This window comes from Pinus tabuliformis, chromosome 2_2 (genome assembly GCF_031772625.1).
Source record: "Pinus tabuliformis cultivar Carrire ecotype Pingquan chromosome 2_2, CPIR1, whole genome shotgun sequence".
NCBI lineage: Eukaryota > Viridiplantae > Streptophyta > Pinopsida > Pinales > Pinaceae > Pinus > Pinus tabuliformis.
In genome coordinates this window covers 1,309,214,212-1,309,358,390 of record NC_142300.1, presented here as the reverse complement: position 1 = coordinate 1,309,358,390, position 144,179 = coordinate 1,309,214,212, and the positions used below count along the sequence as shown (strand labels likewise).

General features: G+C 37.7%; 1 pseudogene; it reads right to left on the bottom strand.

Annotated features, from left to right (window-relative positions):
* Nucleotides 1–31,032: 31,032 nt before the first annotated feature.
* Nucleotides 31,033–103,468, bottom strand: LOC149198322 (disease resistance-like protein CSA1; annotated as a pseudogene).
* Nucleotides 103,469–144,179: the final 40,711 nt, after the last annotated feature.

The following is a 144,179-nucleotide window of genomic DNA, read 5'->3' as shown; positions in this document are numbered from 1 at the left end:
CGTAGGTTTGGGTATAGAGTTGGCCTTAAGTACAACTTATCATCCATAGGTAGATGGATAGTTAGATAGGGTCAATAGGATTTTGGAAGACATTTTGAGAATGTATGTTATGCACCAGCAAAGGAAATTGGAAGAGTATCTTCCACTAGTTGGGCTTGCTTACAACAATGGGTATTGGGAGTCACTGAAGGTGAGTCTGTTTGAGGCACTTTATGGGTGAAGTTGTAATACTCCCATCAGTTTGAATGATATAGTGAACATGGTGTTGATCGGAATGTACATGTTGGAAGATATGTAATAGGAAATGCAGGTTATCAAGAAGAATCTAAAGGCAATAGAGGATAGACAGAAGAATGATGCAGATCAACACAGGCAAATTAAGGAGTTTCAAGTTGGGGAGCATGTGTATTTGTGCTTGAAGCCAAGAATAACTCCTTGAGGATTGGGTCATGTGTGAAGTTGGCACCTTGGTATTAAAGGCCTTTCAAGATCCTTGAAAGGATTGGACCAGTGGCCTATCGACTTGCACTGCCTCTGACAATGAAAGTCCATGATGTTTTCCATGTTTCATTGCTTAAACGATATGTGAAATATGTTGATAATGTAATTTATTGGTCTGTATTTCAGTGCATATGGGTGAAAGCATGAATATGGGTTACACTTTTGGGCCAAATCGGGCGATGAAATTTCAAGTTTTTCCTCTTTTATCGAATTGCAGCCCTCAAAATTCATACAAGCATTTTGAATTTTGATTCAGATTTAAAGTAAAATATGTGGAGAATTATGTTGTTGTCCAAATGCTATTTTTTGCAAAAAATTAGTGTCGTATAATCTCTTAATTTTCCATTAAATGCAGTATATGTCCTTGCAAATTTTTGCAACACTTAAGAGGTATGTGTGTGTTCACGTAGCATAACTTAGTCTAAATGTGTAATTTTTAAGATATATATATATATATATATATATATATATAAGCATGATCTACATGGAGAGAACAAAGTTTTTTATATTAATTTTTTTTTTTATGAAAACTTATATTTTTTATTATTTTTAGATGTTGGTGTAGTAATATTTCAATTGCATTTTAGAGACACATGTGTTCAGGTAATATGTTTTTCAACTCTTTAAATAAATTGAAAAACCAAGAGTACCATTTTGAAGAGGACTTGTAAACCAAAAATAGTGGTATTTTTTGAAATTTTTTCGCTTTGTATAATTTATGCAATTGATTTTTTATTCAGCCCCTTTGAAATTGTCCAAAAAAAAAAAATCAATCATTATGTTGGAAAGAAATTAGATGAAAAATATCATATGAATTCTAAAGTGTCAAATTCATATGCTATTGGATAGAGGATTCTTTCATGAATCCAACATGATCAACTCCCCCACTTAAGGACAAATTCTTCCTTAAATCTTACCAGGTAAAAAATGGGGTTGTAGAGAAATTTGTAGAAGAGGTGCTGAAACTGTAATTTTCAGGACTTCAAGAGCTTGATCGAGCACTTTAAACGCTCAATCGAGTACTTAAATTTAAAATTTAAATTGCTTGGTCAAGCGTTAAAGTAACCCTCAATCGAGCAGTATACGTGGTTAACCAACAGCTCGATTGAGCCATAGTCTCGATCGAGCCATTAAAAGTATAACCTGCCTATGCCCTTACCAGCTTTTATAGCTCATTCGAGCCGTTAAATCTGGTTACAAAACGAATCATTCGAGGGTTTTTTTAGATGCTCGATCGAGCTATTTTTAAGTGCCTCAACAACTCAATCAAGAGCTTAAAATTTCTCGATTGAGCATCTATTTTTTTCCAAATCGCGCGCTCATTTTGCCAAAAGTATAGCCTAGCTCCAAGCTTTGACCCATATTGTAGGGAAAGATGCTCATGCTCCAGAACCAAGAAATCAAGCAAGTTAAAGTGCAGTAAGATCACTTTGGGCCCAATGAAGCTACATGGGACATGGTTGATCATATGCGGGATATGTATCCTTCATTACTTTCTAGATGAGGCAAATGATTTTTGGTATATGTATGTGTTTATGTATGGTTGTTATTGTAGATGCCACAATAAGCCATGTTATAAATCTCCAATAAGTGGTATGGTTTTCATGTTTTCATGTTTGTCATGTTGGTTTTTCTTTTCAACAGGGTGTTCACTGTAAATACTGCATTGAGCTAATTTATAACGCTCCATGGGAAGTATGTTTTGGTTTCTAGCGATTTTTGTTGGTTGTAGCTGTCATAGAACACTGAGGACTGTGTTCCCCTAAGGAGGAGGGGTCTGTAATATCCTTAGGTTAAAATTATGGGTCTGTAATTTCATGCAATAAAGGCAAAATAAGACCAAGGTCATGGGACACGTATTCCAAGTTGAATGTTGGGTAAAACATCCTAGTGGGTGTTCGTTTCAGTCTATTATGGCTAAGGAAATTGGAAAAGGCATTGGCAAAGGATTTGAAAAGGAAAATAGGCATTTATTGGCATTTATTTATGAAAATAAAGGAAAATAGGAGAAAAAGAAGGTGAAAGGTCACAAAATTGCATGAGAGGGAAATAGGAGGAAAAATAGAGGAAATTGAAGAAAACAGAGGCCTCAATGATAATAAGGCTTCTGAGGATTAGTTCAAAACCTTTTTTAATTTTTAGATTGGAGCTCTCTTTTATTCTCACTACTCTCTTATACTCTTGCACACTGAGAGCATTCTTGGATCACTCTAGCATTGGAGAAAGAAAGTAAAGGAAGGCAAAGGAATGACAAGGAAAGCGAAGGACAAGAAAGGAGAAGTTGGCTCAGGCAACTTCAATAGGAATACTAGCAAGTAACAGATTGCATGTGGGATTTCTTAGCTAGTTTATGGATGCATGGTACAAACATGTATGTATTTGGTTCTCTTGCTACATTAGCATGGGTTTTTCCAAGTGTGATAGTGGTTTCAGCCTTGCCTTGTCATTTTCAGATAGCCATGATGTGATGGGGTTATTTCATTTAGTTAAGCTTTGGATTTCTAGATGGTTTTGGAACCGGGTGAGGTGGTATCAGGAAAATTCCCAGGGGCCTAAGAATCCATTGACTGGTAATGGCGGGATTGCAGTAAAGCCTGAGGGTGGAAACGGGAAAATTCCTCAAGGTATTAGTGAATAAATCTGGATGAATCCAAGCTTGTTTAGGGCCTAGTGGTTCCTTGACCAGTTTTGGTAGGATTATGGGTAAGCCTGGTTGTGTAGGTGCTTATTTATGCCTAAGAGTCCCTTGACTACTTTTGGTGGGATTGTGGTAAAGACTAAGGAAGCCCTGGTTTTTTTGTTGTAAGTCCCACATTCATTCTTGGAATATATCACAGGGGTGATTAACTGAAGGAAATATTTGGTTCAACCCAATATATGGTCGACTGGTACGTGGCAGTCACCGAGTTGGTTGGATTTTGCATATGTTAATAAGAGATCTTTTCCTTGTATTTCACAAGTATTTATATTTGTTATTGTGCGGCTTTGATGGTCGTTATATCTTTGTTATTATTCTGGTTAATGTTGGTTACAAGCATGGTTTGATAACATGTTATAGTTATGGCTCTTGATATGTTTGATTAATTGATGAATTGTTATTGGATGCATGATGTAATAGATGTTATTGTAGGTAGATTACATGTTTTCAATGTGTTTGGCGAGATGAATGTCATGGTTAGGCTTGGTGAGTTCAAGTCTTGGACCAAGTTTTGTGTCAAATGCTTTTCCCTTGTATCATTTATTGTTCTGGAAAGTCTCATGAAGTTCTAGGTAGTGATATGGAGACTAGCACTGAAAAAGTGGCTCGGATTTTGGGGTCGCATGCTCAAAACTGGGAAATTTGGGTTGTAGTTGCATGGAGGTTGTGTCATGCATGTGATTGAAGGGTCTCAACCATTTTATTTCCTTGTTGTGCATGAAAATGGGATTTAAGATCACTAAAAACAAGTTAGCTCAGGGTCTTGGCACCTTGAGTAGTTGTTTAGCTCTTGGGGGTCTTGTAGCTTCTGAGGGAGGTCAATAAAGTTTCATTTTTCTGACTCCACTTCACTAATGAAGCTAGGAGGTCAGGTCATGTCATAGCAGTCCTCAGGTCATGTTTACCCTGACAGGTAGGTGAAAGTGTGTAAATGTGGGAAGGGTGGTTACAAATCTAAAGATTACTATGCCCATAGAAACTTTAATTTAATTTGTGATTTGTAAATACATTAAATGTGACTAGAATGGTAAAGGAGGCTTTCTTTACTTTTTTTAAAGAAGATTAATTTCCCGGAAATAAAACTTACATGAACTACATGAAAACACTTTTATAAGAAAGAACAAATGTTTCTTTTTTATTACTATCTATTTATCTATGATAGTGTAATGATTGTTTGGAAACATATCATTATCTAAAAACTTTTAAAGCTATTACAATGAAAAGTTATGTTCTATAAATTCTTAACATAATAAATGGTAAGATGATAGAGTATGTATTGTTATAACAATCTTTGAAGTTCCAACCTTTCATCTTTCACTTATTTGTTTACTATATTTATTGTGTATGTCCAATCCACTTTAACTTTGAAGAGAATGTAGATTCCATAAGAAAATGGAGATGGGCAAGGACCTCCAGCCAACATCCGATAATTTGACCTCTACGAGTGGGAAAGAACTCCAATAATTGGAAATTGCAAGAGATTTTTTGGGCAGGTGGTGAATAGTCCCTAATTGTCATTACAAACAAGCAGTCACAAAGAAGCACAAAGAGAATTAGTTTTAAGGAGTTTGAGCTTGAATATCTTAGGCAAAATAATGAATCTGGATGAGGGATTTGGGTGGAAATGTTGGTGTTGGTGTATATGGTGCAGTTTATGTTGGTGTAAATGTTGTTGGTGATGTGCAGATTTTCCATGCATATAGTCTATGGTGCATGTGGTCATACTTCTTTTGATGATTGGGTGTGTATGTGCTTTCTAGAATTTGGCCCAACCAACTTTTGGTTGAAAAAGATTTTCCCTCAGTGGTTCGTTGGATTTGTTCCGGATAGGGGGTGGCAGAAAAATTGTTCTGATTGGAAGGGTCCATTACATTATGGTATTTTGATACATACTGACTGGAGTCGTATGTGATGCGCCCCATCAATAGGTATATCATGAGGCCCATTTTTTCCATCCTCCAGCCTATAATTTCCTCTTTTTCTCACATTCATTCACATCTTTTGACTATAATCTGCTTAATAGGGAGACTAAAGGATGTGTGTTATACTTCGTGGCCTAATTGATGAGGCTCATCATTGGGTAAATATATGGACCTTAATACACCTCCAAAGCTTACTAAAACCAACTTTTCTCATAATTCCTTACATGTTTTAATTATATTTTGCTTAATGAGATGAGTAAAAGTAATATGTTATGTCTAGTGGTCTAATATCCATTGATTGCAGGTTTTTGGGAGAAAATTATGGCAAATTATGGCTAATTAAGGTGTAGGAACTCGAATGAGACATGAAGGAGAGATTATAGGAGTTGTATCTCCCTCATTAAGTCCTCACTCATTCAAATATCCTTCAATAAAATCACACCATCTCGGAGTTGCAGGCAACCGAGTCATGAGGATCATTGATAGCCGAGCCAGTGATAGTTAAGAACCAATTTATCTTGAGATTGGGAGCCAAGCCTCCCTAGATTTAAGGAAGTTATTGGAAACTTTAGTTGTATAAATAAGGAGTCTTAGAGCCTCATTAGGATACATATTTTTTATGCAAGATAACTAAGCACTTTCGAGTTGAAGGATTGTGGCAAAACATTGTTATGTATTTTTTGATATATTAATGAAAATGGGCATTTCTTTGATCCAGCATTGAGTTGACTCAGAGGGTTGAAGCTCTTGGGTTAGGGCCCAACCCTAACAGTAGATGTTCCTCTTACTGTACTTTTATGCTTAAGTTATTTCATAGATTACTTGCTGAGTTGATTTTTCCATTGTTTCATTGCAAGTACTAGTGAATTTGATTAGTTTGTTTCCATTTGTGCATAGCTTTAGCAGTAGCTTTAGAGAGATAAAGGAATACCAAAAAATTGATAATAGGTGGATCTTACCTCACTCCTCCCTTCAGGGACCATGATTTGAGGGAAAACTCCCATTCAGCCCCAAAAAGACAGAATTCTGGTTTCTTATGAAATTTAGGGTTTTCTGCTAATTAGGTTAGCATCTTTCAGTTTTCAGGGATAGGTTGCAGTTGTTATTTCTAATATCTCCATCTTTGTATTAGATTTCACAGTGTTTCACAATAGGCTGCAAGTATTTAAATGCATGAACTAGGAAAATGAATGATGAAATTATGTTTCCTTATATTTTTGGAAATCTTTCATGTTTTGACATGATTTTTGGGTAAATGTCAGTAATGTGTGTATTGCAAGAGTTTCAATAGTGTAGGAAGACCTCATATCAGCAGCCCCAACCTAACCTCACCCATCCATGATCGCTAAGAGCCACTAATTCCATAAACTGAGTTATCAATTTCATAAGAACAACTTGCCATGCTTGTTGAACAAGTCCAACCATCATACAAACTTGGTTTGAGTTCTAAGGAAGGCCTAGCCACTTCCTTGCCTTATTACTTCCATCACTCACATTCCCTAAGCCCTATACCACTGTCCAACTCACTCCTTATTCTTTCAGCCTGTTCATGTAAGAATACAGGGGATCTTGTAGGTGAATTAGGGCATCTTGTAGGATGACCTGTATTGGCCTGTTTTGAGGCCGATTTGTGAGAAATGCATCACGAAAGATAGGAGAAGACCCTTGCTTGCCTCCCAAGCCATCTGAATCTTCACAACCATCTCTCTCCACACCTAACCCACCTTCCATACAATCAAGAAGAATTAGCATTCATGTTTTCACAAAAAATACAAAAAGAAAAAGGTTGTTATGTTCAATCATATGCACAACAGAAAAGTGTTTGATTATATCAGATTGCATGCTTAGGTTAGTCAGGGTTTCACATGTGTTAGCTTAGAATTCTTCTGAAGCAAGATATATTAACAAATATCTAGATGAGTGGTGTGTTTTAAGCATTTATTTCAGTCTTTCATTATTGTAGTAGATAATATTTCAATTCTCTCGATTAGGGTAAAATTCCCCTTTCTCCATTAGTAATCAAACTTCTTCTAAATCAATAGAAGGTTGGTTTGAGAAACCCTAGCGTTGTATCACCAGCTCAACAGTGACAACGAGTGGACCCATTGCATCTATTTGTGTATACAACAATGTCACCTCCAAGTTTGTACGAACCCCGTGTTGATGAAGTAAAGTTGGTAGCCCTAGGAGTTGTAGGATTCTTGTTGCAATACTGGTGCTCATCACTTTTTTTGGAGTCATTGGCGAGGAGGTGTCTGAGTAGACATGATTTCTTCTTTTTTTCTTCCATTTCTCATCTCTTTCATTCCGCTATTAGCTTCATTTTTGCAAAAGTAGTTGTAAGTTGGTTTGCTTTCCTTTCCATTTTGCAAGTGAGTTCATTCAACAGTTAGCTTCAATTCAATTTGTCTTTCAATTCTGCAATTAGTCTTAAAGCTTGAAAAACAAAACAAAACAAAAAAATGTATTTCATGCCTCGTAGTAATAGGGATAACTTAGAAAATTTATACCAAATACCCCAACCACTTCAAACAGCTAGCCTTCCCTCTTCTTTGGTGGCTGTGAATTAGAGGACCCTTTAAGCGAACAACTAGAGATTTTTGAAGAGCCTATAGGGGAAGGAGAAGAAGAACCCATTCCAACTGACATAAAGGATGAAAATAGAAATTAAAGGGGAGATAGAGAAAGAATTGAGGGTGATTTTCGCATCAAAGAAACCAATGGGGATGCCAATATGAAAAAAAATAAACCCCTATACTCTTCCTCACTTACATGGCCTGACCTAAGAAGATCCAGATACTTTCTTATTTGAATTCACTGTCATATGCATAACTTATGATTACACCATTGATGATGAGAAGCTGAAATTATTCCCATCCACTCTTAAGGATGCATCTTTGTGCTAGTTCATGGGTTTACCTGGAGATAGCATCACCACCTAGGCTCAGATGTAGCAAGACTTCAACAACAAGTATAGGGACTACTACAGGTCCAAAGACACTAAAGAGGAAATTTTTAGAATGACCTTGGGGCATGATGAGTCCTTAGAGGATTATGAGGAAATATTCCATCTTAGCTACAAAAGGGCCAGGTGCACACTTGATCCTGAGTCACTTAAGCTAGTCCTTCTCAGGGGTGTCAGGGAAGATCTTCTGGATACCCTAAAGCTACTATCAGGAGGCGGCATCTACCTGCTATGAAGATATCAAGACCATCTTTAACAACCATTCTAGGGCATCTAGGAAAAAAGGTAGGGGTAGTCAAACAATGGCCAACTCATCCTCTTCCAACACATCTATCAAAGGTGAAATTGGAAACATGTGGGAATATTTTAAGAGTGAAATGTTGCAAACCCTTGCCCTACAAATGGACACTATGCAAATCAAGAGGAAGCAGAAGGAAGCAGAGAGAACATTAGCCATATTCTGCCCTAGATGCACAAGGAGGCACCCTAGGAATGAATGTGTTAGGTCCCTATAATACTAGTGATTACCCCATTACTATTGTAGTTGTATCCCTTAATAATATTGTTGTGCCCCTATTGTCCCCATATTGTTATTACTGTGCCCCATAGAATCCCTCTATTGTTATTTTTGTGGCTTTATATTATTATTGTTAGGTCGGCTGGGTTATATTGTGACTCCTTACACTCCTATATATAGAAAGGAGGTTTTGTCATTTGAATCATCCAAGAATTGTTCATTTGTGTAATGTAAAGGAGGTTGCCCCCTCAAAGAGGCTGAATTCTAAGGCGTTCAACTATCTTTTCTATCTTTTTGTGAGTTGGTTTCATAACATTTGGTATCAGAGCTTTGGATTCTAGGGTTTCGCTGCTCCAAATAGGTCATCGTGGCATTTTCGCTATGACTTTTTTTTCTGCGACGTTTCAGAAGCTAAAAAAAAAAAAAACCCATTTGAGATGAAATCGCACTGAACCTCGGGTCCAAATTTCAAAGCTTTTCGCACTATATTTGCAGAGATATGATCTGAGGAAGTTGGTCTTTTTGCAGACTCCTGAATTACATTCCAAATAGGTGACCTAGGGAAAATCGTCATAACTTTCTCTCCAAGCATCAGATTGAAATTTCATAAGAAGGTACAAAAAGAGGATGAGCTGTAGTTTCTTGTATATATTTTTCAGAGCCAAAGGTCGAAACAGTGACTCGTGGCATGTCGTACAAGTTCACTCTACTGAACTAGTCTATAATCAGGTCACTGTGGGAGATTTGGCATAACTCTTCCCTAGAGAATCCAATTTGGATCAGACTGGTGGCATTGGAAAGAGGAAGTAGAGGGCTACTACAGAGCGCATTTTTAGAACTAGATGATATGAAATTACAGAGATACATCAGATTCAATATCAAGCTCCTACAAAGTGGAAAAAGTTGTGTAGTTTTTTTTTTATTTTTGCATAAGCTTGGTTTGAAAAATTAGTTTGAAGGAATTCAAAGGGCATAGTAAAGCATTATTATCGGTAATTGATGCCCCAAGGAAAGAAAATGCAAACACCTAGTAAGCAACTTGAAAGCTTTAGAAGAGGAAGAAATGCAACATGATATATCAAAATTACGAGACCAAGTGCAACAAGTGTCACTTGCAAAAAAAGGAACAGAATCTAAGATGGATGGTTTAAAGAAAGATGTAGAAGCTAAGATGGATGGTTTAAAGAAAGGCATAGAAGCTAAGATGGATTGTTTGAAGAAAGGCGTGGAAGCTAAGATGAATGATGTGGAAGCTATGATGGACGATTTGAATATAGATTTGAAGACAGATTTGAAGACATGCATGGAAGATTTGAAGACAAATTTGAAGACAGATTTAACAAAGTTTCTACAAGAAATGCTTACTAATGGTGAAAGGGTAGTAAAGGAAACTCATGATGAGAACAAAAGAAATGTTAATCATGATTTCATAGACTCTAATGTTGACTCAAAGACCCACCATATTCCAAAAATCGATATGAGGAAGTTTGATGGCAAGGATCCTGCAACCTGGATATTACAGATGGAGCAATTTTTCGATCTCAATAATGTGCAAAACACACAAAAGGTATGTATTGCAACTTTATATTTGGAACCAAATCAGTTTGTATGGTATCAATGGCTTTGCTCTCATAAACAAATTATCACTTGGACAATTTTTACGGAAGAATTGACAGCACATTATGAGGATACAAAAAGCAACACTTTTTTTAGCCAATTGATAACTCTCAAACAAAAGGGTTCAATAATGGAGCACATTGAGGAGTTCCAAAAATTGAACATAAGGGTAAAAAATATTCCAGAGGAGCATAGGATTGATGTGTTCATAGGGACTTTAAAGGATAATATCCAACATGATGTTCACCTTTGGGAACCTGATTCATTAAAGAAGGCATTCAGGTTAGCAAGAAAAATGGAAAGCAAAATTATGGCAACCAGGAAGCATACCACTCACAACTATAAAGATCGAAGTGTTGTTGCCCCTAGTCTTCCACAACCTATAAGGTTAACACCACAACAATTGGAAGAAAAAAGAGCAAAAGGGCTTTGTTACAGTTGTGATAGCAAATACACTAAAGGTTCATAAGTGTGCTGAGAAGAAATTATTCTACATAGATTGTGAAGAGGAAGAAGAAAACGAGCAAGAAAGGTCAAAAGAAGAGGATATACTCCAGGAACAAAGCCTAGATAAAGAAGAAATGAATCTGACCATATCTTGTAATGCAATGGCTGGAATTACCACTCCTCAAACCATCAAGATAGAAGGACAAATCAAGAAGAAAAAGGTAATAGTGTTGATTGATTCAGGAAGTACCCACAATTTTATTCATTGTAAGATAGCAAAAGAACTGAATTGCTTCCTATATCCAGCACCAGAGTGCCAAGTGATGATTGCAAATGGAGGAATGATAAATTGCTCTGGAAAGTGCCATAATATCAAGCTATCCATGGGAGAATATGTATTGACTAGCCCAATGCTTTCCATTCTAATGGGAGGTGTTGATGTTGTACTAGGAGTCTAATGGCTACAATCCTTGGGTACAATAGCTTTTAATTTTCAGGAACTTTTCATGAACTTTTCTGCAGAAGGAAAGGAAGTTGAATTAAGGGGTATTGCAGGGAAACCAGGAAAGATAATCAGCTCTAACGGTATGACAAAGCTTCTAAAAAAGCAACAAAGAGGTGTAATTGCACAATTATGTTCGCTAGATGTTTCCATATCAGAATCATCTATTTCTCTAGATCTCCAAAAAGTCTTGGACAATCATTCCAAGGTATTTGAGACTCCCAAAGGTCTCCCACCTATTCGTGATCATGATCATGCTATTCATCTGATTCCAGGAAGTGTTCCTCCAAGCATCAGGCCGTACAAATATCCCTATGCCCAAAAGAGTGAAATTGAACGTATGGTTGCAGAAATGCTAGAGGCTGGTATAATTTGACCTACTCAAAGTTCTTTCTCTGCTCTAGTAATATTGGTACACAATAAGGATGGATCATGGCGCATGTGTTCGAATTATAGGGAGCTCAACAAGCTCACTATTAAAGATAAGTTTCCCATTCCTGTCATTGATGAATTACTGGATGAATTGCATGGATCAATTTACTTCACCAAGTTGGATCTTCATTCAGGATATCATCAAATCAGAATGAAGACTGAAGACATTCTGAAAACAGCATTTAGAACTCATGAGGGTCATTATGAATTTTTGGTCATGCCTTTTGGCCTTACCAATGCACCTTCTACATTTCAAGGTTGATGAATTCCATTTTCAAACCCTTCCTTAGAAAATTTGTGTTAGTATTTTTTGATGATATACTAATCTACAGCAAGTCTTGGAAGGATCATGTTGAACATGTTGACAGGGTGCTACAACTATTGGAGGAGAAATAATTATATGCAAAAAGATCCAAATGTTTCTTTGGAGTACAAGAGGTGGAATATCTGGGTCATATTGTATCTCATGAAGGAGTTAAGGTAGACCCTAGAAAAATTAAAGCCATTAAGGAATGGAAAATCCCCACATCCATAAAGCATCTGCAAGGATTTCTCGGGTTGATAGGGTATTATCGCAAGTTTGTTAAGAATTATGGGAGAATAGCAGCACCTCTAACAACATTATTGAAGAAAGATGCATTTTCATGGACTCTAGAAGCAACAAAGGCCTTCGAACATCTTAAAGAGGCAATGTGCCAAGCACCGGTCTTAGCTACACCAGACTTCACAAAAACCTTTATTGTGGAATGTGATGCTTCAGGAAATGGAATTGGTGTTGTTTTAATGCAAGATGAAAGACCCATTGCTTTTGAAAGTCGTCCAATCAAGGGAAAGTTTTTACACAAGGCTATTTATGAGAAGGAAATGTTGGCAATACAACATGCACTTAAGAAATGGCGACCCTACCTAATCGGAAAACACTTCAAGATAAAAACGGATCATGATAGCCTTAAATACTTTTTAGAACAAAGATTATCCTCTAAAGAGCAACGAAAGTGGGTCACAAAGATGTTGGGTTATGACTTTGAAATCATCTACAAAAAAGGGAAGAAAAATGTGGTGGCAGATGCACTCTCAAGAAAGGATGAGGATGTGGAAGCATTGGTGTGCGCCATTTCTATTATCCAACTAGATTGGATAAACAAAGCAAGGGAGGAATGGAAGAATGATGAAGAAGTGTGGGAACTTATTCGAAAGTTACAACAAGATTCTAGTACATCTGATACATTTAGCTGGAAAAATGATTCATTATGGTACAAAGATCGCTTATACCTCTGTAAGAATTTCCAACTCAAACAAAATATTCTTATGGAATTGCACACTTCTCCCTTAGGAGGGCACTCAGGATTTTTAAAAAATTACCATAGGGTTAAGAAGGAATTTTTTTGGGATGGCCTTAAATTGGATATTCAAAAGTTTGTGGCGGAATGTTTGGTTTTCCAACAAAATAAAGTGGAAACAATTAAGACCCTGGGTCTATAACAACCTTTATCCATTCCAAGCCAACGTTGGGAGGAGGTTTCAATGGATTTTATCACAGGTTTTCCGAAGTCTGAGGGAAAGAGTGTCATCATGGTGGTAGTTGACAGACTTACGAAGTATGCACACTTTTGTGCATTATCACATCCATTTAAAGCCAATACAGTTTCTACTGCATTTATGGAAACAATTCAAAAGCTACATGGAAATCCAAAGATTATTGTAAGTGACAGAGATCCCATTTTCACTGGAAATTTTTGGACAAAATTATTTTCTTGTCTTGGTACTCAGTTAGCTCGTAGCTCATCTTATCATCCTCAATCTAATGGGCAAACCAAGATAGTAAACAAATGTTTGGAAGGATATCTTCATTGCTTTGTATCTGATAAATAGACACAATGGGTCAAATGGTTGCCTCTGGCTGAATGGTGGTATAACACTTCCTTCCATACAACAACAAAAATGACCCCATTTATGGCACTTTATGGATATCAGCCACCATCCATCACATCATATTTAAGAGAAAATTCTAAGGTTCAAGCAGTGGAACATCACATCGAACATCAACAACAAGTCCTCCAACTCTTAAAGGATAACCTCGTGTTGGCACAGAATAGAATGAAACAATAGGCAAATCAACATCATAGTGATATAAGTTTTGATGTAGGTGATTGGGTATTCCTACGGCTACAACCATATAAACAAATGTCCCTCAAGCAAGCTAAGAAGGATAATAAATTATCACCAAAGTATTATGGTCCGTACAAGGTGTTGCAAAAGATTGGTACGATGGTATACAAATTGGAGCTTCCTGCAGCTTCTCAAGTGCACCCAGTTTTCCATGTTTCATGTTTAAAGAAGGTTTTAGGTGACAAGCTCCCAATTCAAACAATATTGCCAGAACTTGACGAGGAAGGAAAAATTATATTGGAACCGGAAGCAGTCACAGAAACAAGAACTTGACAGCTACGAAATCGATCAATTTCTGAGTTTCTCATCAAGTGGAAGAAATTATCCGCTCAAGATTCCGCATGGGAGGATGAGAATTTTATATAGAAGCATCCAGAACTACTCAAGCGTTGAGGACAACACTTTTTTGAAGGAGAGGGGCATGTTAGGTCCTTATAATACTAGTGATTACCCCATTACTATTGTATTTGTATCCCTTATTAATATTATTGTGCCCCTATTATCCCCACATTGTTATTACTGTGCCCCATAGAATCCCTCTATTGTTATTTTTGTGGCTTTATATTATTATTGTTAGGTTGGCTGGGTTATATTGTGACTCCTTAGACTCCTATATATAGAAAGAAGGTTTTGTCATTTGAATCATCCAAGAATTTTTCATTTGTGTAATGTAAAGGAGGTTTCCCCCTCGAAGAGGCTAAATTCTAAGGCGTTCAACTATCTTTTCTATATTTTTGTGAGCTGGTTTCATAATAGAATGTCAATTAAACCTGATAGAAATATGCTCGGTATGTGAAAAAAACCACTCCACAGACAAGTGCGCTTCTCTACCTAGACTAAAATTTGTGTATCAGGGAACTGAAGGGGTGACTGAACATCTCTGCTACATAAATCAAAGGAGGCCTCATGGGCCTTGACCATACCAACAAGGCATGCAAGGGTCATCCTATGCATGTTAAAACACTAACCAAAAAACATCCATTCCCTATTGGGGGCCCCCTGCTCATCCCTCCTGATCTACACCTTCTCCCTGGTCTTTTGCACCTCAGTGCCATTCCCAGCCTACCAACCATCCATTTCAACCATATACTCCTCCACAACCTCAGTGGAATGCACCACGCCAGGGGTGGAGGCCCCCATACAACAATGCTCCAACTTTATTTTCTTCACCTCCTACTCAACCACAACTTTTACACCGTGCTCCACCTAAACAACCTCAAATTCCTGCCCAACCAAATTCGAACCCAAACAACAGACAGGCACAATAGGTCTATAGTGGAGAAACATCCTACCCTACTTATGCTGTGGAAATTCTAGAAATCAACATGAGGTCTGGGAGAGTACTTTTGAATAACCAACCTCCATCTCCATCCAGGGAGAATGAGGAGGAAAGAGAATAAAGTATGCCTAGAGTGAATCCACCACCCTTTCTTGAAAGATTAACTCATCCAATCTAGCCCACCCGAGAAGAGAATGAACTTCTGGGTGAATTGAAAAATCTATGTGTCAAGATCCAACTTCTCCAAGCCATTAAGGAGGTACCTATTTACAACAAACTAATTAAAGAGAAGTGTTTCAAACATCTAGGGAGGCAAAAAGGAGACACCCCTACCATTAATGTCATTGGACAGTTGTCCGACTTAATGTTGGGGAGGGTGATTTTCCCAAAGTATTTAGACCCTAGAAGCTCTATAATACATGTGCAGATTAATGGCACCATTGTCCCACATACCTTGATTGATCTTGGGGCTGCCATTAATGTAATGACTAAGGACACCATGCTCAAGCTCAATCTCCAGGGGTCATTAAGAAAGACCACGATAGTCTTGTAGCTTGTAGACCAATCCACAGTAGCCCTTGAGGGGATTGTTGAGGATGTGATGGTCTCCATTGACTCCTAGGAGTACCCTGCAGACTTCCTAGTTCTCTAGCCTAAGCCCAAGTTTATTGGTTATCCTCTTATACTTGGGATACCTTGGTTAGCCAATGTCGATGCCTACATCAATTGCATGGCTGGAAACATGACTATTAAAAACGGATATCTATCCAAGCAGTTGGTCTTGTATCCTCCTGCTCAACCATCTTTAGAACATGATTTACCTTTATGGCTAGAAGAGGAGGAAGAAGATGAAGTCTACTCCGCCCAACTCTATACCCTAGAAACTGCCATGGGAGGAGGATAGCCTGATGAATATGATTTGATTGAACACATCCTCCAAAATCAAACTCCCAACACCTTGTCTCTACAGGAAGTAGTGAAGGAAACCAAGAGAAACCATCAGATTGATCTATTCTTAGTTGATTCAAACCCTACTCGTGTGAAGACAATAGAATTCGCTAAAAGAACCCTGAAAATCAACCCCTCTTTCTGTACACCAAGAAGAAGAGTTATGTAACATGCTAAGGAAGAATTTGGATTCCTTTGCTTGGAATTACAAAGAGATGAAGGGAGTGCACCCCTTGGTGTGTACTCACCACATTTATATCAAATAAGGTTGCAAACCAGTCTGACAACCCCAAAGGAGAATGAATCCAACTCTCAAAGATATAGTCAAAGAAGAATTGCAAAAGCTGTTGGATGCAGGATTCATCTACCCTATCTCAAGTAGTGAATGGGTGTCTCCTTTGGTGTTGGTTCCAAAGAAAAATTGAAAGTGGAGGATTTGTGTTGATTACAGAGAGTTAAACAAAGCAACAAAGAAGGACCATTTCCCTCTACCTTTCATTGACCAAGTGTTAGATGACCTGGCAGGGAAAAAGTTTTTCTCTTTCTTAGATGGGTTTAGGGGGTACAATCAAATCCATATTAGCCCAGAGGACCAGGATAAAACTACCTTCACCTATCCTTGGGGTACTTTCGCTTATAAGGTCCTTCCTTTTGGTCTATACAATGCCACTGTCACTTTCCAAAGGGCATTCTTGAGTATCTTTGCCAAGATAGTCCATGATGCAGTAGAAATTTATATGGATGACTTTACACCCTATGGGTGTGATTTCCAGGAGCCTCTATCTAACCTGGGTAAGGTGCTGAAAAAATGCATTGAAATGAACTTATCCCTTAGTCCTGAAAAATGTTAGTTCTTGATGACTACAGGGACTATTCCAGGTCACTCAATATCCTAGGAAGGACTACAGGTAGACCCAAATAAAATAGCCATCATAAAAAGGGTCCCAACTCCGTAAAAATAGAGGGATATCAAAATTTTTTTAGGTTTAGCTAGGTACTATAGGAGATTTACAAAATATTTCAGCAAGTTAGCTTCTCCTTTATTTGGGTATTTGCCAAAGACTCTAAATTTTTATGGTCAGAAAGTTGTCAAGAAGCCTTGGACACCCTAAAGGACAAGTTGACTACTGTACATATTCTCTGAGGCCCAAATTGGGCTCTTCCTTTCCATATACATGTCAATGTCTCTCACAAAGCCATAAGAGTAGCTCTAGGCCAGATAGATAACAAGCTACCTTACGACATTTACTTCATCAGTAAGAATCTGTCAAAAACCGAGCCGAACTACACAGTGACTGAAAAAGAGCTCCTAGTTGTTATGCATTCATTGAATAAATTTAGGCATTACATTACTAGTTACCAAACATTTGTGCATACTGATCATGCTACAATTAAATACTTGATGAATAAACTTGATGTAAATGCCTGGATTATTAGATGGTTACTTTTATTGCAACAGTCTGAATTAACTATTATTGATAAGCTTGGTAAGGAGAATGTTGTTTCAGATTTTTTTATCCAAATTGACTTTACCTGCAGGGGAGGAAGGAATGGTTGATGATCAGTTACCAGATGAACACTTATTAGCCATTTTAGTTCCCTCTCCATGGTTTGTTGACATAGAAAATTACTTGGTGTCTGCACAGTTTCCACCAAACTTGTCCTCCAAGGAAAAGAGCAAGATCATAAGGAAGAGTGTCCCATTCACTTGGATTGGGGGAAACCTCTTCAAGCTATGCCTGAATCAAATTCTAAGAAGATGTGTCAAGGAGGAGGAAGTCTTCGACATCCTTTTGTCCTATCATGATGGGCCTTGTGGAGGTCACTTCACAGCCAAAAGAACAACATTCAAGGTACTACAAGCTGGTTATTACTGGCCCACTCTTCACCAAGATGTGAGGAGGTATACCAGTCAGTTTGACCAGTGCCAAAGAATAGGGAAACCTACCCCATGGGATGAAATTCCTCTGCAACCTCAAGAGACTTTTGAGCCATTTGACAAGTGGGGCATGGATTTCATCAGGCCCATTGACCCTCCATCCAAACAGAAGCAGTACATCATTATGTGCACTAAATACTTAACCAAGTGGGCTGAAGCCAAAGCCATCAAAGTAGCAACAAAAGAAAAGGTGGTTGAATTCTTAAGGGAAAATGTGTTTTATAAGTTTGGGTACCCTAGATAATTGGTCAGTGATCAAGGTAGCCAATTTACATCTCATATGATTGAGAATTTGTTAAGCGAGCACAAGATCAAGCACAAAACATCCACTCCTTACCACCCACAGGCTAATGGGCAAGTGGAGGTAACCAACAAAGCATTGGAAGGCATTCTGACCAATGTGATTAACAACAACAGAAAGGATTGGGCACATAGATTAGTTGAGGCCACTTGGGCCTACAATACCACCTCAAAGACCACCACTAGGTTCACTCGTTATGAGCTGGTCTAAGGGAAGAAAGCCCTGTTATCCATTGAATTTGAATACAACACCTTAAGAATGGCAGCACAACTAGATCTAGATCTCACCAGGGCACAACAAGAAAGATTTCTCCCACTGAATGTGTTAGATAAATTTAGGATGTATGCTCTCTGCACACAGAGGTGACTCAAGTTTAGAGCAAAATCTGGCATCACAAGAATATAAAGGACAAACAATTTCAAGAAGGTGATTGGGATTTTTTGTATGATTCTTTATACAATGATTTTAATGGTAATTTAGGGACTAGATGGTTAAGGCCTTATGTAATAGAAAAGTGTCATGATAATGGTGTTGTATAGATAGGAACCATTGATGCAAAGGCTATCCCTTTTCTTGTCAATGAGTATAGATTAAATATCTACAATAAGCCCTTGTCAAAGCAAGAATTCATCAATAACATCAACAAGACAGTGATGGTGGTAGATAAATTCTAAACTTCCACCCCACCAAGTCCCTGAATAGAAAAAACAAAAAAAAACAAAAAATAAATAAAGAGACTGAGGTGAAAACCTCCATGAGGTGCCTGAGTCCCACTGTTGGGTTGAAAACCGCTTGAGGCAGCCCGACGGTGTTTTAAAAAGAAGAGGAAAAATAAAAATATCTCTGGGTGAAAACCTCTTTTGAGGCACCCAGGGCAAGAAACTAGGATGAAAACCTCCTTTGGGGCAGACTAGTTGTTGTAAAAAAAAAAAAAAGAAGAGAAAGCATTAAAAAAATGGAAATTTTGTTTTGCAGGTCAGCAAGAGGAGGATAAGCACAGCATGAGAGGGAAAGAAGGACCTACAAGCCATGTTTCAATCCAAACATATCATATCTTCCACTATTCACCTATTCTTCCACTTATAAACCCCTCTAGCTCATTTTACACAAACTCTGTGTTTTCTACAAGATTCTCGATAAACCTATAGGAGTTTCCTGTAGGAATTACAGTGACCTTGAAAATCCCAAGAAAGGTAGTCCGAGAGCAAGGGGATGACACAATCCTATGTCTGGATGAAAAAAAATTTATTCCACCACATCATAGCCACTCCTTTCATCACCATGTCACCCCTGCATCCATCAAATAAATCAATTAAAAAAAAGGAGATTACAAAAAGTAAAAAAAAAACAAAAGAGAGAGAGAAGAGGAAAAGAGGAACAATACCTAGAGACAACATCTCTCACCTACCATTCCCTATCACCCTTCTCCACTCATTTCAACATCCCTCATGCTTCAGAGTTGAGAAAAAAGTATGAAAGTTTAGAGAAGAGGCAACTACAGGACATCCTGTAGGTATCCTGTAGCAGCCTATCCCACAAAGGAAACCACACAGTTTGAAGCCATCTTCAAAAAAAGGACTCCAAGGATGAACAAGCTCCTCCAGAGCTCGGCAATGGTGAAAAGATCACCAGCATCACTCTCCAGCACTTGCACATCAAAAGAAACAAGCAGCAAAAGAGGCAAATACACAAAAAATTATGCAGCAAAAACACAGCAAAGAGGCATCACTCTCCAGCATGCATCATCATTAAAGCATCTAACCCACAAGTATTTCATCTTACTCATTCTCTCATTAGTACGATATGATCAAAACTGTAGGATTATGTGAGAGTTGATTTTATAAGTAAAGGTGGCTAGTTAACTTAGCCACCTTTGGCCAGTCGACGAGAAGAAAATAGTTAGACCACTCCACACGTGGTGAAAGTCAAGTCAAGAGAAAAAGGGAATAAAGCCAAAAATTATTAAGTTACGGAGGAAAGGAGTGGGAGATGATTATGACGCAAGGTGGAATGATGGACAAATAATGGGACCAACGGTCCAAAAGGAGGTGCTCGTACTTGGACAGCAAGCACACCACCCCACATAATCATCCATATATGGAAATAAAACATTGATTCCCATACAAAGAGAGCATAAGAAACTTCAAGGATTCATCGAATGAAGAAGTTTCTCTCGACCTTCCTGAAGCAGCACCTACAGGAAACAGTCAGCATCTACAGCGTAGGAAACCTACAGGAAGCCTACAGGATACAAAGGAATCAACCTACAAGACTGTCAGTGGGCACTAAGGGAGGAGAAATCAAAGTTTATCCTCACAAGAACGTAGCAAAGTTAGGTAGGAGCTATACCTTCCATATTTTCCATTTGAAAGAAGAAAAAATCCTTAATTTGATTAAGGAAATTGCAGTATAGGAGAGTTGTATTGCATGTCACTAAAATTTAACATTCAAACCTCCCTCGCCTACTAGAATTATTGAATTGTATCCACACAAGCCTCCACAATTACCAAGGAAAGATGACAGGAGGTTTCAACAAGAGAGAACCCACAAGCACAACAAGGATTCACCAACATCCTCTTGAAGTGGAAATTTTCACAAGGCACCAATGGATGGGGTTCTTTGAGAGGATGAGAGGATATGATGATGATGTAGCCAGAGAATTTGCCCTCTCACTAGGACCAATGCCACTATTGTGGAAAAAGGCTTATCATTAGTAATTACCCTTGATGTTATAAGAAGAATCACTACACCCCTTTAGGGTTACCATGGATAAAAGAAGACAAGGGTAACAACACCCTTACAAGGAAAAGATTCTTTTTGGAAGGAGAGGAGCCAATGGAGGACAAAAATGGGGTTAGAAGGGAAATCATTCCATACCCTTGGAATGAAGTCAGTTACCACCTCATTAAATACATATCATGTGAATGGAGATACAATGTGGTGTATGGATACCACTTCAAACTCCTACAAGAACTGAGATTTGGAGAGAACACACCTCCTCAAAACAGATTGAGTATACCCCATTTTCTTTTATAATCAATCATAGACATGAGCATCAAAGTGTAGGATGGAAAAAATCAACAACTCGCCCATCATTGGTTCATCAAACTCATCCTTGAAGATGCTCTACAAAACTTAAGACTCCCTATTGCATGGACAACCTTCAGAGACATGCAGGCATAAGGAGAAATTCAAGCTCTTGAATATGAAAAAATCCCCACTGCTAGTGAGAAGGGAGAAGAAATAGGGGAGGAAAAATAAGAAGAAATAGAGGAGGAGAATGAATAAGAAACAAAGGAGGAAAAAGAAGAAGAAATGGAGGAGGAGAATGAAGAAGAGACAAAGGAAGAAACAAAAGAAGAGACAAATGGACAAAGTGAGGAAACAGAGGAAGAAGAAGAAGAGGAAGGTGGAGACAAAGAAGAAAATGAGAAGGAAAATGGAAAAGAGGAAAAAGGACAGAAGGATGAGCCAAAGTCTACAGCTCAAGGCAGAGAAGGAGAAGAATCACCAAGGGTATCCCTAGAGCCCACAGAGAAAGAGGCAGTCCCTGCTCTTACTGCCCTAAGTACACCTATCAAATCAAAGGAAAGAGGAAAAGACAAACCCCACTGTACATCAGGACAAGAAAGAGCACTAGGATTAGACAAGGGAGACCTAAAACCCCCACTAAAACTCCAATTGTCATTAAGGATTCACCAAAGCAACAAGAAAATGAAACACTTATAGAAAAAATCAAGGAGAAGGATCATCAGCCTCTTCCAAGTCTCCAATCACTTATGTTAGGAGGCCTATCACAAGGTCAGACTCAGCAATGGGAAAAGGTCTCCTATAGGAGACACAAACAGACCTACAGCAAGTAGAGGTCATCCTACAGGAAACTTTGTCAAACCTACAAGAAACACAGAAAAGGGACCAGGAAGGTATCACTCAACAAGAAACAAAGAAAGAAGACCAAGAACTAATAGAACCTAGTCCACAGCCAAACCTCAGCTCCTACTACAAGTTCATTGAAGGAGGTAGGGTAATCCCATAGAATTTTTCCATTCCCATATTCTTTGCACTTGAAAAAGAGAGGGCAAGGACATATAGGTGGATGCAAATTGCCAAATCAAAAGGGGTGGAGGATGTAGGCCACATGGAGGAGAAATTGAAGGAGATGGACAGAGAACTGAGAAGCATAAGGGAAAAAGAAGCAGTGATGAAATCTCAGTTAGAAGCAGATAACACATAGCTAAGGGGGATAACTACAAGAAAGGGAAAGCCAGTTGGAAACTATGGCCAATTTATCCTTGGAGGCAATCTAGTGTAGGATGCCAGCAAAGTCTTATGCCTTGTATCTCAAGGAACAATGGATACAATTCCAAATAAAGACCCTAGAACAAAGAGGAACTATGACCTTCTAAGACAATAGACAATTCATTGATCTCTGTGATCAAAGAACCTTGGAAGATAGAGAAAAAATATTTGAGTTTTACCTACACAACTTGGCCTTGACAGATTTAAATGTGTGGGACCCAAATCCCAAGCTAGGGGACTTGAAATTGATGGCCTTAGCATCATGGATGAATCATGAGGAGGCAAGAGCTACAAAGATGAAAAAGGTAATGGCGAGAGAAGGGACAGAACCCCTTATGATCAGTGCTAAACAATCTAACCCAATGGCTGTCATCAGTGCCCACAACCTCATTGCAAATGATCCCAAGCTTGCACCTAGTTTCCTTTCTATACAAGAACAAGCAGTCACACACTTTGAAGACATGTTCAGATTTCTAGGATATGACAGCATGCAAGCTTTCCAAAGGAGATGGAACACCTTGCCTTACGGCCTAAAAATCAGAGAAAATCATTCTCCTGAGAGAATGAGAGAGGCACTAAATAGAACCCCCATGTATAAGAAGGCTCTACCAGGATTGAAGGTCAATTGGATTAGCTTGAGGCTCAGTCCACCATTGCTTTTAGGAATGTTGGAAGGAAGGAAAGAATAAGAAGAAAGAAATAAGTGGGAAGAGATAGAGAGGAAGGCAGGATTTTATTCACGGGTAGAAGAGACTACAGCAGATGCATGGGATGTCAGGGAAGCCAACAGAGCAATGAAGGACATGGACATAGATTAAGTTGCTCAAAGGATGAGAAACACTTTCAATGGGGGGGTGATGATGAGGCTCATCATTAGGTAAATGTATGGACCTTAATACACCTCCAAATATTACTAAAATCAACTCTTCTCATAATTTCTTACATGTTTTAATTATATTTTGCTTAATGAGATGAGTAAAAGTAAGATGTTATGTCTAGTGGTCTAATGTGCATTGATTACAGGTTTTTGGGAGAAAATTATGGCAAATTATGGCTAATTAAAGTATAGGAAATCGAATAAGACAAGAAGGATAGATTATAGGAGATGGATCTCCTTCATTAAGTCCTCACTCATTTGAAGATCCCTTAATCAAATCACACCAGCTCGGAGTTGCAGGAAGTCGAGTCACAAGGATCATTAGCAGCCGAATCAGTGATAGTTAAGAACCAATTTATCTTGAGATTGGGAGCCAAGCCTCCCTAGATTTAAGGAATATTTTGGAAACTTCAGTTGTATAAATAACGAGGCCTAGAGCCTCATTAGGATTCGTGTTTTTTATGCAAGATAACTAAGCACTTTCGAGTTGAAGGATTGTGGAAAAACATTGTTATGTATTTTTTGATATGTTAATGAAAATGAGAATTTCATTGATCCAGCACTGAGTTGACTCAGAGGGTTGAAGCTCTTGGATTAGGGCCCAACCCTAGCACCAGATGTTCCTCTTACTGTACTTGTATGCTTAGGTTATTTCTTAGATTACTTGTTGAGTTTGTTTTGGCATTGTTTCATTGCAAGTATTGGTGAATTTGATTAGTTTGCTTCCATTTGTGCATAGATTTAGCAGTAGCTTTAGAGAGATAAAGGAATACCAAAAAGGCTGATAATAGGTGGATCTTGCCTCACTCCTCCCTTCAAGGATCATGGTTTGAGGGAAAACTACCATTCAACCCCAAAAAGACAGAATTCTGATTTCTTATGAAATTCATGGTTTTCTGCTAGTTAGGCCAGCATCTTTCAGTTTTCAAGGATAGGTTGCAGTTGTTATTTCTGATATCTCCATCTTTGTATTAGATTCCATGGTGTTTCACAATAGGATGCAAGCATTTCCATGCATGAACTAGGCAAATGAATGATGAAATTCAGCTTTCTTATATTGTTGGAAATCTTTCTTATTTTGACATTATTTATGGGTAAATGTTAGTGATGTGTGTATTGCAGGAGTTTCAATATTGCAAGAAGACCTCATCTCAACAGCCCCAGCCTAACCTCACCCATCCATGATCACCAAGAGCCACTAAGTCCATAAACCAAGTTATCAATTTCAAAAAAACAACTTGCCATGCTTGTTGAGCAAATCTAACCATCATACAAACTTGGGTTTGAGTTCTAAGGAAGGCCTAGCCACTTCCTTGCCTTATTACTTCCATCACTCACCTTCCCTAAGCCCTATACCACTGTCCAAATCACTCCTTATGATTTCAGCCTGTTCATGTAGGAATACAGGAGATCCTGTAGGTGAACTAGGGCATCCTGTAGGACGACCTGTAGTGGCCTATTTTGAGGCCGATTCGTGAGAAATGCATCACGAAAGATAGGAGAAAACCCCTACTTGCCTCCCAAGCCATATGACCCTTCACAACCATCTCTCTCCACACCTAACCCACCTTCCATACAATCAACAAGAATTAGCATTCATGTTTTCGCAAAAAAGACAAAAAGAAAAAGGTTGTTATGTTCATTCATATGCACAACAGTGAAGTGTTTGATTATATCAGTTTACAGGCTTAGGTTAGTCAGGGTTTCACATGTGTTAGCTTAGAATTATTCTGAAGAAAAATATCTTAACAAATAGCTAGATGAGTGGTGTGTTTTAAGCATTTATTTTAGTCTTTCATTACTGCAGTAGATAATATTTCAATTCTCTCGATTAGGGTAAAATTCCCCTTTCTCCATTGGTAATCAAACTTCTTCTAAATCAATAGAAGGTTGGTTTGAGAAACCCTAGTGGTCTATCGCCAGCTCAGCAGTGACAACGAGTGGATCCATTGCATCTATTTATGTATACAACACTGTCACCTCCAAGTTTGTAAGAACCTCGAGTTGATGAAGTAAATTTGGTAGCCCGAGGAGTTGAAGGATTCTTGCTACAATACTGGTTCTTATCACTAATGTTAAAGAAAGAGAGTGATTTTGAGTGCATTTACTATGAAGAGTCACGTTGGAGGCATATGGAGGAGATGTAGGAGGCTTGTTCCCTCCATTTATTTACATACAACTTGACTTGATCCCTAAATCACTCGCCTACAACTTGAGGATCTACTAGCAGCCAATGCAGTCAAGGAATTTCGAGGATCCACCTTTTTAGATATTTTGGAGGGAGGTAGTCCTCTTTCCAAGGAGGTTTCTCCTTAATCATTTTTTTATAAATGAATAAGCCTAAGGGCTCAATATGATTCGAACTTTTGGAGCAGATAGGAATTACTAAGAGCTAGGAGCTTGATATTGTTATTTTCATTCCCTTTACATGATGTATGTGAAATTTATTTTATCTCAATGAGAATCTCATTTTTATCTCTCATTTGAGTTTGTATTAGAGGGATGAGTCCCCTTGGGTTAGGGCCCAACCCAGAGGCTCTAGCCTCTCTTTGTGTATTTTACCCATGCAATTGCCTCTATTAGAAAAAACTATTTTCTTTCTTGATAGAAATTTTCTTATAAAAGTTACTAGTGTAAGCCTATCTACCACCTCTATTGTGGGAAATGTGGGTTATGAATATGTATTAAAAAACCAAAAACACGTGGTTACTTTCCTTTGCAGTTATTAGATCTTAGTTTAATGTTATTTTCCATGCTCTGTTCTATTCATACTTAGGGATTAAATCACAACCTTCTTTAAGCTTTCATTGATGTAGGTCATGTGAATGCTACAAGTTAAAATTTATTTTTCTATAAATAAAATTCAACTCATAATTTCTGCTAAGTTTCATAAAATTTAACTCATCCTTTCTTGTTTAGTTCATTTTGTGGAAATTTGGTTATCAGTTTGGCATCCCTTTCAATTTGCAAAAAGGGATATTTGTTTGGTGTGAAGGTAATACTAGTGGCTTGCAGGGTCAGCATATTCATCCTTCACTCCTCCTACCATCATAAGCCTCTTCCTTCTCACCTCACAACGCCCTCAAAATTGTGCTAGCGAAAGTAATTTTTGGGTCATTGCAGGACACTGTGTGCCTTTGTTTTTGTGCAAGATGGGCCTCTGAGAGGTGCCAGGCTTGGAAAAAGTTTCATAAAACCTTCATATACCTTCATATACCCTTTACCACCTTTAGATAACCTTTTCCATGCTTAGAATTCTCATAGATCCAATCCTATAGCAAAACATGACAGTCTTGTAGCATCCTATAGCAATCCCGTAGCATTGTGTAAACTTGACCATATTTTCTCCAAAAGCTTGATTTTAGTCTCTTAGCCTTGAATAATGTCCCCTAGGCTATGAAACCATGATTTAGTAGGACCAAATACCACTTAAGACCTACCTTTTCTTCACTGCAACAAAAATCTACAATTAGGGTTAGAGGACAGATTTCTGAATTTGAAATATAATGAAGACTTTCTTGTTGTCGCATGAAATTCCTAGTGAAGTTTGTCACTAAAACAAAATATCTTTGAACACAATGATTAAATTTTGACTTACAAATGCAAAATAATATATCCTTTAATGTTTCTATTTCTTCAAGTAATATAGCATTTATATTCCTCCAATTAGGGTTATAATTTACATTTGGATTAGTAGCATCTTCATTCCTTTTACAACTACAATAATATTTCCATTCCTGCAATTAGAATAGAACTCTCTTTTTATGTAATTTCTTCTTTGAGTTAGCTGATAGATTGGTCTATGTATGTCTTGGTCTGCTCCATTTCTTGAAGGTAACTTAACCTACTACGCATATAGCACTATCATCTCTTAAGTGTGTATGAACCCCGAGTTGATAATTAAAGTTGGTAGCCTTTGGATTTGCAACACTCTTGTTACAATATTGGGGATCATTACTTTTTAGCGCTGTTTTCGGGGAGGTGTCTAAGTAGGTGTTGTTTCTACTTAGAAATTTCCTTTCTTTTACATCTTTTTGTTGTTTTGCATCAACATTGTTTGGCTTGAAAAAAAAATTAAAAAAAAAAAGGAAAAAAACCACAAAATATTTCATGGCACGTAGGAGTAAGGATAATGAAGGGAAGTTTCTACAAAAAAACCCACCTATTCAAGTAGTCAACCATCACTCTTCTTTGGTGATTGTGAAATTTCCACTCTAACCACAGGGGAGTTAGAGAATCCTTTAAGTGAGCAACCTGAAATCTTTGAAGAACCCATAGGGGAGGAAGAACATACATCACTTATCTAAAACATGTTTGAGAATAAGCAGATTGAACTCTTCCCTATCCGAGAAACCAATGTGGAAGCCAATATGAAGAATATAAGCCCCATTTCTCTTCCACACTTCCATGGCCTAACGTTTGAGGACCCTTACACATTCATGTTCAAGTTTGTTGTAGTTTGTAGGACCTGTGATTATATTTATGATGAACCGGTGTTGAAGTTGTTCCCCCCACCCCAAGTAATACTAATCTCTTCTACTGTTTTGTTGACTTTAGAAAATATTTTGACAATGTTCCTCAAGAAAAGCTATGGCAAAGGCTCGATGAAATAATGGTTCGTCTTAAGTTAAGGGTCGTTGTTATTAGATTATACGAGATTTTTATTACCAAGCTTAAGACCACCAAGGGTTGGTCTACTAACATTAAATTCAACATCGGTGTTAAGCAAGGATGTCCCCTATCCCCTACCCTTTTTGGCATCTACATTGACAAGCTTGAGGAATGCTTAGAAGTTGTTAAATGTGAGGGGCCCAAGCTTGTTGGTATATTCATTACTCTTCTTCTTTATGTCGATGATATCGTTCTTCTTGCCAAGAGTCCCAACGATCTCGGAAAAGATCTTAAACCCCTCCATGATTATTGTATTAACATGGGTATGATTGTTAACATTGATAAGACTAAAGTTATGATTAGTAAATCCAAGAAGATCACTTATGACAATTTCATCTATGATAAAAATTACTTAGAGAACATTTCTTCTTACAAATATTTACGTATTGACATTCACCATCAGCTCAATTGGAACTATAGCATTGAGAAAAAGATCCTAGGAGGTTGGAAAGATTACTATGAGCTTGAAAATAATTGTAAGATGACTGATCTTTGGGTTTGGAGTAAAAAAAAATCCTCTTCAAGGCTCTCGTCACCCCTGTTATTTTATATGGATGTGAGGTGTGGGGTTGTAGTCTATCTAGATATTCTTGGAGAAAGATTGAAATGATCCAAAAGCAATTCATAACCTACAACCTCAAGATTAAAGGTAATACTCCCTACCCTATTCTCTTGATTGAGGCTAGCCTTTCCCCCATTGAACGCATGACCGTGTTTAGGTATCTGATGTATAAGAAGAAATTCTACAACATGGAAGTCAAGAGGCTCCCCAAAATTGCTTCTAACTCTAGTCAAAACCACCTTTAGCTCAAGCGAGGGTGGCATAAGGATGCCAAGTCCTGGCTCAACCATTGGGAGATAAGGGAGGAGACCCTCTTGGGAAACAAGGATAATATTAAAAACATCATTACTTCTAAATTTAAGGATAAGTTGTGGAGTGATAAGGAGTTAGAGGGGAAAATAAAGTTAAGGTACTATAAGGAAGTAATCAACCCCACACTTGCTAACCAGAATTACCTTTCTATATTAACCAGTTCTAAGAAGCGAATGAATATTGCAAGGATCATAACTAATTCCCATGAGCTCCAAAGTGAAACTAGACGTTGGTCTATTCCCAAGATTCCTTGGAACGAAAGAATATGCCTCCTTTGCAATACTAAGAAAGTTGAAGATGAAAAGCACTTTCTCTTGGATCGCCTGACCCTTACTCACATTTGTTCTCATTTCCATAACATTTTCCCCCCTACCAACCTCCTTGACTTGCTGAGTCAGGAGAACTATAGTGACCTCAGAATGCTTCTTTCCCTTCTTTTTTATCACAGGAATAAAATATTAAATAATCTCAACTAACCGCTTCTTTCTTAAGGTCCAATAGACCATATTGGTCTCAATGGACATTAATCATCATCATCATTATCCCTGTCGCAAGCATGGTATTATGCATTTGATTATTCCTTTGATCGGGTATTACTTTGTTTTTTATCCAAAAAAATTGGAGCTCCTCCATAGTTTAACATTGTAAGTTGAGTTTGTCAATGCTAAACTAATAGTGGTCAAGCAAAGAAATTAATAGAGTCTTGCCTTGCCAAGGAGTAATAATAAAAAAATGAAATCTTATTAACCATTAATTAATTAAAATGTAACTTAATTATTTTATAATATTTAAATTAATTTATAATAAATATTATTAATTAACAAGTTCAAAATTAATAAACATGGTTAGTTAGAAAGTTTAAAATTTTATTAGTCAAATTAAATAACTTTATTCATAAACAAATACAATGGGATAAACTCATTAATAATTAAGTGAAAATTGATTCAAACCATAAATATTTATTTAATATATATTAAAAATAGTTATACACTTCAAAAAATTAACATATATTCATTTAATTATTATACAATTATTTTAAAAATAAAAACCACTTATTTATATTATCAAATATTTATTGGTTATTACAAAATTTGGTTTAAGCTCATGAAAATGAAATGAATTTTAACAAATTAATTAAATTATAGTAACAAAATTATATATTTTTATTTAGTATGAATAAGAAATCATTAAAAAAATATTAATAATAAATTAAAATGGTTATCGAATTTAAACAACAAATAACTAAGTAAATAAAACAACTCCATTTCTAATATTTATATTTTTTTACGGAATATATTCAACTTATTTTTTTTTATAGATATATCTTCCCTTTCAAATATATTTATCTACACTTTATAGAGAAAATGTAAAACATTATAGATAACCTTCTCAACAAAAGCTTTGTCATTATAATAGGACATTATTGTTGTCGTTGCTTAGGATTAGATTCTCGATAGACACAATACATAATTATAATTAAGAAAATGCCTCAATTTACCAATCAATCAGTAAAACCTAAATTACTAAATTATAAACCTTAATAATCACTTGAATTCATTGTTTTTAGCTTAATTTCAGTATATTGAAACTATGTTTTTAGTTTAATCTCACTATATTGAAACGATGTCCTTGAGTAATGTTTGTGACTCCAAACATCCACTAATTTTCTGAATCAACACTAGTACTGTTTGTGACTCCAAACTTCCACTAATTTTCTAAATCAACACTCTTCAAACCCTAACCACAGAAATCTCCAAGCAACAGTGTTTTGTAGTATTAATAATAATTTTAAATAAAGTTCTAATTTATTTAGTTTTTAAGATTTTTTAAATTTAACCAGTGAGATGTACCATATAGTAAATGTAAGTATTATAAATTAATGTCTATCAATTTTTCCAATCATTTAAATTATTCTAATTGTAAAAATATTTAAACATTTAAATCTACAAGTATTACATAAATAATATATATTATTTTTTATATTGCAAACACGGTCAATTTCAAATCAGGCAGGTTTTCAAATTCCGAGAGCTTAACTGCCTTACCCTGACATGGTATCAATTACATTCATATCTCACAAGAAAGTGAGAAAAGGTGCAGGCAATACTTCGAACTTGTTGAAATTAATGACGCCTGAGCATTTAAACGTGCACATATTTTCAAAGCATTCATGGGAGATTACCAAACTATCAAACCTCTTCAAGTTGTATTAAGTTTCCAAATGAATGTGGAAGCACTTGCAGACTAAAGCAATCGCGCATGTCAATGGCTTGGAGATTCCTCAAGTTACCAAATGAATTTGGAAGCATCTTTAGACTCCAGCACCCTCTAAGGTTAATAGTTTGAATATTTTTCAAGTTCCCAAACGAATCTGGAAGCGTCTACAAACTAGAGCAGTAGGAGACTTTAATGTAAGGACTCTGGAAACCACATATCTCCACAATGGTATGATATTGTCCACTTTGGGCCTAAGCCCTCATGGATTTGCTTTTGGACTTACCCCAAAAGGCCTCATACCAATGGAGATATTTGTCCATCCTTATATACCCATGATCCTCCCCACTTCTAGTCAATGTGGGACTTTGGTCGTATACCAACCATCCTCCCCTCGAACAAAGGACCATCGAGCCTCCCCTCAAATGATTATCCATCCATCCACTCTCTACCAACCACGATTCTCTACATGCGTTGGAAGCACACGCCTTACATGGAAGAACCACTTGCCTCAAGAGCTTGCTCTATCCCAGGTCAACTCCTCTTCACCGTGTTGGGACCAGGACATGTCCATGACGAATCCGGAGCACACCGCCTATCTAACCGAGCTCATCCACGGATCCCATCATGTTATTACCAGGGCCCACCACCTTCGTTCGGCATTCTGAGGATTCATCCACTTGGCTACTTCGGGGCATGGCTCCGATACCACTTGTAAGGACTCTGGACACCACATATCTCCACAATGGTATGATATTGTCCACTTTGGGCCTAAGCCCTCATGGATTTGCTTTTGGACTTACCCCAAAAGGCCTCATACCAATGGAGATATTTGTCCATCCTTATATACCCATGATCCTCCCCACTTCTAGTCAATGTGGGACTTTGGTCGTATACCAACATTTAATAGTTTGGATATTCATCAAGTTCCCAAATGAATATGGAAGCACCCGCAGAAGACAACACCCGAATAGGTCAATAGTTTTGAGATTCATCAAGTTCCCAAATGAATTTGGAAGCACTTGGAGACTCCAGCACCAAGATAGGTTAATAGATTGGAGATTCGTTAAGTTCCCAAATGAATCTAGAAGCACCTGTAGACTCAAGCAGTGGTACATTGTAATACTTTGGAGATTTGTCAAGTTCTCAAATGAATCTGGAAGCACCTGCAGACTAGAGCACCCGAACAGGTCAATAGTTTGGAGATTCGTCAAGTTCCCAAATGAATCTGGAAGCACGTGTAGACTAGAGCACCCAACCAGGTCAATAGTTTGGAGATTCCTCAAGTTCCCAAACAAATCTAGAAGCACTTGTAGACTATTGCAGCAGGATAGGTGAATAGTTTGGAGATTCGTAAAGTTCCCAAGCAAATCTGGAAGCACCTCGAGACTAGAGCACTTGAACATGTGAATAGTTTGGAGATTCGTTAAGTTCCCAAACGAATCTAGAAGCACCTGCAAACTAAAACACTTGGAAAGGTGAATAGTTTGGAGATTCATCAAGTTTCCAAATGAATCTGGAAGCACTTGCAGACTAGAGCACTTGGACAGATGAATAGTTTGGAGATTTATCAAGTTCCCAGATGAATCTGTAAGCACCTTCAAACTAGAGCAGTAGGACAGGTTAATAGTTTGGAGATTCGTCAAGTTCCCAAATGAATCTGGAAGCACCTGCAAACTAGAGCACCCAAACAGATCAATAGTTTGGAGATTCGTTAAGTTCCCAAACAATTCTGGAAGCATCTTTAGACTTGACCAGCCAGAGAATGAAAGGTTTTCCAAGCTTATTAAGTTTCCAAATGAAACTGGGAGCATGTTCAAATTGGAGCACCCCTCGAATTCAAACTACCCACAGGAATATGCACAGTAAAATATTGGAAGTTCGTTAAGCTCCCAAGGGAATCTGGTAGGGACTCCATTTCAAAACAGGTCCTTAAGTTCACAAAAAAATATTGGTAGGCAGTCCATTTTTATATAGGAATATAAAAAAGGAAATTGTACCTCCATAGCCCCGTAATTCTAAGTGTTTCAATGACTGTAGATGGCAGAGTTAGTCTAGTAAAGTTACATGTTATGAAACCAACTCAAGAAAAGATAGAAAAGAAAGATCAACGCCTTAGAATTCAGCCTCTTCGAGGGGGCAACCTCCTTTACATTACATAATTGAACAATTCTTCGATGATACAAATGACAAAACCTCCTTTCTATATATAGGAGTCTAAGGAGTCACAATATAATCCAGCCGACCTAACAATAATAATATAAAGCCACAAAAATAACAATAGAGGGATTCTATGGGGCACAGAAATAACAATATGGGGGTAATAGGGGCACAACAATATAAATAAGGGGTATAACTATAATAGTAATGGGGTAATCACTAGTATTATAGGGACCCAACATGCCCCTCTCCTTCAAAAAAGTGTTGTCCTCAACGCTTGAGCAGTTCTAGATACTTCTGCATAAAATTCTCATCCTCCCATGTGGAATCTTCAGCGGATAAGTTCTTCCACTTGATAAGATACTCTGAAATTGATCGATTTCGTAGCTGTCGAGTTCTTGTTTCTGTGACTGCTTCCGGTTCCAATATAATTTTTCCTTCCTCGTCAAGTTCTGGCAATATTGTTTGAACTGGGAGCTTGTCGCCTATAACCTTCTTTAAACATGAAACATGGAAAACTGGGTGCAATCGAGAAGCTGCAGGAAGCTCCAATTTGTATGCCATAGTACCAATCTTTTCCAACACCTTGTACGGACCATAATACTTTGGTGATAATTTATTATCCTTCTTAGCTTGCTTTAGGGACATTTGCTTATATGGTTGTAGCTGTAGGAATACCCAATCACCTACATCAAAACTTCTTTCACTGCGATGTTGATCTGCCTGTTGTTTCATTCTATTTTGTGCCAACACGAGGTTATCCTTTAAGAGTTGGAGGACTTGTTGTTGATGTTCGATGTGATGTTCCACTGCCTGAACCTTAGAATTTTCTCTTAAATATGATGTGATTGATGGTGGTTGGTACCCATAAAGTGCCATAAATGGGGTCATTTTTGTTGCTGTATGGAAGGAAGTCTTATACCACCATTCAGCCAGAGGCAACCATTTGACCCATTGTGTCTGTTTATCAGATACAAAGCAACGAAGATATCCTTCCAAACATTTGTTTACTATCTCAGTTTGCCCATCAGATTGAGGATGATAAGATGAGCTATGAGCTAACTGAGTACCAAGACAAGAAAATAATTCTGTCCAAAAATTTCCAGTGAAAATGGGATCTCTGTCACTTACAATAATCTTTGGGTTTCCATGTAGCTTTTGAATTGTTTCCATAAATGCAGTAGAAACTGTACTGGCTTTAAATGGATGTGATAATGCACAAAAGTGTGCATACTTGGTAAGTCTGTCAACTACCACCATGATGACACTCTTTCCCTCAGACTTGGGTAAACCTGTGATAAAATCCATTGAAACCTCCTCCCAACGTTGGCTTGGAATGGATAAAGGTTGTAATAGACCTGGTGTCTTAATTGTTTCAACTTTATTTTGTTGGCAAACCAAACATTCCGCCACAAACTTTTGAATATCTGATTTAAGGCCATCCCAAAAAAATTCCTTCTTAACCCTGTGGTAAGCTTTTAAAAATCCTGAGTGCCCTCCTAAGGGAGAAGTGTGCAATTCCATAAGAATCTTTTGTTTTAGCTGGGAATTCTTACAGAGGTATAAGCGATCTTTGTACCATAACGAATCATTTTTCCAGCTAAATGTATCAGAAGTACTGGAATCTTGTTGTAGCTTTCGAATAAGTGCCCACACTTCTTCGTCATTCTTCCATTCCTCCTTTGCTTCGTTTATCCAATCTGGTTGGATAATAGAAATGGCACACAACAATGCTTCCATATCCTCATCCTTTCTTGAGAGTGCATCTGCCACCACATTTTGCTTCCCTTTTTTGTAGATGATTTCAAAGTCATAACCCAACATCTTTGTGACCCACTTTTGTTGCTCTTCAGAGGATAATCTTTGTTCTAAAAAGTATTTAAGGCTATCATGATCCGTTTTTACCTTGAAGTGTCTTCCCATTAGGTAGGGTCGCCATTTCTTAAGTGCATGGAGTATTGCCAACATTTCCTTCTCATAAATAGCTTTGCTTAAAAACTTTCCCTTGATTGGACGACTTTCAAAAGCAATGGGTCTTTCATCTTGCATTAGAACAGCACCAATTCCATTTCCTGAAGCATCACATTCCACAATAAAGGTTTTTGTGAAGTCCGGTGTAGCTAAGACCGGTGCTTGGCACATTGCCTCTTTAAGATGTTTAAAGGCCTTTGTTGCTTCCGGAGTCCATGAAAATGAATCTTTCTTCAATAATGTTGTTAGAGGTGTTGCTATTCTCCCATAATTCTTAACGAACTTGCGATAATACCCTGTCAACCCAAGAAATCCTCGCAGATGCTTTATGGATGTGGGGATTTTCCATTCCTTAATGGCTTTAATTTTGCTAGGGTCTACCTTAACTCCTTCATGAGATACAATATGACCCAAATATTCCACCTCCTGGACTCCAAAGAAACATTTGGATCTTTTTGCATATAATTGTTTCTCCTCCAATAGTTGTAGCACCTTGTCAACATGTTCAACATGATCCTTCCAAGACTTGTTGTAGATTAGTATATCATCAAAAAATACCAACACAAATTTTCTAAGGAATGGTTTGAAAATTGAATTCATCAAACCTTGAAATGTTGAAGGTGCATTGGTAAGGCCAAAAGGCATGACCAAAAATTCATAATGACCCTCATGAGTTCTAAATGCCGTTTTCGGAATGTCTTCAATCTTCATTCTGATTTGATGATATCCCGAACGAAGATCCAACTTGGTGAAGTAAATTGATCCATGCAATTCATCCAGTAATTCATCAATGACAGGAATGGGGAACTTATCTTTAATAGTGAGCTTGTTGAGCTCCCTATAATCTGGACACATGCGCCATGATCCATCCTTCTTGTGCACCAATACTACTGGAGCTGAGAAAGAACTTTGACTCGGTTGAATTATACCAGCCTCTAGCATTTCTGCAACCATACGTTCAATTTCACTTTTTTGGACATATGGATATCTGTATGGCCTGATGTTTGGAGGAACACTTCCTGGAATCAGATGAATAGCATGATCATGATCACGCATAGGTGGGAGACCTTTGGGAGTCTCAAATACCTTGGAATGATTGTCCAGGACTTTTTGGAGATCTGGAGAAATAGATGATTCCAATGTGGAAACATCTAGCGAACATAATTGTGCAATTACACCTCTTTTCTCCTTTTTTAGAAGCTTTGTCATGCCATTAGAGCTGATTATCTTTCCTGGTTTCCCTGCAATACCCCTTAATTCAACTTCCTTTCCTTCCACAGAAAATTTCATGAAAAGTTCTTGAAAATTAAAAGCTATTGTACCCAAGGATTGTAGCCATTGGACTCCTAGTACAACATCAGCACCTCCCATTGGAATGGAAAGCATTGGGCTAGTCAATACATATTCTCCCATGGATAGCTTGATATTATGGCACTTTCCAGAACAATTTATTGTTCCTCCATTTGCAATCATCACTTGACACTCTGGTGCTGGATATAGGAAGCAATTCAATTCTTTTTCTACCCTACAATGAATAAAATTGTGGGTGCTTCCTGAATCAATCAACACTATTACCTTTTTCTTCTTGATTTGTCCTTCTATCTTGATGGTTTGAGGAGTGGTAATTCCCGCCAATGCATTACAAGATATGGTCGGATTTATTTGTTCTTCATCTAGGCTTTGTTCCTGGAATATATCCTCTTCTTTTGACCTTTCTTGCTCCTTTTCTTCTTCCTCTTCACAATCTATGTAGAATAATTTCTTCTCAGCACACTTATGACCTTTTGTGTATTTGCTATCACAATTGTAACAAAGCCCTTTTGCTCTTTTTTCTTCCAATTGTTGTGGTGTCAACCTTGTAGGTTGTGGAAGACTATGGGCAACAACACTTCCGTCTTTATAGTTGTGAATGGTATGCTTCCTAGTTGCCATAATTTTGCTTTCCATTTTTCTTGCTAACCTGAATGCCTTCTCTAATGAATCAGGTTCCCAAAGGCGCACATCATGTTGGATATTATCCTTTAAAGACCCTATGAACACATCAATCCTATGCTCCTCTGGAATATCTTTTACCCTTATGTTCAATTTTTGGAACTCCTCAATGTGCTCCATTATTGAACCCTTTTGTTTGAGACTTATCAATTGGCTAAAAAAAGTGTTGCTTTTTGTATCCTCATAATGTGCTATCAATTCTTCCGTAAAAATTGCCCAAGTGATAAATTGTTTACGAGAACAAAGCCATTGATACCATACAAACTGATTTGGTTCCAAATATAAAGTTGCCATACGTACCTTTTGTGTGTTTTGCACATTATTGAGATCGAAGAATTGCTCCATCTGTAATATCCATGTGGCGGGATCCTTGCCATCAAACTTCCTCATATCGATTTTTGGAATGTGGTGATTCTTCGATCCAACATTAGAGTCTATGGAATCATGATTAACATTTCTTTTGTTCTCATCATGAGTTTCCTTTACTACCTTTTCACCATTAGTAAGTATTTCTTGTAGAAAATTAGTCAAATCTGTCTTCAAATCTGCCATGCCTGTCTTCAAATTTGTGTTCAAATCTATCTTCAAATTGTCCATCTTAGCTTCCATGCCATTCATCTTAGCTTCCATGCCATTTATCTTAGCTTCCACGCCATTTATCTTAGCATCTGTTAACTTTTGTGAGCGTGACATTTGTTGCACTTGTTCTTGTAATTTTGATATATCATGTAGCATTTCTTCCTCTTCTTCATGAGTCATGCTAGAGCTTTCAGGTTCCTTACTAGGTGTTTGCATTTTCTTTCCTCGGGGCATCAGTTACCGATAATAATGCTCTACTATGCCCTTTGAATTCCTTCAACATAAATTTTCAAACCAAGCTTAAGCAAAAATTTAAAAAAAATCTACACACCTTTTTTCACTTTGTAGGAGCTCGATATTGCCTCTGATGTATCTCTGTACTTTCCAATCATCTAGTTCTGAACTTGTGACCTGTAGTAGCTCTCTGTGTCCTCTTTCCAATGCCACAAGTCTGACCTAAATTGGATTCTCCAAGGAAGAGTTATGCGAAATCTCCCACAGTGACTTGATTATAGACTAGTTCAGTAGAGCTAACTTGTACGACGTGCCGCGAGTCACTGTTTCGACCTTTGGACCTGAAAAACACCCACAAGAAACTACAGTCCGTCCTCTTTCTGTACCTTCTTACAAAACTTCAATCCGATCCCCAGAGAGAAAGTTATGACGATTTTACCCAGGTCACCTATTTTGAATGTAATTCAGGAGTCTGCAAAAAGACCAACTTCCTCAGATCATATCTCCGCAAATATCGCGCGAAAAGCTCTGAAATTCGGACCCAAGGTTCAGCGCGATTTCTTCTCAAATGGGTTTTTTTTGCGACTTCTGAAAAATCACAGAAAAAAAGTTATAGCGAAAATTCCACGATGACCTGTTTGGAGCAGCGAAACCCTAGAATCCAAAGCTCTGATACCAAATGTTATGAAACCAACTCAAGAAAAGATAGAAAAGAAAGATCAACGCCTTAGAATTCAGCCTCTTCGAGGGGGCAACCTCCTTTACATTACATAATTGAACAATTCTTCGATGATACAAATGACAAAACCTCCTTTCTATATATAGGAGTCTAAGAAGTCACAATATAATCCAGCCGACCTAACAATAATAATATAAAGCCACAAAAATAACAATAGAGGGATTCTATGGGGCACAGAAATAACAATATGGGGGTAATAGGGGCACAACAATATAAATAAGGGGTATAACTACAATAGTAATGGGGTAATCACTAGTATTATAGGGACCCAACATTACATGCCTAGAGAAAGAGACCACAATTTTCTCCAGATGCCTCAACTTCCTAATGGACTTGGGAACCTCCACATGTCTAGCCTTGATATACAATTCCCACAACTGCTCCGGTGCCTGCAATCTTTATATTTTCAAAATTGGTTTGACCCCTAGTATGTTAACAATACTAAAGATCAAAGCAATTTCCAGGATAAAAACATCTTATGTCAAGAACTTCAAATGAATACTTGCGATTCATCCAGCCACAGTGTTTCAAGTTCGCTCCCCTCTATTCGTAGAACTCTTAAATTATTGAGTAGAATACAAGAAGGTAGTCTCGAGTACAGAAAGTTAAACCAGCAGAGCCATATGAGTGTGTTGAAGCCCCAAAAATCAAGTCGACAACAAGGGGGATACCCCCCGGTCTGGACCTTGGTTGGCAGCTCCTTATCCGTTTGGTATAGCGGGTCTTACTGGGGATAATGGGACCATTTTCCCAATCTATGAGTGTGTGTGTGTGTAGAATTTGATGTTGTTGATCTAACAGTTCCTATTTAAGATATTCTAATTCAAACTTTAATCTAATTTTATGCTATTGTAATCTAATAAATAGTAACATCTAAGTCTATACTAACCCGGGATGTAATTCTTCTATTGTGCGATCTAAAGAGATTTCAAATAACAACTGGTAATAAAGATCATTCAACGATTATAAGAAAGGAAATCAATAAAGATGAAACACTACGCATAAAAAGTTAGACGAAACAGTTGTGAAAAACATATCGCATAATGAGCTATTCATACATTAAGCATAAATAAATAGCTATCACCGTACAAAAGTGCCAAATGATAACTCAGGCATTCATGCAATAATACATAAACAACTAAAAACTATATATCACTTTAACATATAAGCAGAAATGGTCAAGAGATAAAAGTACCATTTATGACTAGTCCTACTCATAAGCTTCAAGCAACAATGATTTATCTCTCCTTGCTCTAACATCCACTAAGAGTATAGAAGTGCAACATCAGTAGCAGATATCAAATGAAAACATCAACAAATCTTGATCCATTCATTCACCAAAACCTCCTCGGAGGGTGCAAAAGTGCATGTTCCGAGGACAAGTTTTTGATAAATTTATGGACCCTTCTCTAAATGTATGAGAAGGGTTTAAATACTACTAACTAAATAACTTAATTACATAGATTCAGGATACAGTTTAAATGACCGCCCTTTTTCTAAGAAAAACTATTTCTAAAAATTAAATCTATTGCATTTGCTCCTTAATGTTGCAAGCATTCAGTATTTGCCTGGGTAGAGTCGGTTGACTCTCTTGCACTTTTGGTTGAGCTAAGCAAACAGAAATGGTAAGAGCTGGCACCATATTTTCAGCAAAATCGATGATATACTTGAGATTCATCTTCTGACTATGTGGATTTACTATGTATGCCCAATAATAATCCAAGTTCAACATGGTTAACCCTTGAATCGCTTCTGCCTTTTTCTCTAGCTTTCTGTTTCCAGTTTGTTCTTTACCATTTCTTTCTTGCATTTTTCAGGCGTACAAGTGACTGAGCAGTTAGAGGCTTTGCTTCTCAAACACTTTTCTCAGTGATGCATGATTAGCGCTAGGCGCTAATCGCGCATTGGAAACTGCCTCCGTTCTTTAATCCAGGCTTCTCTGATGTGTTTTTCGCCTTTAGCGCCTTTTTCTTCACCGGGTATAAGCTTCAAAATTTGTAAAAATATTGCTTTCATGAGCTCTTGACCTTGAGCGTTAAACCACCTGTTGATATCAGCAACGTTCAATTACACATTCAATCATGGCTGTGAATGAAAGATCTGTAATGGATGGCTCAGCAGCGTTCTTGTGAATCTGCGGCTCTGTTGCATGCGGGCGTCTTTTCTATGTCTTTGAACATTGGAGTTTTACCCTTTTTCCTCATAGCTTCCTACACATTGCTTTGTGTATCTTTTGTTTTTTGTTCCTGCAGTTCACAAGTGAGGAAAGAGTAATGACAATAAAAATTGATGGGAAAGCTTTAAACTCTACGGATGTACAAAAACATGCCACCTGACGTGAACTAGCTCTTCGAAAAACACAAAATCGTCTTTCATTAACAACTGGCATATAATTCATTAATTATCATTAAAGCACGTATCCAGTTCTTGGTTTATGGAAAATGTTTTCTTGAACGTTGAGCCAGGAAAATTGGCGATGGACTGTTTCTGCGATTCGCATCGCAGCATCGCATTTCACAGTATCGCATTATCGCAATTTCATTGTGATGTGTTATCGCAAGGTTGCTTGATCGCGCCATCGCAAGATCGCGGATCGCAGTATCGCAATATCGTGGAACGCAATATCGCAGTATCGCATTATCGCTGATCACTGTAATCGTTAAATTGTTATGTGTATTTCATGCAATTTTGCGAGATGCGATATGCAATATCGCATATCGGCGATTTTTTAAGGTTTTCCAACATGAGTGTTTCTTAATGCATGCGATGCGATGGAGTTTGCATCGCAATCTCGTAGTTTATCAATTTTACTCATAAGGAAATGACCTATCATTCTTCGCGCGATGCGATGTTTTTTAAGGAGTAAAAATACATGAGCCTTAATTGATTTTTTGAATTTTTTACTAAGGGTCCCCACTTACCTAGTGTTATTGCTAATACTAAATAAGGAGGGGGGTTGTTGGTGGCCACAACAATTGGCGATTCACTTGGAAGAACCAGTTATCTATGTTTTTCTATTGAATTCTCTAAACTTCCAAAACATAAAATTTTGTCAGAAAATTAAACTTTATTATGGAAAGATAAAGTAAATTATGCTCTAAACTGTCAATCATATTTTGTTTCAACCATTTTCCACTTTGATTATTCGCTTCCTCAGGCTAGTCCTTGTATTTACATCAGTCATTACTTGGTCTTGTAAAGATAAAACAAAGTTTCCTCTGTAAGCAAGTTTTAAATATGCTCATTTGTCGTAGGTAGAGCCTCTGCTGCCAGCAGGTGTTTATAGCCTCGATAGGGTTACCTGTTACCGAGCAATGATCCTATATCCCACTTAAGGCAGCCTACAACTTTCAAAGAAAAATCCATATCCACACTTATTGCTTTGATTTTCTTTTTATTCTTAAAGAACAATGTCTTGGTTTGGTAGCCAAATTATGACACAGTCATTCACTTGATTTATAACTTTGTTGAACAAGTTGGCTCGTGATGAGACCCCTTGTCTTTTGATTGCAACAATCTTGAGTCATTGCCCTGTTGTGGTGTATAGTATTGGCAAAGTTAGCAAGTTATAATATCTGTGATTATGATAAGCCGGCTCGTGATGAGACCTCTTATTCTTCAAGATAAAGTGTATTTTGGGGTTGTTCCTCTGAAAGTTGCGATTTCCTTAGTAGGAAGGAAGTCATTGTTTCCTTAAGATACCTCTGGACGACAATAATAGAGTTTTTGGAAACAGCTGTTCTATAGAGAATCTTTATTTTGTTATTGATACCTTTCATTGTACTGAGATAAAACAATTTCTTCACTAAAGGTTGTTTCCATCAAACTTTTTGAAGTTGAAACTAGTATCATATCTAGACTAGAGTCTTTAACTATATCTATCAATAATAAAGATCAGTTTTCCAAAAGATTTGCTATTTATACAAGCGAAAAGTTCAAAATCTGAAAGAGAATTTGTGTTTTTTCCGTAAATGCCTAATGTAACCACTTACAACTGGTTTTATTATGAAAAAGAAAAGCAACTATTTTACAAAAAATAGAAGAATAATCTTCTATGGAAAATATTTCTTAAGAATTTGTCCATTAACAGGCAAAGGATCCCTCTTACCTACGAAATCATGTAACACAAACGTTGATGGACCTATGACTTCTACAATTTGAAAAGGACCAAGCCACATTCTTTGAAATTTTGTATGTTTTCCCTTTTCTTCATGAGCCTTGTCCCACTTTAAAACTAAATCTCCCATCTGAAAATCTTTTCTGGTCATTATGTTTGAATCAAAAGAGGATTTTACTAGTGCTTGATGATGAGCATGCGTTTTCCTAGCCTGTTCTCGTTGTTCTTGTAATTTAATTATTTCCATTTGTCTCAGCTGTAAGGAGGAAGTGGGTACTTCATCAATGTATTGAACTAAAGACAAAGAGGGAATTGCTAAGTGAGTCGGAAGAACCACTTCTTTCCCATAAACTAAATTAAAGGGAGAAGTGCCGATAGAAGCTTTTTGCATTATTCGGTCTGCCCATAAAGCATATATCAAAGCCTTGTGCCAATTCTTATGATTTTGGTCAACTGTTCTTTTAATAATCCTGATTAGGTTTTTATTTGTTGACTCACCTAACCCATTTCCTTGTGGGTATTAATTGGCCGAATATTTAAGTTTGAATCCTCTTTTAAGTGCGAATTCAATCATTACATTTCCAGAAAAGTATGATGCATTATCAAACATTAAAGCGGATGGCAATCCAAACCTGGTGATTATAAATTGATCTATGAACTCAATGATATTTTCAAAATTAGCCATCTTGAGCGGAACTGCTTCTACCCACTTAGTAAAATAATATGTTGCTGTGAGGATGTATCTATGCTACTTAGAAGAGTGAGGAACGTTCTCACCTATTATGTCCAATCCCCACTGACTGATAGGTTGCTCGATGTTTACCGGCTGTAGTGGCAGGGATGGCTTCTTTTGTCTTCTAGCAGTAGTTTGATAGACTTGACATCTCCTCACGTAACTGTGCGAGTATTTAAATAACGTGGGCCAGTAATATCCTGCGCACAAGATTTTATGTGCAGTAGCATCTCCAACATAGTGTCTGCCTGGCGGCCCATCGTGGAGTTCCTGCAAAACTTTTTCAGCCACAGATTTCTCAAGACACCTAAGAAGAACAGAATCATAATTTTTCCTAAAAAGAATATCATTTATGAGCTGATATTGTTTGGCTTTCAACCTTAGAGCTCTTTTCTTAGTATGATCGAGGTGTGAAGGAGCATACCCGTTCTTAAGATAATAAATGATATATGTGTATAATGATTCTGCATCGTTTAGGCTTACCTCGCACATTTGTACTTCTTCAGATGGAATTTCAAAAATTTGCGATGCTCGAGCCAACATTTTGCAGAAGCCTTGACCTCTTATAGTGTTTGCTGGTTTAATCTCAATGTCATATTCCTGTAAGGCAATAACCCAATTGGCCTTTTTATCACCCACATCCTTCTGTACTAGAAGGTTCCTTACCGCTGGAAACGGTACTATAATCTTAGTATGGGTTTTAAGTAAGAAAGGTCTGAAGTATCTGACCGCTTTGAAAAAAGCATAAGCCTGTTTCTCCACGTCTGAATAATTTAATTCAGCACCATGTAAATTTGAATTGAAAAACACAATTGGAGCTTCCGCTTTTTCTTGATTTTCTTAAGTTAGAATCGCAGCATATGACTTATCTGAGGCAAATGTGTATAAAATAAAAGGCTCTGAAAAATTCGGAGTTGCTAAAGATGGAGCATTAATAATAGCTTGTTTGATCAGGTTGAATGCTTCATGTTCATCTTGGCCCCATTTAAAATTTGAATTCTTTTTAATCATGGTTTGCAAAGGAGACACGATTCGTGAAAAATCTGGAATGAATCTCTTTACAAATTTGATCTGACCAAGGAAAGATTGCATGGCTTTTTTGTTGTGAGGTAGGGATATTTCAGAAATTTCTTTGATTCTGTCAGAATCGATGTGAATACCGGATTTTGACACTATGAATCCTAGAAGTTTCCCTTCACTTAGTGCGAAAAAAGATTTCTTTGGGTTAAGTGAAATTCCATACCTTAAACATCGTTGAAAGATTTGTTTCAAGTCTTTGAGATGGTCACTTCATTTCTTCGAATACACTATTATATCATCCAAATAAATTACTGCAGATCTATTGACTAAACCTTTGAATGCGATGTCCATGGCTCTCTGAAATGTGGCACCAACATTAATCAAACCAAATGGCATTTTTCAATATGCGTATGTGCCCCATTTAGTTCTGAATGTGGTTTTCAATTGGTCATCAGGATGTACCAACACTTGATTATATCCTAAAAATCCATCCAAGAAAGACATTAATTCTGAACCCGCCACTACCTACAGTATATGTTCCATAGGTGGTAAAGGAAAATTATCTTTTTGGCAGGCCTTGTTAAGGTTTCGAAAGTCAATGCAAATCCTAATATCTCTATTTTTCTTTCTAACAGGTACCATATTGGAGACCCATTTAGAATGTCTGACGGGAAAGATTATTCTGGCTTTCAATAACTTATTGAGCTCAGTTTTTATCTGATTTTCTAAATTGGGGTGGATCTTTCTCAGCTTTTGTTGGATAGGTTTTTCATTATCGGTCATGGGAAGTGTCGTATGTTTTGAGCTCATCATAATTCCAGGAAAAAACATTTTTATATTGTCTCAAAAGACGAATATACGCTAGTTTTTCTTCAAGGGTTAGGCCGAGGCCTAGATTAATGTTTTGTGGGTTGGCATCAGTCCCTAGGTTTACTAATTCGTAGTTCAAGGTTGAACTTTGGAGTTTTGAATTGGTAGACCTCTTAAACCGATCTTTCAAATCGTACAAGTCTTCTAACTTGACCACCGACTTAGGTATAGCATTGTTAGTGCTATCTTGTTGCAATTGTCGATCATGTTGGTCTTCGACAATTATTTGATTGGAGTAAGATCCTTCAGATGTGAGGAGATTTATATCAGGATCATCATTAAATACTCTCCAATTTGTGATGTTATCAGGAATGGATGGTCTAAAGATTAATTCTATTGAGAATCTATCTGGACTAAAATCTTCTGAAGGAATAAGCTTAGAAGCTACGTTAGCCAAAAGGTCTACACTTGCGTTTTGGAGTCTGGGGATTGAAGAGATATTAAACGCTATGAAATGCTCAGTCAGATCTTCAACTAAGGATTGATAATGTTTTAAATGACCTGATAAGCAATGTATACTGTTACGTACCTGTTTAACCACAATCTCAGAGTCTCCAAAAATTTGAAGATACTTGACGTTTAACTCGATTGCTTTGTACAAGCCTTGGACCAAAGCCTCATATTCTGCTGTATTGTTGGTGAAATCGAATTCGAGTCTACATGTGAGCATGATTTTATCTCCTTCTGGACTAATCAGAACGCATCCTGCTCCTACTCCTTCATTAGATCTAGAACCATCAAAAAATAATTTCCAAAACAAATATTTATTTACAGGTTTATCTAAAAAATTGATACATTTCAAACTATCAATTCGAGAAAAATTCTTGACTTGGCACAAAACAGAGTGTTCAAAATAGGGTGATGCATGAGCATTGAAATTGCCGAGGAAAGAATATACTGAGTAATTGCCAATAATGCTACTGTTATACGCTACTGGTTCATTTTCTCCCTCTAACTCCATTACTATGTACTTCTGATGTAGCTCTCGTTCAACTTTTATTTGATTCGGTTTATTGTTGTAGGGCATCCACATGTGCGACCAGTTGGTTGCGAAGTATCAATGGAGTTTTTCTGACCAAATCCCGCTAATAATTAAGCCATAGAATTCAGGAATGTCAGCAACTAAAATGTCAATAACTTGACATACCTTTGGGTGTGATGACAACCTTATGGTTACTTGATTTAGTTCGCCGATTACTTCGACTTGAGATCGATCTAGCTGAACTATGCGCACAGCGGATTTCTGTGGTTGAACGTTTAACTTGGCACATATGGATTTGGGTAAAATATTCAATGAAGCATGAGAATCTACCGAACAATTGTGCACATTTTTATTGAAGATTTCATAAGTAAGGAGAAATGGGGGAGTGTGAGATCTTGATCTTCCTCCAATTAGAGCGATGTCATTTGGATCAATCTTATTGATCACGTTAGTTGGAGGTCTTCCCATGTTATGGGAAGCTTGAGAAAGTACAGCGGCAGGCAAAGGTACAATTGGCACAGCATGTAATTCTTTCATCATTATCTTCTGTTGATGCTTTAACTTGCTTAGTTCGTAAAGGGTGATGTTGGCCCTAGTCTTTTTCATGTCTTCTATAATATTGTATTCCATTTCATCCGACACTATCAGTGTTTTAGATGGAGTTGTTTCATCTGTTTGGACTGGGCTAGTTTGAGTCGCTTTAGATGTCGTTTTCTTTGTTGCAACTTTATCCTTTATTGCAGAGCTTGCGCTCTTCGGCTTAGGGGTAGTCTGGGGAGGATCAAGCCGATTTTTGCTTTGTGTGCTAACTGGGAATACTTCTTGATCTTCTTCTTGTGGGAGGATGAAATCCCACATTCCTTGTAATTCCACAACTTCTTCGTCATCAGTCTGCCCTTCAGTGGTAATTTCCTCTTCCTCTTCCTCGGATTCAGCATTTGAAATGGCATTGGGTGGCTTTGCATCCATTGAAGGACCTCTTTTAAAAGCTCTGTAGGGCTTTTTTGAAGAAGTTTCTGCTACTTGCTTTTTGATGTCGACCATTTCATTGGACATGGACTTTAGAACTTTCTGCAATCCTTCCAAATCGAATGGATCTTTTGCTTGTTTCTTCTTGGAGTCTTCCTTGAAGGTGACTTTTTTGGATTTACATTCCTCTATCGCGGATTTCTTTTCCAGGGCTATTATTCATTTCTCTACTACTATTGCTTCTTTCATGTTATCGGCTAAGGCTGTTTTATTGGCCCTGTCCACAAAGATTGCTATGTTCGATGGTAGAGCGGTGATATACCATTCACATCATACTTCTTCGTTGGGCCGAGAGGCATTAGGAATTTTGTTGAAAATTTTATTAAAACGTAAATTGAAATCCTTGATAGGCTCTCTAGTTTTGGCTCTAAGGTTGGATAGGTCATTGATTAACGTTGTCGTAGACCTGTCATCACCAAACTTGGTTAGGAATTGCTCCTGGAAGATGTCCCAACTAGTGATGGATCCAGAGGGTAATGAAAAATACCATGACCCAATTGTTCCTTGCAGAGTATAAGGAAAAAGCCGAACAACAACATCTTCATTAGTAACCCCATTGAGATTAATGGATAGCATGAAGTTTTTTATGTGCTCTTCTGCTAGAATCCCTGCCTCGGGATTAAATTTAGGCAGCCATTTCTCAGGATGGGCCGGTATTTGACTCAAGGGGGCAGGCATTAAGACTGCCCCAGGGTTATTCCATGGAGACTGGGCCATTGTTGAACTGCTAACAGAGGAAAGTGCAGAAGATGATCCCTGTGGATGGGAGGATGAGGATACTACGATTGTAGATGATTGAAGAGGAGTTGTGGGTGTTCCAGTGGACGGATGGACGATGATCTGGAGATGGTTGACTTCACGGTGAAGAAGTTGAGATGGACAATGTTGACGAAAGAGTCTCGCTGTCGGAGTCTTTAGGTGATTTCCTCGCTCGTTTCTTGGTGGGAAGAGGTAATTCAGTTGGCTGAACGCCAAAATTTTCACTCTTAGCCTGGTCATGGGATGAGCAAGATTGTAATGCAAAGTCACGCTGCCTTGAGATTTATCAGACCTTTGAGGAGAAATGGAAAATCGCAGAAGTTTGTGAATGAGGGATTCGACTTCAAGAAGTTCAACGGTAGATTGTTCTGAAATATCAGGGTGTGTAGCAGCGATTGATACTCGAGCAACTTCTGACTTTGGATTTAAGTGTAATGGAGAAGTCGGGGGAGATGATGAGGACGATTTACTCTCAGAATGGTATTCAGATTTGGATTTACTTGCCATTCATAGTTTAGGCCCTCCTTCTAGCGCCAAATATGTTGAAGCCCCGAAAATCGGGTCGACAACAAGGGGGATACCTGCCCGGTCCGGACCTTGGTTGGCAGCTCCTTATCCATTTGGTATAGCGGGTCCGACTGGGGATAATGGGACCAGTTTCCCAATCTATGAGTGTGTGTGTGTAGAATTTGATGTTGCTGATCTAACAGTTCCTATTTAAGATATTCTAATTCAAATTTTAATCTAATTTTATGCTATTGTAATCTAATAAACAGTGACATCTAAGTCTATACTAACCCGGGATGTAATTCTTCTATTATGCGATCTAAAGAGATTTCAAATAACAACTGGTAATAAAGATCATTCAGCGATTATAAGAAAGGAAATCAATAAAGATGAACCACTTCGCATAAAAAGTTAGACGAAACAGTTGTGAAAAACATATCGCATAATGAGCTATTCATACATTAAGCATAAATAAATAGCTATCACCATACAAAAGTGCCAAATGATAACTCAGGCATTCATGCAATAATACATAAACAAATAAAAACTGTATATCACTTTAACATATAAGCAGAAATGGTCAAGAGATAAAAGTACCATTTATGACTAGTCCTACTCATAAGCTTCAAGCAACAATGATTTATCTCTCCTTGCTCTAACATCCACTAAGAGTATAGAAGTGCAACATCAGTAGAAGATATCAAATGCAAACATCAACAAATATTGATCCATTCATTCACCAAAACCTCCTCGGAGGGTGCAAAAGTGCATGTTCTGAGGACAAGTTTTTGATAAATTTATGGACCCTTCTCTAAATGTATGAGAAGGGTTTAAATACTACTAACTAAATAACTTAATTACACAGATTCAGGATACGGTTTAAATGACCGCCCTTTTTCTAAGCAAAACTATTTCTAAAAATTAAATCTATTGCATTTGCTCCTTAATGTTGCAAGCATTCAGTATTTGCCTGGGTAGAGTCAGCTGACTGTCTTCCGCTTTTGGTTGAGCTAAGAAAACACAAATGGTAAGAGTTGGCACCATCTTTTCAGCAAAATTGATGATATACTCGAGATTCATCTTCTGACTATGTGGATTTACTATGTATGCCCAGTAATAATCCAAGTTCAACTTGGTTAACCGTTGAATCGCTTCTGCCTTTTTCTCTAGCTTTATGTTTCCAGTTTGTTCTTTACCATTGCTTTCTTGCATTTTTCAGGCTTACAAGTGACTGAGCAGTTAGAGGCTTTGCTTCTCGAACAATTTTCTCAGTGATGCGCGATTAGCGCTAGGCGCTAATCGCGCATCGGAAACTGCCTCCGTTCTTTGATCCGGGCTTCTCTGATGCGTTTTTCGCCTTTAGCGCCTTTTTCTTCACCGGGTATAAGCTTCAAAATTTGTAAAAATACTACTTTCGTGAGCTCTTGACCTTGAGCGTTAAACCACCTGTTGATATCAGCATCATTCAATTACTCATTCAATCATGGCTGTGAATGAAAGATCTGTAATGGATGGCTCAGCAGCGTTCTTGTGAATTTGTGACTCTGTTGCATGCGGGCGTCTTTTCTCTGTCTTTGAACATTGGAGTTTTACCCTTTTTCCTCATAGCTTCCTGCACATTGCTTTGTGTATCTTTCGTTTTTTTTCCTGCAGTTCACAAGTGAGGAAAGAGTAATGACAATAAAAATTGACAAGAAAGCTTTAAACTCTACAGATGTACGAAAACATGCCACCTGACGTGAACTGGCTCTTCGAAAAACACAAAATCGTCTTTCATTAACAAATGGCATATAATTCATTAATTATCATTAAAGCGCATATCCAGTTCTTGGTTTATGGAAAACTTTTTCTTGAACGTTGAGCTAGGAAAATTGGCGATGGACTGTTTCTACGATTCGCATCGCAGTATCGCATTATCGCAATTTCATTGTGTTTTGTTATCGCAAGGTCTCTTGATCGCACTATCGCAAGATCGCAGATCGCAGTATCGCAATATCGCGGAACGCAATATCGCAGTATCACATTATCACTGATCATTGTAATCGTTAAATTTTTATGTGTCTTTCATGCAATCTTGCGAGATGCGATATGCGATATCGCATATCAGCGATTTTTTAAGGTTTTCCAACGTGAGCGTTTCTTAATGCATGCGATGCAATGGAGTTCGTGTCACAATCTCGTAGTTTATCAATTTTACTCATAAGGAAATGACCTATCATTCTTCGCGCGATGCGATGTTTTTTAAGGAGTAAAAATAGGTCCCCACTTACCTAGTGTTATTGCTAATACTAAATAAGGAGGGGGGTTGTTGGTGGCCACAACAGAGTGATATGGAACTAGGTAAGGATCCCCACTTACCTAGTGTTATTGCTAATACTAAATAAGGAGGGGGGTTGTTGGTGGCCACAACAAAGTGATATGGCACTGCGGAATATGCTTTCAATGAATTGGCTATCCGAAAAGCACCTTCAGTCCTAATCAGCTGCAACCCCCTCACATAATTTGTGAAACAAATACTTGCGAACTGTGCAAGATTTCTGAACACTAGTTGAGCTCTTCCGCAGTCATCTAAGTGAGTGGTGCTAATTCAACACACCTAAATTGTTTTCTCAAAGATGTTAGAATCAAGAGCATGAAGCAACGGTTAATAATTCAAAACATAATGGATACAATTTTGAGAAAAGTACGAATTTAAATGTCGTTCTAAAGCTTAAAAATACATACGACATATTTGTCGTACAGATGAGCCTTAAGGTCATGGATCGGGCACGAAAGGTGGAGCATCCATTCTGGAGGTTCAGTCTCCGCAATATGTCTTCCCAAGTCTCTCACGTGGTTGTGCATTCTAATATAGTTTTCATCATCTACTTCCACCAGAGACCTACTCTCTAGGTTCCAAAGATGAAGCCATCCTCCCCACTCCATTCCATCCCAGATTATTATAGCGGTATCTTTGTTTTCTCCTAAAAAGAAGCACACAATGTCTAAGAAAATATGCTTCTCTATTTTATCGAGACTGTCATAGCTTATTTTCAGTGTACCCAGTATATCTTCGGGAAGAATTTTGGATATATCGTGCAATTGGGCTTTTCCATACTCCAAGTATTTTCCACGAAGAAGAGATCCAAGCACTTTAAGGGATAATGGAAATCCAGCGCAAGCATCCACAAATGCACGAGCCACTTGTTCAAATTCTGGAGGAGGATATCGCTGGTTGAATGCATGCCAGCAGAATAGCACTTGGGAATGATCTTGGTCAAGTCCTTTCAGTTTGAAAATGGAAGACTCTGCATGATAAAAATGCAATGTTGCATATTAAATGAAATGAAACCCATTGGTCAGCTCTACGAAAGAGAGTCTGAACCAGGAGAGTCTGGCTCTACAGAACGCTCCACATTGCTCATGTACATTACACAATATATAGTAATCACAGATTTAGGGAAGTTTTAACCGTAACCTATAAAATAGAAACTAATTCCTATCCTGAGGTCTTGTGAACCAACTCACTATTCTAAGATATTCTCCATTATCTCTAACACTCCCCCTTAATGGAAAAGGGGTTCATAAATATGCCTAACATCTCCCTAAACATTTCAAACTTGATTTTTCCAAGAGGCTTAGTGAAAATGTCTGCAACATTATCACATGTATTACAATATACCAAATGGATTTCTTTTGATTGCACTTTCTCCCTGACAAAGTGGAACTGTGTATCAATGTGTTTAGTGTTTTTATGAAACACCAGATTATTAGCAAGTTTGATTGAACTCTGATTGTCACACTTGATCGTTGTTGCCTCTTTCTGTTCTTTCCCAACATCTTGGAGAAGTCTCCGCAACCAAACTGCCTCACATGTTGCTGCACACATAGCTTGATACTCTGCCTCCGATGAGGACAATGAAACTATGTTCTATTTATTGTTGCTTCATGTAATCAGCCCCAATCCAATGTTGGCTGCAAATCTTGTTATGGATCTGCGATTGTCTACATTTCCAGCCCAGTCTGAATCTGTAAATCCTGTCAATCTAACATCAGAGGAATCAGTATAAATAATACCATAATCTACAATACCTTGTAGATACCTCAAAACACTTTTCGTTGCATTCCAATGACTTTCAACTGGCTTGGACATATATTGACTAAGCACACTGACTGCATAATCCAAATCTGGTCTAGTAGTGGTCAGGTCCTCACTCTTTAGTTTGATGTTCTGTTGTAATGGTACTGTTGTAGGCTTACATTGATCCATCCTAAATCTTTCTAATAGTCCTTTGACATACTTTCCCTGGGAAAAAAATGTTTTTCCTGAATCTCTCCAGATTTCAAGACCCAAACAGTATCTTAATTCACCAAGGTGTTTCATTTCGAATACCTGTAACATCTATTGCTTGATTTCTTTGATCAGATATGTAGCATCACCTATAATGATCAAATCATCTACATACAAAGAAATCATCACTATGCGCCCTTGTTCATCTTGCATGGTGTAAAGATTAGGGTCATTTTTGCTTTTGTTGTAGCCAAATTGTAGAAAAATGAATCAATCTTTTCATACCAAGACTTGGGTGCTTGCTTTAGTCCATAAAGTGCTTTCTTTAACCTATAGATTAAATGTTCTTTCCCTTTTTGGACAAACCCTTCAGGTTGCTCTAAATAAACCTCTTCTTTCAATTCTCTATTTAAAAATGCATATTTTACATCTAGTTGGTGAATCATCCAATGTTTCTTAGTAGCTAAAGCAATCAACATTCTGATGGTATTAAGTTTAGCTACAAGGGCAAAGGTTTCTTTATAGTCAATGCCTTCTTTTTGTGAATACACCTTTGCTATCAATCTAGCTTTTAATTTATCGATAGTTCCATCTGCATTAATATTTGCTTTATACAGCCATTTACAACCTATCGTTTGTTTCCCTCTAGGAAGTTCAACCAGTTCCCAAGTGTTGTTTCTGATTATAGATTCATATTCTTGTTCCATAGCTATTTTCCATTTTCTACGTTCATTTGCTTCCTTATACCTAGAAGGTTCAACAATATTCATCATACTAGTTATAAAAGCATTTTCCCTATATCTTGCAGGCAATTGAGCTTTCCTACCTGATCTCCTAAGTGGTGGGGTAGCCTCGAACCTTTTTTGATCATCATTCTCTTTTTCTTCCGTTGCTGCTGCTGATGTTGTATCTATTGTTCTTGTTGTTGTTGTATCTGTTGTTGTTGCTGTTGTTGTTCATTTTCTGTTGATCCATGATTGTTTCTTGTTTCTTCACTTTCTTCTTCCACCATGTACGGAATATCCCATTCCTCATTGTTCTTATCAGATTCTTCACGATCCTGTTCATGGAATATGACATCTCTACTTACAAAAATTTTTTGAGTAGAGGGATTAAATAATCTATAGGCTTTATATTGTGAAAAATAACCTATAAAGGTACATCTGATGGCTTTTGAGTCTAGTTTGCTTCTGTCTTCTTTTGGAATATGGGCAAATGCTTTAGACCCAAATACTATTAAATTTTTACTGCAGGCTTAAATTCATATAGTGCTTCATAAGGAGTTTTAAACTCAAGACTCTCTGTAGGACTCCTATTTTTTAAGTAAAATGCAGTATTTAATGCTTCAGCCAAAAAACCATTCAATAGATTCTTACCTTTTAACATGCTTCTAGCACATTCCACCAGTGTTTTGTTCTTTCTTTCTGTTACTCCATTCTGCTGAGGATTATGGGGTACTATAAATTGTTGTAATATTCCATGATCCTTACAATACTTGATAAGCTCATCCTTCCTGTATTCTCTCCCTTGATAGGAGCGGAGAATTTTTATTTGCTTCCCTGTTTTCTTTTCAATCATATTCTTGAACTCCTTAAAGTATTCAAATGTGTGACTTTTCTTACTCAAGAAATATACCCAAGAAATCTTTATGCAATCATCAATAAACAATAAAAAATATAGTGCACCTCCTAATGACTTTGTTTGCATGGGTCCACAATGATCTGTGTGCACTAATTCAAGTATATCTCTTTGTTTCTTCTCTATTCGAACAGGGAATTCTTCTCGATGCATCTTTCCTAATGTACAAGAATCATAATCATTATGCACTTGTTTTAACATAGGAAGATATCTTACCATTTCTTTTTTCTAAAGTAACAACAAATCATTGTAGTTGATATGACCAAACCTTTGATGCCACAGCTCTCCTGTAGTCAAACCCGCTGTTTTTAAAGCTCAAATTGGTTCTGGTCTTACATCCAATTTGTACAGACCTCCTGTTCGAATTCCTGTAGCAATTGTCTTCATTCCATCTAGCAAATCTTTAATATAGCAGTTATATTTAAAAAATTCAACTTTAAGATCTTGATCTGTAATCATCGAAGAAATCAAGTTCTTTGTTATACCAGGCACATACATAACATTATAAATTTGTCTTATATTATGATTAGGTAAAATGACAAAAAAATTCCCACATCCTTTGATCTAATGACTTCTATCATCACCTAGGTAGATTTGTGCTCCTTCGTTGATTTCTTTAAAATATTCAAACCATTTCTTGTTCCATGTCATATGTGTTGATGCTCCTGAATCTACATACCAGATGTCTATATCAACATTCTCATCATGATCTTCCATGAACAATCTGAAATTTCGCTCATGATTATCATTCGTGAGATGACCTGCATGTCTATTTTGCTTTTGTTTTTCTTCATGATATTTCTTCTTCCTGCACTCTCTAGCTATATGACCCAGTTTTCTACAATAAAAACACTTAATTACAGACTTGTCTCTATTCGAATTCATACCTTGGGTCAGATTTGGTCTTTTCTATGAGCTTCCTCCGTTTTGCTGTTACGGATTTCCTTTTCCTTTGTAGAAGTTCCTTTTCGCCATCAATGCAAGATCGACACTCTGGGGCTTCAGAGTCAATCTTCTTTCTTCTTCTTTCATCAGTATTCTTGTCAGTTCTTCAAACATTAGGATTTTCTCTCTCGCATTTATCCCAGTGATGAACATTTGGTAGTCATCGGTCACACCATTCATGGTAATTGTTACAAGATCTGTATCGTCAACTGTATGACCAATATCTGCCAATTTTTTCTTTAGATCTTTGATCATTGCTATGAAGGGAACAACTTTTTCATTCTCCTCCATCTTTAAGGATAAGATCTTGCTCTTCAGAAATAGAAGACGATTTGTATTCCTAATCTCATACAGATCCTTCAAAATTCCCCAAATTTCGCTTACTGATTTACATTCTCTGATATGTGGTATGATGCAGTCTTTCACTGACATCTTCAGCAGTGTCCTTGATTTACCCTCATGCTTCTCCCAATCTGGGACTATTGCGGATCCAGTTGCTTGTTGTGGGGAAAAGTATCCGATGCGGATGACACTAACCCTTTCTAAAGGTGACAGACTTTAGCAACAACTGAATGACAAAGTTTTCATGTTCATCTTTATGAAAGCACAGAGAGAATAGAAAGAGGATCAACCAACCTGGTGTCTTGCGCTTAGTCGATCCTTGTCCTTCTCGCTTTGTATCCCGTTCCCAGCTCTTTACTCTCCAAGCCGATCCAGCTACACACAGGATCTGCACAACAAAAGGGAGCAAACTACGAGATACAAGCAATCATAATTGAAACATGGATTAGGTTGCATCAAATATACATGTAAACACAAAAGCATCTATGTAAAACAAGTATATAGAAGAACATGCAAACTTTATTGATAGAAAGTAACAGGGTTCCAGAGGAAGTTACAACCAATGATGTTGGCCCCAATCCAGCAGCACCTCCTCGGCAGCAAGAACTCTCTTCTTCACCTCTAGTAAAACAATCACCCAATAATCCTGGCAGTATACCAACAGCACCTCCTTGCTTATACAAAATTCCAGCCCCATTAGACCTCATAGAAGAGCTGTATATATAGGAGAGAAGAGGAAAGGATGAGTCAGCTTGAGACTGACATGAAGCTGCCTTGTGTCCTCTCCCTCTTCAGTTAATCTTCAGTTCTTGAGTCCACTTGGAGATCCTTGGTTACACATGGTGATCAAGTACCTCTTACTCATCACAAGGCGAATCTGATGAACCAAGTGTCAGTTTGGAAGCTTCCTGGGCAATTGACACCTTGCAGGAGGACTGTGCCACTTGGCCAATCTCGCCCAGCACAGGTAGCCTTCATTGTTTTTGACTTCCAACGCAGGTACAGAGTGGGACAGTTGCAATACAGCGCAGAAGCTTAGTTAAGCAGCTGACATGATCCAAAATAAGCCTGTTCTGAAGTGTTTTCAGGTGGAGAACTGATTGGAAGTGCTGTTGATTGATGACCTTGTTCTTTTAGGGGTAAGAACAACATGTTTAGGGACTGAGGATCCCTGTAATTATCGACATTTCCTGCTCCTTGACGCGAGGCACAAAAATGACTATAACAGTTGCCCCCTAAAGTATGAGGCCGTTAATCGGGTGAAATGCTTTAGCTAGAGGGTCCGAAGTTCGTTCCAGTGCTGAGGAGAGTGCCCTGTAATACAATACAATACAATACATTATCTTTCATTCATCATTATTTTCATGATCCAGCTGAGGCGGGTATTCCCATGCTCAGCTTTCTATAAATACATTTTGGTACATACGACAGACGATCGTCTGAAGACAGACTGATAATCTTCCGCTAAAATTATCATCCTTTGAGGAGGATGATCATCTGCTGCAATGATGTACATGGTAAATGCTTTTATATTTCCTGAATATATATCGCAGCCCGGATGGATGAAACTAGATCCGGGGTCTTCAAACTCGTTCGATCTTCACTCTAAGTACAAGTCGATCCATGTGAGAATTACGCTGAAGTCGAACATGGAAAGACATCGCTTGATTACCGGTCAATAATGAAAACCGTTAACAAGCGCGAGAGGAATCACCAATAAGGACGATGACCCTCAAGGTACGGCAGTACAATTCACGTGGCGTGAATAAAGGACTTGGCGTCGAACGCCACGCAAAATCTTCTGGTCGAAGGTCATTGATGTATACCTGTCGCCGGAAGTGAGAAACTTGCCATTGAGGCATGCAAGCTTCAAAGTACTGATGGGGGTGTCCCTAGATCGACTTCTTGGATAATGAGCTGATGTCGACAAGAAGCGATCCGTCAAAGGAGGGCCTTGATGAATCCCACATCAATGACACGGAATGGAGCTAATGATTTAGTGGAGGTGAAACAAACTGTGACATATGATTCAGGGTGGCGATCATGAAATGGATGAAGGAAAATGTATGGTAGTGGATGGGACATGGTTGACACTTTCTGAATGACCCCTCTTGAACATATAACGACACTGACGCGATGGATCGGTAGCATTACCCCGAATGGATGGTGTGGCGAGGACCATGGTGATGAAACCGGTGAATGAGACAACCCAACCCGATGTGATACGGAGGAAAAGTGTCATGTTCAAGAGTGACTTGCTACCTCTAAACTTTGATGTTCTCCCAATTTTTCCCCAGTCATTTCTGACCAGTACCTCTTTATTTTTGTCAAGCTTGAGGAGGATAACATATGCTTGTTCTATAACCTGCCCTTCGGGCAAGCCCATCGCTAAGATTTAACGAGCCTAGCGATAGGGAAACTCGTTCTCGTCTAAAGACAAGTTTGTCGCTTTTTAATCATTTTAACGAGTCTAACGACAAGGAAAACTCGGTCCTTTTCATTTTTAGAGAGTCTAAAAAGGTACAGAAAGTCAACTCCATAATTCCTTTTTCGTCAGCTAATCCCTTAAGTCCGAAAAAGTATAAAACAATACAGAAGGGATGGCTGTTCGGTATTTTTAACGAGCTGAACCAGGCAAGCGCTCGATCCTTTTGTGCAATAATCCCTCAAGTCCAAAAAGATTAAAATTTAGAGGAGGGATAGCGTTCCGGTCATTTTAACGAGCTGGAAGGCCAAAACTCGGCAAACTTTTCATATTTTACGAGTCAGTGAAAAGAGCTGAAAGAAGACTCGTCTTTTGAGGAACGAGTGATAAACAGGGATAGCTACAGATTCCAGGTGCAGGTTGGAATTTCCAATCACGGCAGTGTCACAAGGATGGCTAGGTGAAATCACTCTTCGCAGCTGTTTCTCAAAAGAGGTAAACACACCAATGGAAGTGAATGATCGGCCAAATGAACGGTGGAGGTGGTGGATGAAAACACGATCAAGGTTCTTATGGCTAATGAATTTACGATCTCAAAAGGTTATTTACCGGTTCATTTTTTTTATGAGCTTGAACTCTGGGGGAAACATTCGCTCACACTTTTTTATTTTTTAACGAGCATAAATTCAGGCCTAAAACTGCTCGAATTTCGCGTTTATTTTTTAACGAGCATGAACTATATGCTAAAACTGCTCGATATACCAGTCATAAGAATGCCTCCTATAAGGACCAATTTTTATAGAGCTTATGCCTTACTACAGCTATGCTCTTATTTTGGCAAATTTTACTTCTGCCCCACAGGCTTTCTTTCATGCAAGTTTGGAAACGGCTAATCTTAAAACCAGATAAATAACCGCCCCTAGCTTGCACTCTAGAAAGTTTGCATGCCCCCAGGTATAGGATAGAATTTCGAGGTTGCCCCTCCTCTCTCCTACTTCTGCTTTTCTTTGGGTGTTCACAGTTATTTGTCATCTTGCTAATCTAATGCTAACGATACTTGTCTTCTCGTTATTTTAAGGGGTCTTACGCAGTACTCAGACTTCCTGTCGGCCCACTTTTAACAAACAGCTATTGTGACAATAGAAGAACACTACTCAAAGATAAAACATTGGTATTATCGAGGGAGGCTTGCCTCTTTCTTATTATCCGAAGAGTGGTTCTATTCGCTGCCGCAAATCAATCTCTTTCTTCGGCGGTGTCTATCATTGGGTTGTCCAAAGATGGTTACCCTCTGTCACAACAATACGGTCTCCTTCTTAGTTTACTGCCCCTGCTTATCCTTCAAAACATATGTTTCGATGGGCGAGGCTTGAATTTAAAGATGGTGACTACTTGTTACGATAAGGGAATTCCTACTTGGGCATTGCCCACTTTTTTAGACAAAGGTGAATGATTCCCAAACACATAACTTTAACAAAAGATCATTATTCCAGAACAACCCCACTTCCTTCGGACGGGGTACGGACTAGTCATGTTCTCCTGCGGAAATTCTTCCTTATACCCGGAGTTTCTTCTGCCCGAAGCAGACCAGGGTGCATGCCCCCTGGGTCCTAGTCTTTCTTTCCGAATTACTCGCGCTCATCGGGAAGGAGGACTGGGGGCGGAGGCGAATCTTGAGTGAACAGACCATTTAGGATTGGTATTTGACTATTTGCGATGCGAGATCCCGGAAATGAAAGCTGGTCTACGAGCTTGACCACCCTTCCTTCGTGTGGAAAACACATTACTCTAAAGAGTGAGGAGACTATCGCTCCCATGCAATAAATATAGTCGCGTCCAAGGAGTAGGTTATAATCCAAGGGTCCTTGAACTACCAACACGTTCATCCTGACGGTCTTCCCCTTCAATGTAACAGGTACATCGGGGAGGATTCCTAATGGTCGACTGGTTCCTTTATCAAAACCTGAGAGATTTCTCAACTCAGGTAAAAGCGCTGGGGAACCCAGTGCTTTCCAAGCAATAGAGGAAAGGATACTCACAGACGCCCCTTCATCAATGATAGTACCAGCCATAACCATTCTATAGATCTGGACAATGATTCTAAATGGTGTACTGGCTGGTAACCGGGGTCTGCCTAGTTGATTCCAATCAAAGGATACAACCAGGTTGCTTGGTGGTGGGACCGAATATACGGCCGGATACGACTCAGATGATGTTCCTTCCTGCGATAAAGGAATGGGCGCATTGCCCGGATGCTCGTCGGAGTCGGTGCTGATAAAGAGAACCTGGATGGTGTCATCCTTGTTTTCATCAGTGAGGGTGTCACATGAAGACGACACTTCGGTGACGGTGTCATTTGAAGACGGGTCTTCAATGACGGAGTCATTGGACGATAGAACCTTTGAAGGAAGAACCGGGTCAACTGCCGTTTCGACCTTTAGACTTTCGTCTGGTCTAGATTCGGTAGGTTCACTCTCAATGACTGACACATCAGCTGACCACTTGAGTGGTTCAACTGGATTTTCAACTATCGAGGGATTAGGCGCGAGTTTTCGGTATCCAGGCGGAAGTTGCACCGGTGACACCGGGCGATCTTCCAAAACTCTCTTTGCCTCATCTAAGAATGGACATTTGTGGATGGCATGGTGACCTTCACACAATAGACAGGGTGATCTTGGTCCCCTTCTTCGTCCTTCACTCTCGCTAGTTGAGGGAATGCAATCAACTTGACAACCAGAGGTTGATGCTACCGGATTGTGCAACCTCGAGGACCAGTCCCTTAGTATCCGGGGAATACAAGGACAATCACGATGGAAATGGATCCCTTTGCAAATGACACATGGCGATTTAGGCCCGGTCGGTGCAGTGTGTGGGTTTTTGTCAGTTTTCTTCTGCTTGCCCCCAGTCGCCTTCGCCAGAGGCTCCTTCTGCTTCTTCCCTTTCTTCTTCTTTTCCTTCTTCTCCTTGGGAGGCTGACTTTTGCCGGCTCTACCCTGCGAAGATGAAGGATCAGAGGAAGTATCACAAGAGGTAGAAGGCTGGTGGGTAGTTCTAGATTGTTCTGACAGTTGATTCGACTGCTCAGGATTAGTGGCGATTTGGACAACATTAGTTGAAAAGAGCCAAACAGGAAGGCCGATTGTCAATCCTGGAAGTGACAATGTAGCCATATGAGGCGCACCAACATCTCCCCAAGAGGAGAAGGGATTTGGACTTCCGCCAAGGTTACTTCCTTGGTTGGTGGGCTCCATACTTTTCAACTGAAAGATCAACGTGGGAATAACAGGTGATTATGTTCCGCTTTAAAATAAGTTTTATTTACGACGCTTTTAGACACAAACTTGCTTTTTCATGTTTTAAGAGTCGAGAAAAAGCTAAAGATGACTCTAGTCGCCTTCGATGTATTAACGAGCCCGAAGTGACAAATGCTCGGTTGGACCTTTTCAGTTATAGAGTTTGAAAAGGGCCAAAAGAAACTGCTCTGGAGATCTAGGCAGAGGGTGTGCCAAACCTTTCGCGAAACCACAGAATACGTTTTACGGTACAGGTGGTCGATCTTCGTGAATGCTGTGTTCACTACATCGCGATCAGTAGGGCGGCCGACACGGTTTCCTAAGGATAAAGGATAAAATCCTATAGGGGTCTCCCAATATACGCGACGGTACGCGGGAGCTCAAATCCGTGTTAGTGCCACCGACTCTCAGGAGGAATCACCCACCTTCGTAGAGATCGACAGTCACTATGTTTAACGACGCCGGAACACGTCTCTACCTAGACCTCTAGATGTTTGCGTTAAATTCCAAAGCGTTGTTATGTAAATTGAGTTTATTTTAATGTTGATCTTCCTTAACAGTTTGCCTTTCAGGTTCGCCACGAGATGTATATATACAACTTCCTATATGCAATCTAAGAATGAGAAGCAAAATCTTTTCAATCTTTCAACTTTGAAAACCTTAATCTACTTGAGGAAAGAGCAAGACACAACTTTTTCCACAGATCAAAGAACACACACTAAAATGCACATTTTCCTAAATCGTCAAGTATACAGTCAAATGCAAAATGCACAATGCATGTATTTCTTTTCGTTATCCTTAATGTTGATGCTTAACAAAAGGAAACTGTTGTATGATTTTTGAATCAACTTTCAAGTAGAAATAAACAAGCTTGTCCACAATCAAAAGAACACCTTATGAAAGACTTGTTTTAAATACAGGAAAAGTATAGATTCAAACCATAAAGTGAGAAGCAAACCAATCCAAAACAGCTATGAACAGCAATAACACTGACTCATAAGATCGCAATCTAAGAGGCCACAGCTACTAGGTTCGCTTTTCACAATGGGAAATTGTAACTGAAACAAGAAATACTGAAAGAACGTTTACAATTTCATCACACAACTGAGGCGGAATAATGTCAAGGAGAAGTGGTCTACAGCAAATACAATAACCAGCAAGCAATCAGCCAAAAACAAGTGCAAACAGGGCCAAGACACAAAGGAAGAGCTGAGCTAGACTAAGGCCAACTGGACCAGCGCAGGCACTGGTCTGCCAGTTTCACTCTCAGCGCAGTTCCCGAAGGGAGCACCTGCGCTGTAATGCAGACTGCCTGTGGACAGCCTGCACTGACTTACGAGAGTTACGTCTGCTAAGAATTCCGGGTCATAAAAAGCTCAAAAATGTACTGTTTTGACTGAAATAAAATGCTATGGGTTAAGTACAGGCTAAGGGATGATCAAGAGGATAAAGATCTATCACTAGGAGTAAGGATTCATCTGTAGATTAGCTCTTTAAATCTTGAATTTGCTCAGCAAAGGAGCAAGAGTAGCAAAACCCTCTACTTCGCTTTTGATAGAGTCAAAAGCTTTTCGATTCGGTACTCCTTTCTTCAAGAAATGAATAGCAAAATACTACAACAACAAGATACTAGGATCTCCCCAGTGGAGTCGCTAGTTTGTTGTGGGGAAAAGTATCCGATGCGGATGACACTAACCCTTTCTAAAGGTGACAGACTTTAGCAACAACTGAATGACAAAGTTTTCATGTTCATCTTTATGAAAGCACAGAGAGAATAGAAAGAGGATCAACCAACCTGGTGTCTTGCGCTTAGTCGATCCTTGTCCTTCTCGCTTTGTATCCCGTTCCCAGCTCTTTACTCTCCAAGCCGATCCAGCTACACACAGGATCTGCACAACAAAAGGGAGCAAACTACGAGATACAAGCAATCATAATTGAAACATGGATTAGGTTGCATCAAATATACATGTAAACACAAAAGCATCTATGTAAAACAAGTATATAGAAGAACATGCAAACTTTATTGATAGAAAGTAACAGGGTTCCAGAGGAAGTTACAACCAATGATGTTGGCCCCAATCCAGCAGCACCTCCTCGGCAGCAAGAACTCTCTTCTTCACCTCTAGTAAAACAATCACCCAATAATCCTGGCAGTATACCAACAGCACCTCCTTGCTTATACAAAATTCCAGCCCCATTAGACCTCATAGAAGAGCTGTATATATAGGAGAGAAGAGGAAAGGATGAGTCAGCTTGAGACTGACATGAAGCTGCCTTGTGTCCTCTCCCTCTTCAGTTAATCTTCAGTTCTTGAGTCCACTTGGAGATCCTTGGTTACACATGGTGATCAAGTACCTCTTACTCATCACAAGGCGAATCTGATGAACCAAGTGTCAGTTTGGAAGCTTCCTGGGCAATTGACACCTTGCAGGAGGACTGTGCCACTTGGCCAATCTCGCCCAGCACAGGTAGCCTTCATTTTTTTTGACTTCCAACGCAGGTACAGAGTGGGACAGTTGCAATACAGCGCAGAAGCTTAGTTAAGCAGCTGACATGATCCAAAATAAGCCTGTTCTGAAGTGTTTTCAGGTGGAGAACTGATTGGAAGTGCTGTTGATTGATGACCTTGTTCTTTTAGGGGTAAGAACAACATGTTTAGGGACTGAGGATCCCTGTAATTATCGACATTTCCTGCTCCTTGACGCGAGGCACAAAAATGACTATAACAGTTGCCCCCTAAAGTATGAGGCCGTTAATCGGGTGAAATGCTTTAGCTAGAGGGTCCGAAGTTCGTTCCAGTGCTGAGGAGAGTGCCCTGTAATACAATACAATACAATACATTATCTTTCATTCATCATTATTTTCATGATCCAGCTGAGGCGGGTATTCCCATGCTCAGCTTTCTATAAATACATTTTGGTACATACGACAGACGATCGTCTGAAGACAGACTGATAATCTTCCGCTAAAATTATCATCCTTTGAGGAGGATGATCATCTGCTGCAATGATGTACATGGTAAATGCTTTTATATTTCCTGAATATATATCGCAGCCCGGATGGATGAAACTAGATCCGGGGTCTTCAAACTCGTTCGATCTTCACTCTAAGTACAAGTCGATCCATGTGAGAATTACGCTGAAGTCGAACATGGAAAGACATCGCTTGATTACCGGTCAATAATGAAAACCGTTAACAAGCGCGAGAGGAATCACCAATAAGGACGATGACCCTCAAGGTACGGCAGTACAATTCACGTGGCGTGAATAAAGGACTTGGCGTCGAACGCCACGCAAAATCTTCTGGTCGAAGGTCATTGATGTATACCTGTCGCCGGAAGTGAGAAACTTGCCATTGAGGCATGCAAGCTTCAAAGTACTGATGGGGGTGTCCCTAGATCGACTTCTTGGATAATGAGCTGATGTCGACAAGAAGCGATCCGTCAAAGGAGGGCCTTGATGAATCCCACATCAATGACACGGAATGGAGCTAATGATTTAGTGGAGGTGAAACAAACTGTGACATATGATTCAGGGTGGCGATCATGAAATGGATGAAGGAAAATGTATGGTAGTGGATGGGACATGGTTGACACTTTCTGAATGACCCCTCTTGAACATATAACGACACTGACGCGATGGATCGGTAGCATTACCCCGAATGGATGGTGTGGCGAGGACCATGGTGATGAAACCGGTGAATGAGACAACCCAACCCGATGTGATACGGAGGAAAAGTGTCATGTTCAAGAGTGACTTGCTACCTCTAAACTTTGATGTTCTCCCAATTTTTCCCCAGTCATTTCTGACCAGTACCTCTTTATTTTTGTCAAGCTTGAGGAGGATAACATATGCTTGTTCTATAACCTGCCCTTCGGGCAAGCCCATCGCTAAGATTTAACGAGCCTAGCGATAGGGAAACTCGTTCTCGTCTAAAGACAAGTTTGTCGCTTTTTAATCATTTTAACGAGTCTAACGACAAGGAAAACTCGGTCCTTTTCATTTTTAGAGAGTCTAAAAAGGTACAGAAAGTCAACTCCATAATTCCTTTTTCGTCAGCTAATCCCTTAAGTCCGAAAAAGTATAAAACAATACAGAAGGGATGGCTGTTCGGTATTTTTAACGAGCTGAACCAGGCAAGCGCTCGATCCTTTTGTGCAATAATCCCTCAAGTCCAAAAAGATTAAAATTTAGAGGAGGGATAGCGTTCCGGTCATTTTAACGAGCTGGAAGGCCAAAACTCGGCAAACTTTTCATATTTTACGAGTCAGTGAAAAGAGCTGAAAGAAGACTCGTCTTTTGAGGAACGAGTGATAAACAGGGATAGCTACAGATTCCAGGTGCAGGTTGGAATTTCCAATCACGGCAGTGTCACAAGGATGGCTAGGTGAAATCACTCTTCGCAGCTGTTTCTCAAAAGAGGTAAACACACCAATGGAAGTGAATGATCGGCCAAATGAACGGTGGAGGTGGTGGATGAAAACACGATCAAGGTTCTTATGGCTAATGAATTTACGATCTCAAAAGGTTATTTACCGGTTCATTTTTTTTATGAGCTTGAACTCTGGGGGAAACATTCGCTCACACTTTTTTATTTTTTAACGAGCATAAATTCAGGCCTAAAACTGCTCGAATTTCGCGTTTATTTTTTAACGAGCATGAACTATATGCTAAAACTGCTCGATATACCAGTCATAAGAATGCCTCCTATAAGGACCAATTTTTATAGAGCTTATGCCTTACTACAGCTATGCTCTTATTTTGGCAAATTTTACTTCTGCCCCACAGGCTTTCTTTCATGCAAGTTTGGAAACGGCTAATCTTAAAACCAGATAAATAACCGCCCCTAGCTTGCACTCTAGAAAGTTTGCATGCCCCCAGGTATAGGATAGAATTTCGAGGTTGCCCCTCCTCTCTCCTACTTCTGCTTTTCTTTGGGTGTTCACAGTTATTTGTCATCTTGCTAATCTAATGCTAACGATACTTGTCTTCTCGTTATTTTAAGGGGTCTTACGCAGTACTCAGACTTCCTGTCGGCCCACTTTTAACAAACAGCTATTGTGACAATAGAAGAACACTACTCAAAGATAAAACATTGGTATTATCGAGGGAGGCTTGCCTCTTTCTTATTATCCGAAGAGTGGTTCTATTCGCTGCCGCAAATCAATCTCTTTCTTCGGCGGTGTCTATCATTGGGTTGTCCAAAGATGGTTACCCTCTGTCACAACAATACGGTCTCCTTCTTAGTTTACTGCCCCTGCTTATCCTTCAAAACATATGTTTCGATGGGCGAGGCTTGAATTTAAAGATGGTGACTACTTGTTACGATAAGGGAATTCCTACTTGGGCATTGCCCACTTTTTTAGACAAAGGTGAATGATTCCCAAACACATAACTTTAACAAAAGATCATTATTCCAGAACAACCCCACTTCCTTCGGACGGGGTACGGACTAGTCATGTTCTCCTGCGGAAATTCTTCCTTATACCCGGAGTTTCTTCTGCCCGAAGCAGACCAGGGTGCATGCCCCCTGGGTCCTAGTCTTTCTTTCCGAATTACTCGCGCTCATCGGGAAGGAGGACTGGGGGCGGAGGCGAATCTTGAGTGAACAGACCATTTAGGATTGGTATTTGACTATTTGCGATGCGAGATCCCGGAAATGAAAGCTGGTCTACGAGCTTGACCACCCTTCCTTCGTGTGGAAAACACATTACTCTAAAGAGTGAGGAGACTATCGCTCCCATGCAATAAATATAGTCGCGTCCAAGGAGTAGGTTATAATCCAAGGGTCCTTGAACTACCAACACGTTCATCCTGACGGTCTTCCCCTTCAATGTAACAGGTACATCGGGGAGGATTCCTAATGGTCGACTGGTTCCTTTATCAAAACCTGAGAGATTTCTCAACTCAGGTAAAAGCGCTGGGGAACCCAGTGCTTTCCAAGCAATAGAGGAAAGGATACTCACAGACGCCCCTTCATCAATGATAGTACCAGCCATAACCATTCTATAGATCTGGACAATGATTCTAAATGGTGTACTGGCTGGTAACCGGGGTCTGCCTAGTTGATTCCAATCAAAGGATACAACCAGGTTGCTTGGTGGTGGGACCGAATATACGGCCGGATACGACTCAGATGATGTTCCTTCCTGCGATAAAGGAATGGGCGCATTGCCCGGATGCTCGTCGGAGTCGGTGCTGATAAAGAGAACCTGGATGGTGTCATCCTTGTTTTCATCAGTGAGGGTGTCACATGAAGACGACACTTCGGTGACGGTGTCATTTGAAGACGGGTCTTCAATGACGGAGTCATTGGACGATAGAACCTTTGAAGGAAGAACCGGGTCAACTGCCGTTTCGACCTTTAGACTTTCGTCTGGTCTAGATTCGGTAGGTTCACTCTCAATGACTGACACATCAGCTGACCACTTGAGTGGTTCAACTGGATTTTCAACTATCGAGGGATTAGGCGCGAGTTTTCGGTATCCAGGCGGAAGTTGCACCGGTGACACCGGGCGATCTTCCAAAACTCTCTTTGCCTCATCTAAGAATGGACATTTGTGGATGGCATGGTGACCTTCACACAATAGACAGGGTGATCTTGGTCCCCTTCTTCGTCCTTCACTCTCGCTAGTTGAGGGAATGCAATCAACTTGACAACCAGAGGTTGATGCTACCGGATTGTGCAACCTCGAGGACCAGTCCCTTAGTATCCGGGGAATACAAGGACAATCACGATGGAAATGGATCCCTTTGCAAATGACACATGGCGATTTAGGCCCGGTCGGTGCAGTGTGTGGGTTTTTGTCAGTTTTCTTCTGCTTGCCCCCAGTCGCCTTCGCCAGAGGCTCCTTCTGCTTCTTCCCTTTCTTCTTCTTTTCCTTCTTCTCCTTGGGAGGCTGACTTTTGCCGGCTCTACCCTGCGAAGATGAAGGATCAGAGGAAGTATCACAAGAGGTAGAAGGCTGGTGGGTAGTTCTAGATTGTTCTGACAGTTGATTCGACTGCTCAGGATTAGTGGCGATTTGGACAACATTAGTTGAAAAGAGCCAAACAGGAAGGCCGATTGTCAATCCTGGAAGTGACAATGTAGCCATATGAGGCGCACCAACATCTCCCCAAGAGGAGAAGGGATTTGGACTTCCGCCAAAGTTACTTCCTTGGTTGGTGGGCTCCATACTTTTCAACTGAAAGATCAACGTGGGAATAACAGGTGATTATGTTCCGCTTTAAAATAAGTTTTATTTACGACGCTTTTAGACACAAACTTGCTTTTTCATGTTTTAAGAGTCGAGAAAAAGCTAAAGATGACTCTAGTCGCCTTCGATGTATTAACGAGCCCGAAGTGACAAATGCTCGGTTGGACCTTTTCAGTTATAGAGTTTGAAAAGGGCCAAAAGAAACTGCTCTGGAGATCTAGGCAGAGGGTGTGCCAAACCTTTCGCGAAACCACAGAATACGTTTTACGGTACAGGTGGTCGATCTTCGTGAATGCTGTGTTCACTACATCGCGATCAGTAGGGCGGCCGACACGGTTTCCTAAGGATAAAGGATAAAATCCTATAGGGGTCTCCCAATATACGCGACGGTACGCGGGAGCTCAAATCCGTGTTAGTGCCACCGACTCTCAGGAGGAATCACCCACCTTCGTAGAGATCGACAGTCACTATGTTTAACGACGCCGGAACACGTCTCTACCTAGACCTCTAGATGTTTGCGTTAAATTCCAAAGCGTTGTTATGTAAATTGAGTTTATTTTAATGTTGATCTTCCTTAACAGTTTGCCTTTCAGGTTCGCCACGAGATGTATATATACAACTTCCTATATGCAATCTAAGAATGAGAAGCAAAATCTTTTCAATCTTTCAACTTTGAAAACCTTAATCTACTTGAGGAAAGAGCAAGACACAACTTTTTCCACAGATCAAAGAACACACACTAAAATGCACATTTTCCTAAATCGTCAAGTATACAGTCAAATGCAAAATGCACAATGCATGTATTTCTTTTCGTTATCCTTAATGTTGATGCTTAACAAAAGGAAACTGTTGTATGATTTTTGAATCAACTTTCAAGTAGAAATAAACAAGCTTGTCCACAATCAAAAGAACACCTTATGAAAGACTTGTTTTAAATACAGGAAAAGTATAGATTCAAACCATAAAGTGAGAAGCAAACCAATCCAAAACAGCTATGAACAGCAATAACACTGACTCATAAGATCGCAATCTAAGAGGCCACAGCTACTAGGTTCGCTTTTCACAATGGGAAATTGTAACTGAAACAAGAAATACTGAAAGAACGTTTACAATTTCATCACACAACTGAGGCGGAATAATGTCAAGGAGAAGTGGTCTACAGCAAATACAATAACCAGCAAGCAATCAGCCAAAAACAAGTGCAAACAGGGCCAAGACACAAAGGAAGAGCTGAGCTAGACTAAGGCCAACTGGACCAGCGCAGGCACTGGTCTGCCAGTTTCACTCTCAGCGCAGTTCCCGAAGGGAGCACCTGCGCTGTAATGCAGACTGCCTGTGGACAGCCTGCACTGACTTACGAGAGTTACGTCTGCTAAGAATTCCGGGTCATAAAAAGCTCAAAAATGTACTGTTTTGACTGAAATAAAATGCTATGGGTTAAGTACAGGCTAAGGGATGATCAAGAGGATAAAGATCTATCACTAGGAGTAAGGATTCATCTGTAGATTAGCTCTTTAAATCTTGAATTTGCTCAGCAAAGGAGCAAGAGTAGCAAAACCCTCTACTTCGCTTTTGATAGAGTCAAAAGCTTTTCGATTCGGTACTCCTTTCTTCAAGAAATGAATAGCAAAATACTACAACAACAAGATACTAGGATCTCCCCAGTGGAGTCGCTAGTTTGTTGTGGGGAAAAGTATCCGATGCGGATGACACTAACCCTTTCTAAAGGTGACAGACTTTAGCAACAACTGAATGACAAAGTTTTCATGTTCATCTTTATGAAAGCACAGAGAGAATAGAAAGAGGATCAACCAACCTGGTGTCTTGCGCTTAGTCGATCCTTGTCCTTCTCGCTTTGTATCCCGTTCCCAGCTCTTTACTCTCCAAGCCGATCCAGCTACACACAGGATCTGCACAACAAAAGGGAGCAAACTATGAGATACAAGCAATCATAATTGAAACATGGATTAGGTTGCATCAAATATACATGTAAACACAAAAGCATCTATGTAAAACAAGTATATAGAAGAACATGCAAACTTTATTGATAGAAAGTAACAGGGTTCCAGAGGAAGTTACAACCAATGATGTTGGCCCCAATCCAGCAGCACCTCCTCGGCAGCAAGAACTCTCTTCTTCACCTCTAGTAAAACAATCACCCAATAATCCTGGCAGTATACCAACAGCACCTCCTTGCTTATACAAAATTCCAGCCCCATTAGACCTCATAGAAGAGCTGTATATATAGGAGAGAAGAGGAAAGGATGAGTCAGCTTGAGACTGACATGAAGCTGCCTTGTGTCCTCTCCCTCTTCAGTTAATCTTCAGTTCTTGAGTCCACTTGGAGATCCTTGGTTACACATGGTGATCAAGTACCTCTTACTCATCACAAGGCGAATCTGATGAACCAAGTGTCAGTTTGGAAGCTTCCTGGGCAATTGACACCTTGCAGGAGGACTGTGCCACTTGGCCAATCTCGCCCAGCGCAGGTAGCCTTCATTGTTTTTGACTTCCAGCGCAGGTACAGAGTGGGACAGTTGCAATACAGCGCAGAAGCTTAGTTAAGCAGCTGACATGATCCAAAATAAGCCTGTTCTGAAGTGTTTTCAGGTGGAGAACTGATTGGAAGTGTTGTTGATTGATGACCTTGTTCTTTTAGGGGTAAGAACAACATGTTTAGGGACTGAGGATCCCTGTAATTATCGACATTTCCTGCTCCTTGACGCGAGGCACAAAAATGTCTATAACATTGCTGGCCTCTGTTCATCCCCATTCGCAATCGTCCAAGTCTACACTTCTAGTAGAGTCTGCATCTTGAATTTCCAATTCGCATCATTCGAGCCATCGAGCTTGTTATGCTCATTCAAGCATGCTTCAAACGTCTGATTATTCATCTTGGCGATTAAAACAAATTTGATAGGTAAAAAAAAAATTGTTGTATTTACCCCAGATTGGTGTCAAAGACAGAGATCGCTGATCTCCAATGTTTTTTTTTTATGGCCTCCTTCTAGTCTTCTTCTTGACAGACCTCGGCCTCCACGCAACCTTCTCTTTTTGTTTTGATGTTGTTTGTTGTTTCCCGACCTCACAGCCTTCTCTCGGCTTCTCTCACCACGGTCGTCGCACTTCTCCACCACGGAGTTGTGACAATCATCGCAAATGTACATGTGATATTTGCGACGATCCACAAAATGAAAATACGTAGAAGTGTTACAGTGTGATCGTCAAGGTTTTTCCTCAAAGACTTACAACAATTTCACGTTAAGCGCGACTGGCAAGTTCCTTACTCGGCGAACAGGTTTTCTCAGCCCTTTCGCTCTGATACCATGATAAAAATGCAATGTTGTATATTAAATGAAATGAAACCCATTGGTCAGCTCTACGAAAGAGAGTCTAAACCAGGAGAGTTTGGCTTTGCAGAACACTCTACATTGCTCATGTACATTACACAATATATAGTAATCACAGATTTTGGAAAGTTAGAACCATAACCTAAAAAATAGAAACTAATTCCTATCGTGAGGTCTTGTGAACCAACTCACTATTCTAGGATATTCTCCATTATCTCTAACACTGCAATCCCTAAGCTTGTAAGTACATCCTTATTTCGAGATGTGACTAGAATTAAGCTACCTTGTTGAACCACATCTTTCACCGGTAAAAGTAATTCTTCCACCTGCTGAAGATGGTCCACATCATCTAAAATTAGGAAAGCATGAGAAGATTTAAGATACCTATGGAGCTTCCCTATACCATCATCAGTGTTGTCTATTTGCACATTCACTTGAGCCAAGCCACTAAGAATCATACTTTACAAATATTTTAAAGAGTTTCTCACTACGTTTTCTCTAACATCAAATTGAAAGTAAGTTTGCTTGTAATTTGATCTCCGATGGTTAAACATCTCTTTTGCTAGGGTGGTTTTGCCAGCACCACCAAACCTGACAATTCCTATTAACTCTACTCTCTCTACTGCTGTGAGGCTCCATCCTAGGGTCCTCTACAAAACTAAAATTCTCAATTTTTAAATGCAATAAAAGGGCAATAATTTATTTTTTGGCAAGACATTTAAACGATGATAATTTACCATTTAAAATCTAATTCCTACAATTTAAATAGTGAACATTTCATTTCAATCACTTACATTAGTAATCTATGCATAGATAAATACCTGTACCGATAGCCCGGTGGAGATGCCCTTGAGCTACTACTCCTGCTAGAACGCTCATCTTGACTATCGACTGGATTTACCTCCCAGCCAACTAGGAAGTAATTCCTAGCCCAAGAAACCTCCACAAGTTCCCTAGCCCTCCGAGCCCAAGTCCAACCAGATGTAGTGTGTCCAAGATGAATAATACTCCCCTCCTCTCTCTCAAACAATTCCTCCAAAACCACAGCCAAACCAAAACCAAAAGCAAGAACAAGCATCCCCTTCCTCTCCTCATCCTTCCCCTTTTGTGCCCCCTTCTCTTCTCCACCTCAACCACATCTCATTAATGTCATAACTTCTCCCTCATCCTTACATTTGACTTCTCTTCTCCCAAGTAAACATGAGAGGACATTTGGGAATGTGATATGAATATAAAATTGGGTAATTAATTGGAGAGGACCATGTCTTCTCCCAAGTAAATATTTTGGGGATGAGAGATGAATATATAAATTGGTAATTAATTGGAGAGGACCATGTCTTCTCCCAAGTAAATGTGAGAGGACATTTTGGGAATGTGATATGAATATAAAATTGGGTAATTAATTGGAGAGGACCATGTCTTCTCCCAAGTAATTGTGAGAGGACATTTTGGGGATGAGAGATGAATATATAAATTGGTAATTAATTGGAGAGGACCATGTCTTCTCCCAAGTAAATTTGAGAGGACATTTTGGGAATGAGGTATGAATATATATATAATTTGGTAATGAATTGAAGAGGACTATGTCTTCTCAAAATTTAAAATTTTGGGGAGGTAAATAACAAAATTTATATCAGTACCAAATTTACAGTTTCACCAATGTAGGTATGTACCAATATTTATTGATAATTATAAGTCCATATTTTAAGGAAATTTAAACACTTAGTAAAATTTGTAGGATAAGATTAAATAGGGCATTACATACACTCCTCCTTCAGAAAACTTCATCCCGAAGTTAGAGTGTAAAAGATACAAGAGTTCGAAGCAGTTTGGCAATAAGGCATAACAAATGGAGAGAGAGTTATAGTAGTAAAATTTGATAAGTCAGACAATGACATTCCTTCCCATCAAGAGTCTCCAACTGATCTATATCCTCCTATCCCTCCTGACCTACTTCCGTTCCCACCCTATCTATCCTTTGTTGCTATATATGGTGGCATCGACTATACCAATCTAACCATTGATAAAATCAACATGGCGGAAGCATCGACTATATCGACCTAACTTCCCTAGTAAGCAACTAGCAATCGTCATCACACGTCTAGGGGAGTGTGTCCACCACTGCCCTCCCATGATTCCAAGTTTGGAGGTTACACGATGGGAAATACCTCCACCCCTCCTCACAACTAGGGTCAACGCCCTAATATGGACCACACTACAGCGCTAGTTGGATACTTGTCATCGAATAATCCAATTAGTTAGCCTTGTCACCTGTCATTCATATTTTACCCATGTCATAAGAGTGCATATCTAGTAGATACAAAATGTAATAGAATAATGTACATTATACCTTTCCTCATGAGATGTCTCGACCTTCCCCCAATGGAAGAGTAGATCTTGGCTATCATATAGTTCTTTCCAATCTGCGGGTTAGCTCTTATTCATGCATTTATATAACAACAATATATATATATATATATATATATATATATATATATATATATATATATATATATATATAGATATATATATATATATATATATATATATATATATATATATATATATATATAGATATATATATATATATATATATATATATATATATATATATATATATATATAGATAAGTGATCTTAAACATCATGTTATTAAGTCTAGTACTCACGTGTTAATCTTGTAGTTCATACTGGAAATAAATCATAATTTCACTAAGTCATTCATTAAATAAATCATATCCACTTGAGCCATACATGAAACAACAATAATTTTGATAAGTCATGCACTAAATAATTCATCACCAAGTAAGTCATACATTAGGTCATACATCAAACATTTCCATCATCAATATCAAATCCATCTAATGATTTATGTAAGTATTTTCACTTATCCAACTAAATGAATCAATATTACATAGTGTTCATAAATAAATAATGTGGAACTCCAAATAGAGCCTTAGCATAGGTAGCTATCTAAGTCAAGATGTACATCATAAATGGTCAAAAGTGAGGGGTAATTGCAACATATAGTCTTTGTGTCTTCCCAGGTAGCAGATATTGGGTTAGACTTGTCCCATTGTATCTTAACTTGGTCCACCAAGTGATGCCTGAGCTATCAAACCCTGTGGTATAATATGCATATAGGTTTGATCATTATGGTTCCCACGTTTGAGACCTATAATTCCCTCCAGTCCAGTTTGTTGGATTCATCAGAAACATAATGTTACAGGAGAGATACATAAAAACATCATGAGTTTTATGCAAGTGGCGTGGTAGTACAAGACAATAGGACACTGGTATAATTTTCTTTTTGATTCTAAAAGGTCTTATAAATCAATGTGGTAACTTCATACCTTTCTCAAACTGAATAGTGTTAGGAATAACTAAAAAAATAAAAACTTGGTCCCCCACTTTAAAACTTCGATCGGTACTATGTGCATCAACATAACCCTTTTTCCCATCTTGTTTCTGTTAAACTTTGTTGAATCTATCTTACCTATTCCTCCATTTTGAAACAATCCTATCATGACTATTACTATGTCTTCCATCCTTTCGTCGACTCAATGGTACCCTGCATGGCCTCCCATTTATAGCTTGATAAGGAGGCATCCTAATTGAATTGTGGTAATTTTTGTTATAGGAAAATTTTACCAATGGTACGTACCTTTCCCACCGAGTATAATTATCCATGACATACATTATAGGCATATATTCTATAACCCGATTTACTCTTTTAGTCTTTCCATCTATTTATAGACGATATGCAGTGCTAAGGTTTAACTAAGTCCCTAACGCTAACTGCAAACTTGTCCAAGATGTATATGTAAAGTGAGAGTCCCTATCAAAATGATCTTCGTGGGTAACCCATGTAGCTAGATAACTTCACATATAAATACTCAAGTCAAAATGGAAGCAGTCTCTTAGACAAGGTAGTTAGCCACCTAGAGATACCAAATGCATGGCCAAAATAGAATATGTTAAGGTTGTTTCTCTAAGAAGAGAGCAACTCATCCTTGAAGAGTAATCCAAAAAAATATTTGCAAATAATGGTCATGACCACCTTTGCAATTGGAGTGAATTCAAAGAATATGCCAAGGTAATTAGAGTCTTGTAGACAAACAACGTAACTCCTCCAAATGGAAATAGTATAAAGATGTTAGGGAATTATCTCCTAGGATCAACCAAATTGGCCATAAATAGTAATCCCATAGAAACATGTGCCACAATTGTCCATAAAGTTGTTATAACCTCCTCAAAGAAGTGGGACGTCCTCAATCTATGTGCCAAAGTGGTTAAATGCACATGTATCAACACCTCTCCCCAAGGAATATGATAAATAGTTCACCCTAAGAGATTGTGTAATGAGGCTAGGACACTCTCCAATATAGTAATAAAGGATCTTCCCAAACCAAGAGAAACTATATGATATAATGTGAAAATAACATACCAAGTGACCAAAACCATGGGTGTCAATGTAGAAGACCACCCAAGCAAGGTCTGAATGCCTCCAAATGCATGAGAAGATGCCAAATAAGGGGAGTGATTTCCTCTAAAAAAAAATAACTCACAACATGCCACATCATAGCCAAACTATAAGTATCCATTGGCATTCTTCTAACAAACCCCAACCACTTTTCCATGTCATCAAGACATCCACCAAAAGGGACATCAATTATGCAACAAAGGGTGGGTGTACTACTTCAAGGTTCACCAATCAAAATCATGAAACAATAATCCAAGTAAAACCCTATTAACACATGCAAACATGCCAAACCACTGATTCACTATGTCAAGGAGCAATAGTTAACCAACAATATTTAAGGAAACTCTTAGTTGATGGATATCCCTCATCATAAATGTGCTAACGGTAAATCAAATGTTTGAGCAATGTTATGCAAGGCCCTCAATCACATTTCAAACACCATATGTGCTAGATGCAAGCCTCCAAAATGACTTGTAGAAAAGTAGTCTAAATCTTAAACCACTAAGTCTAATTTCATGTAGAAAACTAGGGAATTATAGAAGTGATTAACTATGAACTCCATGCACGAGAGGTGGTGTCAAAATCCATCATTACAAGACCTACCAGTTGACGTTTAACAATCTCCAAAATTAACTAACCCAAAATTTGCTTGGAAGAACGACATACTCCAATTCAAGGGAAGTGTATATTCACTCAACCCTTATAGATTCAAAATCCAAGTCTTTTAAATAGTATTATATGTCTTGAATGAAATCAATTTTCTTGAGGTCCTACCAAATCCTGTTCTGATGGGGATTGGTTGAAGCCATTGTAAAATCCATTAAAGGCTTAAAGAATATTTTTATTTTTTTTAAACCTGAAAAAAAAAACATCTAATCTCTGTAGTCCCGCAATGGATAATAGCTCCTTGATCACGACGTTCAAAGAAGCAACTAAATCTGGATGGTCTCTGTAATCCAATGTCCATATAATGTCCAGGTGCTAAAATGGCTGGAGGATTTTATGGAGGGATTGCAAAAGAGGGAAAATAGCATTACTAAGGAAATGCATAAACTGTTAGAGTAGACTGAAGCTGTTGAACAAGATCTATATAATACATTCAATTCTTTCAAAGGGCTCTCAAATACTCAGTTCATTGAAAATTGTGTATGTGAAGGTGATGAGATGATTGCCCAAAATTCAGATTCCAACATCCAACTTTCAGAAGTTTGTGTACCCACTCAAAGATATGAAGAGGATATAGTTCCAAGATACAAAGAAGCATTATTGAGTGGCTTGAATGGCTACAATCAATACATTCAGAGAAGTTATAGAAATACTTCCGAAGCGATTCCTCACAAAGTTTGGTGGAGCAATGGACAACTTCCTCATATTATTAGCACAGAAGAATTTATGCGGGATAACAGTTGTGGGCTAATAGAGGATATGATTTTTTGTATGGATCCTCTGGAATTAGATGCTGAGGTGGAGGGGGAAGGGATACGTTTGGCTTCAGAAATGGTTGGGACCAGAAGTCTTTTAGAGTCTGATTAGTTTGGAACAGAATCAGATAAAGACGACCAGGTTGGAATGGAGCCTGCAGTTTCAGCTGCTCTTGATTTCAAAGCTATGCGTGAGGTTGCACTCTGTAGTCCATACATACCTTATGATGATATTTTTTCCAATTCCAAGATCATTTCTATTTATGAAAACAACATTGGCATTGACGCTGCTGCTTCATAGGTTGTTACCCTCGATAGTCTCAGGTATCAGAAGTTCCCAATTCCTAGTCCATCCTTGGTAATGAGGAACCTCAGTCACTCCTATACATGCAAGCATAACTAGCAAATCAATGGAAGAAACTGCACACCAGGTTGTTTCGAGTAGTTTTAATAGAAAATTTCATCCAAATATGGTTGCAGGAGGCCTCTTTGATAGTGAAGTTGCGTTATCTACCTCTATAATAAATGAATACCTTCGTTTGCATTCACAACCTGTGGATGGTTCTCACAATGTTAAAGGTGGTAGTTTCAATGAAAAAGCAAAACTAAAAAGCTCAACACATCCTGAAGAAATAAACTCTTTTGTGGAAGGTCAACAAGATCCATGTCAATCTAGTTCAAATTACATGAGCAACAAAGTCAATGTAACAATAATTTCTCAAGCCTTTTGGATAATAAGGAAGTTTCAACTTCTTCTAGATTCAATAAATCTACTCCTATGTTGTTACTGCCTACTACTCAAATTTATAAACAGAAAATTGATTCTCAGAAAATGAACTCTTGGAGTATTGGCAGCAAGACAGAAGAAGGCATAGCTAGTCAGGAACTCGGTAAGGATTTTTTTGGTTAAAGCAATTTCATCAGGAAATTTGAAGGGAATTATTTTCAGGTGGACTCTTTGATGATGAAGATGAATTAGTTTCCTCTAGTCCATTTGAATCTACCCATGTCTGGTCACAACCATCTGTTCCAGAGAGATTATATGGTTCTAATTCAGATGAAAATAAAAATGAACTAAGTCCATCTAGCAGCATTAGCAATACTCTGGATCGAACTACATCTAATTCATCAGATAAATTAATCACAACTGATACTCAAGTCTCTACAGAAAGTAGATCTCAATTCTTAGGGACAGAACAACTTGAAAAGATATTGGGTTTAAATAATGAGTTTGCCACTGGTGCACCTCAATTTCCAAAAGCAAATAATGGCAGGAAATCTCTGAAGGAAAGGCTATCACTATTGCAGAAATGTCTCTTTGATAGTGGAGAAAATGATGATGATGATGATCCTAGTGATCCTTTTAGGGCACCAACATCCATGGGGCAGAAACTAAGATTAAATGATAGGGCCCTTGACAGTGAAAGTAATATTTTGCAAGAATCATCTAATGATGGAGTTGAGTTTAATATTCAAAATACAATGCTTACAGATTCTTCAGACCTACATAAGGCTGAGCAATTTCATTGTACAGGAGCATCTGGAAGAATTCAAGGCGCGTTAACCATTGGCGATTATCATTCAAATATAAGTGGAGTAAAAAAAACAAGAGTTGAAGGAAGCAGATTTAATTCAGATGACAGCAAAAGTTTGGAACACCTGTGAATTTGACTGTCAAAGACGAATTGGAACCAGAAAAAAAAAAAAAAAAAAGGGGTCCTTTTAGCTCACCTGTAATGCCATTCTATAAAGAAGATATGCTTAATCAACTTCTAACTGCAGTGCCCAGAAAAGATCACTTGGATTATGATTCAGATTCCTGGTCAAGCTCTAGTAGTGAGAAAACTATCAAAAGTTCTATTCTAGATGTAAAATCCAACACAATCAATAGTAGTTCTCGTGAAAAAGTAGTTTTAGAGGCCAAAGGCATCTCAGATCGAGCAAGAGACTCTACTTTTGTGCTACGAGAGGAAGGGTCTGTACATTCAACTCAAGATGGCTTACTTTTGGAACCTACTGATGGTGGCACAGAGTACTTTTCAACGAAACAAGAATATTCTAGGAAAGATGACTCCTCTCTTCCTGTTAGCCTAATGGAATTTGAACCTCTTCCAGTTGATCAGCATGTGGATGTAAGAAGGTTTGTGATACGAACTGAAGAATCCTTTGCTATTCTTGTCACTGATGTTTCTAATTGATTTTGTGGTTCTCTCATTTTAGTTTAAATCCTAGTTTAATATCCTTTTAAAGAGAATTTAGGTGATGTTTATTTGCAATTCATGATGTTTTCTTAATTATGATTCAGGCTATTTGGCTTCCAATAACTCTTTTAGTTGGCATACATCTGGTATGTAAATAATGTTTCAGCTGTCCTCAAAGCAAGACTAGATATGTTTTTCCATATGCCTATATTTTCTTGTCGAGTTGAGGATCTCTCCATCTATTAATAATTCTTCAATAGCAGAAATTGAATTGACTGATGAATCATGATACTTTGTTTCATCTGCTGACAATTTTAGATGATTGTGAAAGGGCATTATCAATTTTAGATAGAAGTCGAACTGTCTCACGACGTTCTAAACCCAACTCACATTCTACTTTCATCATTGAACAACTAGCCCTTGGGACCTTCTTCAACCCTAGGATGCGATGATTTGACATCAAGGTGCCAAACGACTCCATAAATGAGTTCTCTTGGGAGTCATCATGTTCAGACACTAGAATATTAATACAAAGCCACTCGCCATTTAGTATGTCCAAGAGTTGAGTCAAACATGTTCTGATATTGATGTTCAAGGAAGAAGACAATGCAGTAATAGAATAATGCATTCAAGTAATGAACAAATAAATTAACTTACAGAATAATACATTCTGCTTCTCTGAATTATTGACAAATAATAACTCTTTGCAAGAAAACAAGTGGGGAGACAATATGGCCAGGTCTCACCAACAATGGTTAAATCCCAACAAAATTGCCTCAATGTATTAAGAAAATCAAATCACTAACATACAGATCAATAGAAGAATGTAAATTGTTAGGGCTCGTTACTTCAAATCAAACATCAGGACACGTACACAATGACTGTAGCAGCGGTACCAACAGTTACTCTAATTTACCCGAATGACCCATCTCCCCCAAATTTCAACCGTAGCACCAACAATAAATAATCTGAATCATAGCGACTAACATTTACCTTATACTAAGAGTCCTGGAAATGCAAGTTGTGATGCTCTGATAATGAAACATATGAAACACCACTACTATTGATTGCTAGTTCACCATAACAGTCAGCAATATACCAGGATTACAGCTATGATGCCTAGGTGGGTCATGCAAGGCACTAATGCTGACATGTTAATTCAACATAATATAATCCAATCATATGGCTAATCAAACCTCTAACAGAATCCAATAACAAAGGGTAGGGGTTACTTCTTGACCACCATATTAAGATAAGTAATATATGAACAATGATGTGTACGCTCACTGATATGATCAACACTTACTAAAATTAGGTCTAACAATGGAGCAAGTGTGAACCCCTGGGAATCCATAGGACTTGTAGCAATGCATGATGCATACTGAAGTATAAAAGAAGAATGGTTAAGCAACCAACCTTTGCATGGCTATGGCCTACCTGTCGTGTGGAGGTGAAGTAATGTATTGTTATCACCAATCCACTCCTTTTGGGGAGTAGCAATATAAAGACAGTTCTGGGTCATAGCAACACTATGAGCAAGTCATAAAGGGTGAATGTGGGTACCCAATAATGACAGGGTTGTATTTGAGCCATCTCAAAATCAATTGTAAAACCCCAAAATCTTAAATCTTCAAGGACCGTTAATTTCTACTATTCAAAATAGAAGAACACCAACAAATCCTCCATAAGGGATTTCCCCCTCAAGACTGATTCTTTATTGGAAAATGGTTGATCAGAAATTTATTGGGTTGAACGAGATGAGGGGGAAAGGAAGGTAAGTACACACCTGATATCAACACCACCCTTGAAGACCTATCTGATTACATTGTCATGGACCCAACTCTTTGCAGCTACTTTGGACATGCTTAGGGTGTGCAACATCTCGTTTGGAACACCCACCATGACATGTATCCTGCTACCAGTGAGAGTCTGCACTACTTTTGGGCCTGCAAAAAGATATCTTCACTTTACTGATATTGTTGGCCTTCAGCATATTCACAACAATCGGCGGAGACAGTCTATGTGAGGACAAGGTCCCCCAGTTCACTCCCTGGTTGCCACCTTCTACTACTATGACTATTGTTGGCAGCATAAAATGAAAAGATACCCATAAACAAACTAAGCATTTGGACACCAAGACTATACATGATCCCATATCTGGGCTACTGTACAAAATTGTGTTTGGATGAATGGAATGGAACTAAAAGGAAACACATGCAGAAAATGAAAGAGAGAAGCTTTACAATCCATGATGGGACATGGTGAAAAATTTCTGCCATGATTCGACTCAGGGAACTGCATAATGCATCTGCCCAAGCTAGGCCACTAAGCAGGCTTGAGTCTATCAACACTGATTTATAGCACTGAGAAATTAGTGGCTCTCCAAAGAAGACTTGCCACCTTCCCCTTCCAATCAGCAGAGTATTCTAGTTTCATTGTCCACTCATTGTGTGTGGAAGGGAACAATATGTGAATGTTCTTATCTCTTCTTCATAAAATACTATGGGAGTTCTGACAAGCCTTTGGGAAGGTTCTTAAGGGATGATTTATTTGACCAGAGTTATTGGTGTCGTTCCTGTGATGCACCAACAGAAGATCATGTGCATTGCTATACTCGTAAGCCAGGTAGCCTCACAATATCTATCAAATGTCTCATTGAGACCGTTTTACCAAGTGAAAGGGAGGGAAAAATATGGATGTTGCATCTATGTCTAAAATGTGCAAGCAAATGTAAAGCTCCACAGCCAACTCGAAGAGTAGTGATGTCAGATGTTGCATGGGGTTTATCCTTCAGAAAATTTCTGGAGCTTAGATTCTCCAACCAAGTTGCAACAAGTAGAGTGGTCATCTGTGGCCATTTCTTACATAGATACTGCCTTCGCTTTTATGGGTTTGGAAAAAAATGGTAGCATGCTTCCGCTATGCTTCTATACATGTCCATTCTATGCATTTTCCACCGCCAAAATTAGAATTTAATGATCCAAACCAACAAGATTGGCTCAGAAATGAGGCAATGTGGTTGGGAGAAAAAAAAAGAATAAATAAAATGACAGAGAACTAAAATCTAGGCTTCTGCCTGCAAACACCATTTTTTCTTCCTTGATGTCAATTATCCCTTGAAAACCAAAAACCTTTGTGGTTTTCTAAGGGAGAATCTCTGGATTTGCAGGCTTGCAGGCTTTTGAAGCCAGAAAGTAGCAACAACCAAAAGGAAAACTATGGCAATGGAATAGGAGGAGGAGACAAATCCAAAGGAAAAAAAATGAAAAAGGCAGCCTTGGGCTTGAATAAAACAATCGAAAAGACACATGAGGAAAAGGCGTTGACACATTGTGAGTAAAGGAGGATTAGGACCAATATAGTATGGTAGCTACAGTTTAATAAAGCTAAGATGTCGATAGGGGCTGAGTTGATTGGTAAAGTAGGGTGTTGTTATTTGCTCCACCACAGTTCAAATCACCCCAATAGCATGTTTCCCCTTGTGAGCCAGTGCACCTATGTAAACAGACCTGTTATTGTGGTTGGGGTAAGGTGTAGGTCCTAAGAACTTGGAAAAATAGATACCCCTACTCACAGCTGCTTAGATGAAGGAGGCCCACTATTAGGCCTCATATTTGAAACTTGCTCTGATACCATGTGTGAGGCTCCATCCTAGGGTCCTCTACAAAACTAAAATTCTCAATTTTGAAATGCAATAAAAGGGAAATAATTTATTTTCTGACAAGACATTTAAACAATGATAATTTATCATTTAAAATCTAATTCCTACAATTTAAATAGTGAACATTTCATTTCAATCACTTACATGAGTAATCTATGCATAGATAAATACATGTACCAATAGCCCGATGGAGATGCCCTTAAGCTGCTGCTCCTGCTGGAACGCTCCTCTTGACTACCAACTGGATTTACCTCCCAGCCAACTAGGAAGTAATTCCTAGCCTAGGAAACCTCCACAGGTTCCCTAGCCCTCCGAGCCCAAGTCCAACCAAATGTAGTGTGTCCAAGATGAATAATACTCCCCTCCTCTCTCTCAAACAATTCCTCCAAAACCACAACCAAACCAAAACCAAAAGCAAGACCAAGCATCCCCTTCCTCCCCTCATCCTTCCCCTTTTATGCCCCCTTCTCTTCTCCACCTCAACCACCTCTCATTAATGTCATAAATTCTCCCTCATCCTTACATTTGACTTCTCTTCTCCCAAGTAAACATGAGAGGACATTTGGGAATGTGATATGAATATAAAATTGAGTAATTAATTGGAGAGGACCATGTCTTCTCCCAAGGAAATATTTTCGGGATGAGAGATGAATATATAAATTGGTAATTAATTGGAAAGGACCATGTCTTCTCCCAAGTAAATGTGAGAGGAAATTTTGGGAATGTGATATGAATATAAAATTGGGTAATTAATTGGAGAGGACCATGTCTTCTCCCAAGAAATTGTGAGAGGACATTTGGGGATGAGAGATGAATATATAAAATGGTAATTAATTGGATAGGACCATGTCTTCTCCCAAGTAAATCTGAGAGGACATTTTGGGAATGAGGTATGATATATATATATATATATATATATATATATATATATAAATGGGTAATGAATTGGAGAGGACCGTGTCTTCTCAAAATAAATTTGGGGAGGTAAATAACAAAATTTATATCAGTAACAAATTTACAGTTTCACCAATGTAGGTTTGTACCAATATTTATTGATAATTATAAGTCCATATTTTAAGGAAATTTAAACACTTCGTAAAATTTGCAAGATAAGATTAAATAGGGCATTACGGCTGCTTTACTGGTCGAGTAACATCGCCCCTTCAAATTCTGCAACTTTTTCATCCAACCCAGTTGGATATCTAGACACATGTAATGGCCTTTTAACTTTTTTCAATACTCCTTCCACCACCTGTTGAAGGAGCTATTGCCCATCGCTGAAATCAAATTACGAGTCAAAAATGCCTATAATATGAAGTGTATATCAATCCAACAAGTTAAAAGGTAGAGAGTAGGAGGGAGAGTTGGAGTACTGACCCATTATACGTCTCCATATCGAAACCTTTTATTTCTGCAGCATTAGTGAGAGCCTTCCTCCATTTTTGGATGGTGCTAGGGTCGTATCGTGGTTCATAATTGAACGTTCTCTTGCTTTCGAGTGTTTGCAGGGCTCGACCATAGACTCCTTTTTTTACCCTGCGTTCCCCATCAAAGATCTACAGGCTTGACAACATCATAGAAGACCGGAATAATAGTTAATCCTGATTCGAACATGAGCAAGAGCTCATCAAGACACCAATTTGACTTTGCATATCTCGGAGAGAAAATAGCGATATGCACCAAAGCTGTTCGAATGGCACTTCGGATTTGCGAAGTTATATACTCTCCTCCTTGCAATTCATCTTTGTTGAGAAATACTCGCAATCCATGTTTGATAAGGTGGTCATAGAGATGTTTGATAAGGAAGTCAGGACCCCTGTGGTTAATGAAGATATCAAATACATAGTTTTCGGTGCTGGTGTTTGCATATGAGATGGATGCCATGGAAGACAGAGTAGCAATAACATCGATGTAACCTCAAGAGTCTCCTCCTCGTCTCACTTATCTCTCAAATAGAAAAGGCTACCTGTTGATATCTCTTTCTCAATATTCGCAATTGAGATTTATGTTCAGCAGACTAAATTTGTTAATATAGAACGAAATTTGTTAATGGTCACGTAACAGTGGGCGTCTGATATCCATTTTTGCCTTTACATAATTTGTGTGAATGCAGTGCATATCTAAAATAAAATAACCTTAAATTATTGCAAGTTGTCACAGTGCCATATACTTAGTCAAATAATTATTATTAAAATGATATACTTTGTAAAATAATTATTTTAAAATGATTCTTCTTAGGCATTATTAGGCAACTCTTCTTTATCTAAATATTAAATTCAGTATTTTAATTTAAGTTGTCACTCAGTGATATACTTTGTCAAATAATTATTATTAAAATGGTATATTTTGTCAAATTATTATTATTAAAATGATTTTTGTTCGGAGTGATATATATTTTATGGGACAGATTGCTTTTTCATCTGCTTGATGTATTTGGTTTTTTTTCTAAAAAGCTTTAAAATAAATACTCCCAATTTCTCAACAAACCCCTAGCTAAATAGATTAAATTGATTCTTTTTCAAACTGCCTTCCTCAAATCATTATTATTAAAATAATTCTTCGAAGAAGTGTGATATACTTCTTCAAATAATTATTATTAAAATAATATACTTTGTCAAACCATTATTATTAAAATGATTCTACTTCAGAGATATTCGGCCACTCTTCTTTATCAAAATATTAATTTAAGTTGTCACTCAGTGCGATATACTTCGTGAAATAATTATTATTAAAATGATTCTTCTCCCGAGTTATTAGGCAACTCTTCTCTATTAAAATATTCAAACTTTCGTGCGAGTTTATCCCAGTTAATTATGTCAGTTTAAGTTTCAAATTCAAATTACATTAATTCCATAATGAAGGGTTTGAAATAAAGTATTTAAATTTTAATCAACATGATTTTCTTAATTATAATATTTATTATTGATTAATTTAAATTAATTTATAATTTTCTATATAAATGTATATATTAATTCTATCTCTAAAGTATAAATTAGAGATTTAATTTTTATGAAGTTTTAATTTAGTTTTAATTAAGAAAAAGTGAAAGTCAATTTTAAAAGATTAAAAAAAAAAAAAAATCATTAAACATAATTGAATTTAATATAATTTTAATAATAACATTTTACAATTAAATACCTTCATGGGATCGTAATTGAAGATAGTGGACGTTGAGTCCATGCGCATGACATATAAGAAGTATGTGTCCATAACCATGACATACAAGAGGTATGTGTGGCAGGGTACACCACAGTCGGTCCATGTGAACCGAGCTAGCCTGCTCGTGTGCACTTAAACGGAGGTCCACCGGAAATCGATAGTCTACAGAATTAAATGAGAATTGTTATGATACTTTGGCAATGAGAATTCAGAGCACAAGACTCAGAGAGATGGCATGATGATACGTTTTGGAGGGGGGATAAGGCAACTTGTTGCTCCTTAGATGATGTCGGAGGTGGTTTCTAGCTGTAGGAGGGAGTCGTCAGTCCTCTGTTCCTGTATATGTTTCGGCTTTCTCTATGGCACCTTCTTAATTAGGTGAGCTTCTGTAACCCAATTCACTAGCGACCCTCCTTTGGTATCTTGATTGATTTGTGGTCTATTGTTGGGTACATTCAAAGGGGATTTGGGGAAATTCTTACCCCAATTGCCTCTCATTGTTCTGGGCCTATGGTGTTGGGTGGCTCGTCAGTTCAAGGGTGTAGCAGTGCGCTGTCGTTGGTGGGATAGCACACTCGGGCACCTCAACTCAATAAGGTGTTCCTTACTAGGGTCAAACTGGGGCAGGGCAACCAGTACAAAGCAAGAAGAGGGTTTGGAGACGAAGGTCATCGGGCTTGGGGGGGAGCTTTTATTTCTGACGTGGATGTGTTGCGGTATTGTTGGTGCTGTAGTGGTATTGGTGTTGCGGTGTTGGTGGTGTGGTGGTGGTGTTGGTGTTGTGGTGTTGCTAGTGCTGGATGTGTTGCGGTGGTGTAGTGGTGTTGTGGTGATGTTGCAGTTGTGTTGCGGTGTTGCTATTGTTGGACGTGTTTCGGTGCGGTGGTGTTGTAGTGTTGTTGGTGTTGCAGTGTTGTTGGTGTTGCAGTGGTGAAAGCGACGAAGGAGCTCGAGAGGTTTTGTGTTTTAGCGTGCGCATGGCACCACGATGTCGCTCTGTATTATGTGGAGGTGGAAGGGGGTCGGTCGTAGAGCCCAAACCTCAATGTTGATACCAGAAGTGGGAAGAGATGGGGTAGAGCTTAAAGGCAACTAGGAGCTTGCAGGGACCTTGTCGTGAATGCTAACCACTGCCGAGGAAGAGGAACAATCCCTCTTGCGCCACCAAAGGTCAATCATACCAATCTATGAAAATGAAGTTGGAAGCCTGTGAGAAAATTCATCAGGAGGAGCATGAGGTAGTGATGGCAGCCTTGGCTTAAATCCAATATTTCCAGTGTCAACTTTAGGAGCGAGTGGTGGTGGTCTGACGGAGACATATGCGCATTCTCGACAAGCTAGAGCAATTGGAGGCTTGGTTGGCTCATCTGGAGCAACACAACAGCTACTCGTTTCGCCCCCCTCCTCCACCTAGGATGGGTCTAAACAACCTAGCTTCTATCAACTCTAATGGTTGAGTATGTGTTTTTGTGTTCTATTCATTTTGTTAGTCTTCTGGCATATTTTTCCCTTACGATTATGGTCGGTTAGCTTATGTCTTTTTTGAACTATTTATTTTGCACTGATGGCAATGGTCATCAAACTCAGTCAAAGTGAAACTGACATACCTTTTAACAATAACCTTGTAAATATTTCCTTCTACCACTAATAAAATGTTCCTACTGAAAAAAAAACATTTTACAAGTTTTTAATCGTGAATTTACCTAACTTCATTTGAAAAAACTAAAAAAAATACAAATAAAAGTTATATTTAAAAAATACTAAACAAATTAATGAATTGTATATAATATTTGTTATTTATTAATTTGAATTTGTATTTATAAATTTTTAAATAAAAAAAATTAAAAATATATATATTTTTTATATAAATATATATTAATTCAAGTATAAATTAATTATTAATTAATATTTATGAAATTTAATTCCATTTTTATTTAAAATAGTGAAATTTAATTGTGAAATATAAACCTTTTAAAAAACATTAGAATTTAATAGGTTTTCCATGATAATATTTTATAATGCAAACTTCATTGGAAAATAAAATAAAATAAATTATATTTTAAAAAAATTGCCAAATGAGTTAGAAGTTATATACTATTTATAGATTTATTAGTTCACACAAAGATCTTATGTGTTTTTTCCTAATTTAATATTATATATTTATTTATTATTATTATATGTATTTTTCCTAATTTAATATTATGTATTTATTTATTATCATTATTTTTAAAGGTTAAGATTTATTTATTTCTCTGAACTTCTAAGAATTGAAGTGCATTCTTATTTAAGAACCCTCACAAGTGTAATAAATTTTATAGCCGTAGTCTTTAACGCGACTTTTTGAAAGCTTTTCCGGCGATTTTTTCCGGTGAAAATCCGGCAGTAATTTATTGAAATCCAAGTTTGATAACTACTTTCTGCACAATGAAAGCATCCCAGGGGTTTTTCAGGGTGCTGAATCCGAATATGCAGTTAAAAAACTATTTTAACTGCAACAAATCATGATTTCATCTCAATTTCTTCCGCCGGATTCCGTCACCGGAATCTCAAAAAGTCGCATTATAGACAACTCCAATTTTATATCTTTAAATGAATATTGGAGGAAGGTAAGTTGAAGCCAGGTCAGGGAAGCCAAAACGAACAGACGGGAGACCTGATGCGGGACCGCCATTATTGAGTTAACCGCAAAAGAAAAAACGTGAAAACTGACAGACATTATTGAGTTTCTGTGCACTAAATGTAAAAACATTATGGACTTGGTAGAAAAGTGTCAGTGGTGTACTTGGCTTATAATAGTTGGTTGAGTTGAGTTTAAAGGTTTAATTTACAATTTAGTAGGTATGAAGTTATAAGTTTGTTTTGAATTTTTATTGGTTAAAATAAAAATAAAATAATTATATAAAATATTTAAATAATATCAAATTATCCGTAAGAACATCAGAAATTAGAAATTTATACAATAAAAAATATTGTTACCTTTCTGTTCAGGAAATTGGGAATGTATTCTACAATGTGTGAAACAGCTGTTAGCACTCAAGAGTCTCAGTCTCAACTGGGTTCATGAAAATCATTTTACTCTTTATTTATTTATGAGCTATATAATTTAATATAAACTATTAAAAGTAATTGTCCCAAAAGCCCCAAAGAGACCCAAATAAAATTGTTAACCACATATGCATATTATCCAACATTTTTAAATTTCAACATCTTAATATTATCCACTTTCAAAAAGTAATATAACCATTAATTAAAAAAACACTTAAAATGCTCCTACAGATACTTGAAAACTGCAATTTCAGCTCATTAATTTATTAGCTTTATAGTCAAATTATACCATTCAATATGAAAGTAGCAAAATCAATTGAGAATATAGGGTGTCTTCCTCAAATAAATAAAAAACTTAACTGGTTTACCCAATTGAATTAATGGAAAACTATAATAATGGATGAATAGAGAGATAATCTAACCCAATGAAATTGTTAGCTGTTTCATTTTAAAATATATTTTTAGTTATTTATTCATTAATTTTAGTTATAAATTGAATAATTTTATTTTATATAATTTCAAAAACCAAAAATTGCTAAATTTAATTAATTGTCAAATAATTATCTATAATAATGATAGAATCACTCTTAACTTGCTAATTTATTTAAAAATAATAATTAATTAATCTATATTCATTTTAATCTCACATTCATTAAGTTTATAAGAAATATATTTCAATTTCAAAATTGGGAATCTTCAAATTAGCTACTTGTAATAACAGATCAAAAAATTGAGCATTTGAAGTTTTAATCATTATTCTGAAGTTTGATGATTATTTCAAAATTCTATATTTAGAATTAAATAAATCCTAAGATTTAGAGATTTTTTATTACAAATTTTGTGTGCATGTAAAGTTTTAGTAAATGAATATTTTTTGTCATCATTAAGTTGAATGTAATTAAATTTATTAAGTTACTTGTATTTATTTAAATTTTATTATACAAACTTCCCATTTAAAAGAAAAGAAAAATAAACCAAAAAAATCTATTAAAATCTAGACAAAATTTACCAAAAAAATATATATTCAAAAGCATACAAAATATACAGTCAAAACAATATCCTTGCATCAAGGATCTTACGTGGATTGAGAGAACCTGGAGGTATTGCTAGCAAATGCAATTTTGCATTAACATAAAAGAGAGAAATACTGCGAAAAAGATGTTTGATAAAAAGGTTGATAATGTTACGCAATATTGAATCAATTAGAGGGGTAATTCTAAATTTTAGGCCATTCTCTACAAAATAATTGAATTCAAAATCAAATGATGTCCATCACATGCAATAAATCCATGTCATTTGATTATGATCTTTGGCTTATGTCAAACTTTGGTTAAGTCAACCTAACTGTGGTCATGGTTCCTTAAAATATGTTTGAGCACAATACGAGATCTTGGGACCTTATCATTTGCAATCATAGAGACAAATTACAATGCATTCAATCCATCTGCAATGTAGAAATATAATACATATAAAGAAAAGAGCACACAAAATGATCCCATGGTTTAGAGTGCTTTGCCTATAAAACTAAAGGAAGGCAAAACGGAAACAAGTTATATATACATATAAATTTTCATACAGTAAGTATTCATTAAAAAACAGTGAGAGTAGCTGAAAATTAGACGAAAGCCCTGTAGCATAAAAGCAACCATCACAATTTTAATAGAACAGTAACTGAATATTATTAATCAATTTAATTAAAATATGATATATAAAATACCACACTAGATGTTGTGTTACTATTCTAGTAAAAGTTTGGAAAATTTGTAAACAGTCCATAAAATTTATTTAATGATAGAATTATATGCTAAAATGTTTGTTATCATAACTATTTTAATATTAGGTATTCTTACTAGTAATTTTGACTATGTTGAATGACATATTTTATTATATTGGGAGATGGAAAAAAAATTACAATAGACAAGATAAATTTTTATAGCTTCATATTATGTTTAAATGTATTCTTTTAAGAATAAAAACTAATTATAAAATAGAAATTATAGCAACATATTTGTGTCTATTAGTATTATTTATTGTTTAATATTAATTTAAAGTTAAGTTGATTATGTTGTGCTCCCCATTAATGGTGGTGTTAATCCAACGCTCCCGTGTGTTTCGTGGCATGTGCTTAACACTAGCGATGTGTCTGTTTACTAACACCTGCGGGTTTTGGTGTAACGACAATCGTGACTCCAACAAGTGGTATCAAAGCCAAAGGTCTCAAGTTCGAAACACACCTAACTCGTGTTGAGGGGGAGATTGTTGCACTCTCCGTTAATGGCAGTGTTAATCCAACACTCCCATGTGTTTCGTGGCATGTGCTTAACACTAGCGATGTGTTTGTTTACTAACACCTGCGGGTTTTCGTGTAACACAATCGTGACTCCAACAGATCAAGGTTTACATAACAAGTAATATTATGCAAAAAGAAAATTCACATATAAAATATAATGAAATTAATAATAATCAATGGTTGATACTATTATTAACCTGAATTTTAGTTATATTTTGATATTATGACTACTAATCTAGATGTAATTCTAGCAGATGACACAATTTTAGAGTCCTGGATATATAAAACTATTAAATGACATAATATCAATTTTTTCATTGTTATAATTTACAACAATTTCAATTATTGTTAAAGTAACTTATATTTTTATGTTGAGATTTAATGAAATGTATCCTAATAACCTATCATCTTCATGGTAGAAGCATATATTTATCCCATTAAAGGCATGGCATCAATGTTTTATGTGTAAGAAGATGTTAAACAACATGGAAGGCAACGGTTTTCCTAAAATTGTTTGTAACTCTAACCAAAATCACCATAAACTCAAGTAGATATTGCATAAGGATGAGCAACCTTGGCTAGACCATTGGGAGATAAAGCAAGAGATAATTTTGCAGAATAAAGATATTATTACATCAAAAATTAATTATTATCAAATAGTGGAGTGATAAAGAGTTAGAAGGTAAAACGAAACTAAGATATTATGTTAAGTAGGTGATCAACTCAAATATCAAAAACTAGAAGTATATAGACTTTGTTTTGAGTAGTGTAAAGAAAGTAAACATTTTTAAAATAAGAACAAACTCTCATGATCTCTATAGCAAATATGGGTGTAACCGATACAATTCCAAAAACACCATGGGAGAAAAGTGTATGTCACATTTGTAACACTAAGAGCGTTAAATATGAAAAGCACTAAGTTCTCTTAGATTTTCCAGATCATACCCAAATTGGATCTAAATTTCAAAATGTTTGTGACGCTACCAACCTTCTTGACCTTTTAACTAAAGAAAAATATATTGATCTTGAAATGCTTTTCTTAATGCTTTTCACCCGTAGAAATAAAATTCTAAATAATTATGAGTAATCACTATATGCCCTAGAGGTCCAAGAGACCATATACACTCTTGGTGGATGTTAATCATCGTCATCATCATCACCATCACCATCACCATCACCATCATATACTATTAAAGGAAATTTACACTACTTTATAGTTGACAACATAAAAGTAAATTATGAATTGGATAACTTATTTTTATTATTTTTATTTTTGTGTTAAAAGCTAAGTTGATTGAAGTTTACTTCATTAATAATAGTTTAATGTGCAAGAAATATCTTACTTATAAAATTTTAATTACAATGACATTAATAATGTCCAATATTTATAATTAACTATTTTAACAATCAAAATAAATTATGAATAACAATAACAATATGGTAGTATAAATTGTTTTTTTAAAATACAAATGGAAGGAGGGTAAATTGATTAAACTAGTTGTTGCAAGTGTTTAATATTTAATCTTGAACTATTTAAATATATTATATTAAAGAGGACATATAATTGATATTATTTTAAAACTTAGATTGCCTACATTATCTCTATTATAATTAATATTTATATTGTATTAAAACCAAGTTCATTGAATAATAAATCACATAAGAAATTTCTTACCTATAAAGCTATTTAAGGACATATAAATATTGTGTTTGTTATTATTGTTAACTATTTTAATGTTGACATTAAGTAACTAATTTGTCTACCTTTAGTATAAAATATCATACTATTACAATGTTGGCACACCTTCAAAGTCTAGAAGAGAAAATATTTTGTAAGTCTACTTGTGTCATTTGATGATAAAAATTATTTTGTTATGAATTAGAACATAATAGAGTCGTACTATAATATTTATATCAAATATAACAAGAAATATTAAGGAAATCTCACTTCAAACTTTATTTTAATTGTTTAGCATTTATTCATTAAGTGTTTAAATGGTTTATATTAAAATTAATTACTCCAGTATTGTTTTAATATAACTGTAGGAATTTACTGCTCACAAACAGATCACAGATCAATACACCAGTATTTTTGATGTGGTTAAAACCCTCAAAGAGGGAAACAGTCCACGGCCTGAGCCAACGCGTCAATTCAGGCAATTTATTAATAAAAGAATGAAAATTGACATAAGCTTCTCTCATGAACAATTATCCTACAAATGACCCTCCATGCTCTTTAAATAGAGATCATGGACCAATCGGGTGTTAAGCCATGGATCAAGTGTTGGTAATACCGAGGAGAGAATGAACCATTGGATCACTACATATCGTGACCATCAGATTGTAAGTTACAAAAGTACATAGTAAAGAAACACACTTTACTTAACTCTACACTAGACCAAGTTATACTTAACTATTTCCTATGTGTCGGAATATCCTAACATCCCCCCTTAAGAACTTGGCATAGGATTGAAGGATGTACAAATGTGACACAATAGGAGAAGGAAGGAGGCATTAGATCCTATCCACCCTTAGTGACAACTTCCTGAACTCCAACCATAAATCAAAGTTTAGTAAACTTCGCCTCTGTGAGAGCCTCTGTAAAGATGTCTGCTACTTGATCATCTGTTGAACAATATTGCACTTCAAGAACATGGTCGTGAATGAGCTTTCTGATGAATTGCATGTGCAGTTCAATGTGTTTGCTGTGTTGATGTTGTACTAGATCTTTGCATAGTTGAAAGACACTTTGATTATCACACCAAAGTGTAGTGGGATGTTGCTACTAAAATCCAAACTCTAGCGGGATTTGACGAAGCCACGGGGCTTCCTTACTAGCTTCTATGGCACCACAATACTCTGCTTCTGCTGAAGAAAGAGAAATGGCACTTTGTTTCTTGCAAGCCCATGTAATAGGTCCTCAACCAAGAGTGAACACATAACCTGCAGTAGACTTCTGATCATCAAGGTCACCAGCCCAATCAAAATCAGTGAAACCAACCAATAGAGGAGATGCTTCTGCACTGTAATGAATCCCAAACTGAATTGTACCTCGAACATAACGAAGTATTCTTTTAGCTTATTTCCAATGACTTTCATGTGGGTTTTGCGTAAACCAAGCAATAAGGCCAACATCAAAGGAAATGTCAGGACGAGTATGGGTGAGATACAAAAGTTTTCCTACAAGTTGATGGTATAAGGTAGCATCAACTTCAGGGGAAGTACAAGTGACTGAATGTTTGGCTCCAAACTGAAAGGGGGAAGGGGTTGGCTTACAGTCTTCCATGTTAAAATGATGTAGAATATCACAGGCATACTTGGACTGGGAAAGGGAAATACCTTCCTTGGATTACAAGACTTCAAGACCAAGAAAATAATGCACGTGTCCTAAGTCTGTCATTTCAAACTTCTTTTTAAGACTGGACTTCACATGGTTTATAAGGTTGGGATCACTGCCAGTAAGGATAATATCATCAACATAAAGAACAAGAATGATAAGGGACTTTCCCACTTTCTTGGTGTAGACAGTATTGTCAAAATGACACCTAGAAAAGCCAGTTTCTAAAAGAAAGCTATCCATTTTGGCATACCAAGCCCGAGGAGCTTGCTTGAAACCATAAAGTGATTTCTTACGCCAACATACAAGGCTGGAGTTTGTTTGTATAAATCCAATAGGTTGTTCCATATAGATTTCTTCATGCAAGTCCCCATGCAAGAAGGCAGATTTAACATCCATCTGATGGACTTCCCATTTGAAAGAGGCAGCAAGGGAAAGGACAAGACAGATAGAGTTCATTTTGGCAATAGGGGAGAAGGTTTCAGTATAGTCAATGCCTTCAACTTGTGAAAAACCCTTAGCAACAAGACGAGCTTTATGTTTATCAACTTTTCCATTTGGTCCATACTTGGTTCTGTAAACCCATTTGCATTTAACAAGTTTTCGTCCCTTTGGTAGAGGAACAAGATCCCATGTATCATTTTCCAATAATGAACAATATTCTTCATGCATAGATGCATCCCAATCAGGATGGCCTGAAGCTTTTGCAAAGGTGTTAGGATCATAATTCCCTGAAGCTTGAGCCAGTAAAGAAGAGGCTCTATCAAACTGAGAACGTGTATGTCGTTGATCTGTAGGATCACCAAAAAGAGCGCATGCTGCATCCCGAGTAGCACGGACCCATTTTGGAAGCTAAGGAGCTGAAGGAGGATCCTGAGAAGGTGGGGGAGGATTGTCATCCTTGCTTTCATCATCTAAAGAAGAAATATTTTCAAAAGTAGAAGAGATAGAGAGAGGTGGCACAACCGCCGAACTAGGCTCATAGGCCGATATATTTTCAGCAAACTTTACATCTCTTCTAATGATAACATTTTTGGACTTAAGTGGAATAAGTTTATATCCTTTGACATCTTCAAAATATCCAACAAAAATACATTTTTCACTCTTAGGTTCTAAAGCTTTATGTTTGTCATCTGGAATATGGGCCCATGCTTCACTTCCAAACACATGAAAGTGACTTACATCTGGTTTAATTGAGCTCCATGATTCTTCTGGAGTGGTATTCTTTAAAACCTTAGTAGGACTACGATTTATTATGTAATTTGCACAGTTAATTGCTTAATTATAATCAACATGGTTTTCTTAATTATAATATTTATTATTGATTAATTTAAATTAATTTATAATTTTTTATATAAATGTATATATTAATTCTATCTATAAATTATAAATTAGAGATTTAATTTTTATGAAGTTTTAATTTAGTTTTTATTAAAAAAAAAAGGTGAAAGTCAATTGTAAAAGAAAAAAAAAATCAAAAATAAAAAATCATTAAACATAATTGAATTTAATATAATTTTAATAATAACATTTTACAATTAAATACCTTCATGGGATTGTAATTGAAGATAGTGGAGGTTGAGTCCATGTGCATGACATATAAGAGGTATGTGTCCATAAGCATGACATACAAGAGGTATGTGTGGCAGGGTACACCACAGTCGGTCCATGTGAACCGAGCTAGCCTGCTCGTGTGCACTTAAACGGAGGTCCACGAGAAATCAGTAGTCTACGGAATTAAATGAGAATTGTTATGATACATTGGCAATGAGAATTCAGAGTGCGAGACTCAGAGCGTGGCATGATGATACATTTTGGAGGGGGGATAAGGCAACTTGTTGCTCCTTAAATGATGTTGAAGGTGGTTTCTAGCTGCAGGAGGGAGTCGTTAGTCCTATGTTCCTGTATATGTTCCGGCTTTCCTGTGGCACCTTCTTAATTAGGCGAGTTTCTGTAACCCAATTCACTAGCGACCCTCCTTTGGTATCTTGATTGATTTGTGGTCTATTGTTGGGTACATTCAAAGGGGATTTGGGTAAATTCTTACCCCCATTGCCTCTCGTTGTTCTGGGCCTATGGTGTTGAGTGGCTCGTCAGTTCAAGGGTGTAGCAGTGCGTTGTCTTTGGTGGGATAGCACACTCGGGCACTTCAACTCAATAAGGTGTTCCTTACTAAGGTCGAACTGGGGCAGGGAAACCAGTACAAAGCAAGAAGAGGGTTTGGAGACGAAGGTCATCGGGCTTGGGGGGGCAGCTTTTATTTCTGACATGGACGTGTTGCGGTGTTGTTGGTGTTGTAGTGGTATTGGTGTTGCAGTGTTGGTGGTGTGGTGGTGGTGTTGGTGTTGTGGTGATGTTGCAGTGGTGTTGCGGTGTTGCTATTGTTGGACGTGTTTTGGTGCGGTGGTGTTCTGGTGTTGTTGGTGTTGCAGTGGTGAAAGCGACCAAGGAGCTCGAGAGGTTTTGTGTTTCAGCGTGCGCATGGCACCACGATGTAGCTCACTCTTATGTGGAGGTGGAAGGGGGTCGGTCGTAGAGCCCAAACCTCAATGTTGATACCAAAAGTGGGAAGAGATGGGGCAGAGCTTAAAGGAAACTAGGAGCTTGCAGGGACCCTGTCGTGAATGCTAGGCACTGCCGAGGAAGAGGAACAATCCCTCTTGCGCCACCAAAGGTCAATCACACCAATCTATGAAAATGAAGTTTGAAGCATGTGAGAAAATTCATCGGGAGGAGCATGAGGCAATCATGGCAGCTTTGGCTTAAATCCAATATTTCCAGTGTCAACTTCAAGAGCGAGTGGTGGTGGTATGACGAAGACATATGCACATTCTTGACAAGCTAGAGTAGTTGGAGGCTTGGCTGGCTCATCTAGAGCAACACAACAGCTGCTCGTTTCGCCCCCCTCCTCCACCTAGGATGGGTCTAGACAACCCAGCTTCTATCAACTCTGATGGTTGAGTATGTGTTTTTGTGTTCTATTCGTTTTGTCAATCTTCTGACATATTTTTCCCTTACGATTATGGTCGGTTAACTTATGTCTTTTTTGAACTATTTATTTTGCACTAATGGCAATGGTCATGAAACTAAGTCAAAGTGAAACTAACAAACCTTTTAACAATAACCTTGTAAATATTTCCTTCTACCACTAATAAAATGTTCCTACTTAAAAAAACATTTTACAATTAAATAATTGTTTTTAATCCTGAATTTACCTAACTTCATTTGAAAAAACTAAAAAAAATACAAATAAAAGTTATATTTAAAAAAATACCAAACAAATCAATGAATGAATTGTATATAATATTTGTTATTTATTAATTTGAATTTGTATTTATAAATTTTTAAATAAAATAAATAATTTTTTATATAAATATATATTAATTCTAAGTATAAATTAATTATTATTAATGAAATTTAATTGCATTTTTATTTAAAATAGTGAAATTTAATTGTGAAATATAAAGACTTTTTAAAAAACATTCGAATTTAATATGTTCTACATAATTCCATTTTATAATGCAAACTTCACTTAAAAATACAATAAAATAAATCATATTTTAAAAAAATTGCCAAATGAGTTAGAAGTTATATACCTTTACTGCTTATGGAATTCATATACTGTTTATAGATTTATTAGGTCATTTATTAGTTCACACAAAGATCTTATGTGTTTTTTCCTAATTTAATATTATGTATTTATTTATTATTATTATATGTATTTTTCTTAATTCAATATTATGTATTTATTTATTATTATTATTTTTAAAGGTTAAGATTTATTTATTCTCTGAACTTCTAAGAATTGAAGTGCATTATTATTTAAGAACCCTCACAAGTGTAATAAATTTTATATCTTTAAATGAATATTGGAGGAAGGTAAGTTGAAGCCAGGTCAGGGAAGCCAAAACGAACAGACGGGAGACCTGATGCGGGACCGCCATTATTGAGTTAACCGCAAAAGAAAAAACGTGAAAACTGACAGACATTATTGAGTTTCTGTGCACTAAATGTAAAAACATTATGGACTTGGTAGAAAAGGGTCGGTGGTGTACTTGGCGTATAAATGTAAAAACATTATGGACTTGGTAGAAATGTGTCAGTGGTGTACTTGGCGTATAATAGTTGGTTGAGTTGAGTTTAAAGGTTTATTTTACAATTTAAGTTATAAGTTTGTTTTGAATTTTTATTTTAAATAATATCAAATTACCCGTAAGAACATCAGAAATTAGAAATTTATAACAATAAAAAAATATTGTTACTTTTATTCTACAATGTGTGAAACAGTTGTTAGCACTCAACAGTCCCAGCGTCAACTGGGTTCATGAAAATCATTTTACTCTTTATTTATTTATGAAATATATAATTTAATATAAAATATTAAAAGTAATTGTCCCAAAAGCTCCAAAGAGACTCAAATAAAATTGTTAACCACATATACATATTATCCAACATTTTTAAATTTCAACATCTTAATATTATCCACTTTCAAAAAGTAATATAACCATTAATTAAAAAAACAATTAAAATGCTCCTACAAGTACTTGAAAACTGCAATTTCAGCTAATTAATTGATTAGCTTTATAGTCAAATTATACTATTCAATATGAAAGTAGCAAAATCAATTGAGAATATAGGGTGTCTTCCTCAAATAAATAAAAAACTTAACTGGTTTACCCAATTGAATTAATGGAAAACTATAATAATGGATGAATAGAGAGATAATCTAACCCAATGAAATTGTTAGCTGTTTCATTTTAAAATATATTTTTAGTTATTTATTCATTAATTTTAGTTATAAATTGAATAATTTTATTTTATATAATTTCAAAAACCAAAAATTGCTAAATTTAATTAATTGTCAAATAATTATCTATAATAATGATAGAATCACTCTTAACTTGCTAATTTATTTAAAAAATAATAATTAATTAATCTATATTATTTTAATCTCACATTCATTAAGTTTATAAGAAATATATTTCAATTTCAAAATTGTGAATCTTCAAATTGGCTACTTGTAATAACAGATGAAAAATTGAGCATTTCAAGTTTTAATCATTATTCTGAAGTTTGATTATTATTTCAAAATTCTATATTTAGAATTAAATAAATCCTAAGATTTAGAAATTTTTAATTACAAATTTTGTATGCATGTAAATTTTTAGTAAATGAATATTTTTTAACATCATTAAGTTTAATTAAATTTATTGAATTACTTGTATTTATTTGAATTTTATTATACAAATTTCCTATTTAAAAAAAAAATAAAAATAAAAATCTATTAAAATTTCGACAAAATTTACCAAAAATATATATTCAAAAACATACAAAATATACACTCAAAACAATATCGTTGCATCAACGATCTTACGTGGAGTGAGTGAACCAGGAGGTATTGCTAGCAAATGCAATTTTGCATTAACATAAAAGAGAGAAATACTGGAAAAACGATGTTTGATAAAAGAAAGTTGATAGTGTTACCCAATATTGAATCAACTAGAAGGGTAATTCTAATTTTTAGGCCTTTCTCTACAAAATAATTGGATTCAAAACCAAATGATGTCCATCACATACAATAAATCCATGTCATTTGATTATGATTCAAAATCTTTGGCTTATGTCAAACTTTGGTTAAGTCAACCTAACTGTGGTCATGGTTCCTTAAAATATGTTTGAGCATAATACGAGATCTTAGGACCTTATCATTTGCAATCATAGAGACAAATTACAATGCATTCAATCCATCTGCAATGTAGAAATATAATACATATAAAGAAAAGAACATACAAAATGATCCCATGGTTCAGAGTGCTTTGTCTATAAAACTAAAGGAAGGCAAAACGGAAATAAGTTATATATACATATTAATTTTCATACAATAAGTATTCATTAAAAAACAGTGAGACTAGCTGAAAATTAGACAAAAGCCCTGTGGCATAAAAGCAACAATCACAATTTTAATAGAACAGTAACTGAATATTGCCTACTCACGTAAATATAGTCAGCAATGAGAATGCATAAACCCTTTCCCAAGTTTAAACTTATTTAGAAATAAGAATATTAGCAAAAGAAAGCTACGAGTATGTATGTACTTCAGAGCTCGTAGAAGTTGGTACAAGGAAAATTTATAATGTTCCGGCATCGAGTCATCATTTGCCTTAAAAACCCGGTGTAGATCTAATTCCATATGTTCAAATACCACGTAAATGTCTTTGGATTCCCACCTTAACATAATGTGTTTGATTTCAACAATATCATAATGTCGCAACAGCCTCAAAAGCTTAATGTCAAGTAAAATCCGGGTTGCATCAGAAATATGTTCAAAGATGTCATTTATTTTCTTGATTGCAACTTTCTCCCCAATGTGAGTATCAATTACAGAGCATACAACACCATAGCTTCCTTTTCCTATAACCTCCTGAATCTTGTAGTGATTTTCTTCACCATATTCAGTGAAAAACTCAACCTCTATAGGGGTCTACATCAGGTGAATTGCATAACAATCGGATTTTAAACCTTACATCGTCTTCACAAAATGTGATATGTGATATAAACTGAATATTTAAGAAAGAAACAACTAATAAGATCTAACAAGAAGAAAAATATTAAGCAGAGCAAAATGACATGTTCTAGGCCTGAAATTTCCATGACCTCTCTGAGATGAAAGCAAGCTAACAACATTCCCTCAAAGCATGAAAAGATTATCGAAATTAAACTACTGTGAGTAGTAGCACTGCAAAAACATATACAAAAGTAGGAACAAGCCTATGTAATTTCACAGTTATGAGCTATTTCATTATTGGGACACTCGAAAATAAATTATTGGGACAAGGGAACTCCTGACCATTATTCTGCACACAATTTGCATTTGTTAATCCCTTGGTATCCGGAATGATAAGCTTTTACAATAACCCAGATCCATGCCAGAATGTTTGGCCTTGCTGAAATTCAAAGGCAAATCAAGACTCTTGTGCAACTATACAGTGAGTGACAATAGTTGCGGAATATTGTTAAATTTCTTATAGCTGCATTTAAAACTGTGAGTGACAATAGTTGCGGAATATTGTTAAATTTCTTATAGCTGCATTTAAAACCGATAGGAACATATCTTCTTGCTCCATTCGCTCAACACTACCCAGTCCTTTAAAGTTCAGCACGACATAGATGCGTTTCTTTGTTGCTCTCGTAGTCGTCCACACTCCATTAGTATATCTTCCACCTGCCACATCCAAAAGAGACACCAGAAGTGATTTAACAAATAAGATTTTCCACTGCTTAGTTTTCCCATGGATGATCACCATAATTTTACCTTCCGAGTTTCTAAGAACTGTATCATAAATTCCAAAAGTAATCAAATTCACCAGAGATAAGTTGTCTTTATAACTCAGTTCCATTGGTATCTGAAGCCCATCCTTGAGAGCAAGCATTTCGTTCTTTTCTGCTCGGGTTATTTGGATAGGAACAAGGCAAGCAAGGGTGTGAATCCATGTTCCCATAGCCTTAATTGTCAAGCCCATAAGATCAACCGAGCCCCAGATATCCATGGTTTAAATATTTTGCCATCCATTTGAATAGATATCCATGGTTTAAATATTTTGCCATCCATTTGAATCTCTATGTTTAAGAAATCTTTAGCTTTTTCCTTCTCCAATTGTTGACGAAGGGATATCAACACATTCTAAAATGCAAGTTCATTACAGTTTGATAATGCAAGTTCATTACAGTTTGATAGTTAAATACATATTTTATTGAAAATTAAAATTGGAATTATATAATGGATCTAGAACTTTTTTTACTTTAATTAAATTGAGTTTTTCCAAAATAAAGAATTGGAAAATGATTTAATTCACTATTTTAAATGGATATATGCACTATTTTTATGATAACATTATCGTAACTAACTATATAACAAAACAATTATGATGATGATGATGATGATGGTTAACGTCACATTGGTCTATCGGACCTAAAAACAAATTATTTAATTTGATTTAAGATTTTATTCCTATGCTCAAAAAGCTTGGAGAGAAGCATTCCGAGCTCACTATAATTTTGACATTGTAAAAGGCTAGGAAGGTGAGTGTTGTAACAAAGATTGTGAAACTGAGATCTAATGTGGTTGTACGTGGGCACTCTAAGAGGAAGTGGTTTTCATCCTCGATGTTCCTATTCTCACATATATGGCAGATCCTTTCCATCCATGGCGTTTTAGGAACTACCCAACAACCTGTTTCACTATGGAGGTCATGAGAATTCGTTCTAATCTTTGCTATATTAATTTTCTTCTTTGAGCTAGTTAAAATAGAGAGATACTTTTGATCTTCTAGGGTGGGGTTGATGACCTTCTTATAATAACTTAATTTTCTTTTAGCCGCTAAATCTTTCTCACACCACATTTTTTCTTTGAACTTAGAAATAACAATATCTTTAATGTTATTTATGTCTTGCAATGCATCATTCTTGTTGATCTCCCAATAGTTTAACCAGGCCCTTGTGTCTTTATGCCACCCCCGATTGAGCCTTAGGTGGTTTTGGCTGGAATTTAAAGCTAGCTTAGGAAGTCTATGATCGTCTATGTTATTGATTTTGTGCTTGTACAGCAGAAACCTAATCATAGCTAGGCTCTCAATAGGGGAAAGACCTGCTTCGATAAGGAGAATAGGATAGGGTGTATTACTTTTAATTTTCAGGTTATAAGTTATAAAACGCTTCTGAATTTGCTCAATCTTTCTCCATGATTCTCTGGAGATGCTGCAACCCCAAACCTCACAGCCATATAAGATAACAAAAGTGACTAAAGTTTCAAAGAGGAACTTCTTTTTATCCCACATTACGAGGTTTGCTATTTTACAATTATTTTCAAGACCAAAATAAGCTTTCCACCCCCCATTAATCCTTTTCTCAATGCTATGGTTCCAGTTGAGCTTGTGATGAATATCAATTCCTAGGTACTTGTAAGAATACACTTCCTCCAAGTTATTATTGTCATACATAAAATTAGCGTAAGTGTCATTCTTGGATTTGATAATCATAACTTTTGTTTTGTCAGTGTTAACAGTCATACCCATGGTAGAGCAGAAATCCTTAAGAAGCTTGAGTTGCTTATCAAGATCAGGTGGGCACCTTGCCAAAAGAACAATATCGTCACCATAGAGAAGAAGGATGACGACTATCCCAGCTAAGATCGTGTCATCACATCCTACTTCCTCTAAGTAGCCTTCAAGCTTATTGATGTAAATGCCAAATAGGGTAGGGGAGAGGGGGCAACCTTGTTTAACTCCGATGTTACACTTAATATCTTTTGACCACCCCTCATTGCTCTTTAGCTTGGCAATTACATTCTCGTATAACCTTATAGCGGCAGCTCTTAACTCGAGAGGAACCTTTAGCTCTTCTAATCTATTCCAAAGGTTGTATCTAGGAACCGTATCGAAAGCCTTTCTAAAGTCCACAAAGCAACAAAATAAATTGGATTTATCATTACGACATTCCTCCGCAATGATCCTAAGAGTAACGAGGTGGTTTGTTGTTGAGTGATGCCTTCTGAAACCTGCTTGGCCTTTAGCCCGCTTATCTTCACTTTCAAGCCATATGCTTAACTTCTTTTCCAAAATACTACCATATAACTTGGCTAAGAGAGGGCTGATCATAATTGTCCGATAATTAGAGGGGTTATTTGTATCCCCACTTTTAAAAATAGGGATAATGAGGCTCTCAGTCCAAGGTTTAGGGAACCCTTGCTTGACTGCTTGATTGAAAAGCTTGTGAATGTGGGGGATGAGGACAGGACCTCCAATTTTTAAGATTTCCGCCTGGTAACCTTCAATGTCCTTAGCTTTCCCATTAGCGAGGCGATTAACCCCAAACTTAATGTCTTCTAAAGAGAAAACTTCTTTCGTTGTAAGCAGGGTTTCCAAATTATCCGTGACATTTGGAGATTCATAAAGCTTTTTAAGATAGGAATTCCAATCGTGAAGAGCAATTTTATTATTATCTTTTGTCTTCCTAGTCAGAATCTGCCTCCAAAATTTCTTAGGAGCTACCTTAGAGAGGTGTAAGAGATTCTCCTGTCTTTGACGAATGTACTGCCTCTTTTTCCTTTTAGTTAGGACTTTGTATATTTTTATCTTGTCCATTTTAAGAGATTCATCAACAGCTTCCTTAATTTCTCCCCTCGCACTTTTACAATCTTTGTCATACCATGGATTGGTTTTGCTATTTCTTTTATTATTTGAAACTTCAATTGAGAACTTGTTAATAGAATATGAGAGGGTTGTAGTAAAATTATGGTAGAGGTCTTCTATGTTGTCTATATTAGATAAAGGAAGCAAATTAGTTTTTAATTCATTTAGAAAGAGATCATTTTTATTTCTATCAAATATTAAGTTCTTTTGGCTGTAAGTATTATTTTGTGTGGGAACTCTATCCATGACAAAATTGAGAGTTATAAGTAAAGGCCTATGATCAGATTCAGGTTCGTGGTCGTTTAAGATATCAAAATTTATTATTTCGTTGTATAATGGGAGATCAGAAATAACGTAGTCTACCACGCTGCTACCAAGTCCATGGATGCAGGTCACCTTGCTGGAATTAGGCCACTTCTTTAGACCATTGCAAATTATGAGATCCTGAGCACTACAGAGCTTGACTAGCTCCGACCCAAACAAATTTTCCCCGAGGTCTTCAGAGCTCCTTTTGTACCTACTAGCCAAAGTAGGGTCTTCGTCTAACCAAAGAGGATTAGGGTTGGAATGATTGCTTAGAATAATAGCTTGGTTGTTTGAAGTTCGAGCATTAAAGTCACCTATTAAAAGGATATTACCATCATTCCTTAAGCTAGAAATATCATTCTCTAAACCATTGTAAGGGTTAGTTTTATCTAGATTCTTCTTCTTATAGAAGTTAGAATTGATGGGGGGAAAATAACATATTGCTATGTAGGACTTTTTATTATTAATGTCTCTAATCTCTATCCAACTATATTGGTTGTGAGGGTCGTTTTTATAAATTTTAGCATGGGGGGAGATGTTCTTCTTAATGTAACAAGCTATTCCCCCAATGCCTCTATGGGAGGATCGCTTGTTCCATGTAGACCATAGCGTAAAGCCATCTATGTTAGGGACCTTAGATTCTTCATGCTCTCAAGTTTCAACAAGCAAAATAATATCAATATCATTTGAAATCCAACTTATCTTGGGGCCTTTATTCCACGGGAAGCCCCGACAGTTCCAACAAAGGATCCGAAGCATGTTTAATTGCTATTGGTTACTATATTTTTGGTTTCTATCTCAAATAAAGGCTTTTCTATTTCTGATTATTGCCCATTTTCCTTCTTTTCTAGCTTCTTTTACCTTTTGAAACTCCTTTCTTAATTCTGCTTGATCTTCTGGAATGAGATCTTCATTTATGAATATTCCTGTTCCTTTTAGACTTGAGGTTTTTCTAAGTATGTCATACTTATGATTAGTAGAGCTCACCTTTATTCGGATTATTCTTCCTTTATTTTCAGTGAATTTCCCCAACCTTGTTGCTTCCGTGAGACACGTTGTTTCAATTTGTAATTTATTATGTAGTTTTGTCTTGGCTATGGTTAAAGTATCCTCATCTACTTCCTCTTTTAAACCGAAGATTATAAGGTTCAAGGTCCTTTTGTTACGTTTGTGGTCTAATTCTATTAATTTGTTCATTTCATCTTTAATTGGTTTGATATCTAATTTGTCTACTACATTATTTAGGGTGAGGCTGTTATTGACTTTTTCTTCTAGATCTTTAATCATGTCCTTCATTTTAAAGCTCTCTAAAGCATCTCCTTGCTGGGATGTTTGGTTAGTATCTTGGTTTTGTTTTTCTATAACCTGCAACCTAGTCTCTATTTCCACCATTTTATTCTCCAATAGTTCTATTTTATTTTCTATTTGTTTTTGGATTGTGTCTTCAAGAGATGCAAATTTATTTGCCAACATGGCTTCTAACTCTATTTGTAGCTTGACTTCTCTTTCTTCTCTACGTTTCTCTACAGATTCTATATACTCATAGAGGCCTTGTAGAGTAACTGTGCTAGGTCTGCCTTTGGTAATCTTTGGTAGCTGTGGTGAAATATTCATACTTGAAAATATATGACCAAGTATGTATTAGAAAAAGATAAGGAAAGGAAAGTGTGCACCTGATATCAACCCTATTTGTAGATCGCATGTGCCCACCATAGCCCGCAGACCTGATTGGATTGAAAGATGTTGTCGACGGAACCACGATCACCAAAGAGACCCTTACTATTTGAATGTAAGCCTCAGAACCAAAATCACCGAAGGGCGAGCGAGCCTCAGAACCAAGATCACCGAATGTGTTTATATATGCGAGCCTCACAACCAAGATCGAATGCGAGGATTTATATATACATTTTACGCGATCCCGGAGCCTTAGAACCGAAGCGAGGATTATGCGAGCCTCGAGATAGCCGAATGCGTTTAAATATGCGAGACCGAAGCCTCAGAACCGGAGCGAGGAAGATCACCGATCTTTGGATTTATGCGAGCCTATAGATCGCCCGAATGTGTTTAAATATGCGAGACCGAAGCCTTCGAGCCGGAGGAGGAATCACCGAGGATATTGATCACTGAATGCGTTTAAATGTGCGAGACCGAATGAGTTTAAGTATGCGAGACCTTTTAAATATGCGAGCCTCACAACCAAGATCGAATGTGATGATTTATATATACAGTTTACGTGATACCGAATGAGTTTAAGTATGCGAGACCGGAGCGTTTATATATGCCAGACCAGATGAGATCGATACGCGATACCGGAGCCTTTTAAATATGCGAGCCTCAAGATCGCCCGACTGCATTTAAATATGTGAGACCTGCGTTTATATATGTGAGACTGAAATTGAAATATGCGAGATCTGCGTTTATATATGTGAGACCTGCGTTTAAATATGTGAGACTGAATATGCGAGACTCAAGAATAATCATAAGTTAGTGTAATTATTATTATTATTATTTAATTAATTAGTAATATTTATAATTTACTAATAATTATTATGATTAATAATAATTCATATATTTATTGATAAAAAATTACTAATTATTATTAAGTAATTTATAAATTATTAAATAACTAAGCAACTAATTAATTAATTCAATTAAATTACTTAATAATTAAATAACATGGACGGGACAATTTTTCACCTTGACGATCAATTATAAATTCAATTTTCTTCTAGACTTGGACAAAACAACTTATAATGGCCTATAGCCTTTTACAAGGCATATCCCTAGCAATTAGAGAGAATATTCAAAATCTACCCAATTCTTGGGGACTCCACTATTATTATCTGTCATTTGATCCATAATATCACCTTATTTTCTAATGAAAATGTAGTGATTATATATATATAAACTTGTATAATAAAATATTTGATGTTTTAATCTTCAACTTACTTAGACTATTTTTTCTAATATTATTTATGGTTTATATTAAAAAGTTAATTAATATTATTTGATGACAAGAATATTCTATATGTTAGTATTATTAATCAATTTAATTAAAATATGATATATTAAATACCACACTAGATGTTGTGTTACTATTCTAGTAAAAGTTTGGAAAATTTGTAAACAGTCCATAAAATTTATTTAATGATAGAATTATACCCTAAAATGTTTGTTACCATAACTATTTTAATATCAGGTATTCTTACTAGTAATTTTGACTGTGTTGAATGCCATATTTTATTATATTGGGAGATGGAAAAAAATTTACAATAGACAAGATAAATTTTTATAGATTCATATTATGTTTAAATGTATTCTTTTAAGAATAAAAACTAATTATAAAATAGAAATTATAGCAACATATTTGTGTCTACTAGTATTATTTATTGTTTAATATTAATTTAAAGTTAAGTTGATCATGTTGTGCTCCCCGTTAATGGTGGTGTTAATCCAATGCTCCTGTGTGTTTCGTGGCATGTGCTTAACACTAGTGATGTGTCTGTTTACTAACACCTGCGGGTTTTGGTGTAATGGCAATCGTGACTCCAACAAGTGGTATCAGAGCCAAAGGTCTCGAGTTCGAAACACACCTGACTCGTGTTGAGGGGGAGATTGTTGCGCTCCCCATTAATGGCGGTGTTAATCCAACGCTCCCATGTGTTTCGTGGCATGTGCTTAACACTAGCGATGTGTCTGTTTACTAACACCTGCGGGTTTTGGTGTAACGACAATCGTGACTTTCATGCGGAAAGAGTCAATTTTGCGGACAAAACCGACCTCCCTAGAAGCTAAGGCTTTCTAGTGACAAACAAGACAAATAAACACTACCTTTCTCTAAACATGCATTGAATACAAGTAATCAAGTGATTATAACATACCTTTAGTCCAACGCTTTGTAGTAGTCCAGCCTCGCCAATCCGGATGAGCTCCTCCTTCTCTTCAAAACCTGCATTCACTAACAAGCCAAAAGATTAAATAGCACCTGATAAACTTATAAAATAACACATATTTATCATACAGACCAAGGAGTATATGAAACAAATCATGAATAACAATCTATTGAGAAAAATGAGTTTATTTGCATTAAGTGGAAACAAAAGAAACCATTACAACCTGAGCCTTGGTGTTGTGCAGGTCCCTCCTAGGGTCCAACAAGAGTTTTCCTTTACTTTGATCAGCTCACCCACTTCCAAATAAGGCTAGGAAAGGATGGGAATCTCTCCTCTCAAGCTCTATAAGGGAGTCCTAATTCCAGCAGCATCTACCCTTAGGAATGTTCAGCTTTCAACCTCTCCTCCCTCTGGCCCAATGCCTGTATTTATAGTGCTCTAGAGGAAGTTAATCAGGTCCACCATCAATGGGATAAGCCCCTCTTTGAATGGGATAGCTCCCCTCTTGATGGGATAAGTTCCTCTTTCATAGGGATACATGAACCATCTGGAGGCGCTCAATACACGTCAAACAAACTTCTAGAATGTTCTAGAAATGACCACAAGTAACTTTTTTGAAGTGAAACTTGTGCCTTTTGACCTTTACAGTAGTACGCACCCACCCCTTTACAGACAGAGCGTACAAGTACGCAGGTATTGTGAACTTGAGGTGCGTACACGCAGGTAAGGCTAAGAGAAACTGCGTACCCAGAGTTATTTGACTTTTTAAGGACTTTCTCTCTTTCTTGGAGTTTGACATGAAGAGCAGAGGTATAAGACTTGCCAAGGAGGATAGTATGACAGTTGATGGAGCCATACTAACTGCAAATAGTCATGGTGACAAATTTTAGTGTAACAGATTGCCCCCTAAAGTGCGAAGCCTGTAGTAGATTAGGGTTTCATATCATCTAGGAAGGGTGAAGTACTTTATCATTTCAAGGATTATCTTGTGGAGAGCCCAGTCAGAACCTGCAAATATTCAACACAAGATACATATATAAGATCATATCATCGCTGAGGTAGGCATTCCCATACTCAGATTGAAAAATTTAACTAACAAACTAACTACTACTCTGATACAGGAATGATTTCGCAGTACATCATAATCATAGACTCTTGTAGACACAGTATGGATGCAGCCATTTGTTTATCATTAGTCTACTGTACAATGAATACAAAACTCCTCGCAGCCTGGATGATGGAAACGAGATCGAGGGTCTTCATTTCTGCTTCCCGAAATGGTACGATTCTATCCATGCGAATAAATGAGTTGATGTCGAACATGGTAGAAACCACTTGATTACCAGTCGATGATGTAAACTGTTAACAAGTGTGAGAGAGACCACCAGTGATGTCAATGGTTCTCAAAGTACCCAGTACAATCCATGAGATGTGAATGAATGAGTTGATGTCGAACATTTCACGGAATCCTTCGATCAAAAGTCAATGATGTAAACCGTCGTCAAAGGCGAGAAACCTGCCATTGATGCATGCAGATTTCAAGGTACTGACGATTTCTAGGTCATCTTTCTAGATAATGTGTTGATGTCGATAGAAAGCGACCCGTTGCAGGCAAGCCCACAACACGCAATCATAGATCAAGTTGGAGAAATGTAGCTGTAAGGACTGACTCAGGGATGGTCGAGATGGATGACGGGTATTTTGCAGATGAATGGTTTATTTGCAGTAACCTCTTGAACACATAACGACACGAGAGATGGTTTGGTGACAATTGACCCAAAGTTAATACTCGGAACCGGTTTGAAGATTTTCGATGTGGTTTGATCAACTGTTAGGCAAAGGATTTCCCAACCCAGGTGAATGAAAAGTGTCGTGTTCAAGAGTGGTGATAAGGCTTCTTCTGAGACAAAGGATAACAAATAGGCTCATTTTTCTCTCTTTTCCCCCACCATTTCTGGCAAGTACCTCTTTATTTTTTACAAGCTTGAGGAGGATAACATATGCTTGATTATAAGCTCATCCTTCGGATGAGTCCAACTTAGTTTAGATTCGAACCCTAAGAAGGAGTGGTCTGTTCCTATTTGTAATCGAACAGGTCCTTTACTGTGAAATTTTAACGAGTCCAGTATAGGAGAAACTCGGCGTTTTTCAATTTTAGAGAGTCTGAAAAACTTAAGAAGACTCCAGGGTTTAACTTTTTCGTAAATTCGTGTCTCCCAAGCCCGAAAAAGTATAAAATAATACTTGAGAGAACCGCTTGATCTTGCGACCAAGGAGTACTTTCATGATTAGTGTCTTTGACCTGAAAAGTAAAAAGCGATCAAGGACACGTCGTTTTATTTCCAGTATCGAACTTGAAACGACAAAAATCCGGCAATCTTTTCCTGTTTTTACGGTCAGAAAAGGGCTATAAGGGGATCGTCTTTTAATTCCGTTTTAACGAGTGTAAAAGAAATGCTCGGCAATCTTTTCATGTTTTAGGAGTCAGAAAAGGGCTTAAAAGATGACTCTAAGGTTTCACTTTTTCGTAAGTTTTAACGAGTTCGAAAAAATGATAAAAATGTACTCATGGTTTTCATTTTTTCGTAAGTTTTAAAGAGTTCGAAAAAATGATAAAACTGTACTCATAGTCGATTTTGCGGACCTCCCTAGAAGCTAAGGCTTTCTAGTGACAAACAAGACAAATAAACACTACCTTTCTCTAAATATGCTTTTTAGAATACAAGTAATCAGATGTTCATAACATACCTTTAGTCCAACGCTTTGTAGTAGTCCAGCCTTGCCGATCCGGATGAGCTCCTCCTTCTCTTCGAAACCTGCATTCACTAACAAGCCAAAAGATTAAATAGCACCTGATAAACTTATAAAATAACACATATTCATCATACAGACCAAGGAGTATATGAAACAATTCATGAATAACAATCTGTTACACTAAAATTTGTCACCATGACTATTTGCAGTTAGTATGGCTCTATCAACTGTCATACTATCCTCCTTGGCAAGCCTCATACCTCTGCTCTTCATGTCAAACTCCAAGAAAGAGAGAAAGTCTTTAAAAATCTATATATCTCTGGGTATGCAGTTTCTCTTAGCCTTACCTGCGTGTACGCACCTCAAGTATGCACAATTTTCTCTCTGTTTCAAGCTTGTGTAAAAATGAAACTACTTTGAAGCATAGTTTTTCTCTGTTTCAAGCTTTTGTAAAAATGAAACCTATCTCGAGTCAATTTCAGCTATTTTCAAGACTCGTTAAACTTGTGAAAATACCGAGATTATTTTGCTATCTTTCATTCTCGTAAAACAAATGAAAATGCCGTGTTCTTTCCGTCTTTTCCTGCTCGTAAATTAAATTGAAAGTCGGCCATATGAGTACAGTTTTATCATTTTTTCGAACTCTTTAAAACTTACGAAAAAATGAAAACCATGAGTACATTTTTATCATTTTTTCGAACTCGTTAAAACTTACGAAAAAGTGAAACCTTAGAGTCATCTTTTAAGCCCTTTTCTGACTCCTAAAACATGAAAAGATTGCCGAGCGTTTCTTTTACACTCGTTAAAACGGAATTAAAAGACGGTCCCCTTATAGCCCTTTTCTGACCATAAAAACAGGAAAAGATTGCCGGATTTTTTTCGTTTCAAATTCGATACTGGAAATAAAACGACGTGTCCTTGATCGATTTTTACTTTTCAGGTCAAAGACACTAATCATGAAAGTACTCCTTGGTCGCAAGATCAAGCGGTTCTCTCAAGTATTATTTTATACTTTTTCGGGCTTGGGAGACACAAATTTACGAAAAAGTTAAACCCTAGAGTCTTCTTAAGTTTTTCAGACTCTCTAAAATTGAAAAATGCCGAGTTTCTCCTATACTGGACTCGTTAAAATTTCACAGTAAAGGACCTGTTCGATTACAAACAGGAACGGACCACTCCTTCTTAGGGTTCGAATGTAAACTAAGTTGGACTCATTCGAAGGATGAGCTTATAATCAAGCATATGTTATCCTCCTCAATCTTGTAAAAAATAAAGAGGTACTTGCCAGAAATGGTGGGGGAAAGAGAGAAAAATGAGCCTATTTGTTATCCTTTGTCTTAGAAGAAGCCTTATCACCACTCTTGAACACGACACTTTTCATTCACCTGGGTTGGGAAATCCTTTGCCTAACAGTTGATCAAACCACATCGAAAATCTTCAAACCGGTTCCGGGTATTAACTTTGGGTCAATTGTCACCAAACCATCTGTCGTGTCGTTATGTGTTCAAGAGGTTACTGCAAATAAACCATTCATCTGCAAAATACCCGTCATCCATCTCGACCATCCCTGAGTCAGTCCTTACAGCTACATTTCTCCAACTTGATCTATGATTTCGTGTTGTGGGCTTGCCTGCAACGGGTCGCTTTCTATCGACATCGGCACATTATCTAGATAGATGACCTAGAAATCGTCAGTACCTTGAAATCTGCATGCATCAATGGCAGGTTTCTCGCCTTTGACGACGGTTTACATCATTGACTTTCGATCGAAGGATTCCGTGAAATGTTCGACATCAACTCATTCATTCACATCTCATGGATTGTACTGGGTACTTTGAGAACCATTGACATCACTGGTGGTCTCTCTCACAATTGTTAACAGTTTACATCATCGACTGGTAATCAAGTTGTTTCTACCATGTTCGACATCAACTCATTTATTCACATGGATAGAATCGTACCATTTTGGGAAGCAGAAATGAAGACCCTGGATCTAGTTTCCACCATCCAGGCTGCAAGGAGTTTTGTATTCATTGTACAGTAGACTAATCAGAAACATATGGCTGCGTCCATACTGTGTCTACAAGAGTCTATGATTATGATGTACTGCGAAATCATTCCTGTATCAGAGCAATAGTTAGTTTGTTAGTTAAAGTTTTCAATCTGAGTATGGGAATGCCTACCTCGGCGATGATATGATCTTATATATGTATTTTGTGTTGAATATTTGCAGGTTCCGACTGGGCTCTCCACAAGATAATCCTTGAAATGATAAAGTACTTCACCCTTCCTAGATGATATGAAACCCTAATCTACTACAGGCTTCGCACTTTAGGGGGCAATCTGTTACACTAAAATTTGTCACCATGACTATTTGCAGTTAGTATGGCTCCATCAACAGTCATACTATCCTCCTTGGCAAGTCTTATACCTCTACTCTTCATGTCAAACTCCAAGAAAGAGAGAAAGTCCTTAAAAAGTCAAATAACTTTGGGTACGCAGTTTCTCTTAGCCTTACCTACGTGTACGCACCTCAAGTTCACAATACCTGCGTACTTGTACGCTCTGTCTGTAAAGGGGTGGGTGCGTACTCCTATAAAGGTCAAAAGGCGCAAGTTTCACTTCAAAAAAGTTACTTGTGGTCATTTCTAGAGCATTCTAGAAGTTTGTTTGACGTGTATTGCGCGCCTCCAGATGGTTCATGTATCCCTATGAAAGAGGAACTTATCCCATCAAGAGGGGAGCTATCCCATTCAAAGAGGGGCTTATCCCATTGATGGTGGACCTGATTAACTTCCTCTAGAGCACTATAAATATGGGCATTGGGCCAGAGGGAGGAGAGGTTGAAAGCTGAACATTCCTAAGGGTAGATGCTGCTGGAATTAGGACTCCCTTATAGAGCTTGAGAGGAGAGATTCCCATCCTTTCCTAGCCTTATTTGGAAGTGGGTGAGCTGATCAAAGTAAAGGAAAACTCTTGCTGGACCCTAGGAGGGACCTGCACAACACCAAGGCTCAGGTTGTAATGGTTTCTTTTGTTTCCACTTAATGCAAATAAACTCATTTTTCTCAACAGATTGTTATTCATGATTTGTTTCATATACTCCTTGGTCTGTATGATAAATATGTGTTATTTTATAAGTTTATCAGGTGCTATTTAATCTTTTGGCTTGTTAGTGAATGCAGGTTTCGAAGAGAAGGAGGAGCTCATCCGGATCGGCGAGGCTGGACTACTACAAAGCGTTGGACTAAAGGTATGTTATAATCACTTGATTACTTGTATTCAATGCATGTTTAGAGAAAGGTAGTGTTTATTTGTCTTGTTTGTCACTAGAAAGCCTTAGCTTCTAGGGAGGTCGGTTTTGTCCGCAAAATTGACTCTTTCCGCATGACAAAATGGCGACTCCACTGGGGAACTCCATTGATGTGAATGATTTTTCCTTTGTGTGAAACTTTGATTTGAGAAAAGTCGTTTGTTTTCTGGTTTTTGACTGATTGACTCTGAATTTGGGTGGAATAGCTTAGGGTTAAGTTAGATTTTACTTTTCTTGGTTTTTGCTAGAAGTACGCAGCCTCTGCGTTAAGCACAGTGCGTACTTGTATGCACTGCAGCTTTGTGCACAGAGCGTACACACACCTGTGCAAACAGGCTTCCTGCGTACCCCTGTCAAAAGCTCAGAAAATTTCCATTTTTTCCTTTTTCTCCTATTAGATTTTGTTTATAGCTTATTTTTGCTGCCCAGATCCACTATTCACCTGTCAGAAGCTTTCATCTTGGCTAATTCCATTGGCATTCCTGCTCTAAGCTTTCATCAATTGGGTGTTTTGAGTCTCTTTTTGAGAAATTCTTGATTTGTTTTCCTTTGGTCATTGCTTGGAGGTTTCTCTCAGTCCTTTCACAATTTTGCATCTTTTTGCTTTTGTTTTTGCAAAAAAATTTCCCCCTCATTCGCCGGGGGGGCTAAATTGTGTATGAGTGTTAATCGCCTTTGAGTGTTTTTATTTTTTGATCTTTGGAACTCTCACCCAATTTTCTCGACTTGCACTTGATTGGTTCTTAGATTACATTAGAATCATCTTGTGTTTGAGGATTCTCTTGCATAGATCACATTTGCATAATTAGAATTCTCATTTTCAGAATATGAATGAAAAATGTGCATAGATTACATTTGCATACTTTTCAAGTGAATTGTTCTTAGATTACAATTGCATAGTTTACATTCTGAAAAATCAATCGTAGATTTAGATCAGCTTTCTTTGATTTGAATTTACACAAAAATAAAAATAAAAAATTGGTTTGGAATTGATTTGCATTAGTTTTTCTTGATAAAATTAGTGCATTAGAGAATTTGTTATATTTTCTCTTAGTGATCAATTTTTGCATTGTTGGAAGTGAATGGAAACTCTCTCCTTACTTTAATTAGGATTCATCGAATTGAAAAAATGACATTATCATATTCGATTGCATTCAGTTGAGTCGGGTCATAACACCATTGGTTTCATATCCATTTACCCATTTGAGTAATAACAACCTTAATAACACAGCGCTTAATTAAAATTCATCTAGCATTTTTATTTTCTAGGGCTCTGAAACACCAATATAGCTTAGGCTAGTGTCTTGGAGTAGGAGAGTAATTAACTCTCCAAGACAGCAAAACCAAACCAGTAGCTCATCTTGTGGTAGGATAAATCCAATTGTTACATTTATGCTCTGGGAAAGCTCCTCTTAAAGGAGAAGCATGAGACCGTGTCCGAACCAGTGAGGGGATCAATCCTCCTTCATTGGGAAAGATGCCAGATACGCACGTTCTATAAACGGTAAACCTCGGATTATTGTCGAGGAGCCTGGGGTCACTTGTCGGTAAACCTTGGATTATTGTCAAGGAGCCGGCAAGGGGATTGAGCTTGATACTCTGCCCTTGTGTGCTATCGGGTCGTAGACTGTTCCCCCAGGTGTATTTGTTGCTGTTGGTGACCTTAGTGACCATTATCTTTAGGGTTCTACCCAAGGTGACGGTGGAGGGAAGATCCCACTGTACCTGGAGCAGACGTCGGCTAGACTCACTTGGATTTTCGGGGGGGTTCACTTCACTCGAGACGGTGAAAGTGGAGGAACTTGGTCCAGTCTATTCATTAAGCAAGTTTCCGGGGTAACTGTTCCACCCGCCACTTCTGTACTGAATTCTGCGATGTTGGATTTCATCCCCAACTAGTGTTTTCGGTCCGGAAGGTTACTGTTTGTGTATGGTTTGACCCCTAGATTTGATAGCGCGTGTTAATTTGTTTGTTTTTACTTTTAGAGACCATAGGTGTGAATTGTGAATTTTAATTGTTAGGTGTGAATTGTGAATTGTTAATTTTAGTTATAAATTGTTAATAAAATTCACTGAAGTTGAATATAATGGCAAATGTTCCGGAATTTACCAACTTAGGAACCCCTCCTAACGAGAATCCTAGTACTTTTCCTTACTTTGGAAATGTTGGTCCTCCTTATATGGCTACTTTGTCATTACCTGGATTTACAATAGGTTTACCAATATGGTTATTTTCAACTTCGTTGGCCCAAAATACTCCAATTGTTCCATCTCAACCGGATGCTTCACCTCAACAGAGTTCACCATCTCAACATCACCAACCTTCTGTTGACCCTTTACCTTCTTCGCCTAATTTTTCTTCCTCCATTTCTTCCTCTTCGCCTGGTAAAAGCCTTGATGCTAGTAACCAGGAGGCTAAGAAGAAGAAGAAAGGGAAGAAGAACAAGAAGAAGAAGAAGCAAGATAAGAAATAAGTCAACCAACCAACCATGACTGTAAGTGTTAGTTGTGTTGAGGAAAACTTCGACATGCATCGTAAACCCAAATACCCTTGCAGGTTTTGTAAGGGTGACCACTTCCTTGTCAATTGTCCTGGTATTCCAAAGGTCTTGGAAGTATGGTCAGAAAAATCTCATCAACTTTCCATTGATCCATCAACCAGTGATAGTCAGGTTCCTGGGAAAAAGGGTAAAGTTAGGTTTCCTTGTAAGTTATGCAAAGGAAGTCATCAAACTCACATTTGCCCTCACATGGATGAAGCCTCAACATTGTTGGAAAACCTTACTATTCCACAACAAGAATTTCCAACTGGTTACCGTAAACTTTCTCCCAACCTACCGTCAACTGACGGAGTGATTGATCTAAATTCAAGTACAGTCGATCACACTCTCCCATTGGAGAGTGAAACTCATGTCACTCAGGTTGATGATCCATTAGTTGATCAAGTGGTCGATTCAATTTTACATTCGGTCGATCCCACTTTCCATTTAGAGAGTGAACTTCATACCGCTCAGGTTCTTCTTGTTACATCAGATTCTTCTATGCCGGGGGGCATTTCACCTGTTTCTACAGAACCCCCTCCAAGCACTGAGGTATTTTCCTTTGATTGGAATAGACTAACAGAACCTCGTCTTCCTTCCTCCATCCCTTTCCAAATCATTGTCAAGGCTGGTGGTAGGGACATACATCGTACACAAGTAGATGAAGGTGCTTCTGTTAGTATTTTATCCTCAACTGTTTGGAAAGCTTTGGGTTCCCCTCAGCTTGTGCCTATTACGCAGAATCTGAAAGCTTTTAACAGAACCATTAGTGAACCTTTAGGGATCCTTCCTAAGTTTTCTATTACCTTGGAAGGTAAAACTGTCTGTATTGATCTTATGGTAGTTCGAGGTCCCTTGGATTTCAATTTACTCCTTGGGCGAGACTATGTTTATGCAATGAAAGCTATCGTATCGACACTCTTCCGCGTAATGTCTTTCCCTCACAATGGAAATATTGTGACTGTAGACCAGCTTTCGTTCCCTAGTCTTGTCTCAACTACCAATAATATGGCACCCCTAAACGTTCCTGATTCTAAAGTGGTATCTACCCTGCCACGGGTTAATTATGTGGCAACTGGTCCCATGTTTTTAGTTACCGATGTAAGTGAACCTCTCACTGTTTGCTCATCTTCCTTTGATTTAGATCCGGTAATTGACATGGAAAACTCTATGGGATTACTTGAACACGATGTTCTTATGCCTCTTGAGTCCCTTGACATGTGTTCCTTCCCGAGAAGTATTCTTCCTTCTGATGAAGACCCCTTGGAAGCCATGATCAAGGTGTGTCCATTGACATGTCTTTCCTCTAGTTGGAAGCCATGATCAATGTGGCGAGGACAGTTCCTGTTACTGAGTCAACCTCGTTAAAAAATGAATTAGGTTAGAGGATAGTTCCTATTACTGAGTCAACCTCATTAAAAAATGAATCAGGTTCGAGGATAGTTCCTTGTCTTGTGTCAACCTCGTTTAAAAATGAAACAAGGATAGGTTATGTAGGTAGATTGTAGAAAGTAGGGTTTTGAGGATAGTTCCTGTTACTGAGTCAACCTCGTTAAAAAATGAATCAGGTATGAGGATAATTATTTTCTTGTGTCAACCTCCTTAAAAATGAAACAACTCCCTTTTCAAGATAATATTGAAAGTAAACCTTCATTCCATCCATCTGGTTGAATGCAATGAAGCCTGGGGGGCATGCACCTCGCTTTGCATCATTATACTGGAGGCATGTGAACTTTTTGAGCATAGTTCCTTGTCTTGTGTCAAGCTCATTAAAAAATGAAACAAGGGTAGGTTAAATAGGTATATTGTAGAGAGTAGTTATGAGCATAGTTCCTTGTCTTGTGTCAAGCTCGTTAAAAAATGAATCAAGGATTTTAGAGCATAGTTCCTTGTCTTGTGTCAAGCTCGTTGTTGTGGGGAAAAGTATCCGACTCGGATGACCCTATCCCTACTCTAAGGGTGACAGTCCTTAGCAACAACTGAAAGTAAAGCTTTGATATTTTCCTTTATGAAAGTACAGAGAAGGAAGAAAAGATTGACCAACCGGTGTCTTTCGCTTTTGTCGATCCTGTCCTCTCTCTTTGTCTCTTATTCCCAGCTCCTTGCTCCCTTTGCCGGCCCAGCCACACAAAGATCCTGCACAAACAAGAGAAAGAAAACTACAAGAAACATGTACTCATAACTGATGCATGGATTAGAGTGAATCAGATATACAAGTAAATACAATACATCAATGCAATACAAGTATATAGGAGAACATTCAAAGCTTTATTGATAGAAGTAAAAGGGTTCTGAGAAGGTTACAACCATCAATGGCTCCAATCCAGTAGCACCTCCCCAGCAGCAAGAAATCTCCTCTTCACCTCTATAAAAGCAATCACCCAATAGCTCTAACTGTAAACCAACAGCACCTCCTTGCTTTGCACAAAATTCCAGCCTCCTTAGACCTCATAGAAGAGCTCTATATATAGGATAGAAGAAGAGAGGATGAGTCAGCTTGAGACTGACATAAAGCTGCCTTGTGTCCTCTCCCTCTTCAGTTAAACTTCAGTTCTTGAGTCCACTTGGAGATCCTTGCTTACACATGGAGATCAAGTACCTCTTACTCATCACAGGGCGAATCTCTTGAACCAAGTGTCAGTTTGGAAGCTTCCTGGGCAATTGACACCTTGCAGAATGACTGTTCCACTTGGCCAATCTCGCCCAGCGCAGGTAGCCTTCATTAGATTTGACTTTCAGCGTAGGTACAAGGAGGAGCAGTTGCATTCCAGCGCAGATGCTCAGTGGAGCAGCTGACATGATCCAAAAATAGCCTGTTTCTGAGTGTTTTCAGGTGGAGAACTGATGGGAAGTGCTGTGGTTTGCTGACCTTGTTCTTCTAGGGGTAAGAACAACATGTTTAGGGACTGAGGATCCCTGTAATTATTGACATTTCATGCTCCATGCTGCGAGGCACAAAAATGTCTATAACACTCGTTAAAAAATGAATCAAGGTTATTAGAGTAGAGTTTTTTGTTATGTAGATTATGAGCATAGTTCCTTATCTTGTGTCAAGCTCGTTTAAAAAATGAAACAAGGGTTTTTAGGATAGTTCTTTTCTTGTGTCAACCTCACTAAAAAATGAAACAACTCCCACGAGTCTTTCCAAGATTTCGAAAGTAAAGCTTACATAACGAGTAATATTATGCAAAAAGAAAATTCACATATAAAATATAATGAAATTAATAATAATCAATGGTTGATACTATTATTAACCTAAATTTTAGTTATATTTTAATATTATGACAACTAATCTAGATGTAAGTCTAGTAGATGACACAATTTTAGAGTGTTGGATATATAAAACTATTAAATGACATAATATCAATTTTGTGATTGTTATAATTTACAACAATTTCAATTATTGTTAAAGTAACTTATATTTTTATGTTGAGATTTAATGAAATGTATCCTAATAGCCTATCATCTTCATGGTAGAAGCATATATTTATCCCATTAAAGGCATGGCATCAATGTTTTATGTATAAGAAGATGTTAAACAACATGGAAGGCAAGGGTTTTCCTAAAATTGTTTGTAATTCTAACCAAAATCACCATAAACTCAAGTGGAGATTGCATAAGCATGAGCAACCTTGGCTAGACCATTGGGAGATAAAGCAAGAGATAATTTTGCAGAATAAAGATATTATTACATCAAAAATTAATTATTATTAAATAGTGGAGTGATAAAGAGTTAGAACGTAAAACGAAACTAAGATATTATGTTAAGTAGGTGATCAACTCAAATATAAAAAACTAGAAGTATATAGACTTTGTTTTGAGTAGTGTAAAGAAAGTAAACATTTTAAAAATAAGAACAAACTCTCATGATCTCCATAGCAAATCTGGGTGTAACCGATACAATTCCAAAAACACCATGGGAGAAAAGTGTATGTCACATTTGTAACACTAAGAGCGTTGAATATGAAAAGCACTAAGTTCTCTTGGATTTTCTAGATCATACTCAAATTGGATCTAAATTTTAAAATGTTTGTGACACTACCAACCTTCTTGACCTTTTAACTAAAGAAAAATATGTTGATCTTGAAATGCTTCTCTTAATGCTTTTCATCCGTAGAAATAAAATTCTAAATAATTATGAGTAATCACTATATGCCCTAGAGAGGTCCAAGAGACCATATGCACTCTTGGTGGATGTTAATCATCATCATCATCATCACCATCACCATCACCATCACCATCACCATCACCATCATATACTATTATAGGAAATTTACACTACTTTATAGTTGACAACATAAAAGTAAATTATGAATTGGATAACTTATTTTTATTATTTTTATTTTTGTGTTAAAAGCTAAGTTGATTGAAGTTTACTTCATTAATAATAGTTTAATGTGCAAGAAATATCTTACTTATAAAATTTAATTACAATGGCATTAATAATGTCCAATATTTATAATTAACTATTTTAACAATCAAAATAAATTATGAATAAGAATAACAATATGGTAGTATAACTTGTTTTTTTAAAATACAAATGGGAGGGTAAATTGATTAAACTAGTTGTTGCAAGTGTTTAATATTTAATCTTGAACTATTTAAATATATTATATTAAAGAGGACATATAATTGATATTCTTTTAAAACTTAGATTGCCTACATTATCTCTATTATAATTAATATTCATATTGTATTAAAACCAAGTTCATTGAGATTTAACTCATGAATAATAAATCACATAAGAAATTTCTTACCTATAAAGCTATTTAAGGAAATATAAATATTGTGTTTGTTATTATTGTTAACTATTTTAATGTTGACATTGAGTAACTAATTTGTCTACCTTTAGTATAAAATATCATACTATTACAATGTTGGCACACCTTCAAAGTCTAGAAGAGAAAATATTTTGTAAGTCTACTTGTGTCATTTGATGATAAAAATTATTTTGTTATGAATTAGAACATAATAGAGTCGTACTATAATATTTATATCAAATATAACAAGAAATATTAAGGAAATCTCACTTCAAACTTTATTTTAATTGTTTAGCATTTATTCATTAAGTTTTTAAATAGTTTATATTAAAATTAATTACTCCAATATTGTTTTAATATAATTGTAGGAATTTACTGCTCACAAAAAGATCACAGATCAATACACCAATATTTTTGATGTGCTTAAAACCCTCAAAGAGGGAAATAGTCCACGGCCTGAGCCAGCGCGGCCACTTCAGGCAATTTATTAATAAAAGAATGAAAATTGACATAAGCTTCTCTGATGAACAGTTATCCTACAAATGACCCTCCATGCTCTTTAAATAGAGATCATGGACCAATTGGGTGTTAAGCCATGGATCAAGTGTCGGTAATACCGAGGAGAGAATGAACCGTTGGATCACTACATATTGTGACCGTCAGATTGAAAGTTACAAAAGTACATAGTAAAGAAACACACTTTACTTAACTCTACACTAGACCAAGTTATACTTAACTATTTCCTATGTGTCGGAATATCCTAACATCCCCCCTTAAGAACTTGGCATGGGATTGAAGGATGTACAAATATGACACAATAGGAGAAGGAAGGAGGCATTAGATCCTATCCACCCTTAGTGACAACTTCCTGAACTCCAACCATAAATCGAAATTTAGTAAACTTCGCCTCTGTGAGAGCCTCTGTAAAGATGTCTGCTAGTTGATCATCTGTTGAACAATATTGCACTTCAAGAACATGGTCGTGAATGAGCTTTCTGATGAATTGCATGTGCAGTTCAATGTGTTTGCTGTGTTGATGTTGGATTAGATCTTTGCATAGTTGAAAGGAACTTTGATTATCACACCAAAGTGTAGTGGGATGTTGCTGCTGAAATCCAAACTCTGGCGAGATCTGACGAAGCCACAGGGCTTCCTTACTAGCTTCTATGGCACCACAATACTCTGCTTCTGCTGAAGAAAGAGAAATGGCACTTTGTTTCTTGCAAGCCCATGTAATAGGTCCTCAACCAAGAGTGAACACATAACCTGCAGTAGACTTCTAATCATCAAGGTCACCAGCCCAATCAAAATCAGTGAAACCAACCAATAGAGGAGATGCTTCTGCACTGTAATGAATCCCAAATTGAACTGTACCTCGAACATAACAAAGTATTCTTTTAGCTTATTTCCAATGACTTTCATGTGGGTTTTGCGTAAACCGAGCAATAAGGCCAACATCAAAGGAAATGTCAAGACGAGTATGGGTCAGATACAAACGTTTTCCTACAAGTTGATGGTATAAGGTAGCATCAACTTCAGGGGAAGTACAAGTGACTGAAAGTTTGGCTCCAAACTAAAAGGGGAAGGGGCTGGCTTACAGTCTTCCATGTGAAAATGATGTAGAAGATCATAGGCATACTTGGGCTAGGAAAGGGAAATACCTTCCTTGGATTACAAGACTTGAAGACCAAGAAAATAATGCAAGTGTCTTAAGTCTGTCATTTCAAACTTCTTTTTAAGACTGGACTTCACTGGTTTATAAGATTGGGATCACTACCAGTAAGGATAATATCATCAACATAAAGAACAAGAATGATAAGAAACTTTCCCACTTTCTTGGTGTAGACAGTATTGTTAGAATGACACCTAGAAAAGCCAGTTTCTAAAAGAAAGCTATCCATTTTGGCATACCAAGCCCGAGGAGCTTGCTTGAAACCATAAAGTGATTTCTTAAGCCGACATACAAGGCTGGAGTTTTTTTGTATAAACCCAATAGGTTGTTCCATATAGATTTCTTCAGGCAAGTCCCCATGCAAGAAGGCAGATTTAACATCCATCTGATGGACTTCCCATTTGAAAGAGGCAGCAAGGGAAAGGAAAAGGTAGATAGAGTTCATTTTGGCAACAGGGGAGAAGGTTTCAGTATAGTCAATGCCTTCAACTTGTGAAAAACCCTTAGCAACAAGACAAGCTTTATGTTTATCAACTTTTCCATCTGGTCCATACTTGGTTCTGTAAACCCATTTGCATCTAACAAGTTTTCATCCCTTTGGTAGAGGAACAAGATCCCATGTATCATTTGCCAATAATGAACAATATTCTTCATGCATAGTTGCGTCCCAATCTAGATGGCCTGAAGCTTCTGCAAAGGTGTTAGGATCATAATTCGCTGAAGCTTGAGCCAGTAAAGAAGAGGCTCTATCAAACTGAGAACGTGTATGTCGTTGATCTGTAGGATCACCAGAAAGAGCGCCTGCTGCATACCAAGTAGCACGGACCCATTTTGGAAGCTGAGGAGTTGAAGGAGGATCCTGAGAAGGTGGGGGAGGATTTTCATCCTTGCTTTCATCATCTGAAGAAGAAATATTTTCAAAAGTAGAAGAGATAGAAAGAGGTGGCACATCCGCCAAAATAGGCTCATAGGACGATATACTTTTAGCAAACTTTACATCTTTTCTAATGATAACATTTTTGGACTTAAGTGGAATAAGTCTATATCCTTTGACATCTTCAGAATATCCAACAAAAATACATTTTTCACTCTTAGGTTCTAAAGCTTTATGTTTGTCATCTAGAATATGGGCCCATGCTTCACTTCCAAATGCACAAAAGTGACTTACATCTGGTTTAATTGAGCTCCATGCTTCTTCTGGAGTGATATTCTTTAAAACCTTAGTAGGACTGCGATTTATTATGTAATTTGCACAGTTAATTGCTTCTGCCAAAAATTAAGACTAAGTCCTTTAGATTGAAGCATACAATTAGCCATTTCCTTTAAGGTGTGATTCTTCCTTTCAACTACACCATTTTGTTGTGGAGTATATGTAACAGTATGTTGCATTTGAATTCCATTCTCAGTGCAAAAGTTGATGAATTTGTTGTTAACATATTCTCCGTCATTATCAGATCTTAGGTTAAGAATTTGATGTCCATATTGTTTTTCAAAAAAGGCCTTAAAGGCCAAAAACATGTTAAATACTTCTCTCTTGAGTTTTAAGAAGTATACCCAAGTGCGTCTGGAGAAATCATCAATGAAAGTTAAGAAATACTTGTAGTCAGATAATGAAACAACTGGAAGTGGACCACATAAATCACTATGCACAAGTTGTAAAGGGGCTAAGGCGTGCCAAGAGGCAAGTTTTTCAAAACTATCTCAATGATGTTTTCCGAGTGCACATCAAGAACAAACACCATCTCTGCAAGATACCATTGGAAGACCTGTCACCATATTTTCTTTACATAGATTCTGAAGGGAGTGATAGTTTAAGTGACCAAATCGCTCATGCCAAAGTTTTCTCACTTCATCATTATGAGCAACAAATACCGAGGGAAGATTTGATGACCCAAAGTTGTTAAACTTATACAACCTTGTAGAATCATCAGCAATGCCAGTAGTTAAAATCTGTCTAGGATCTCTTAGGTCCTTAATTACAGCATCGTGAGGTGAAAATTCAACGATTTTACCTTCACCTGAATGAGTTAACTGATATACAGATAGAAGGTTGCAGGATAAGGTTGGAACAAATAATACATCATTAAATTGACCATTGTTTATATGAATAGTTCCAGTCCCTACAACACTGAGAGATCTATCATCACCAACATATATATTTTTGGTGTTACAATCATTTAAAGAAGAAAACATGGATTCATTTTTGGCCATGTGATAAGAAGCTCCAGAATCAATGAGCCTCTCATGAGAATTAGAAGAAGAAGATACATTTAGTGCATATTTAGACCAAGATGTTTGAAAACCACATGCAGAAAGTGTTATTCCTGAAGATGAAGTTGAAGTTGAAGAGTGGTCCAAATGAATGTTATGCTTCTTCATTGCTGCTTCCAAGGCTTCCATCTTCTTAAATAATTTGGATTCTAAGTGGCCATCTCGATTACAAAAGTGGCAATGTCCATCAGTCTTCTTCCCTTTGCTTTTATTTGTGTTATCATTTTGTTGAAATGATTTTTCATTTTGAGGCTGAAATTGCTTAGGACCCTTGTTTGGTTTAGGACTATTCTTTTTAGGATACGACTTCTTAGGATTCTTTGCATTTGTTTGTTGTTGGGCGGCTAAGGCTTTCTTAGAAGAGTTTCCAAGATTAAGAAGACCAAGGTGTAAGAGTTTTTCTTGTTCTCTTATTAAATAATCACAAAAGGCATCAAAGGAAGGGGACTTGTAGTCTTGTCCTTAAGAAATGAAGGCTTCTCTTGTAGAATGGAAAGTGGAAAGAAACACAGAGTAGGTTGGTCCCAACTTAGTAAGAATGGAATAGATAGGGTTACCATCTTCTTTCTTAACCTTAACACATTCCAAGAGAAGTCTAAGGGTCTTGAACTTGGACAGAAAATCTTCAATGGAAGAAAAATTATTGGGGTCCAATGTGAGCAACTCATTTTCGAGTTGATGGGTTCTAAGTTCATTTTTAATTCCAAAAACTTTAGTGATCTGTTTCATTGCTTCATTAGGAGTATCAAGTTTTGCGATATGGAATCTAAGGTCTAGAGAAATAGACATCCCTTTCAACCCACGTGCTTGATCTTTCCTATTTTCCCATTTGGCTGCCTTATCTTCATATTTCAGTTTGGTTTCTTGGCCTGAGGCTATTCTGTAAATACCTTTATTTCTAAGTAAATACACAATGTTGGACCACCATTGGAAGTAGTTGGTGCTGTCAAGAATAACTTGGCATGGACTTTCCATTTTAACAGAAACTGAAGTTGTAGATGTTTAAAATAAGTGTTCCAATGGAAAGATCTTGAAAAAATAGGCTGATTAAAAAAAAACGGCTCTGAAAACGGCTTCCGAATGAAGAAGTTATGGCTTTTTGAAGAAAAGTTGTTGAAGATGCCGACGAAGTGCCGGAATGTGCGAAAATGAATGATAATGTTATATTTAAAAAAAAATCCACCCCCTTTCCAAACTTAATCTAATTAGCTCAACAAAAACAAAGACTTGAACTCAAGACCTCTATTCTCATAAAGTAGCTTTGGACCAAGTGAGCTAGATTAAAAGGTTAGTAATTTTTGGAAAAGAGGAAGGATTTTTTTTTTTTTTTTTGTAGTCACTAAAGCTTTTGGGTGCATGCTTACTTGAGAAAGCTTTTTTCGCCTACTAAACAAAAAACACAAAACCCAACATGGACATAAAAAAAAACAAACCTTACGACTTGAAGTTAACTTTAGCCGGAAGCTAAATATTTCCCTCAAAGTTTCTGATTTTCTGAGATCACACTAAGGCACTGCGGAAAAGAGCATATGCATGAAAAAAATCCTTCCTTTCTGTTTCTGATTTGCCCAGATCGCACAGAGTTGCAGGGAAAAGAGCATACATAGAAATGAAAGGTATAGATCTGGTAATAGAAAAACAAAGAGCTAAATAAACCGAAATAAACAGAGAGAAAATAACTAAAAACTGCAAATAGACATTGTATACCTCCAGATCTTAAAAATGACGTAGCTAGGGCTACTGGAAACCTTTTCGCGTGAAACGAAAGGGCTTCCTCACTGGAACAGATGCTCCTAACACAATAGAGCAGTCCTCTCGGCCTGAAAGCAGTCAGAAACAGTAGATCTAGGAAACGACAGTCGGATGCAGTTCTACCGCCTTCAGATTTGGATCACCAACAAGTGCGGCCCTCAACTTGGCTCTGATACCATGTACGAATTTACAAGGTAAGTTCCTCAGACAGAACACCAAAAGACATTTCTCACAAACAGATCACAGATCAATACACCAGTATTTTTGACGTGGTTAAAACCCTCAAAGAGGGAAACAGTGCACGACCTGAGCCAACGCGGGCACTTTAGGCAATTTATTAATAAAAGAATGAAAATTTACATAAGCTTCTCTCATGAACGGTTACCCTACAAATGACCCTCCGTGCTCTTTAAATAGAGATCATGGACCAATAGGGTGTTAAGCCACCGATCAAGTGTTGGTAATACGGAGGAGAGAATGAACCATCGGATCACTACATATCGTGACCATTGGATTGTAAGTTACAAAAGTAAATAGTAAAGAAACACACTTTACCTAACTCTACACTAGACCAAGTTATACTTAACTATTTCCTATGTGTCGGAATATCCTAACAATAACAAGTCTAAAAGATATAGTTTTTAAGTGCATTATTGAATCTGACTATGCACATTTGATATAATGAGAATTAATGTTGATTTAAAAAAAAATTGAACTTAAAAGTTGAATGAAGGTGTCATTTAATTCACATAAAGTATCTCACATGATTACATTGAAGTTGAACCAAAATGTGCATATATGTACTTTAAATAATATAAAACTCTTCAAAAAATAGTATGAATAGAATATTTGATGTATAAAAAACATTGAAAATTGTTTCTGAAGTATATTAATAGGTACTTCAAAAGAAAAAATTACATTCATGAATCATCTCCACTTAATCTCAATATATTCTCACAAGTAGAACAAGAACAACTTCTACACCACATTTAGTTATCCTTCTCTTCTTGCAATGTTCTTTTGTTGACATCCATGCTCAAACTATGGTATTAATTAGAATAGAGCCAATTGAATTTGTGTCATCAGGATTTGGTACCCAACAATGTTCTAAAATTTTCTCATTGTATTTCCATGAAATAAGTTTCCACCAATCAACCTTTACATGAAGAGTGTCACTTCATTATCCTTGAAGATATATGAGGTGGATTTTTCAATCCAAATCATCTCTCCTTTATCCTCATTTCTTAATCTAACTAGCAACATCATTCCTTTCTCAACATCAGTGATAAGATTGATTGTTTCCTTTAGATTGTTGCACTTGCATCCAACATTTACGAGTTGATCTATCACATTATCAAAATATCCATCCATAACACTTGAGAGTACATGGAATGGATTATGGTCATCATACATAATTTTCCTTGTCTTGGGCCATAAATCCTTAGAAGATGAATCACTTCAATCAATTATTATATGATAATTATAAATTTCATCTAATGTATCAAGAACTCTTTTACAATACTCTATTTTTCCATTCTATAACAATTGGTGAATCCTAATTATCAATAGTGTTTTTCCACAATTTTATATATCATCCTATTCCTTCCTTTAGTTCTTTTATGTAAACATCATCCTCTTTGGGATGGAAGAAAGATGTCCTCCCTGTGGGAAGTTTAGGCCAACCTTCATCAGCTATATTCCACAAGCCAATTGGTTCTAACCAAAAAATAACTTTGATGGATTCTACATATCTTAGTATTGGAACATCATTGAGTACAAAAAATTTGAAGTATTGGAAATTAAGATGTTTAACTAGTGCATTTCCCCCCTCCTTGATGTATCCATTAAGGAAAATTTTGAAGTCATACACCTTTTCAATAAGTGTAGGTGGAAACAGTTGCCTTTCTTCAATTGTGCAATATATATCCACCATTCCTGGTAAAGAATATACATATTTAATTTTCAGGTTGGAAGAAATTTCTCCATGTGTTCCATTTATGTCTTCACCCATCATTTCGAGTAAAGAATATAAATATTTACTTTTCAGGTTGGAATAAATTATTCCATAAGTTCCATCTATGTCTTCATGGGTGTTCCCACGGGCAAGAACCCAACCTTAATAGTGATGAAGACACCAAACGCAGATAAAAGTGATAGAAACATGAAAATATAGTGATTATTATTATCACTTGCTACATTGTCCAACTATAACAACAAATGTGGAGGAAGAGGTTTAAAATCAATATTATAATTTTTTTTATCTTCCATGACAATGTTTAGACTTATCCCAAATCCTACATATTTGGAAATTTCTATCTATCTAGACTTCCACAAAAACACCAAATTCCATTTCATGTAGTGTACTCTCAACCATGTCATCCTCATGGAAAATAACTACTGTTCCTTTGGAAATTCACATGGTTGTTCCTTTGCATTCATGTGCAAGAGGAACCTTCATACATATGATGGCAACCTTATGCTAGGGAATATTTATGGCATGATGATGATAGTGAGGTTCCAATAGCCAAATCTCATAAGTTTCTGTTGTAGCGGCTATAACCACCCCCCCAAATTTTGCCTTAGCTTCGTTTTGGAGCCTCCCTTCCAATCATCGTATCATCTTGCCTTGCTTCGTCAAGTTTACAAGCTTCAGTGTTTTGCTTGCACAAAGGCAGCCTCTCGATCACAACTTGATGCATTCTTCTCACATAAAGATGTAGTTCACCTGGACTTGGTCCAGCTGCAGGCTGAGTAGCTTCCCCAAGAAAATTGCGCATTTTTGGAGGGCAACCAGCCTTCCCTCCAGAGATTGCGCAATCCTGTCTAGTAGCCTGTTGGGCTCCAAGATTACGCAATTCTGCTAGTCAACACTCACAGTGGAAATTGCGCAATTTTCCCCAGCAGGGCTGCTCAGCCTAGAATTTGTGCAAATTTGGGCAGTAGTCAGCTGCTCTGCCTAGAAATTGCACAAATATCCTAGGCAGTCAACCCAGCTCCTAGCCAGAAATGTGCATTTCCTTCAAGCAGTTGAACAGCCTCTTGCATGTGCAGTTGAGTTGACCAGTTCCCTCCAGGACCGAGCAAAATAGACTTGCATGCATGGGATGCTTCTCCCAAGGCAGCATGCAAACACATCCCTTGTTTTAGGGATCTATGTTTAGCAGTTCAAGGTTACATGCAAGGATCATTTCAGAAACCTCCCACCAAGTGTCGCTTTCCTTAGATTTGTTGCATACGCATCACAACCTCGAGGTTATGAAAACTCATCAACTGGAAGCTACAAAGCTCATTCCTCACATCAACCTTGCACCTCTGACATCCCACATCACATCTAGGAGCAGTCGGTGCATTCAGCTCAGTTGTTTTGGGGTAAGCCCGCTTCCCATGCCTTGTGTTGTATTTTTGCCGCTTTTTGTGTTTTCTCTTGTATAAGTATTGTTTGCTTAATTTCTTTGAATGCTTGCTGTCATTTCAATGTATATTAGCTTGTCCTAGCACTGTTTCAATTTTCGTCAACATCTCACTGCTATTACATGCATGAAACTGTTTTTCTGGAATGGTCGTCGATTCAGCGACTCACCTCACCCACATGCATGTTGTTCCATTTTCTGAATCTGTCATTCACCATTTTCATGCATGATCATTCACTTATTCTTACACTCAGTATCAGCATGCATTCGCATTCACATTTGCATTCATTTGCCCGTCGGCGACTCCGCCCAACCTTGGCCCAGACTCAGCCTCACTAGACAACATTGGACAATCCTGAGAGGGAAGGCTCGCTTCCTCTCCAGAAATGCACATTTCTACCTAGCAGTTGTTCTCCAGGCCTGCTTTGTGCAATCCTGAGGGACAGTGACTGTTGGCCAAGAAAATTGCACAATGCAGTCACTGAGCCTGCAGCCATTGCCAGCTAAGATTACGCATTGCACAATCCCAACAGTCAGCAGCCATACTGGACTATGCATTGCACAGTTCCAGTAGTCAATCAGTCCCCCAGCAGCCCAGACTGTGCCTTGTGCAGTCTTGGCATTCGGTCTCCTGATGTCCCGACCAAAATTGCGCAACCTTCATGATCAGTCACATATGTATGTTGCAAGTCAATTCTTAAGTTCATTTTCGTTTTCGACTGACAAATTGCTTGCCATTAGTGTTTCCATGTCTCCAGGTATTGCAGGTGTTCATTTACCTCTTAGCAGTGCAGGTACAATGGTTTCCAAGAGAGCGGAGTCGAAGACACCGTTCTGAGCACACTTGGAGATGTAGTCGATCAAATGTGTATGAGCTTGCCTACTCATGAAGATATCAAGTTGTTCGTACACAAGAACATAAAGATATCACAAAAAGTAGAATCATGAACAGTAGTTAAAGGCAGCATACTGAACGTAGTGAATGCAGCGAACACAGTGAAAGCAACAGATACAATGAATGCAAGAGGAAGGTTGTTGACAACACAGAGGCAGAACAAAGTTGCAAGATCAAGCAGATCCACTGATAATGAAAGAAACTTTGGAGACTCGGGCTATGAGGTGATGGCGTGTCATGAATATCGCATGAAGATAGAGAATGGAACAAAGAAGGAGTTGCATGTGCTGAAGCAACAACTCAAGGAAGAACATGAAGTTTCACAGATAGACGAATGATTTGCAGCATGCACAGGAACAGTAGTGGGTGCAACATGCACTCATGAATGAAACTGCACCCATGTTAAAGATCCATCCCAGCAGCTCACATGGAGCAGACATGGTGAGCAGTGTTGTTGATCGCATGCAAGGGATTCAACAACATGAATGTCATTGTGCGCACGCATGCAATCCAATCCATTCAACATACTCATCAAGGCAAAGACAAGAAGCAAGTCCAACTAGAGCTGAACATGTACTTCAGCAAGTTGATGTGCATGACCACTAGCACACATTTGTAGATTAGCACGGACACTATGCATCAGTGTGTTGCGGGTTCAGCCACACCCAAGAATATCATGTGAATGTTAGAAGATGAGTTGTATGAAGGAGTCAAACCAATGCACCGGTTGCAATGGAGGCAAGAGTTCGCTTTAGCAAGATGTCACCATGGGGTGCATGCACACCATCACGGACGACCAAGCTTGGCATCATCTCACCACCTTCTCCATCACAAGCATGTCAAAGAGTTGGTCTCATCATAACGAACCGAGTTTAAGTGATGTCTTGCATGGCTTGCTCAAGCCATGTTGTCTCACATGAATACATGTGCATTGTAATGTAACGTCATGTCAAGTGTAAGTCAAGTGTCAATAGTTGAATGTAACAGTCATAGAGTAGATGAAGAGTCATGAGGGTAGATGAACTGTCACAAAGGGGAATGTCAAGGGTCACCCCACCCTTTGCTATAAATAGAACCTCATAACTCATTTTATGGCCTTTTGGTCAGCCAAGCTTCTGATAAGACTATCTTGGAAAGAGCTTGGAAAATATTGTAACGTGCCTTGGCTTCTTCACTACACGGAGCTATTACATCTCTTTGGGGGAGTGTGGCTATAACGTTCCACTTTTGTGGCTAGCAGGTTTACATGGATCTATTGTATGATTGGAACTTACACTTATTTATATAATAAGAGCCAGCATGTTTTCATGTATATGTTGTTATTGTATTTGGGTTGTTCTGGTTGTTGTAGCGATGTATGTTGTTTAACTTACGTATTTGTGAATGAACTACTTTGTATGCAATCATATGAATCTTGTTTCATATGTGTTGTTAGTTTAACCATCACTTTGGATTGTCGGCTGACTTGATTTCCAGCTTGTGATGCATCTTCGCTCGTGTGTTCCCTTCCCAACTGAATAATGATACAGGTTGCCAAGGGGCACACTCGTCTCAACCACCATGTGTTAGAACCTCTCATACACCTTCCTTGACTCACTGTAGCGGTCACACCCTTGCGACTAACATAATTATATTACTTGCCTCAGTGTGACATCGCGGTCAAGGCATTGCTTTACGACCCACTGTTGGGACTCCTACACCAAATGGTCTGAGGTATAATTGGGACTTCTTACTAGGGATATCCCCTTACATGTTGGCAGGTCCAGCACCATCAACATTTTGGCACTAGAAGGAGGGCCAGATGAGAAGTTGAGTCCTCACATCTGTTTTGAATCTCTACACATCTATCATGACTCACTACCGAGCTTCTTTTCTAGAATGTATGTCTTATGGAAACGATTTCATCATCTCGAAGAATCTCTCAAATAACTTGTCTCATAAAAAATTTGTCGGTGGAGGCTATGTAGCCTTGGTTAGGCACGTGGTCGGTGTTGTAAGCTCATGTGAAAGACATGGATTCTTTGAAGAATAAACGAGTTGCGAGTTGTTCATCTACACGCTTCGAGGACACCCAATGCACTGGTGTGCCATGCTGCCCAAAAAATATATTCATTCTCTTGCTCATCTGGTCGTAGAGATAGACCATGCTTTCAATCACTACGACTGTAAATCACTCAACATAGAAATTATGAAATTACGAAAAGCACCTGATGAATCCATGGAACAATTTTACACACCTTTTTGTAATCTTGCATACTGATTCCCAAAAGATGATATTGATTGGTAATTTCTTGATGGAAGATTTGATTATCTTCTTCACATATCTAAACCCCACTCAACGCACTTCGATGATGGAGCTATACAATCATAGGCAGGCACAATTGTTGTCACAAGTGACTGTCCGCCTTCACCTCATTAAACAGCTCCACCACCGCGAGTGATGTGAGAGATCATGCATACACCTCTATTGAACTATCACATTCTCCCACCCCACCTGCTCTTGAGATTTGCACAGATTTGACTTGCAATCATGTTGTTTGTCACGTGGACTTTTCCCCTCAACCTCCATCCTCGCGTTTTGTTGATCCTCTGGATTGTACTGTCTTGTGTTCTTCCATTCCAGACTCCTCACCTGTTGTGAACAAAGATCAAGTTGTCGACGGAGTTGGTGTTCTAAAGCCAACCTGTGCCATCATTGATGATGAGTGTGTGCGGGAATCTAAAGAAGAGCTCATGGTGAAGGATGACTCCCTTCCAGCCACGCCTCATTCGCTTCATCCTGACATCCATTTTGATTCTGCCACTACTGATTTCCCCTATGAAAACTCATTCCTGGATGCTTCTACTTCCGATCATTCACAGGACACGTCAGATGTCGGTCTGTCATTACAGTGCAAAGAGGACACATCTTCCTTGAAAAATCCGTCCAATATGTCATCTATCTTTCTTGAAAACACAGAGGGTGAACATCTTTGATTCTCTTCTATCCCTCTGCCTGATTCATCAAATCATGAGGATGCCGACAAACATCCTGAATTTTCTAATCTTGTTTGTCGTGATCTATTCACTCCCTCAATGGATCACGATGTTGATTCAATCATTGTTAATCTATCCAAAGCACTGGTCTACGATGATATATCTGTAAATGAAGTGAAACCCCCTAGACTGTCGAGGCACTTCATCCCCAGTTGATGGTTATGTCAGGCCCTCGCTGTCCTGAGGTTGGTTTCACTTTCGGTCAGGAAATTGTCGAAACACTCAAGGCTCCTCATCACTCTCTGCTTTGCTTTGAGGATCAACCAAACACCCAGATTTCACTTCCTCCCCTCAAACTACATGATCCCATCGCTCATGAATTGGAGGAATCTTACATAGCAAGCACACATGCACAACACAAGTGGTCTACCTCTCTCACATTTGCTTACATGTCACAGTCAAGAGAATGCATACACTTAACATATGCACGCGATGTAGCACAACATCATGGTAGCACCACAAAATGACTATCACGCACTTTCACTCATCTTTGTTCTGTGGTCACTTGTAAGCTCGGAGTGTGTTTGTCTTCACTGTTATATCTTTCTTGTTTGTTGGTTCACATAGATGTATTGTTCATGAGCCATGCCTTCACCAACATGGATCAACCAATGCATTAGTGGTTGCATTGGAAGTATCACTTCAAGTGAGATGACCCATGCACTATTAGCTTAGAAGTAGGAGTAGTGTTTGCTTTTGAGTTCTTTACTTGCATGCTTGTTTGCTTACTTCCTTTGTTTGTTTATTTGTCTGCTTGCTTGTTTGCTTACTTGCTTTGCTATCACTTTTTCTTCTGCTCTTGCTTTGCTTTGTTGTTTGTCAGTTCGCTTGTTTCGTTTCATAGGATAGTTTCGCATGAAACCATGTATGTCTCTTGAAGAAAGCTGGGTAAAGTAAAAGAGGCTTTGTGCCACTATCACTACTTGGTTATCTGTCATCTTGCCTCTGTATGAAGAACTTGTTACTTTTAGTCCATGATACGTCGATGGAAAATACGTACTGTTCGAAGTGAACCTTGGTGAAAACACAATGCTTGCGTGCTAACTAGTGTCACCTACTCTAGTCAGTTGTTTTTGGGTTAACCCTTGTCAGCTCAGTCAAGTAGAGTAAGGTGAGGGGGAAAACCTTAACACACACGTCAGAGGTATAATAAACTACTTCTCTGCTGGAACAACCTCTTCTGCTCTCAAAAAGTTGGGATCCCTTTTCCGCCTCTCAAATGAATAAGTTTTATGCATAGTTACAAAATAAATAAATAAAAGTGAAAAAGTTTGAAAAAAGGAAAAATGAATAAGGTGAAAGAAGAGAAAGGCTTCCTGCGTAGAGAGGTGATGCAAGTAACTCCACTGGGGTATTGGCCAGGCTCATTGGCAACAGAGCCATGCTTGTGTTCCTATGTGACTGCATCGGGGTATTGCCTAGGCCTGCTAGTACCGAGCAACACCAAAGATGAAACTAAGACTCTGACAGCTATACTGCTTGTGCACCAATATACCCCTCAACCCCAATCGAAACAATTGTGTTTCCTTGGCTTGGAATGTGCATCAATCAATCAAGAGCTTGGAAAATGTTACATCTTACAATCAAGCTAATGTGGAAACCAAGAGGAGCTGAGAACCCAACAATACTACTGGAGGTGTTAGACTTTATTTTCACGAACATGGTCCATTCAGAGAGCTGGAGTCCTACCAGTGTGTCGCCAAGTGTTATACCAGCAACAACCACCGTCCAAAATTTTGCCTTAGATTCATTTTGGAGCCTCCCTTCCAACCTTCACAGTAGCTTGCCTTACCTCGTCAAGTTCACAAGATTCAATGTTTTGCTTGCACAAAGGCAGCTTGTCAATCACAGCTTGATGCATTCGTCTCATAGGTTGTTCACCCGGACTTGGTCCAGCTGCAGGCTTAGCAGCTTCCCCAAGAAAATTGCGCATTTTTGGAGGTCAACCGGCCTTCCCTCTAGAAATTGCGCAATCCTATCTCGTAGCCTACTGGGCTCCAAGATTGTGCAATTCTTCCAATCAACACTCACAATGGAAATTGGGTAATTTTCCCCAGCAGGGCTACTCAGCCCAAAATTTGTGCAAATCTAGGAAGCGGTCAATTGCTCTACCCAAAAATTGCACAAATCTCCTAGGCAGTCAACCCAGCTCCCAGCTAGAAATGCCCATTTCCTTCAAACAGTTGAATAACCTCTTGCATGTGCATCTAAGTTGATTGGTTCCCTCTAGGACCAGGAAAACCAGACTTACATGCATGGGCTGCTTCTCCCAAGGCAGCATGCAAAAGCATCCCTTCTTTCAGGGATCTATGTTTAGCAGTTCGAGGTTACATGCATGGATCATTTTAGATCCTCCTAGCAAGTGTTTCTTTCCCTAAATTTGTGGCACATTCCTCACATCAACCTAGTAGCTCTGACATGCCACATCACATCTAGGAGTAGTCACCACATTCAATTCAACTATTTTTGGGTAAGCCCACTTCCTATGCCTTATGTTGCATTTTTGTAGCATTTTGTATTTTCGCTTGTATGAGTATTGTTTGCTTGATTTCTTTGAATGCTTGTTTTCACTTACATGTATATTAGCTTGTCCTAGCAGTGTTTCAGTTTTTGTCAACATCTCACTGCTGTCGCATGAATGAAACTATTTTTCGATAACAGTCGTCAATTCAGTGACTCGCCTCACCCACATGCATGTTGGTCAATTTTCTAAATCTGTCATTCACGATTTGCATGCATGATCATTCACTTATTCTTACATTCAGTATCAACATGCATTCGCATTCAGGTTCCCATCAGTGAGACCGCCCAACCTTGGCCCAGACTCTACCTCACTAGACAACATTACGAAATCCTGAGAGGGAAGGCTCTGCCTTCCTCTCCAGAAATGCGCATTTTTGCCCAGCAGCTATTCCCCAGGCCTGCTTTGTGTAATCTTGAGGGACAGTGACTGCTGGCCAAGAAAATTACACAATGCAGTTAGTAGCTAGACTGAATTGTGCATTGCGTAGTTCCAGTAGTCAGTCAGTCTCCCAACAGCCCAGACTATGCCTTGTGCAGTCTTGGCAGTCAGTCTCCTTACCTCCAGGCCGAAATTGTGCAACCTTCATTATGAGTCACATAGGTATGTTGCAAGTCAATTCTCAAGTTCATTTTGGCTTTCAACTGACAGATTGCTTGCCATGAGTGTTGCCATGTCTCCAGGTATTGCAAGTGTTCATCTGCCTCTCAGCATTGCAGGTACAATGGTTTCCAAGGGAGCAAAGTAGAAGACACCATTCAGAGCACACCTGGAGAGGTAGTCGATCAAATGTTTATGAGCTTGCCTACTCACGAAGATAACAATTTGTTTGTAGACAAGAATGTCAAGATATCACAGCAAGCAGCATCATGAACAATAGCTGAAGGCATCTTACCAAATGCAGCGAACGCAGAAAATGCAGTGGATACAATGAATGCAAGAGGAAGGTTGTTGACAACACAGAGGTGGAAAAAAGTTGCAAGATCAAGCAGATCCACTGATAATGAAAGCAAATTTTGAGACTCAGGCTATGAGGTGACGGCCCAACATGAATATCGCGTGAAGACAGAGAATGGAACAAAGAAGGAGTTGCATGTGTTGAAGCAAAAACTCAAGGAAGAACATGAAGTTTCACAGACAGATGAATGAGTTGTAGCAGGAACACGAATAGCAGTGGGCGCAACATGAACTCATGAATGACACTGTGCCCGTACAAGTTAACGATCCATCCCAGCAGCTGACATGGAGCAGACATGGTGAGCACTGTTGTTGACCGCATGCAAGGGATTCAGCAACATGCATATCATTGTGCGTACATATGCAATCTAACCCATTCAACACACTCACCAAGGTGAAGACAAGAAGCAAGTCCAACTAGAGCTAAACATGTACTTCGGAAAGTTAATGCACATGACTACCAGCACACACTTGAAGATCAACATGGACATTATGCATCAGTGTGTTGTCGGTTGAACTGCACCCAAGAAGATCATGCGCATGTTAGTAGACGCGTTGGATGAAGGAGCTAAACCAATGTACCTATTGCAATGGAGGAAAGAGTTCGCTTTAGCAAGATGTCACCATGGAGTGTATGCAGACCATCACGAACAACCAAGCTTGGCATCAGCTCACCAACTTCGCCATCCCAAGCATGTCAAATAGTTGGTCTCATCAAAACAAACCGAATGTTAGTGATTCCTTTCATGGCTTTCTCAAGCCACGTTGTCTCACATGAATACATGTGCATTGTAATGTAATGTCATGTCAAGTGTAAGTCAAGTGTCAATAGTTGGATGTAACAGTCATAGAGTAGATGAAGAGTCATGAGGGTAGATGAACTGTCACAAAGGGGAATGTCAAGGGTCACCCAACCCTTTGCTATAAATAAAACCTCATAACTCATTGTATGGGATTTTGGTCAGCCAAGCTTCTGATAAGACTATCTTGGAAAGAGCTTGGATAGTATTGTAATGCGCCTTCACTTCTCCACTGCATGGAGCTAGTACATCTCTTTGGAAGAGAAGGCGGATGTGTCTGTAATGTTCCACTATTGGGGCTAGCAGGTTTACATGGATGTATTGTATGATTGGAACTTACACTTATTTATATAATAAGAGCCAGCACGTTTTCAAGCATATGTTGTTATTGTAGTTGGACTGTTCCAGTTGCTGTAGCAATGTATGTGGTTTAACTTACGTAGTTGTCTATGAACTGCTTTAGATGCAATTATATGAATCTTGTTGCAGATGTGCTATTGGTTTAACCATCACTTTGGATTGTCGCCTGACCTTCTATCCAGCTTGTGATGCATCTTCGCTCGTGTGTTCCCTTCCTAGTTGAGTATTGATATAGGCTACCAAGGGTGTCACTCGTCTCCACCCCCATGTGTTAGAACCTCTCATACACCTTCCTTGACTCACTACAACAGTCACACCAGGTTGCTACTGATAGAGTTATCTTACTTGCCTTTGTGCGACATCGCGGTCAAGGCATTGCTTTATCACCCACTGCAGGGACTCCTACACCAAACGGTCTGAGGTCTAATTAGGACTTTTTACCAGGGAGATCCCCTTACATTTTGGTGGGTCCATCATCGTCAACATTTTGGCACTAGAAGGAGGGCTAGATGACAAGATGAGTCCTCACATCTGTTTTGAATCTCTACACATCTATCATGACTCACTACCGAGATGTTCTTCCGGAATGTATGTCTTATGGAAATGATTTCATCATCTCGAAAAACCTCTCGGATAACTTGTCTCATAAAACATTTGATGGTGGAGGCTATGTAGCCTTGGTTAGGCACGCGGTCGGCATTGTAGGCTCATGTGAAAGACATGAATTCTTTGAAGAATACATGAGTTCCGCGTTATTCATCTACATGCTTCGAGGGCATCTGATGCACTGGTGTGCCACGCTGCCCGTAAAATCTATTCATTCTCTTGCTCATCTGGTCGTAGAGATAAATCGTGCTTTCAATCATTACGACCCTAAAGCACTCAACAAAGAAATTCTGAAATTACGAAAAGCACCCGATGAATCCGTGGAACAGTTTTACACACGTTTTTGTAATCTGGCTTACCAATTCCTGGAAGATGATATTGATTGGGAATTTCTTGATGGAAGATTTGAGTATCTTCTTCACATATCGAACCTCACTCAGCACACTTCAGTGATGGAGCTGTGCAATCACAGGCAGGCATAGTCATTGTCACAAGTGACTGCCTGCCTTCACCTCATCAAACAGCTACACCACTGTAGAGTGGTGTGGGAGATCATGCACACACCTCTGTTGAACTGTCACACTCTCCCACCCCACATGCTCTTGAGATTTGCACATATTTGGCTTGCAAGCCTGTTGGCTATCACATGGACTCTTCCCCTCAACCTTCATCCTCGCATTCTGTTGATCCTCCAGATTGTACTGTCTTGTGTTATCCCATTCCGAACTCCTCACCTATTGTGAACGAGGATCAAGCTGTCGATGGAGTTGGTGTTATGCAACCAACCTGCACCATCATTCATGATGAGTGTGTACGGGAATCTAAAGAAGAGCCCGTGGTGAAGGATGACTCTCTTCCAGCCACGCTTCATCCGCTTCATCCTAACATCCCTTGTGATTCTGCCACTACTGATTTCCCCTGTGAAAACTCATTTCCAGATGCTTCTACTTCCGATCATTCACAGGACACGTCGGATGTCAGTCTGTCATTACAATGCGGAGAGGACACATCTTCCTCGTAAAATCCTTCCAATTTGTCATTTATCTTTCTTGAAAACATAGAGGGTGAACATCTTCGCTTCTCATCTACCCCTCTACCCAATTCATAAAATCATGAGGATGCCGACAAACATCCTAAATTTTCTGATCTTGGTTGTCATGATCTATTCACTCTCTCATCTGATCATGATGTTGATTCAACCGTTGTTAATCTGTCCAAGGCACTGGTCTACAATGATCTATCTATCAATGAAGTTGAAACCCCCCAGACTGTCGAGGCACTTCAGCTCAAGCTGATGGTTATGTCAGGCCCTCGTTGTCCTGAGGTTGGTTTCACCTATGCTCAAGACATTGTTGAAACACTCAAGGCTCCTCATCACTCTCTGCTTTGCATTAAGGATCAACCAAACACCCAAATTTTGCTTCCTCCACTCGAACTACACGATCCCATCGCTCATGCATTGGAGGAATCTGTTGTATCTCTGAGATGATAATGCTCAGCTATCATGCCAGGGCATCTAATATGTTTGTTTTTGGGGTTTTGTTTTAATTTGGAGGACCAATGTATGAAATAGATTTAAAACAATGATGCCTAACCTTTTGAATAGTATTAATATTTAAACAGAGGGCTGCTATTAAAATTCACACAGTGATATAGCTTGCATGGTGGTGAGAAGAAATAGAGAGATGCTATGACTATCACAGTATTCAAATTGAAAATTAAATAATCATAAGTAAGAAAACCTTTAAACTATGTTCAGAAGGTTTAACGAAATATGTTTAAGCTTACAAAAGATGTAGAAGAGGAGGAATGAGCTGTTATAGAGTTTTGTGAACCCAACGTTTCGGACTACCAAGTGAGTCCATCATCAGGGGATGTGTCAATAGATATTCTCCAGATCTTACAAAAGATGTTGCTGATTTTATGATTTAGAGGGAATTAATAAAACTAACAGTTTATATAATTCATTCTCTTTATAGATGATCATTTCATAAGCTTATAAGAATAATTGAAACACAATTACTCCTACCTAGTTATCTTTGTAAAACATAATAATATGAAGAAAACATTATGAAATAAAACTGGAAAAGCTTACATTAAAAACAAAACTGCATGAATCAGAATTCAAAATCCTTTGCTTTTGTATTAATGATTCAAAAAAGTCAAGTACATTTAATGTTTTGAAATGATTCTTTAAGGGTGCAACCCTTAATAACTCATGAAAG